The 144179-nt window shown below is 43.2% G+C and overlaps 1 protein-coding gene and 1 long non-coding RNA gene across 2 annotated transcripts in view; both read left to right on the top strand.

Annotated features, from left to right (window-relative positions):
* Positions 1-4170: 4170 nt before the first annotated feature.
* On the top strand, positions 4171-58476 carry LOC118898394. Its single transcript, XR_005020687.1, has 3 exons — positions 4171-4264; positions 5771-5854; positions 58406-58476. It is a non-coding gene; the product is annotated as an uncharacterized LOC118898394 (long non-coding RNA).
* A 27324-nt stretch (positions 58477-85800) lies between these two features.
* The window catches only part of GPR39 (G protein-coupled receptor 39), a 235237-nt gene continuing 176858 nt past the window's right edge, over positions 85801-144179 (top strand). The window contains exon 1 of the mRNA XM_036858044.1: positions 85801-87178. Within this exon, the coding sequence (XP_036713939.1) occupies positions 86323-87178 (856 nt within the window). The 5' untranslated portion in view covers positions 85801-86322. The remainder of the gene's footprint in view (positions 87179-144179) is intronic.

Here is a 144179-nt window from a genome sequence, read left to right on the forward strand (position 1 = left end):
TAAGGTTTTACCTTTTCCGTAAAGCCTATCCTAGACAATGCTGGTTTACAACGATGTGACATGTATTTTGAATTCTTTCTCATAGGTGAACATCTCAGGTCAGGTCCCCTAGGAAACAAACGCTGAAATGGAGATTTGTGTACAGAAAGTTTACAGGAGATATTCTTAGACATAACATCTGGGAGGAAATAAGGAAAGCAAGATTGGATAGAGGGAAACTTTGAACTGTGATACAGTTTTAACAGAGGCTTTAGCCAAATCATGGTGCACCCTGGAGCTGGGGTGGGCCTTCAGAGTCATCCCGCACTGAGGCACAGGCCAGCCTTTTTATTCTGTCCACACCAGTCACTGAATGTGAGCTGCCCCAGGAAGAAGCATAAACCAAGCAGGCAGCTTCATTCTACTGAGAACAATTTCTGGGAAGGGACTCTCCTGAGTCCTGAAGAAGCAACACCCCCTGGAGCTGGGAAATGAGTGCCCCAGCCCTGAGGCAGAATCTAGGTGGCAATCCATAACATCGCGGCAATGTACAATTAATAACAACCTAGCTTACACTCACCTAGAGGCACGCGAGTTTAAGGTGATTGCAAAGTACCACCTGGTAAGAACCACTGTTCTAGCTTTTTGGGGGCGGCTCTATGGGTCAAGGATTGGGATGTTCTTTATGACTTAACATAGTGCCTATGGAGAGGGGACAGGTGGATATGGGTCATAATAGCTAAAGAGGGTTAAAAATGGAAATGCCATTAATACTGTATGCAGTTTGGATGTAGGTTTTGCCTTAAAAATTAGGAAATTCCTACAATTTGATTGTAAGAAAAAAATGTCTGAATATAATCCAATTGATTCCAGGCTTTGGAGAGTTGATTCGTTTAATTTTATTGGTAGTATTACTGTGTATAGTATATTTATTGGCATGCTATATACAGAAAAATACACGGATCCTAAGGGCACAGCTTGATAAACTTTAGTGAATACACTTCTCTATCCAGTACCCGAATCAAGAAGGACAAGTTTACCATTGCCCAGAAGTCCCCATCCCCTGAGAAGGATAACCTCTATCCTGACCTAATCATGGTTAGTAAACTTGCTCTTGATGTTGTTATAAATGAATTGCACAGTGTGTAATCTTCTGTGGCTGGCTTCTTTTTGTCTATGTTATGTCTGTGAAAGTCATCCACGTTGTTATGTGTAGTTGGGATCCATTCATTCTCACTACTGTATAGTATTCCATTATAGATATACTACAGTTCACCTGTTACCAACCAGGGTTTTTTTTTTTTTTTTTTAATCCTTTCATGTGCCTCTTGGCCATCTGTATTTTTTTTTTTTTTGGCTGCATTGGGTCTTCCTTGCTGCGTGCGGGCTTTCTCTAGTTGTGGCAAGCAGGGGCTACTCTTCGTTGCAGTGCACTTGCTTCTCATTGCAGTGGCTTCTCTTGTCGTGCAACACGGGCTCTAGGTGCATGGGCTTCAGTAGTTATGGCGCATGGGCTCAGCAGTTGTGGCTCGCGGGTTCTAGAGCACAGGCTCAGTAGTTGTGGCGCACGGGCTTCGTTGCTCCGCGGCATGTGGGATCTTCCCAGACCACGGATAAAACCCAGGTCCCCTGCATTGGCAGGTGGATTCTTAACCACTGCACTACCAGGGAAGCCCCCCAACCAGGGTTCTTGGACTCTTTAATTAATAGAAATGGATAAAAGAGACCAAACAAGAAATTCAGGCAAGGCTTTATTGCGACTGGTGCTGCAGCAGGAGGGAGCACAAACAAGTAACAGTCTCCCTTGCTCACTCCCTGAGTGGGGTGGTGCAAACTAGTTCCTTATGTGGGGTGAGGGTAGAGGTGTGTCCAGGGGTCGGGCTGAAGGGGTGGTTTAGGGGGTCTGCCCACCCCTTTGGTGGTGCTATGTGCAGGGATCATGCAAAGTTCCCTGCCTTTGCTTCTGGCTCCTCAGAAGTGGCAGGTGGATTTGGTCTTTTTGTATCTCGTTGTTCATAATTTGCCCCAACTGGGCGTGAGCGCAGTTATTTTGGTCCCTTATAGTTTCTTTGTATTCTGTTGCTTGAGGAGATGTTTGTCCAGGGACAAGCACTGCAGCAAAGGGTCCCAGGTCCCAGCCTGTCTCACATCTGTTCTACAATACCTGGACATTTGGTTGTTTCCAGTTTGGTGCTACCATAAATAGTGAGGCTATGCACATTCTTGTACCTGTGTTTCAGTGAAGAAGTATATGCACGTCTGTTCGCTCTTTACCTAAGACTAGAACTGCTGAACTCTACGTATACGTATGATTAGTTTTCAGAGATATTGCCAAACAGTTTTCCAAAGTGGTTGTACCAATTTACAACCGACCAGCACTGCGTGACGGTTCTAATTGCTTCACATGCTTGCCACCATGTGCTTTTATCTGTCTCTTTCACTTTAGCTATTCTGGTGGGTGATCGTGGTTTTAATTTGAATTTTCCTGATGACTAGAGCATTCTTTTAATGTTTGTTGGGCATTGCTCCCAAAGACTGCTAAAGTCTTCTGCCCATTTTTCTATTGGGTTGTCTGGGCAAAGGATTCTTTGTGGTGTGACATCACGAATATATATTTATTAACATGTAAAGATGCCCATGATAGAGTAAGAGGACAACAAAGATTATAATGGTTACAATGCAGCTAGTTTACTATAACCATATTTTTATTTATAATTATATAAACTTGAAGGTTGGGGGCTTCCCTGGTGGCGCAGTGGCTGAGAGTCTGCCTGCTGGTGCAGGGGACATGGGTTCGAGCCCTGGTCTGGGAGGATCCCACATGCCGCGGAACGGCTGGGCCCGTGAGCCACAACTACTGAGCCTGCGCGTCTGGAGCCTGTGCTCCGCAACAAGAGAGGCCGCGGCAGTGAGAGGCCCGCGCACCACGATGAGGAGTGGACCCTGCTCGCTGCAGCTGGAGAAGGCCCTCGCACAGAAACGAAGACCCAACACAACCAAAAATAAATAAATAAATTTTTTTTTTAAAAAAACCAAAAAACTTGAAGGTTAATACACTAAATTATGAACCATAGCTCTCTCTGGTTGGGAAGATTATAGATAATTTTAACTGTCTACTTTATAGCTACCCTTATTTGTTATTGTCTAAATTTGTTTTAATAACAAGCATGGATCACTTTTATAGTCTGGAAAAACAACAAAGCTGTTTTCATTGGGAAGCAAACAAACCCGAAGAGGAAACAAAAGCTTGTCAGCATGTGCTGGTTTGGCTCAGCCATCAGCTTCTTTCCATCTGGGACATTGAAAGGCAATGAGGAAAAGTGTCCTCTCTGAGCATGCTTTGAAAGTTTGCGTTAGAAGAAGAGAGTGTGAAAACGAAGGATTGTTTTCCTCCCCTAACAGCTATGTGCTCCCTGGACCCCGCTGAGCCCAGGAGACGATCCTGCCATAAAGACTGGCTAATTACTTAAACTGCCTTTCTTTGTGGGAGCGAACCTCCCCAGCGACACTGACTAAACTTATTTGGTCTGATTGCTGGAGCCCCTGCTGTTAGCTGGGATGAGGAAAGCACATTATTACACTGTTTAAGGGTAATGTCTTTGTTTACATTTTGCAAGGCAAACAGGGTTACTTCCAGTCTTTCAACCCGGAGGTCTACAAAAACCAGGACGGGGAAACAGGGGACCCAACCTCCCTCCTTCCATACCTCCCTCGCCGGTTTCGTTCTGTTTGGTCCTACTAACCCATAAACCAAAAACGTTAGCGTCAAACCAACCTACCCGCTAACATACAGCTTTAAAAATTTTTTGAAACAATTTCAAATTTATAAAAAAGTTGCGAGTATAGTACAAAGAACATTTTTTCCCCTGAACCACTTGAGAGTAAGTTGCCCACATGATTCTCCATCACTCCAGATATTTTAGTGACTACAAAGAAAGGTATCCTCCTCCATAACGGCAATACAATCATTAAGATTGGGAAATTAACATTGACATATTACCACCATCCAGATTCAGGTGTTTTCAATTGTTCCAATAATGTCCTTTATAGCCAAAAGCTGTGGTTAGAGGCGTACGTATTGCATTTATCCCTGGGTTTTTGATGATTATATTGAGAACCTGCACCTCTTTAAGATCCGAGGAGCTATTGGCCGGACCACCCTCCTCCCCCTCCCCCATCCGCCCCGCCCCACGGGGGGAGGGAGGCCACAGGCAGAGCGGTGGGTGCTTGCTCTGGAGGGGTGCAGACGCAAGAAGAGGGCTGTGTCGCTGTCCCAGCAAACAAGGTCAGGCTCTGGACGGGAAGCAGGGTGGAGACAGGGATGAGGGCCAGAGAATCCTCTTGGGGCAGGCACAGCACCCAGAGAATGTCAACTTAGCCCCACATAAAACTCCCCATCTCCACCTTTTTCTCTTCTCCATATACAGTAATCCTCCCTTATCCATGGGAGATACGTTCCAAGGCCCCCAGTGGATTCCTGAAACCCCGGAGAGGGGTGAACCCTACATATGCTATGTTTTTCCTGTACTAACGGGCAGGTAGCGTTTACGCCCTGTAGACGGCTGGACAAAGGGGTGATTCTCATCCGCTAGGACATAGCAGGACTGCAAGAGATTTCATCACGCTACTCAGAACAGCTCACAATTTAAAACTTCTGTTTCTGGAATTTTCTATGTAACTGAAACTGCAGAAAGCAAAAACGCAGATGAGGAGGGACCTCCGTTGTCTCTCCTTCCCCTGACTGTTGCCAAGTCTGGCTCCCTGTGCACTGATGCCGAATAAAAATACGGAGACAGAGAATTGGAAGATAAGAAATAGAGAGGCTTTTTATTTTCTTTGCCAGGCAAAGGGAAGACACTAGGCTAATGCCTCAAGAACTGTGCCCGCCTCCTTGGGGAATCAAAGAAGATTTTATACGTGGGGCTTGCAGTCTGGGGTATAAGATAAGGATCAAAAGTAGTGAAGGTCTTGCATTTCTTTTCTTCTGCAAATTCATGGCCAAAGCTGGCATCAGGTGGCTCTGCAACCGCATTTGGTGTCCTTGAAGTTATCGGCCCATGACCTTTCTGAAATGAAGAGTGCTACAAGGGAGTGTAGGGGGAGAAGAAATGCCAGGTGCAAAGGGTAATTTGTATGGAGTCAGAGGGTAATCAGCTTTGGGAAGGACACGTCTAGCTACAAGTGCTTGTTAGTAGTAGCAGCTAAAGAATAAGGTAGTAACAGCTAAAGAATACCAAGGTTGCTTAACTCTTTCAGGCCTGTTTATGTTGTTTCCCCAGCCTGTTCATTGTTTCCTTATTTTTCCTGGTTATCATGAAAAAAAACCCTCATTTCTATTTTTGTTGGCAACATGACCCTTTTACTTTGTTCACCCCCCTCTTTTTAAAAAAATTTTATTTGTTTATTTATTTTTGGCTGCATTGGGTCTTCGTCGCCGCGAGCAGGGGCTACTCTTCTTTGCAGTGCACGGGCTTCTCGTTGCGGTGGCTTCTCTTGTTGTGGAGCACGGGCTCTAGGCACGTGGGCTTCAGTAGTTGTGTCACACAGGCTCAGTAGTTGTGGCTTGTCGGCTGTAGAATGTAAGCTCAGTAGTTGTGGCTCACGGGCTTAGTTGCTCCACGGCATGTGGGATCTTCCCGGAGCAGGGCTTGAACCCGTATCCCCTGCATTGGCAGGTGGATTCTTAACCACTGCGCCACCAGGGAAGCCCCATCCTACCTCTTAATAAATCTATTTTAAGGAGTGAGGCAAAAACGGCAAAATGTATCATGTTTCTATCTTTATTTTCTAGAAATACTACAGTCTTGGTGGATTTGTTGCCTCCTTCCTGCCTGTGTTTCTTTGTGAGTTGGCCACCACTGCGACTTTCTGGCAGGTGAGTCTCATGAAGGCATAGGAGATATTTCTTTCTTTAAATTCCTTCTAACTCTTCCTTCTCAGGCTCCTTGGGGATGTGTATTCTACAAGGTTCTGTCCTGTCCCGCTTGCTCTTAATTTTCTCATGATCTCATTCAGTCCCATGATTTCAGCCCTGTGCATGATTTCCAAATCTGCATCCTTCAAACTGACATCTGTCTGAGCTCCAGGGTTGCATTTCCAATTGCCTGTCAAACTCAACCAAACTTCCTAGTGATATTTTACACCCTGGGAGCAGCTCAGCCTACCAACTTCTGATGTGAAAACTCGTGGTACTTTTGATTCCTCTCCTTCACCCGCCCCTTCCAAGCTTTAGCAAATTGTCATTATTCCTTTAAAATTTGTTTTTAATCTTTCTGTGTCCATTCCCACATCACTTGTTTCTGCAGCATTTAATACACATATATTAACTTTTCTATTTCTTTTCTAATATTTTTTACTTTTGATTAGTTTTAAGGCTTTCTTGAGATATAGTGTACATGCAAAAAAATTCACCCAAGGTAAGTATACTGTTCAATCATTTTTGCAAATGGGGAGAGTCGTGCAACCATCCAGTTTAAAGACATTTCCATCAACTCAGAAAGTTCTCTTGTGTCCCTTTACAGTTACTTCTCATTCTAACCTCAGGCTCAGGCAACCAGTGATCTGCTTTTTAGTTCTGTAGATTTGCCTTTCCTAGAAATTTCATATAAATGGAACTATGCAATATGTTGTCTTTTGTGTCTGGCTTCTTTCATTTAGCATAATGACTTTGAGGTTTATCCATGTTGTAGTATTAGTAGATTGTTCTTTTTCAGTACTAAATAGCATTCCATTGTATAGGTGTACCACATTTAGTTTATCTGTATACCAGTTGATTGACATTTGGGTTATTTACAGTTTATAATGTTACTTTGTATATTCACATGTAAGTCTTTGTGTAGACATATGCCTTCTTTCCTTTTCAGTAGGTACTTAGGAGTAGAATTGCTATATCATTTGTTAAGTATATGTTCAACTTTTTAAGAAACTTTCCAACTATTTTCCTAAGTGTTACACCATTTTAGAATCTTGCCAACACTTGGTATTGTCTGTTTCTTAACTGTAGGCCTTATAGTGGGTGGGCAGTGAGTTGTATCTTATTGTGATTTAATTTGCATTTCCCTAATGAGTAACGATGTTGAGCCATTCATATTTTTTCTTGGGTGATATGTCTACTAAAGTTGTTTGCATATTTTTTAATTGCCTTCTAATTATTGAGCTGTAAGAATTCTTTGCTTGATCAGGATACAAATCCTTTATCAAATACATGAGTTGCAAATACTCTCTCCATGTGTATGGTTTATCTTTTTTTTTTCTTAATGGTATCTTTTGAAGAGCAAAAGTTCTACATTTTGTTGAAGTGCAATTTATCAGTATTTTCTTTTATGGATCACGCTTTTCGTGTCAAATCTAAGAGCTCTGTGCCTAACCCAAGGCCACAAAGATTTTCTCCTGTGCTTTTTTAGACATTTTATAGTTTTAGATCTACACTGAAGCCTATGCTCCATTTAAGTTAATATCTGTGTACAGTGTGAGGTAAGGACTAAATTTTTTTATTTGCATATGCATATGCAATTGTATTAGCCCTATTTGTTGAAAAAACTGTCTTTTCTACAGCAGATTGTCTTGGCATCTTTGTTGAAAATAGAAATAAATTGTCCATTAATGTAGGGGTATATTTCTGTACTCTTTATTCTGTTCCATTGATTAATATATCTATCTTTATACCAATACCACACTTTCTTGATTACTGTATTTTATAGTAAATTTTGATATGAGGTAATGTGAATCCTTTAATTTTGCTTTTCTTATTCAAACTTATATTGGCTAGTTCAGGTCTTTTGCATTTTCATATACAGTTTAGCATCAACTTGCTAGTTTCTATAAAAACAATCCTGCTGGATTTTGATAGGGATTGCATTTGAATCTAAAGATCAATCTGGGCAGAACTGCCATCTTCACGATATTGAGTTTTCCAACCTGTAAACATGATATGTCTCTCCATTTCTTTAAATCTTTTGAAGTTCTCAGTGTATGGCTCTTACACTTACTTTGTTAGTATTTCTCTAAGTGTTTTATTCTTTTTATGACTATTGCAACTGGAATTTTTTCTTAATTTCATTTGTAGATTGTTTGTTGCTTGTATTCTGCAATGTTGATAAACTTATTACTTTTAGTAGGTTTATTGTACATTCCATCAGATTTTTGATATTCATATTTTGTGAATAAGGACAATTTTACTCCTTCCTTTCCCAATCTGGTTGCCTTTTTATTTATTTATTTATTTGGTTGTGCCAGCTCCTTAGTTGCAGCTTGTGGGCTCCTTAGTTGCAGCATGCAGCCTCCTTAGTTGTGGCATGCAAACTCTTAGTTGTGGCATGCATGTGGGATCTAGTTCCCTGGCCAGGGATCAAACCCGGGCCCCCTGCATTGGGAGCTCAGGGTCTTAACTACTGCACCACCAGGGAAGTCCCCTGGTTGTTTTTTATTTCTTGCTCTAGCCTATTCCTGGGTAAAGGCTTCAGTAACTTTTTCAATTCTATTAATATGATATATAATATTAATTTATTTTTAGATGTTAAACCAACCTTACTTTCCTGAAGTAATTCCCACTTGGTCATCATGTGTAATCAAAATATATGTATTTATGTATTTAGTTTGCTAATATTATTTTCATAGATTTTGTATCAGTTTTCATGAGAGATGTTGGTCTTTAGTTTTCTCTACTTCTGAAATATTTGTCTTTGATATCTGGGTGATAATCCTGGCCTCATAGAATGAGTTGCAAAGTATTTGTTCCTTATCCACTGTTATAGGTTGAATTGTGTCCCTTCCTCAAATTCATGTGTTGAAGTACTAACCACTAATACCTCAGATTGTGACCTAATTTGGAGATAGGGTCTTCACAGAGGTAATCAACTTAAAATGAGATCATTAGGATGGGCCCTAATCTAATATGACTGGTGTCCTTATAAGAAGGAGAAATTTGCACAGAGACACAGACAGAAGGAAGACAAGGTGAAGACATAGGGAGAAAACAGGCCATCTACAAGCCAAGGAGAGAGGCCTGAACATACGCTTCCCTCACAGTCTCAAAAGGAACCAGCCCTGCTGACACCTTGATCTCAGACTTCTAGTCTCCAGACTGTGAGACAATACATCTCTGTTGTTTAAGCCATTCAGTTTGGGATACTTTGTTATGGCAGCCCTAGCAAACTAATACATATATTTTCTGAAAGAGTTTGTGTAGGATTGGTATATCTTCTTCCTTAAAGATGTGAGAAAATTTACCAGTAAAGTCATCTAGGCCTGGGCTTTTCTTTGTGGGAAAATTTTTAATTACTAATTCAATTTTTAATTTGTTATTGATCTTTCCATTTCATCTACATTGTGTAATTAGCTGGCCTAAAGTAGTTCATAATACTCTTATAATTCTTTCAATTTCTGTCAGATCAGTAATTATATCCCCTTTTCATTCCTGATTTTAGTAATTTATATTTTATCTCTTTTTTCTTTGTCAGTCTAATGAAAGTTTTATCAATTTTATTCTTTTCAAAGAATCGACTTGATTTTGTTGATTTCTTTCTCTATTTTTATTTTATTGATTTCCACTCTGATCTTTATTGTTTCCTTCCATGTAATTACTTTAGGTTTGATATGCTCTTCTTTTTCTACCTTGGATTATTGATTATAGATCTTCTAATTTTCTCATTTAAGTATTCAATGCTGTAAGTTTTCTTCTAAGCATTACATTACCTGCACTCATACATTTTAGTATGTATGGGTTTTTTAAAAATATTTTCTAATTAACCTTGTGATTTCTTCTTTGACTCATATGTTACTTAGAAGTATATTTTTCAAAATTTTGAAGGTTGCCCAAATTTTTCTGTTGCTGATTTCCAATTTAGTTCTATCATGGTTGAAGAATATATTTTGTATGGTTTTAATCCTTTTAAGTTTATTGAGATTTGTTTTATAATTTAACATATGATCTGCCTGGAAAATATTCCATGTGGATTGAAACCATTGTGTAATCTTCTACATATGTTATCAATACTTGGGTACAGTTGGTTGTTTGTTGTTTATGTCTTCTATATCATTATTAATTTTATTTCTAGTTTAACTGCTGAGAAAAGGAACTTGAAATCTCCAATTATAATTACTAAATTGTTTATTTCCATTCTGTCAGTGTTTGCTTCATGTATTCAGTACTCTGTTATTAGTTCCTTATATATTTATAATTCTTATAGATTCCTGATGTTTTAGTCCTTTTATCATAACTTGATGTCCCTCTTTATCTCTAGTAATATGTTTTTGTCTTAAATTCTATTTTTTTCTGATATTAATGTAGGTATAGTAACTGTTTGCATGGTATATGTCTTTCTTCCATTATTTTTCTTTCTAACTATTTGTGTTTTTGAATCTAAAGTATTTTTCTTAAAGGCAGCATATAGTTGGGACTTGCTTTTTTAAACCAGGCTGGTAATGATTGCCTTTTGATTAAAGAGTTTAATTCATTCACACTTAATATAATAATTGATATGGTCAGACTTATATCTGCCATTTTGCTGTTTGCTTTCTGTTTGTCTCATGTCTTTTTTGTCCTTCTGTTCCTCTTTTGCTGGCTTCTTTTGTGTTAAATATTTTTAGCATGCCATTTAAATTCCTATGCTGTTTTATTAACTATTCTTTAAAATTAATTTTCTAGTGGTGCTCTAGGTTACAATATATATGTAAACTTACTACAACCTGCTTCAGTTTAATAATGACCATTCTGGTAAAATACAGCAACTTGGTTCCAATATAGCTCTAATTCTTCCTCTCTCTTTTGTGCTATTATTGCCATACATATTGTATCTATATATGACACAAATCCAACAGTACAGAATTATAATTATTGCTTTATGCAATCACTTTTTAAAAGAAATTCAGGGAGAAAAGAGAACAATACCTGTTTATACAGGTTTTATGTTTACCCAATATTTATAATTTCCAATGCTCTTCATTTCTTTTTGTGAATTCAAGTTATCTGATATCATTTTCTTTTAGCCTGAAAGTCTTCCTTTAGTATTTCTTAGGAGGCAGTTCTGATGGCTACAAATTCCCTATTTTTGTTTATCTTTGAATGACTTTATTTTGCCTTCATTTTTGATAGATAGTTTTGCTATATATATTAGTTAAGACTCTTTCTTTCATTCTACTGCCTTGAGGCCTCCATTTTTTCTGATGGAAAGTTAGCTGATGTACATGTTGTTTTTCTCCTGTACATGACAGTCATTTTTCTCTTACTGAACTCAAGATTTTCTCATTGTCTTTGGCTTTCATCAATTTGACTATGATGTGTGAATCTCTGTGTTTATCTTACTTAGGTTTGTTGGATTCTTTGAACCTGCCACTAAATGTTTTTCAGCACCTTTAGGAAGTTTTCAAGAATTATTACTTTAAATTTTTTTCTGCCTCTTTTTCTCTTTCCTCTCCTTCAGGACTCCTAATTCATGTGTGTTGGAGTTCTTTTTGTTGTCCCAAGGGTCTCTGTGGGTCTGCTCATTTTCCTTCAATCTTTCTTCTCTGTGTTCTTCTGAAAGGATAATTTCGATTAATCTATCTTCAAATTTATGAATTTTTTCCTTCTGTTATCTCACATCTACTCTCAAGCTCATTTTTCATTTTGTTTGTTATACTTTTCAACTCTAATTTTCATTTGGTTATTTTTATAGTTGATATTTCTCTATTAAGATTCCCTATTGTCAATTGTTGTTATAATATTTTCCTTTAATTCTTTTAACAAAGTTTCCTTTAATTCTTTATGCATAGTTATAGTAACTGCTTTGATGTCTTTGTCTGCTACTTTTAACATCTGAGCACAGTTAGAATTGATTTGTATTGACTGCTTTTATGTCTGAACATGATCACGCTTTTCTATTACTTTGTATGTTTCATAATTTTTGTTGAAAACTGACTTTTTAGGTAATATATTGATTTTTACCCCTGAGGTTTCTGACTGTCACCCATGAGTTTCTCTTTTGTTTCCTTTACTTTTGTACCTTTCCTGTAAATGGTAGAGTCTGTTGCCTTTGTGGTATGTGGCCACTGATGTCTTTGCTCAATTTTTTAAATTTATTTTTATTTTTTTGGCCTGACTTCCTAGGGGTCACCTCTATGTCTGCATAGCTTAGTGATCAACCAATGATTTAGGCAGAAGTTGTGCTCACGTATCTTGAGTCTATAAAAGTTCTACCCTCTGCTAATCAATCTGTTTGTGGGTTGGGGAGTGCATTCAAAGTTAAGCCAGTTCTCAAGTCTTTCACTTTATATTAAGCTCTCTCAAGTCTCCTCTGCACATGTGTAGTTCCCCAGTCAGCCAAAGATGTATGGAGAGTGTATCTAGCCCTTTCAAAGCTTTCTCATTTCTAGGATCTTCCTATAAACTGTTTGGTCTGCCACTTGCCCTAAATGAAACCACAGCCTCAGGCTAGCAGACCTACAGGTTTCCCCCTTCTATTTTTTTTTTTCTAGTTTTACTACTTTAACAACACTACCAGTGAGCGTTTTTGCTCTCTGCCCCAAATGAAGTCTGCACCCAGGCAGCAAGGCTGTAGATTTTCTCACCCAGCGCTGCCCTAGTAGTAAAACCTACTGTCATTGCCAACTGAGCTAGGTGGGGGATCAGAGCTCCTCAGGCAAGAAGCCTCAGATTCCTGCTGTTATTATCTATAGTTTGAGTAGGTTTTCATGAATAAACACTTTTCAGTTACTTGTTTCTTGGGGAGAGGTTCTTCCAACCTTTCCAGGTCACCGTAGCTAGATGTATCATCTGTAGTATGTTTATAGTTTTTTTTGTTTTTTGGGTTTTTTTTTTTTGCTTAAATCTTTAATCCTCCTGGAACTTTAATTTTGTTTATAGTTTGAGGTAGGGGTCTAAGTTCACTTTTTTCCCAAATGAGTAGACAATTTTCCAAACAACTTTTGGCTGATTAAACCCAAACCCAGGCTCAGTTGGTTTGTATATAATTTTTGAACGAGACTAATATTCTTTGGGTATGAGTATATGTATGTTGGTGCAGTTGTAGAAGAAAATGGCATGTAGGTCCTCAAAATAAACTGAATCAAGTCAGTACGTCAAGACAAGATATAAGAATCTGTATGTGATAGATGAAATTAACCTGCAGAAAACTTCCCAGAAATTACTAATGTTTAGACTGTATTTAGAGCTGTGTCATGTCTGAGTTTGGTCCATTTATGACTCTAATGACTTGGCTTTTACATCCTGTCTACATCTTTTCCTGTATATAACCTCAGCCAACATTTTGGTTTTAGCTTTTCTACTATCTGGGTATATAGTTTTGACAACAATGCAGGGCCGTTATCATGAGTGAATCCAACAGCTCCTTCTCAGCTAATTAGCTATGAGTTATTGGCTCAAGAAGAAGAATGAGATGGAACCTATTCTTTTTTTTTAATTTACTGAAGTATAGTTGATTTGAAATGTTGTGTTAATTTCTACTGTACAGCAAAGTGATTCAGTTATACATATATATATACATTTTTTTTCATTTTATTTTCCATGACAGTTTATCACAGGATATTGACTATAGTTCCCTGGGCTATACAGTAGGACCTTGTTGTTTCCATTCTATTGGGTTGGCCAAACAGTTCTATCAATATATGTAATAGTTTACATCTGCTAATCCCAAACTCCCAATCCATCCCTCCCCCACTCCCCCATTCCAATTAGCAATCACAAGTCTGTTCTCTATGTCTGTGAGTCTGTTTATGTTTTGTAGATAAGTGCATTTGTTCATATTTTAGATCCTACATATAAGTGATATCATATGGTATTTGTCTTTTTCTTTCTGACTTACTTCACTTAGTATGATAATCTCTATGTCCATCTATGTTGCTTCAGATGGCATTATTTCATTCTTTTTTATGGCTGAGTAGTATTCCATTGTGTATATATACCACATCTTCTTTATACATTCGTCTGTCGATGGACATTTAAGTTGTTTCCATGTCTTGGATATTGTAAATAGTGTTGCAATGAACATTGGGGTGCATGTATCTTTTTGAATTATAGTTTTCTCTGGATATATGCCCAGGAGTGGGATTGCAGGATCATATGGTATTTCTTTCTTTTTTAAATTAATTAATTTATTAATTTATTTATTTTTGGCTGCACTGGGTCTTTGTTGCTGCACACGGGCTTTCTCTAGTTGTGGCGAGCAGGGGCTACTCTTTGTTGCGGTGTGAAGGCTTCTCATTGCGGTGGCTTGTCTTTGTTGCAGAGCATGGGCTCTAGGCACACGGGCTTTGGTAGTTGTGGCTCGCGGGCTCTAGAGTGTAGGCTCTATAGTTGTGGCTCACGGGCTTAGTTGCTCCGAGGCATGTGGGATCTTCCAGGACCAGGCTCAAACCCGTGTCCCCTGCATTGGCAGGTGGATTCTTAACCACTGCACCACCAGGGAATTCCCTATATGGTATTTCTATTTTTAGTTTTTTGAGGACCCTCCATACTGTTTTCCATAGTAGCTGCACCAATTTACAATCCCACCAACAGTGTAGGAGGGTGATAGAACCTATTCTTGACATTTATGTTGCATTGGACCTTCTCTTTGATCATCATGTTAAATGTTTCCATGTATATAGGAAATGTCTCCATGGACCCAGAGCCAGTACTTGGAAATATTTTTTTCTCTAGAGGGGATAGGAGGATGGACTTACACTGGAGACTTCACTCTTCTTTATTTAGCCATCTTTTAGGACCAGTGGCTTCTACTTGATATGTCCTAGTTCATTCCTATGGTTGTGATCTTACATAACAGAGCCATCCAGAAGAGACCAAAGGCTGCAAAAGAGTGGGTGGCTTTTGAGGCACTTCCCAAATAAGTTCCTGTCTCTAATTTTTTGAATGAGGCTGGTCTTGGTTGCTGTTGTGAATAAAAATGAGATGTTGGTGCCACTGTGTAGTAAGATGGGATATATCTCCCTTGGCCTAACACACTGTTTCATTCCAAAAATACCAGGAAAAAAAAATTGTCAAAATCAAGTAGCAATAGAAGAGATTGCCTAACTGCTTAAGTCTTCCGAGGAGTAACATGTGTTATGATGAGATTTGTAAAAATGTTATTACATGATGACACAGACAAATGTCTCAAAATCTTATCAGATTGTTGCCTTAGGCATCATAGCATACAGTTTTGTCATAACTATTAAGGAGCACAAAAAGATAGACTTAGTCAATATTTGAGTACTGATTACCATATTACCAGTTCTGATTTCAGACTAAGCCTGTCAAATACTTATAACTTATGTAAGGAAAATCACTTTTGGCAATGATCCTTCATTAGAGGATATTGAGTAGATCACTGCAGAATGAGGTAAGACCCTCACTTCCTTCTGTGACAATTCTTTGTTCATATTTTTTAGGATACCCTTAAGCACCACGATTCAACATAAGGATGAGTGGAAAATGGGGTTTGTTTCTTAGGCATATAGGTCTATCTCTATAATAACTAGAGATAATGGACATAAAGCATATCATATATAACATATACTCAATAAATGATAGTTATCAATATTATTATCATCATAATAATTATCTGCTTATTATTTTATGATATTGCTAATGTGAATCTGTCTTAAGTACACAGGCCACCCCTACATGAAATGATAGGGTCAGGTTTTTGACTTTGACAAGCTAAGTTTCAGGCAGACCCTAATGCAAGGTCGCTTCATGTGGCACCACTACACTACTGACTGCTTGTCCCTACCTGGAAGCCCCAGATGACTTGACTAGTTGCACTGTTATTGGAGTTAAGTACCTAATGCTTGGGGGGTGTTCTGTGGGATACAGTAGGTCTTTCAGGAGGAGATTTGGATCCATCACCATGATTTCCTAGCTTTGTGAACTTAGCAATTTGCTTCATCTCTCAGAGAACCAAGCCTCTCATCTGTAAAACAGGGATGATGATACCTTGCAGGATTTTTGTTAAAATTGGAGGAAATATATAGGAAGTACTCGGTGTACTGTAAGAGCTACATACTGGCATTATTTAAACACTTTTGTGTTTAGTTTACTGACCCCTATCTTGGAGGTTTTATGGGAGGATTTAAAGAAAAAAATATACCCAGTACATAAAAAGTACCCAGTGCATAATAGGCCCTTAAGAATTGGTAGACTCTTATGTAAATTTCAAGGACTACAATTATTTAATGGGCTCCTTTAAGTGTAACTCAATTTGGAGTTAAGGGACTTATTTTAGTCTTGGCTCTAGTGCTCATTAGCTGTGTGCTCTTGAGCAAAACACTCTGGGCCTCAGTTTCCTCACTCAAAAATTAGATATTTGGGTAAATGAGAAACTAAAATGTCCCTTTTTATACTAAAAAGGATACTTTCTAATGCCTTATAAGGAAGGAGCTTTGGGATACTGGGGAAAGTTCCAGAAGCCCAGCTAACACTAACAAGTTAGGGTCATTAACTTTGCAAAATGAATGAACTTGTTACAAATGAAAGTGGAAGCAAAATGGTTTACGCTCAGCCAAGTTAATTCATTGAGATAGATTTTCTGTGCTCCTGAGTCCTGGAAAAAATCGCACTGGGCTCTTCTGAGCTCCTCCAAAAGAGATTTTTGATGGAGTCTTACATGTTTGGCTTGCTTCTCACATCAAAACATTCAGAATACTTTAAATTTAGAAGCAGCCTTTCCTCCTGGTGTTAAGAAAGCATCACCTCAACCTTCTTTCTAACTATGAGAGAGCAGTCTGAACCTACCTGCTGTTTTCATTTTTTTTTAAATGTTTATGGAAAACACCGTTTGGCTGGTCAAAAGATCAAGTTTGCCTTGAAAGAACCTTTCCTCTTAATTAAAAAGCTGATAATGACATGCTCTTCAAAGCATTTCTTTGAATTAAATATCAGTTGGGGGTGGGGTGATGGTGAATGAGAAAGCTTCTGTGCTTTGGGGATTTTGAAACAAATGCTATTAATGGATTACATAGATGTCTTAGCTGGCAGATACATTCTTTATAATTCACTTATTTGTTTTGGTATGCTCAGTGCCTGGCACATAGTACAGTAGCTGTTGAAATGTTTGATGACCAAATAAATGAATAAAATAAATATCTTTTCATGGTCTCCAATGAGAATAGCATAAACTGTCCTGAGTGTGTTAATGGTAGATTCTGTTTTTGATAGAAATTAACTAGGCAGGGCACCTGGGCTTTGGGAAATTGGATTTGGGAGTAGTTAGGGAGGGGAGAGACTGGCTTGACGTCTGCCCAGGCCGCTTCCTTCAGATGGAGGACAGGATTGTGTAGCGTGGTGAAGAGCTTATCAACCCATTGCTGTGGGCTCTAGCATTCAGTCTCCAGTCCAAATAAGGCCTGTTGGCCTCCTCTTTCAGTGGTTTGGTACTAGATGGGTGTGCATGTGTTGTGGAAGCTGGTAGGAATGGCTGAGCCCTGCCTGAGCTATTAGAAAGAAGCAGAGGTCGCAAAAGAAAAAATCTGAGACTAAAAATGCTGCTCTATGTGGGATGGAGCAAGTGAATGATCCTTGACCTCTCATTCAGAATTTGCTGCTGCTCTCTGTACTGGTGACTTTCCATATTGCAGATGCCCCTTTGTTACTGAGTCCAAGCTCATATTGCTTGCTGCACGACAGACCAATAAATCGAGAGACAAGGCGTTGGGGCAAGGAAGAGCAACGTTATTCAGAAAGCCAGCAGACGGAGAAGGTGGTGGACTAGTGTCCCAAAGGACCTTCTTACTCAAGTTAGAATTCAGGCTTCTTTTTTACTAAATGGGGAGGGGGTGTGGCTCATTGTTGCAAACTTCTGGGTGCCGGAATCCTTTGTTCTTGCAGCTGTACCTGTAGGTCAGGTCACAATGTTCCTATAAACCTCCATCAAGACAAATGTTAATCTCTGTTCTGCAACTTTTTAATCTCTTTATGAATGGAAAAGTGTTATACCTTTGAAGGTCAAAGCCTTGAGAATGGGCTATCCTGTATATTTCAGGCTATAGGCAACATTCTTTTACAGAAGGTTCAGGGCCAGCATGACTAAGCCCAGGCAACAGAACACAAGGATTAGAGCTAAAGGAATAGATACAACATGGAGTCAGGTTTGTTCTCCTGTCACACCTTCCCTTCTAGAGGACCAAGAACGTCACTTTATCCTTAGCAGTGTGTAGTGCTCAGGGCAGCACAGGGAACCAGGGTCCAGGTGGTATGAAGCAGAAGGAAGAGTGTTAAACTGGAAGTCATGGCTCAGCTGGGGAGGTGTGTGGCTTTGGGCAAATTGTTTAACCTCTCTGGGTCTCTGTGACGACATCTGTAAGGTGAGCAGTTTGAAGTAGGTGATCTTTTTTATTCATCAACATACACCGTTCTGGGTGCCAGGCGCTAGACCAGCAGTGGGATACCGAGTTGAGTCACACACATTCCTGGTTCTCATTCTTGCTGCTAAGGGCTGTAAGAGGAGTGAATAAAAAATGCCAAAAGATACAGAGAAGGAAATGACTAATTCTGTTTGCTAAGGCTTGGGAGCTGACATTTGAAGAATAGAAATTCACAGGACACTTATTAATTCTGTCATCATTGATTCATTCCAGAAATATTGGCTGGGTGCCTACAGTGTTCAGGGAGTAGGGAAACAGCCACGAAGAAAAGAGATAAGCTCGTTAACCTCATTCAGTTTAATCTGAGCTGGGGTGGTAGGGGAAGTTGGGAAGAGGACTAATCATATGTAACATTTAGTGAACATTTATTTTATTTATTTATTTATTTTTTTAAAGATTTTTTTTGCTGTGGGCCATTTTTAAAGTCTTTATTTAATTTGTTACAATATTGCTTCTCTTTTTTTAATGTTTCCATTTTTTGGCCCGGAGGCATGTGGGATCTTAGGTCCCCCACCAGGGATTGAACCCGCACCCCCTGCATTGGAAGGTGAAGTCTTAACCACTGGACCGCCAGGGAAGTCCCTAGTGAACATTTAGTATTGTCTCATTTCACTCTCCTGGTATACCCACAGCATAGCTTGTATCCCCAACATACAATGAGAAAACTGAGGCCCACAGGAATGAAACCATTTGCCAAGCTCACACTAATAAGGAATGAAAGCCACCTCCATCTGTCTTCAGGGTTCCAGCACTTAACTGTGATGCAAGTTCTGAGGGAGGGGAGGCTTTGCAGGCCGCCGAGTGGTGGCTTGTGTTGCCTGCTCCGCATTACTTGTTTGAGTAAGAGCCTACCTCTTTTCCTTAGGAAATCCAACCTCACTCACTCTCGGCTCACGCGCGTTTACAGTGCAATCCGCATCCCTCCCCCAATAGGCTGCAGGGGCGGGGTCCTGACTCAGGCCTGCCCTATCAGAGCACACGTCCTGGGGACTTCCCTGGTGGCCCAGTGGTGAAGACTTCACCTTCCAGTGCAAGGGGGTGCAGTCGATCCCTGGTCGGGGAGCTAATATCCCACATGCCTCCTGGCCAAAAAACCAAAACATAAAGCAGAAGCAGTATTGTAACAAATTCAATAAAGACTTGAAAAATGGTCCACATCAGAGCACATGTCCTTGTGGGCGCAGTGATTGGCTCAGGGGCTGGCACATGGCCACGCTGTACCAATTGGAATCAACGCCAAGGTTCTTGCTGGAAATGTTTTTAAAAAAAAGAAGTCTTGCTCTTTTCCCTGGGATCGTGAGACTGCAGATTGTAAGCCCAGAGCAGCTGATGGCCCTCTTCCCCACCAAGGGGAGAGGGTGCCTGCCTGAGAACGAAGCAGACAGACAGGAAAGCAGGGCAAAGCAACATTTCCAGACAACGTCATGTGAACCCTTGGACCTCATTTTGCTTGAAATGGGGACTATTCCCATACTTTTCAGTTCTTTGAACTAGGACGTTACTTTCCTCCTCTTCAGATCGTCTGGGTTACTGTTACTTGCAACCAAAAGTCTTAAAGAATACAGCCGCCAAGAGTGTGTGGAGAACATTTATTTCTTTCTCCCTTGTATGTTCTCTGTGAAACTCACCTAAACTTTTGTTCATGGGGATTAACAGGGTGTGGTCGTTTGGGCGTGTCCTTTACAGTCTGCTATGTCTCAGAACTCTGTTCCCAGGATCATACATTTCTACACACTAAGTGACGCCAGGCTTCACACACCTGGGGATGGATTCGGCAGCCTCCCTGTTGAGTGTTCCCCAACATCTCTCCCTCTGTTCCCTTGGGGGCCTCTACCACCCAGCTCTGGTTCTCTTTCTCACCATGCTGGGACCCTGGATACAGCTTCTCCTGACTTTGGGGGTGTCACATTGAGAGTTTTTATAATCTCGGTGTTGGTAGCAGTGTGGATGGAGGTTGAAGATGACCAGGAGGAATAGCTTCTTCCCTGGTCTTAGTTTCCAGGCTCTAAATCCTAGAACCCCACCCCTAGATAGCCCGCCTAAAGCAGCCCTGGTCCTTAGAGCCTGAAGATCAAAGAAGGAGTCCTTCCTGCCTTCACCAGCACAGCTTGGACAGGAGTCTCAGCTATTAAAGATAAATTATTCTGACACTTGTTAAGATGGTACTATTCAAGATGATTGCAATGGAGTTCAGCTCTATTGCAATGGAAGAGAGAGATTGAGCTCATCTCCAAGCACAACAAGGACAAGTGGGGTTTATAGTCAACAAGCAGAGTGAGAGTGTCAGTGGATGGAAAATTACTAAGAGGAGACATCAAAGGTAGGGGGATTCTTACTAAACTGACCTAACAGGATTCTTGCTAAAGACAGGCCAAGGCTTTAGACATCAAAGGTAGATGGTGAGGAACTTGATCAAATATTAAGGGTGATCAGATACCAAGGATGGAGGGATGATTTAGCAAGATTCTTTGCCAACACTGGCTTAGGTGGGCCAAGGACAGGGCCCAATAATGAGGCTTTGTGGAAAAGAGGGCTTAGAGGAGCCTAACTAAACTTCGGTCAGAGAGAGTCTTTGTCACAGCCGTGACCTTAGATGGTTTGGTATCCTTCTTGCCATGGGAAGGGCTCTCCCTCTTGCAGGAGAATCAGGGTTGAAGACTGTAGCAAGTGCTTCATAATGGGACGCTCAGAATGATGTGTTGGAGGCTCCTGTGTCTAGAGCTTTCTGTAACAGAGTCACCAGGTCCATTATTTAAGCAGAGACTTTGACCTCTACCTCTGGAAAGTGTTGGACATCTGAATTACACAGCCCTGTGATTCTCAACACTCAACAAACGCCTCTGGAGACTTCAGGCAGTCAGTCTCCATCAACAAAGCACCATTTAACTTGAGGCCGTAAGCGAGCCCACACACTGAACCTCTAAAACACTCTCTCCACCAGCCACCTCTTTCTCCCTTGGTCCCCACCTCCCTTGCGGTACCTAGTGTGGTACTCCAGCCAGGGATAAAATCCTCTCTGTTCTTATGGGAGGATGCCCTGAGGCCAGTCTCAGCTTTTGGTATGAAGGAGCTTCACAAAGCATCATTGGTAACCCCTCCATTGCCTGCCTGAGGACGTGGGTCTGAGCTCTGGAGGGGAGATCCATGGTAGCATTTGGGCTGGACCAAGACCTCCAGTAAAGTCACTCTAGAAGCCTGACATCCCTTTCTAGGAATGAAGCCATCCTTTTCAGAAATGTTCTGTAGAGGCCAGCTTGTAGCAACATCCATGATGTCTGAGAGAAAGGGCTGATGGAAGCTCAGATCTAGGGAGGGTGGATGGGTCCTGGGAGGAAGGAACACAGCATGGCAAACCCTGTTCCAAGGATAGCACCTGGATAGCCACCCTGAAACTAGCTATGGGGGGACAGCTGCATGTGCCCTGACCATCCCATCGTGTTGAACCCCAGAACCCCACAATGTTTAGGGTGCTCTGCACCCTTCCTAAGTGATTTAGAAAAGGTACAGTCACTAGAGTGGGGTTTCCTTCCCAACAGGCCCTGTTGAACTCTTCTAGTGACACAGATCTGCACCCTCAGCGGGGCCAGAGGTCAAGGTCAGTGTGGGCAGCAGTGGCCCTGTGGGGAGTACAGAGTATGGATTCCTCAGAGACACAGGCTCATGGTGACCAGACTTGCTCATGGCACGTGTAAGACACACCCTGGGGATTTCTAGGGATGTATTAAAGCAGGGGAGAAAAACTCTGCAAGAATTGAGATTCTTGACTGTGCAACTTTTGCTTAAAGCTTAGGGAGACTCAGCACTAGTTAGTGTGAATTTGATCCCATCCGGCTCACCCTGGGGAAGCTGCTGAACCTCGGTCACACCGCGGGTAGGGAGGGTGTCCTGAGGAATTTGTTAATTCTCGGCACAGTGAGTCTAAGGCGCAGACTCTTTCTCTCTCTGCCCTTCTCCTTTGCATGTTCTCTGTGCCTCAGACCACTGAACGGGTGGTACAGGGCTTGCAAGAGGACTGGGCTGAGCTGTGGAACTCTTGGGAGGGGTGGATGGGGTCAGGATGCGGAGCTGCATCAGGACCCTCAGGAGGGAGGGAGTCCGTGCGCCAGGTGTGCCTGCAGGGGGCGCCACACAAAATGGTGGCGGAAAGTGCCCAGAACCACAGGTGACAAATGTCTTCTGGAAACGTTTGGGAGCAGAACACTAACGGGACCAGTAAGGAAGAGGACCCTGTAGAAAATGTCAGGGGTGTCCTAATTTATCTTCCTCACTGGTCTCTCAGGAAACCCCGATTATTAACTTCTCCGTGGAGGCCTAAAAGACCTCTATTAAAATGCAAATGAGATTTGCTGAGGACTTCCCAATGAGCCCTTACCAACAATTAACACCTTGGCCCGCTCCTTCTGTCTGAGGAGGGATTAACCCTTGCAGAAGGAGAACGGAAGGCAGCTAAATTTTGACGAGAGTGGGTGAGAAAATGGTCTCTGCCTGGGCGAACCTGGGCATGTAGATACATCAGGGAAGCCAAAAGGAAAGGGCATGACTTTTCAGGGACACACAAGAGAGATGAAGAGAGAACTCAGGTCAATTTCACCAGTTTTCAGTTTCACTTGGGGCTGAAATTATCCGTATTACTTAGCACCAGCCTCTCTTAAGGCATGTCCGATGCACTCCGGAGTCTGTTTCCCTTCAGAAATATAGATTTTCCAGAGCCTCAGAAGTCCAAGTTACACCTCCCCTGCCCTCCAAACAGCTGTCCTCTTGGCCCTTTCCGATTAACAAACTTTGTTCAGATGCGTCCAAAGGTGTTCCTGGCTGACCCAGCCAGCCTCCCTAACTGCGTGATTGTGGCTTTGAACAGAAGGTCGGTCTTCTGAAGCCCCCTCACATGGAAACTTTGGCTTCCTAGCCAACTGCAGCAGGCCATGTGTTGTAGATAAACCTTCCTTTATAAACAATATGCAAAGTGTTGGTATTTCCACCTACAATTATTTTCAGACTCGAATTACACTTATAAATGTAGACTTCCTTTTGAGTTTTCTGAGCCCCAGTGTTTTCCATGAAGGTGCCTGTCAGCTAGTGGTGAGCGGTAGAACCACAGGATGTGTTTTTCAAAGCGCTGCTGAGTCATTGGTGTGATTTTGTGTCTCTGCTACTGGACAGTTTATTGAAGAAAAGTAAGGTATGTTTCAGACATTCCAAATTGACATTTTTTTTCTCATTTCAGGACATCTAAATTGATCCTCCAACAGATTCTTAATTCTGCAAAGACAAATCAAATGTTTAATGCTTAAAGCTGGCATATTAATTTTATATCAAATTTACGATAGAGTTGTTATACTCTATATAACATTTTATAGAACATTGGGGCCCTTTGGATAGTCAATATATTAGGTTCATTTGTGATAAGTTTATAAGGACAGAAGCTTAATTTTGATCTTTTAATATTGTAGACATTTATAGTTATTTCACTGTATATTGCTGGTCATACTTAAAATTTACTTGACATCAATTTCTTGGCCAGCGTGCTACCCTCCAACTCCCTCTCCTGCACGTCAGACTCTCCTGCATCTGGCTGAATTCTGCTTTCTAGTGTTAGAGTGAAACCAAGGACTTCCTAGATATTCAGTCCAAATTGGGATCCCTTGAGATATGCGAGTAATAGTGCATTTTGAACAAGGGAAACCAAGAAGCTAATGTTTTTGAGACATTCTTAATATTACAGCACATGAACAAATTCTTAAAATCCAACTCAGCCCTCAGCCTTGGAAATTCATCCTCTCTGCCCAGAGTCTCAGGCAGGGAGAAAGCGGTGGCTAATCCGGAGTGCCACCCCTGGGCATCTGCTGCCTTGCTGGCCCTAGGCTTCTTTGGATTTTTTTTTTTGTTTTTCGTTTTTTTGTCCTTGGCTTCATCTGTTCTTTTTCAAAATAGCTGGTTGGTGTGTGCTTTCAGGAAGGAACAAACAAGCAGGCTTGGCCAAAACCTCTAAACTGAAATGAACCCAGCCCTGAATGTGGGCCATTTTCTGTGTGGTCACCTCTGAGCTTTGCTTCCGTTTTATTTTCTCATCATATTGCCTTGACAGGGATCCATTTCCATAAGATGAGGGCAGTTAGAATCCTTTGTTGATCCCAGAGTCAGGATGGGCCTCAAAGATCCCTGGAAACATGGATGTCATCACTTAACATGTTAGTGCTGGGGTCTCATGGCCGCTGGTGACAGATCTGAAATGGTGGAGCCCTCTGGAGGCTAAATTAGGGGCTGATATGTACCAGTGCAGAAAATTGCCAAAACAGGTTCTTTTTTTTTCCCCTTGAAGATTGGTTTGACGTGGGGAGATTTTTATGGGGCCAGAAACCACATGCTAGGCTGTAATTGAGCATAATTATTGCCCTGCGTGCAGCGAAGTGCTGGACTTGAGGCATCCTGCAGAATCCCATTAATTTCTTGATTGAGCTCTAAAAAACAGTGCCCCCAACAGGGCCAGAAAGAGTTGTGTTTAATCTGCCTGGTCTTTAAATGAAGAAGTCACTGGCTGTCCAGTTGGCTGATGTTGTTTCCTTGTAACTCTGGGGCCTTGGCCTGTGATCCAAGGCCCCATTGCCAACACACTTTATTAGAATTCTGTGGTGGTATCTTCTGTGCCTTGGAATAGTTCCACACAAGGAAACTGAAGTGGACAATGAAAGAATTCATAAGAATGAGTCAAACAAACACCCAAATGCCCCCAGAATACAAAACAAGCCTTTTGTAATTATCTGCTTATTTCAGGTGAGAGATTTGGAAAAGCCTAAATTATTTGGGCAATTACTTTTACCTTTTTATTCAACATGTGTAATGGCCCAAACTTCAGAAACAGCACCCAAAAGGTTCTCATGCATTCAGGACTCTGCTTCTCCCCCTGGCATTATGTGGGAGACTGTGTGGGAACATGACCATTCACTCCTAAATATCACCCTCAAAGGTTGGGTGTATTTTCCAAAGATAACTTAAACACGTTACATTGTTCCAATTGTTAGTGTTAAAAAAGCTTTCCAAAATGTTTGTGTCTGATGTCCTACTTGCATAAATACAATCCGTGGAGCAGAAGTTAATTTTTGCTGATTAAATTTGTCCAGACTTCCAGGGTCATTGCCTTGATCATTAAATCTCACAATTCAGGCTGTCATTGTGAATAAGAGTGAAAACTGGGATGAATGCATACTGTCCCCAGGACTTTTCTTGGAATAGGTACGTTTTAAACAATTAAGCCCAGATATTAGATTTTATTTTGTATTAGATCTATCTCTTTTTCCTCTTAATGGAAACAATGCCAAATCTCCGGCTAACTGAGGGTCCCTGTCAGGTGCATTCCAGTGAATTTAAATGTTACTGAATTTCAGGTGGTCCAGAATAGTCAAATGGCTGTGTAGCTCCAATGTCTCCTCCTGTTACCGAACCAAACTTGGGTCTGCTGGCTCACGTGGGTAGTAAAGCCAGTCTACTGACACTGCATTGTGGTGAAGGAAAGTGCACAATTTATTGCAGGGTGCCAAGCAAGGAGTCCAGGCAGCTAATCCTCAAAAGGCCCAACCTCCTTGCTTGGTCTTGCAATGAATGATACATGTGTCAGTAGATTGGCTTTACTGAGCATGAGCGAGCAGACCCAAATTTGGTTCTGTGACGCTTCTACTGCAGGGAATTTATTTCTGTCACTTCAGCACCTCACTTCTTACCACCTCTGGTAGAAGTTGGGGAGGCTCTCCTTCTTGCCCACTTGCAGATGGAGTGTCTGCTATGCTATAGATTCAGTAGGACACCTAATCACTATTTTTATGGGAAAATACATTTGAAGTCCCAGCTCTGAACTTGAGATACTGGGAGTCCATCTCTGACCCAGCTTCTCAGTCAGGATGGCAAGAAAAGATTCCAGTGTATTCTAGCTCATCCACGCCCCCACCCTGCCCTTCATGTTGCCTACTGCAGGGCAGTACATATACAGGTTTGTCACGTCATGATGAAGACTGTGGGTCTGTCTACTCAGAAGCCAAGTCCATACCCTCTGTGATTAAATATGTGTGCTGGAAATATTTGCTTCTAGCATGGTGTTGGTGTTTAACACTCTTCATGATGATTTTTATAATGTAGCAGTTTAAAAATATTATGAAACCTCTTCAAAATTCTCCTTTAGAGATTTTGGGTTCCATGTTTTCTTTAGGAAAGATTACTTCAAACTAAGATAATTAAAAGACTAGAAGGGGATACAAATAATTTGTTTCTGTATGGATTCGTTTTCTTTTGATGTGTAACAAATTACCATCAACATAGCAGATTTAAAGAACATAGATTTATAGATACAGCAAACAAACAACAAGTGGTTACCAGTGGAAAGAGCATAGTGGGGAGGGGCAGGATGCAGAAAGGGAATTAAGAGGAACAAACTACTGTATATAAGATAAAGAAGCTACAGCACAGGGAATATAGCCAACATTTTATTATAACTATACATGGAGTATAACGTTTAAAAATTGAATCACTATGTTGTACACCTGAAACTTATATAATATTGTACATCAACTATACCTCAGTAAAAAATAATAAAGAAAATAGATTTATTATTCAGTTTCCCTGGATCAGGAGTCCAAGCATGGCTTAGCTGGGCCCTCGGATCAGGGTATCACAGGATTGCAGTCCAGGTGTCAGCTGGGACTGGGGTCTCATTTGAGGTTCTGCATCCTCTTCCTTGCTCCCGTGGCAGAATTCACTGTCTTGCAGCTGTGGAACTCATGGTGGCATGCTTCGTCAAAGCCAGCAGGATAATCTCTGAGGCTCCAAGTCTCTGACCTCTAGGTTCTCTTCTTGAGGCATACCTGATTAGGTCAGGCCCATCCAGGATCAATTCCATTTTGATTAACTCAAAGTCATTGATTAGTGTCCTTACCTGTATCTGCAAAATCTCTTTACCTTTGCCACTTAATATAACCTCATCATAGGAGTGACATTCATCATATTCACAGATCCCATCCACACTCAAAGGGAGGACATTATACAGGGTTTGTACACCTGCAGCAAGAATCTTTTTTTTTTAATCTACATAATTTTATTAGTCAATTAACCTCCATAAAGCTGGGGGAAAAATTTTTTTTTTAACTTTTTAAAGTATCTAACACATAAAGAGTCTTCATTAAACACTTTAGAAATAAATGAATGATACATACATATAAATTCTCACCTTGCAGAAGAAACACTCCTCCCCAGAAGTAGGTGATGGGCCATATCCATTGTAAGAACTAACAGATAAGAATTTCCTTCTCTTAGCAACAAGACAGTTATTCTTTCAAAATTCTCTCACGGGAATCTAACTTGTCTTGCATTTGGAAACAGTTTCAAATGACTAGCATTTTTTTTCTTTATCCATGTAAATCAAACTGCAGTAGCAAATCCAGGTATGCCCTAAAATATATTATTCATTTCATCACAGCATAGCTCTTTTGCAAAAGAACAGAAAGAGTAGTTTGTAACTGTCTGCCTTCCTTCAACAGCTGCTATTTAAATTGCAAGGTATCATGCTGTTGTAAACTATATCTTACCTAAGGAAAGTACACAAGCTTTGCAAACACCAAGCAAATCTAGACAAATTAAATACAAAATTACTAATACTATGAGCCGGCACACACAAACCACCTAAAGAAAAATGAGAAAGATTCCTTCAGAGACTAAAGAGTACTTAGGGGTGGTGGAGAAGGACTAAACGACAGTGGTAAAACACTGAAGTAGCAGCTTTGGGCAAGGCCAGGAACAAGGTATGTGACCTCCACATCATCTTTTCTAGAGCTGCAGTGACTCGTGTTGTTGCCTCCACTAAGTCCAAGCAAAGTCTGAACTAAAGAAAGTCATAGCAATATGGAGGTCACCAGAATCAAACATGATTGCATTGGAATAATAAAGATGAAATTAAAAACAACTCTCAAAAGACCTGTGGTTGCCAAGGAGGGGAGTGAGGGAGGGATGGAGTGGGAGTTTGGGGCTAGCAGATGCAAACTAGTATATATAGAATGGATAAACAACAAGGTCCTACTATATTCAATATCCACAGGGAACTATATTCAATATTCTGTGATAACCCATAATGGAAAAGGATATAAAAAAGGATGTATATATATGTATAACTGAATCACCCTGCCATACAGCAGAAACCAACACATTGTGAATCAACCACACTTCAATTAAAATATATACTTTTAAAATTTTCAACTAAGATATATATATATACATATATACATTATACGTATATATACGTATATGTATATGTATAAAAAATCCAACTCTTAGCATTTCAAGGAAAAGGGGAAGGAAAGAAGGGAAATTTAACTGTAGCTTACCATCTGTATCTCTGATTCCTTACAATATAGGGAATGGGATGGGGGTTAGGAAGAAAACAACCCTTAGTGGTCCTACCTTGAGCCAGTGACTGTGCTAGTTACTTTACACAAATTAATTTTCAAAGAAGCCCAGGATGTCTATATCACCATCACTTTACAGTGTGTACATTGAGACAGAGTGGGATTAAGTAACCCCTCAAAGTCACCTTCCTAGTAAGTGGCAGAGGCAGGGTCTAAATCTCCATCAGTCAGACTCCATTACACCCAGTGCAGGAAAAAAGAAGCTCCCAGTAAGCCAACCAAGAATTGAATGTCAACACTGTGGTTCCAGGAGAGAAGTAAGCCCTAATGCCTAAGGAATTCACTATAGATAACAAATCAGCTTCTCTCCTACCATGTAATAGAATGGACTGGTTACGTGCCATCCTTTGGAGAACTGAGAAGAGTCTCTCAAATTACTGTCCATGCTCTGTGGTAAATAGGCATCCTGGCGAGAAGGGCCAGAATGGAGCATCTGCTGTTTCCCTGCAATGCCACTCCTAGGGAAATACTCTAGCAGGAATGTGCCATGGGCCTTTGGTCATCTAGTGAAGCCCGTGGACCCTTTCTGAGAAAAATGTTTTATTACCTACATTCATAATTGAAGGCAATAAACTAGTAAACAATAGTGAAACTCATAAAAAAAGGCGAGTGAAAATAAGGATGTAATTTTTTTCCATCCAACTTCGTGGACCCAGAAAACAATGAGACGTGTATATTTAATTTAGAGATACATGCATACATCATAAATGATAAAACTAAAGAAAGGGATAGGTTAACACAAAAGCCAGGACAGTAGTTATCTGTGTAGGGAAAGAAAGGGCAGGAGATGAGTTAGGGGCACACAGGGTGCTTCCAAAGTACTTGCAGGTTCTAGTTTTAAGCTGGCCGATCAGCACTCGTGTTGCCCTTGTTTCAACAGTACTGTTATTGGGGAGTTTCTTTTCCACTTCCATCTCTTCTTTCTGGTGATGGGAACTTGAACAAACTATGGCATTTCTCATCCCTTTGCTTCCCCCCATCTAGGGAAATGAAGGGACTTACCTGATTACCCGAATGCTGCCTATGACTGGGTAAAGACTTCTACTTGAAGAATCTTAAGGGTTATCTTAGAATTCTGTCTACTACACTGTATTTTTTTAACTTTTGAAAGAATGTTTAGAGTTTAAATCATTTGTATATGGTAGCAGGTAGGAACAAGAATTTCTGTTACAGCACAAAATTTTCCTGAAAACCCTCATATTCTGCAAAGTCATATGCTAAAAATAACAGGGCTCATGGAAAAAAATAAAGTCAAGGGGAGACCACTCAAACCTATGCTACTTTTTAACCAGAGCACTAAAAAGGCAATAAGAATCCTAGTAAAGCTACTAACCTAGTTTAAAAGGCAGTTTAAATGCCCAGTAAGTAGTGATATATTACAGCAAATATAAATCTATCTAACAAAGAAGACAATGAGCATAGCCTAATAGAGGAGCAAGAGACGATAGAGGCTGCTAAGTACAGCAGTCACAGAAAGTGTGCAGAGATCGGGGGAACCTCACAATAGACATGTTACCAAACTAAGCCAAGAGGAAAATGTGGGCTGAACTCTGTGTGTAGAATTGTCTTCCTTTGCACTGAGGTGTTTTAGCCTATGTTGAGGTCAGCTGCCATTCCTGGGTTGCAAAAACTTGAACTTCCTGGGAAAGTGACAGTAAAAATGGCTTCCACTTTATACTGACATGATTTCTTTATTGACCAATAGTGTTTGAGCTAATTGGTGTTATAGAAACCTTTGCTGTAGCAGAAGAGCATGTAAATAATTGAAATTTCTCCTCTATTGTCATGGCACTATTTACTGAATAGTCTCTCATTTCTCCTCTAGTAATTTTTAAAATTTTGGTTTTTATTTTATCAAAGTATATGTGCACATCGTCCAATAGTTCTTCAAGTCTTATTGCAAAAAATAGCCATCCCTTGTGTTATCTGCCACCATTGCCTGCTACTTGAGACAACCATTTCAACTATTTTTGTTGATTCTTTTGGTATCTACTGGTATATCTGTAAATAACATGCTTATATTGCTGTTTCTTCATTTTTTTTTTCTCCAGTTTTAGCCATTATCGACTTCCTATTACGGAAGATAAAGATTTAGCTTATGTTCACTCTTCTGCCTTGTCCCTATCACACGAAGCCCACACCACCCATTCTTTCATCCTCCCAATATAATTCTATTGTCATTTTTGTTTGATATACATACAGGATTTTTATTGGTACAACTATGTAAATGTTAATCATACCCAATCCATGTAGTGGCTGGTGATTATTTTTCCTCTTTGCCTAATGTCTTGTATTGCCTAGAATTAATAGCTGACTTAAAAATTTGGTATAATTTTTATGTACAATCCTAAACTTTCCCCCAGGTATGTAAATCTCTTTCAAAACATTCAAATGCATTAGACAGTCTGTTAAGTTAATCTTCTTTAAGAATCTGCTTTGGATCCCTCCGACCTGCTTTATTTTGAATTGGCGACTTTCTAGATTTGGCTGCTGTCTCTCCACCTGTCCTCTAGAAACTTCCCTTCATCATCATCTTTGCTGTGTACATCTGAAAATGTCTTATTTTACCCACTTGATTGAGAATTTGACTGTTTATAGAATGTTAAGTTGGAAATAGTTTTTTCTTTGAGTTGTGAAAGCTTTGACCCATTATCTTCTTGCTTTCTGCAATGCTGTTGAGAAATCCAATGCCATTCTGAATCTTGTATCCAAATCATTTATATGAAACTAGTTTTCACAGTTTTCTTTCTGAAAGATTACAGGATCTTCTCTTTGTCCCTGGTGTTCCAGAATTTTGTGATGCTGGTGCCTTTCTGTGGTTCCATTTTCAATCTTTATGCTTGGCATTTGGTAAGTCCCTTTGATATAGAAATACATGTCTTTCAGTTCTTAGAAATCTTCTGGAATTATTTCTTAGATAATTTCCTTCTCTCCATTTTCTTTGTTCTTTCATTCTGGGAACTCCTGTTATTCAAATGTTGGACCTGCTAGACTGGTCTTTTCATTGTCTCTTTGCTCTCTTTTGGGATACTACTTTTCTCTCTGAGCTTCTGTTTATTTCTCTGTAACTGGTAATGTAGTATATATTGGGCTTTTCTCTTCAAAACTCGTTTCCCGTTTCCTCATATGTGTAGTAGCACAGATTGACTCCTGTGGTAGTTATTGGTGCAGTTTCCAAATATTTCTGGTTCTTTTTTCTGGGCACACAGTCTCCTTGTGGTTGAGTAGGCAGTATGGTCAGTCCTGGGGAATATGCTGTGAATGGAAATGGTGTGTCCAGGCTGGAGAGTTGAATTGCCAGTGCTTGCACTCTCTTCCTCTACTACAGTGATCAGCAGTGCTCCAGAGAGTGGTTGCTCCTTCAGCTTGGGTCCCACAGTATGAGGGATGTTGAGCAGAGCCCCTGTGGACCATAATGGACAAGAGCAAAGCATGGATATGTCAGGACTGTTTCTTACCGGAGCAAACCTAACACATCTTGAAACCACCTCGGTTCCAAGGAAGGGGCCTGGAATTTCCATCCCTCTTGCCAGTGACTTGTTCAGGAACAGGAGCCTAAGACAATCATCTGTTTTTCTAAATTGGCTCCTTTAGACTAAAGGAACAGAATTTGTCTGATGGGTGGGGAAGAAGGACTCCTATCTCTGTCTCTTTCTCTCTCTCTCTACTCCATCTATTGAGAACACAGATTCTATGATGAAGGGAATCACCCTTAAAATTAAAAATTCAGCCTATATTTTAGAAGACAGAGCTAAGAATCCTTGGGATCCTTGAGGAGTCTGTAGAGCACCTGGATCTACCACCCCAGGGGTCTGCCTGGTGTTTTACCTTCTAGTTGTGAAGGGAGCTGTGTCTTTTTTTTTTAAGTTTTTTTTTTTTTAATTAATTAATCTATTTATTTTTGGCTGCGTTGGGTCTTCGTTTCTGTGCCCGGGCTTTCTCTAGTTGCGGCGAGTGGGGGCTACTCTTCGTTGCGGTGCAAGGGCTTCTCATTGCGGTGGCTTCTCTTGTTACGGAGCACGGGCTCTAGGTGCTCAGGCTTCAGTAGTTGCAGCACGGGGCTCAGTAGTTGTGGCTCACGGGCTTAGTTGCTCTGCGGCATGTGGGATCTTCCCGGACCAGGGCTCGGACCTGTGTCCCCTGCATTGGCAGGCGGATTCCTAACCACTGTGCCACCGAAAAAAAAGTCCAGGAGCTGTGTCTTTATTGCTTGAGTCACTTTGAGGTTGACCTTCTGTTACTTACAGTCCAAAACATTCTAATGGATAAATGGAATAATAATACCACCCTCAAAAGTTGGAGGGAGAGCTAATTAAGACAAGATGCACATAGTAAGCATTCAGTGAGTTATTTCTTTATCCTCTGCTTTGTGTGTTTAAACTTAGCCTTGTCCATTAAAGTCCTTAAAGGAGAGAAGTTGTAGATTAAAGTTAGCAAATGATGTCACCCTTTTCACATCTAATTCCTGTGAATGGTTAGGTGTTAGTTTGTACTGTTCTTTTATGTTTATTTAATTACACTCACCCTGTTCCAAAAAGGATCTGAGGTAGCTTGCTCTTCGATTCTCACAGCCTTAGAGTTTGGAAGGATTCATCTAAAGTAAAACCAAAGAGAAGTCACTAGACCAGTAACTAGAGTGAATATTAAAATTCCCAGGGTGCTGCGAAGTTGACTTAAGGCCACCCTTCCACTTCCCAGTTTCCCTTTTTGTGTTTGCTTTTTTTTTTTTTTTAAATATATTTATTTATTTATTTATTTATTTTTGGCTGTGTTGGGTCTTCGTTTCTGTGCGAGGGTTTTCTCCAGTTGCGGCGAGCGGGGGCCACTCTTCATTGCGGTGCGCGGGCCTCTCACTGTCGCGGCCTCTCGTTGCGGAGCACGGCTCCAGACGCGCAGGCTCAGTAGTTGTGGCTCACGGGCCCAGTTGCTCCGCGGCATGTGGGATCTTCCAGGGCTCGAACCCGTGTCCCCTGCATTGGCAGGCAGACTCTCAACCACTGCGCCACCAGGGAAGCCCTGTGTTTGCTTTTAAACCCATTTCAAAGATGCATCTGCAACAGAGAGAGGAGAAGTGCTTGCCCAAGGTCACAAGTTAGATGAAAGTGCGGTGCAATGATTAAAAACAAGGGTCAGCAAACTCTAGCTCATGGGCCAAATCCAGTTGCTCACCTGGTTTGGTACTGCCAGAGAACTAAGAGTGGTTTCCACATTTTTAAAGAATTGCAAAGGTAAAAAAACAAAAAATAAAGACACAGGTTATATGTGACCACAAAGCCAAAAATAGTTACTTTTTGGCCATTTATAAAAAAATGTTTTCCAGAAAAGATGAAAACTCTAATTTGAAAAGATACAGCACCCCAGTGTTTACAGCAGCACTATGTGCAATAGCCAAGACATGGAAGCAACCTAAATGTCCCTCAACAGATGAATGGATAAAGAAGATGTGGTACATATATACAATGGAATATTACTCAGCCATAAAGAAGAATGAAATAATGCCATTTGCAGCAACATGGATGGACCTAGAGATTGTCATACTGAGTGAAGTAAGTCAGACAGAGAAAGACAAATATCATATGATATCACTTACTTATATGAGAACTCTAAAATATAATGCAAATGAACTTATTTACAAAACAGAAACAGACTCACAGACATAAAAAACAAACTTATGGTTACTGAAGGGGCAAAGCGAGGAGGGATAAATTAGGAGTTTGGGATTAACAGATACACGCTACTATGTATAAAATAGATAAACAAGAAGGACTTACTGTATAGCACAGAGAACTATATTCAGTATCCTGTAATAACCTATAAGGGAAAAGAATCTGAAAAAGAATATATGTATAAAACTGAATCACTTTGCTGTACACCAGAAACTAATACAATATTATAAATCAACTATAATTTTAAAAGAAAGATGCAGTGAATACCACCACATACAAAAAAAAAAGTTTGCCAACTATGAGTTAAGAGCCAAAGCTCTGGAACCAGACAGAGTTTGAATCCTAGTGAGACCCCTGTCAAGTCACTTAACATCTCTGAGCCTCAGTTTCCTCATCTGTAAAATGAGGATAATGCTTCCAACTTTTCAGGCTTGATGTGAGAATCGAATGAAACTAGGTTTGCAGAGCCCTTCTCACCCAGCCAATATAAAAGCTTACTTATTTCTGTGATTTTTATTTGAGCAAAGCCTCCTGGTACCTCCCAGAGCAGGCTGCTCCCATCCAAGCGGGAGCTACACAGGCATCATTATCCCCTGTGTGTTGATGGCCCCATGGCCTGTCTCCTCACTCCGCTCTCAGCTATAATCAGGCAATCACTTTTGCCTTCTCACCTGATCAAACATTTTGCCATTTCGCATTCCGACACTCCATACTTTTCAGACTGTTCTGTGAAACCCATATATTTTCATTAAGAGTTGATAATAAACTCTCACGCTGAAAGTGTTTTCCCAGTTCATGATTGATGACAGTGCGATAGGGAGCTGAGTGGCTCTGGTTGCCAGCTGGGGTGAGAATCTGCTTGGGGCAATCGCGGGGCCTCTCTCAGCAGCACCTTCCAACACCCATCAACTTCAACACCGGCCCAGAGCCATCTGGAGACCACCCCTCCTCCGGCGACAGCTGCAGAGGAAACAGCCTGGGTTTTGGGGATCGTTCTCTCTCTCTCTCTCTCTCTCTCTCTCTCTCTCTCTCTCTCTCTCCCCCTCTCTCTCCCCCTCTCTCTCTCCCTCTCTCCCTCTCTCCCTCTCTCCTTCTCTCCTTTCAGTGCCACTCTGGAGGCAGAAGATCCAGGCAAAAGGCAAGTTGTGATCATAATTCATAGGGTCTAGAAATTTGGTCCCCTTATTTTCGTACAGTTCAGTGGTAGCAAAGGATGAAAAAATCTGTGGGTTCCATTTTCCTTTCTTTTTTCTTTGTCTGTTCCTTTCTAAAAATTTGGCTCACACTCTGGAGTCTGAATATCTTGCATCCTTGAAGACAGGGCAGAGAGTGCCCCTCTGGAGGTTTGGTCCAGGAGCCGAGATATGGTGGGAGCTGTGAGAAGCTGGAGGGGCCAGGATCCCACCTCTGGGCAAGGAAGTCTTGTGGGGCTAGGCACCTGTTGCCCTGTCACAGTGGCACCGCAGCCTGGTGGAAGTAGGATATGGCGTTGCCTGTGAACTCCAGCTCCAGCCCACCTCTCTGTAAGAGGTCAACGCCTTACATTAGATCCTGCACTGTTCCGGGGAATGCAGAGGTAGGAAAGACCTGGGAACTCTTTGGGGAACTCTTCCCATTCCCTAGTGGGAGACAATCATTTTAACAGGAAGTTGGAGGCAAGAGGAAGTGGGTGGCACAGAGAATGTCACGGCCACACACATTTGATCCAGCATCAAGAATGGTGAAGGTGGCAATTGCCAATTTCTGCTCATATGTGCACAGTAAAGGCTCAGAGAAGCTTTGAGAGGTGAAGAGCTTGGTGACCTCGAGCAGAGGAGACCGTAGTCTGTGAGTGTGGGTGCTTTCCAGCTCTGATTTAGGAGGGGATTGTTTTACTGGGGGAGGAGTGCTTGCTCCCGTGACACCCTGTTGGTGGGGCTCGTGTCATGGAGCTCCACCCCTCCTCCATGAATGGGGTTCCTTGCATCACCCTTACCTCCATCTGAAGGTGAAAAGGACCCTTGAGGGGCCCAGCCTGGTCAGCCCAGCCAAGGGAATGTATTTCTGGCATTGACCTTTGCTAATTGATGACAGCTCTGTGCACAGGCAGCCCAAGGGCATTTAGATGTGGCATGGAGTGATGGAAAGAGGCTGGAATTTGGGGGTCAGTCAGATGCGTCCTCTTCTATCCTTAAACTGAGGTTATTTTTCTAAGAGGCATTTCAGCTGCACTGTCTTCCTGTCTCCTGTTAGTTTTCCATTCATTTGTATGCCGAGTCAGGTGGCCGTAAGTTGGCTACCAAACAGCCAAACAGCCGTCTGCCCTTGCCTTTGCTTTCCACGTGTTCGAGGAGCACAGGGAGGATTTACTGTCCGGTCTCCATAGCAAAGTGCTAGCGCCGCTCCCAGGAAGGATGGCAGTGAACAGAATGAGAATGTTCTACCCAGAAAGAGCATCAAGGACAACAGATCCAGGGGATGGTCCAGAGAGAAGGCAGCAAAGCCCAAAACCAGAGTGGTCTGTCAGAGAGAGCTGCCATTTTGCTGTGGGGAATCCTGATTGGGTTTCCTTCCCTCAGAGGTTCTAAGACCCTAAGGTAGACCCCACCTTTGTTTTACTTGCCCATTAGGCTCCCCTGGGTCACCCTTCCAACATCCCCTCTACTGAGGGATGGAAGGTTGATGCCAGACAGAAGGGAAGGAGTTAAAAAAGTGAATTTCCTCAACTTCAAAATCAAACAATCCCTCCCAGTCCTCACGTCCTTTCCTTTCCTCTCCCATCCACATTCTTTTCTTCCACAGTCCCCTAGAAGCATAACATTCTTTTTCTTGTTCATGTACTCACTGAGATTTTTAAGTGTTTCTACCATCAGGGAGAAGGGATGTCTAATTTCCCCTAAAATGTAAGTGACTGATAGTCCTGCTTCTGAAGCCTTGAACAGAGAGACAGATGTTTGGAACTGTACTCCCAGGGTGTTGATATTCCTGGAGCTGCTTCTGTTGTTTGCAGTAGCAATATTGGAATTAATTGAGAGAGTTGCAAAGGGGAATATTTGCTGGACTCCTTTGCTCCCAGCCAGCCTTATCAATTCCTCCTGTGAAATGTAATAGCGTTTGACTTTTTTTTTTTTTTAAACTTTTTTTTTTCCCAATTATTAATTTATTTATTTATGGCTGTGTTGGGTCTTCATTTCTGTGCGAGGGCTTTCTCTAGTTGTGGCAAGCGGGGGCCACTCTTCATCGCAGTGCGCGGGCCTCTCACTATCGCGGCCTCTCTTGTTGCGGAGCACAGGCTCCAGACACACAGGCTCAGTAATTGCGGCTCATGGGCCCAGTTGCTCCGCGGCATGTGGGATCTTCCCAGACCAGGGCTCGAACCCGTGTCCCCTGCATTGGCAGGCAGACTCTCAACCACTGCGCCACCAGGGAAGCCCGCCTTTGACTTTTTGATGCAGAATTAGATTATGCTAAAACATAGAGCATCACAAACCAAAGATGCTTTTATAGAAGGAATGGTGTGGACCACAGTTCTTAACACTCTTTTCTTACGGTTCTCAAATGCATTAAAAAGGACCTCAAATCATCCTCAGGGCTAGTTAAAAGAAAGATTGCCTGGGCCTGAGGATTTGCATTTCTAGCAAATTCCCAGGTCTTGCTAATGCTGGGATTCATGGATCACACTTTGAGAAGCAGAGCATGAAAAACATTGTAAGTTTATCTCAATTTCTTTCCTCAACAAAACCCATCGAGTGTTTTGTTCTCTTAAGGGCTTCTGAAAATATTCCCTGAGGGCATATTTTTTCCTTTCATTAATGTAAGAAATAATATTAATACCAAATGAAACATCTGCATGGCCGATTTCACAGCTGCTTGCCAGCATGTGGCTGCCCTGAGCCTGGCTGGTTTGGGGACATGGCTGGCAAATAGACCCCACTAGCAGGATGACTTCTAGAAGCCTAAGGAAGAGGTGGTGCGCTTGTTCCCTTCTCAGCCATTGCTAGGATGTCCTGAGAATCCTGACATTTTCTCCTTACTATGCCCAAAGCATCTTCTTAGTCTGGCACCGGTTCTAGGGAAGGTGGGGTCAATACGAGAGGAAAGAGGATCCAGTTTCTGCCCCAAAGGTTCTGGTGTGGAATTTTCCTATTACAACCAGTTGTTTTCAGGCTACGTTCTGTAAAGCTCAGACTTCCTTAACCAATAAAGGAAAATGCGTCAGCTCAGGTAACTGGAAAGACCAAGGGAGACTCCCAGCCTCTTTTCAGATGAAATCTCTATCCATCTCTCAGCTCTACTCTGAGAGCACCCACACCTGGAGTGCCCACTATGAGCAAAGAATTGCTGTGGGCACTGGGAAAGGGATCCCACTGCCATTCCAAAAGAAACCAGAGAGAAAAAGGAAAGATAATGCTTTGCCTTGTTTATCCCTTCATTGAAAATGTTTTTCCCTCCCAATTCCTAACAAAGCCTGTACGTCATTCATTGCCCATAGCCCATGAAGACTTCCTGGAATCTCCTGGCAAGAAGTAAGGACTTTTTCTCGGAATGCCACCAGCACTTTTCTACAGGAGGCCGTGTAGTTATGTTAAATACCTGGGCTCTGCTGGGCACTTCCTGGGCCCTCTGTCATCCTTGAGTAAGTTACTTCAGTGATCTGTGCCTTAGTTTTCTCATCATGAAATGCACATAACGTGTCCACCTCCTGCAGTTGTGAGAGGAATAAAACTAAGAATATTAAAAGTGCTAGGATGGTGTCTGACACAGAGAAAGCCCTCAGCAAACGTTTCCTTTAGGAATTTACTTTCCTTCTGCATCACTGCCCATCTTCTACTTTGTATTGCTATTTCTGGTAAGAGAACCACCACATTCTTCTTTTTACAGGCTGGGCCCCCTTGGCTACAGAAAACGTCCTGACCCACAGATTGTAGATTTTGTTGATGTCATGGTGTCTGATGACTCAGACTTGGTTAGAGAAGCATTTATTGATGGGCACTGCCAATTTGTATCTCCTCCAGTCTCCTCCAACACCTCAATCTCCTTCCGTAACAACTGTCAGCTCATGATGAGCAGCTAAACTTTTTAAAAAAGAGACATCTTAGGTTGGCCTTTTCAGGGTTCATCTTTCCATCCCAAGGCTGCTTGATATGTCATTCTATTTACTGCCAACAATTAAGATTTTAAAATCCTTGAGGAGTCCAAGCATTCTAGTCTTCTTGGTACCTTTTTTAGGTGCTTCCAACTTCCTATATCCATATGTCAAAAATGTGAATTTTTCTATTACATCTCACATTTGATTAAAGGAAAGACCAATGCCTCCTCAAGAATTCATACGCAATGTGGAGAAACTGGAACCATTGTGTACTCTTGGTGGAAATTTAGATCGTATAGATGCTATGGAAAACAATATGGCAATTCCCTGGAAAAATTAAACCTAGATTTACCACATGATGCTGCAATTTCACTTCTGGATATATACCCCAAAGAATTGAAAGCAGGATCTCCAAAAGGTATTTGTACACTCATGTTCATAGCAGCATTATTCCCAATAGTCAAAAGGTGGAAGCGACCCAAGTGTCCATCGACAAATGAATGGATAAAAAATGAGGATGAGGTATAGACATACAATGAGATATTATTCAGCCTTAGAAAGGAAAGAAATTCTTTTTTTAAAAAAAATAAATTATTTATTTATTTATTTAGGGCTGCGTTGGGTCTTCGTTGCTGCGCGTGGGCTTTCTCTAGTTGCAGCGAGTGGGAGCTACTCTTCGTTGCAGAGCACAGCTCTAGGCATGTGGGCTTCAATAGTTGTGGCACGTGGGCTCAGTAGTTGTGGCTCACAGGCTCTAGAGCACAGGCTCAGTAGTTGTGGCGCACGGGCTTAGTTGCTCCACGGCATGTGGGATCTTCCCGGACCAGGGCTCGAACCCATGTCCCCTGCATTAGCAGGCAGATTCTTAACCACTGCGCCACCAGGGAAGTCCAAAAGGAAAGAAATTCTAACACATGCTACAACATGGATGAACCTTGAGGGTGTTATGTCACAAAAGGACAAATACTGTATGATACCACTTATATAAGATACCTAGAGTAGTAGTTGCCAGGGGCTGGGAGGAGGGAGCAATGGAGGGTTGTTTAACGAGTATAGAGTTTCAGCTTTGCAAGATGAAAAAGTTCTGGAAATTAGTTGCACAACAATGTGCATATACTGAACACGACTGAAATATATACACTTAATAATGGTTAAGATGGTAAACTTTAGGTGTGTATATTTTACTACAATTAAAATTTAAAAAAATCATCCTTTCATCCTGGTTTGAGAAACACTGTCTTAACAATGAACCTCTTACTCTATGGAAAGCCTTCACTTACTGAATATTGCTGTTAAAGGGAAGTTGCTTACTATAACTGGCAGAGGAAAAACTTTAAAGATTATCATTGAAATGAGAACACAGACTAGTTCTCTACCAAGAGGGTTCTCTACACACTAAGAGAAAACGCAGATCGCGGTGGAGAGAATTCCAAAGCATTTACTGGGGAAAGCAAAGGAAAGCGAGGCAGGCAATCATGGTGTGAAAGGGGTAGCTGCCGGCTGTTAGCATCGGAGATGATAATGGGCTCAACCTGAAAGTCCTTTTTTGGGACTCAGAAAAAAGCAAAGGGGCAGAATCAGGAACCTTCTTCCATGAGCACCATTCACTCCAAGCTTGGGTGGTACTGGATTTCCACCTCTGTGATTTTAAGCCTCTGTGACATGGTGGATTTTAAGCCTCTGTGACATGAGCACGTTACTAAGCTTGTACTGCCCGCTGCACGACAGGTCAGTAATCGAGAGACGATCTGTTGGGGCCAGGGATAACAGCTTTATTCAGAAAGCTAGCTAACCAAGAAGATGATGGGCTCGTGCCCCAAAGAACCGTCTTGCCTGAGTTAGAATTCAGGCTCCTTCTACACTAAAAGGGGAGGAGTAAAGTCAAACACTTCCTGGTTCCCATCAGCCTCCGGAGGGGATGTGTTAATTTCTTCCTGCCTGCAGTCATTCACAGGTGGGCCTGGTCTGGATGTTTCCTGTGAGTTAACAAAGGTATTATTATATTTTTTAAATAATAAATGACATTTATTGAGGTCTTAGTTTATACTAAAGACTGTTGTAGACATTTCACATGGATTAATTCATTTACTCTTCACAACAGTTCTATGAGTTAGGTCCTCTTACTCTCAGGATCTTTTTAAAATTAGCAACGAGGGTACGGAAGTAGAACAAGATGAAGCAATCTTCCACAGTTTGTGGGCCTGTTCTGTGGTCTGACTGTAGATCCATCCCATTTTATTGGTTTGACACAGAACACAGTTAGGTACACATTATCAAATGACTTTCAATTCAGTTCCACAATTAATAATCGGCAATTCCTATTATCTATGGCCAGAATAGTAACCCATGGAATATGACACACAATGAGAGTAACATATGTAGACTTTCCCGCTAACATTCTGTAATAAAGACAGTGCTTTCTGTAGACATGAGTTACTGCAGATTCCCCTATGGAAATGCCTTTAAAATATAGTGTGCAAGTATGTTAAATTGGTACTGTATTATGGTATTAGGGTTTTTTATCTGTGTGTTTAATTATATAAATAGATTTCCTGAAAGTACAGATTTGATTTTTAAACACAATGGTAAATTAAAGCATTCTACAAATTTTCTTGAGTTTCAGAAGACTCTTTTTTTTTTTTCTTTTGCTAAAATGAGATTTCAGGATATTAAACAAAGGTATTTTAGCTTAATGCTTATTACCTGGGAAGCAGGATTCCCAGAGATGGGCCATTATGTATAATTTAAACGTCTAAGCACTATCCCTTTAGTGATTAACTTGTAATACAATACAAAATATTCTTCCCTATTACAAACATGCATTATTTTCGTACATTTCCTATTTTCCCAACTAGACAATATTCTTGATGGTTGGATCCACATCTGACTTAAAGCAAACAAGGCGCTTCCTTTTATTCTGTTTTGGTGATAAATTGTGATTTTAAAGCTATGTCAGCATTACATATTGTCAAAGATTCTTCTCAGAATCTATGCATCAGATAGGACCTGGGGAGCAAAGACAGAGAGATGGGAAAGGGAGATGTGTGTGAAGGACTTGGCAAAGGGAGTGGCATTAGTGCTGGAGGCTGCTTTGAGGAACCCTATCTAGGAACAAGGAAGAATGTATTTATTTGGCGACGTAAGTAGTATAAACATGCTTTTCCAGAGGCAGTCCAGAGTATTTTTCACACTAAATTTGTGAAAAGACTAGACTTTCCTTAAAACGCAAAAACTTTCCTTAAAACAAAGAGGATTGCCAAAATGGAATCTGTCATGTCCTCTCTTTCATCTTGGTCAGCAGGACTCAGTGTTTGTCAGGCACCCAGGTGTGTCACGAACCTGGGGGCCCATAATGTAGTCTGGCTTCTGCACCTGTTCTGAGGTGCCTCTGACACTGCTCTCGTCAATGTCCCAGTAAACTTCTAGTAACAAAATCCTATGGACATCTTAATACCTTAGCCCAGGGGTTGGCAAACTTCTTCCATAACGGACCAGAGAGTAAATAGTCTAGGCTTGTGGGCCGTATGGTTTCTGTTGCACGTACGCAATTCTGCCATTATAGTGTGAAAGCAGCCGTAGATGATACGTAACCAAATGAGCACAGCTGTGTTCCAATAAAACTTTATTTATGGACACTGAATTTCATATAATTTTCACATGTTATAAAATATTCTTCTTCTTTTCATTTTTTCAAAACCTTTAAAAATATGAAAGCCTAAAAAAAAAATATGAAAGCCTTTCTTAGCTTGTGAGCCATATAGAAACAGGTGGTGGGCTGGATTTGGCCCGCAGGCCACAGTTTTAAAGCTCCCCAGCTCATTCTATGTGCAGCCAAGGTTGAGAACCCCTAGCCTATACTTTGAGTTTCTTGAACCGTCGACCTCATTCATCATTGTATCCCCATACGGTACGCAGGTGCTTGACGAAGGTTGAATGAGTTTATCTTTGTGGATCCCCTGTACCTCCTTGCTGATGGGTATTTGCTGAAATGGTTAATGAACTAAGATATCTAGGGAGCAGGCCAGGTTACGACTGACTGAAGATGAGGGAAAGAGCAGCAACAGGTCCTGCTGGGATTCAGGGCAGGCAGGGGACCTGCGGGGGCTGTGATGGCCACGGAGGTGCGCCTGCCATTCCAGCCTCTGTTCAGGAGAACCTTCTGCGGGGAGGGTAGCCGGTAGATAGTCATCAGCTGCTGTACTTTCAGATTCATGCTGAGGCCATGTTTGCCCCAGGCTACTCCTGTCGACTGAAAGAAAAAAAAAAAAAAAAAGCACAACCTAAAAGTTGAGAGTTATGTTTTATTTGGAAGAAGAACTGAGGACTTAAACCCAGGACAACCATCTTGGAGAACTATGAGTGACCACTCCAAAGAGGCAAGGGGGGAACCAGGATATGTATAGGAGTTTTTGCAACAAAACATCGGGTAGTTGGAACATCAAAGGATTACCGTTAATCAAAGAAAACCAGACATCTCAAGTTAATGAACTGAGTGCTTTTGTATGTACGGGAAGATGCGAAATCTGGGCTCACTGAAATCATTCCTTTGATGTGCACCTCAGCTCTTGGGGACCAGTATCCTGTGCTTTCTCATCCTGAGTCTCCCCAGGGTGCACCGTCGGGGGTGGCTGCAGCAGCTGACCGCTAGGTGGCGGGCATCCTGTTTCCATCCTGAGTTCCCTCAAGGCTCAACATTGGGGTGGCTGTAATGTGGTGGCTTGACGGCTGCAGCATCCTTTGTTTACTGATACGGCAGGTGGCATTTTAGTTCTCACTCCCAGCCACGGCACGTGAGCACGACAGGGGCCCCAGAGCTGGGCCGCTCCTGCCCAGCACAGGACCCTTCTGGTGACAGTCTTTGCCCCAGGGCTCTGCACCAGCCTGGCTGAGGTGTGCTCAGAACTGCACCGAAGTGCGATGATCCTTCCACCCTGTCCTGCCTTCCCTCTTGCTGTTTACAGGTGTCGCACTTGCATCATGGTCTGAAGGCATCTCCAGCTATACCTGCCCCCTCTCTCCTTTATCCTTCATAAGCTTTTCCTTCAATAAATCTCTTCCCAGAGGACCCGGACTGATGTCAGGGAGGAGACTGTGAGAAGTAGATACATCTCATTTTATTTCAAGTTTGGGATTCCTTCCTTCTTTCCTTCCTTCCTCCCTCCCTCCCTCCCTCCCTCCCTTCCTTCCTTCCTTCCTTCCTTCTTTCTTTCTCTTTCTCTCTCTTTCTTTCTTTCCTTCTTTCCTTCTTTCCTTCCTTCCTTTCCTTCCTTTCCTTCCTTTCCTTCCTTTATTTCCTCTCTCCCTCCCTCCCTCCCTCTCTCTCTCTCTCTCTCTCTCTCTCTTTCTTTCTTTCTTTTTCTGTCCTCTCCTTATTTCTCTGAGGATAGAATCAACAGGGTTGGCAAATGGCTATGCTGATTTTAATGGAATTGATGAGAGAATTGCAGTCAAGTGTGACATTTCTTCCTGACCTGGCGCGTATTCTTGGCTAGAGGCTGGTAATTCCTTAGGGAACTTTTATGTTGAACTCATAGCTTCAAATCAGAATTGATCCTTGTTCCATTCATTTGTGCTGAAAGGCCATATCCTTGAGACAGATGGGAAACCTTCGGGTGGGAGGCCCCGGAGCTGTGCGAGTGTGGCCATCTCAAGACCGACTCCAGCCAGGATTGGGACCAGGGAACGAGAAGCAGGGTGGGCCGGGCAGAGTGGAACGGCCCCAGCTTTTGTCTGTCTTCCTTGTCATTCTGTAGAGCCTACTGGAGAATAGATACTAGATTTAAAGTTCATCTCTGGGGAAAAATGATGGGCAGCAACCAGACAAAAGCATCAGAACTCTGCCAAGCACCTGAGGTCTGGTGCTAGACTTCCATCCCCAGAGAGCACTAGTGGGGGCACACCGGGCCTGAGGGAATTCAGGAGAAGGGCCAGTGGGAACAAGTAGCCTCATACAGGACGGAGATGAGAGAGGCCACAGCCCCAGTGCTGAGCAATGAGCAGAGCAATGAGCTGTTTCCAGCTTCTACTCCCCAGTGGGGTGCGGGCTTCTAGGATGGCTCTTAGGAGCCCTCAGTTAAGGTTCTGGGCTGCTGGAGCTTGCAGACGCCATTGTGTGTGTGTGTGTTTAACAATTTTTTAAAAAATTGAAGTCTAGTTGATTTCCAATGTCTGTGTGAATTTCTGCTGTACAGCAAAGTGATTCAGTTATACTACATATATACATGCTTTTTTAATAATCTCTTCCATTGTGGTTTATCATAGGATACTGAATATAGTTCCCTGTGTTATAGAGTAGGACCTTGTTGTTTATCCATTCCATACATATTAGCTTACATCTGCTAATCCCAACCTCTCACTCCATCCCCCCCCAACCCCCTCCCCCTTGCCGATCACAAGTCTGCTGTCTATGGCAGTGAGTCTGTTTCTGTCTCGTAGATGAGTTCATTTGTGTGCATCCGCCACTGTTAAGCCTTGCGGTGAGTCGGTCCAGGGTGAAAGGAGCTGGCTGGGTCTGGCACGTGACCATCGGATTGGCAGAGTTGAATGGGCCAGGGGCCATCCCCAGCCCCTGGCTTACGTGATGTGCACCCCCTAGAAACCCCAGGAGATGAGAGCCTCTTCTCTGACAGTTTCAGTCCAAGGTCGAGGAAGGGTGAATCCTGTGCTCACAGCTGTGTCAGAGAGACCCTGGGTGGGAGGGGCTCTTTAGCAAGGAAGTGGGAGTAAGGTTTCCAGAAGGGGGAGAGGAAACAAAGCTACCACTCTGCTCTCCAGGTAAAAGGCAGCAGGTCAAAGGCCGAGGCTTCAGATGCGATCAGAACACACACAGATTTGGGAGGTAGGTGTCCAAAGTTCAGGTAAACAGTCAGGAATGAAAAAGCCTGTGGGAAGAATAGCTCATATCGAAGTCATAATCGCGAGCACGTACTGAGTGCTGTGTCAGCCAGGACCCTTTCACTCACAAATAACAAAAAAAATCTTACTCAACAAGTTTAAACAATAGAACGGCTGAAGGTAGAAAGGCTCCAGGCTGCTTCAGCCGGCAGCTTGCTGGAATCTTCCAGGACCAGGGTCTGTCCGCCTACCACTTTGCTATCTGGGCCTTTCACTCTGCCCAGGCTGGGCCCCTCCTGGTCGCAGGGTGGCCGCAGTGGCTGTGTCACTACTGGCTTCCCCTTGAGTCCCTCCTCTTTTGAAAGTGGTGGTAAAATGCACATAACATAGAACTTACCATCTGAACTTTTTTTTTTCTTTTTTGTTGTTTTTTGTTTGTTTGTTTTTAGATTTTTTTAAATTTGAAGTATAGTTGATTTACAATGTCGTGTTAGTTTCAGATGGGCAGTGATTCAGTGTATGTATGTGTATATATATATATATTATATATATATATATTCTTTTCCAGATTCTTTTCCCTTATAGGTTATTACAAAAATTGAGTAGAGTTCCCTGTGCTGTACGGTAGGTCCTTGCTGGTTATCTGTTTTATATATAGTAGTGTGTGTATGAACCATTTTTAAGTGCACAGTTCAGTGGTATGAAGTACATTCACAGTGCTGTACAACCGTCACCACCATCCATCTCCAGAACTCTTTTCATCTTGTAAATCTGAAAATCTGTCCCCATTAAACAATAATGCTCCATCCCCTCCCTCCCCGCCACCCCGGCACCCACCATTCTACTTTCTGTCTCAGTGATTTTAACTACTCTTGGTGCTCGTATTAAGTGGAATAATACAGTGTTTGTCTTTTTGTTCTATCGGGTTTTTTTTTAAATTTATTTATTTTATTTCTTTATTTTTGGCTGCATTGGGTCTTCGTTGCTGTGTGCAGGCTTTCTCTAGTTGCAGCGAGCGGGGGCTACTCTTCATTGTGGTGCGCGGGCTTCTCATTGCGGTGGCTTCTCTTGTTGCGGAGCACAGGCTCCAGGCGAACGGGCTTCAGTAGTTGTGGCTCACAGGATCTAGAGCGCAGGCTCAGTAGTTGTGGCGCACAGGCATAGTTGCTCCGTGGCATGTGGGATCTTCCCGGACCAGGTCTCGAACCCATGTCCCCCTGCAATGGCAGGCGGATTCTTAACTACTGTGCCACCAGGGAAGCCCTGTTCTGTTTTTGTATGACCCATGAGTTAAGAATGCTTTTTACATTTGTAAATGGTTACATTTTAAATGGTTATGTAAGTACCTACATAATATCCTCAATTTTGCCTTTTGGCTTGCAAAGCCTAAAATATTTACTATCTACTCTTTACAGGCCAATCCCTGGGCTAGTTCCATGGTTTGCCAACTATTTTCTGGTGCCAGCCTATCTCTGGTAGAGATGGAAGGGGGAAGGGAGGGTGGTGAGGGCCCAGAGGGGTTCATCTCCTTTGCATAATGGGGTCCACATCAGCTTCACTGGGAGACACTGGTCCCAGCCAGAACCTTGGAAAACATCTGAACTAGATGTTTATAAAGTTTCTCACAGATCTAACCTCCCAAAGTCCTCCCTTTCCAGAAAATTCAACTCTGAGAATAAGAGTCAAAGTTCATTTGAAGACTCTTTAGTAATATGATGTTAAAAGAAATTGAAGTAATATACAAAATGGAGCCAATATTAATTCTGTAAAAATAGGAAGAAAAATCTTTTTAAGGTGAAAAGGATTGGAACATGCCACCCCCAAAATATTTCTCAAAAGAATTATTTTGAGCTGAAGGCGTTTGAGTTCCTAAAATCCCTTATCTGCCTAAAAGCAGAACTTCCCAAAAGAACTCAATTGTCATAAATTCCCCCCCAGGAAGCAAGCCTAATCTCTTCTCAGAGAGAACTGGCCACCACACTGGGACAAACACTGCCACAACACTATCAAATCTCCCACCTATTCTCCTAAGGGCCCATTTATCTTTCAAAAAAACCCCACAAAAACAGCCATTTGTGTTTCCCTAAGTGCCCTTTCTCCTCACCCCCTTTTTTTTTTTATATTGAGTGTTACTTTAATTAATTAATTAATTTATTTATTTTTGGCTGTGTTGGGTCTTCGTTTCTGTGCGAGGGCTTTCTCTAGTTGTGGCATGCGGGGGCCACTCTTCATCGCGGTGCGTGGACCTCTCACTGTCGCGGCCTCTCTTGTTGCGGAGCACAGGCTCCAGACGCGCAGGCTCAGTAGTTGTGGCTCACGGGCCCAGTTGCTCCACGGCATGTGGGATCTTCCCAGACCAGGGCTCGAACCCGTGTCCCCTGCATTGGCAGGCAGACTCTCAACCACTGCGCCACCAGGGAAGCCCCTCACCCCTTCTTAGAAGTCATTTGTTCTCCCAGAAGTACCCCTCTGTCCCTCCCATTTCCTTTTTAGATAACTTTGTAGGGGAGGAAAATATCTTTTTCCTCTACCCTCCTAAATTCTCAGCCGGAGCCCCTGTAACAAAAGACAGATTGACAAGGGAAAAGCCTCCAAAGTTATTTAATATAAGTTTTACATGACGTGGGACACTTCATAAGGAAGTGGGACTGGAGGAAGTGTTTAAACTCGAGCATTTCTGGATTTGTTGAAGAGTAGGAAGTTGTGGAAAATGTGATAGGACCATAAAGGGTATGAGATAAGTGTAGTAAACTGGGGGAAATGGCAGGCCCTGTTGGTTCAGATTCCTCTCCTGGGTCTTAGAGACGAGGATGTTCCTTTTCTCTGTATGGGGAGGACACCTCTCACCTTACAGCTTTATGACCTGCTTTAGGGGAAGGTCAGAAAGTTTTCCCACACCTACCTTTTCTCAAAGTCCTTCAGCTTAAAATATTCAATATGCCAAGGTGCCATATTTTGGGGTAGCATGCCTGAACCCCATCAGTATATAAACTCAAATCTCGTTGCTCATTTGTGTATTCACTTCCTTCTGTGATGCCCCTATGCATGTAAAATTCAAAATTAATAAATTCATATGCCTTTTCTGGTGTCTGGTATCAGTTGAATTTCTTTGTCTGGTGTCAGTTTAATTCACAGGCCCCCAGGAAAAGAACTTAAGAGGGTAGGGGGAAAATTTTCTGTTCCTTACAGAAGCAAAGTGTATGCTAAAATATCCTCCTTGGATATTTTACCTTCAAAATATACCTTGGAGGTATTTTGAAAATTTTCTTAGGGCAAAAATCATGTTTTGAGGAAAATCTTGAAAATTGCAAAGTATCTTTTTTTTTTTTTTAATTTATTTATTTTATTTATGGCTGTGTTGGGTCTTCGTTTCTCTGCGAGGGCTTTCTCTAGCTGTGGCAAGCGGGGGCCACTCTTCATCGCGGTGCGCGGGCCTCTCACTATCGCGGCCTCTCTTGTTGCGGAGCACAGGCTCCAGACGCGCAGGCTCAGTAGTTGTGGCACACGGGCCTAGCTGCTCCGCGGCATGTGGGATCTTCCCAGACCAGTGCTCGAGCCCGTGTCCCCTGCATTGGCAGGCAGATTCTCAACCACTGCGCCACCAGGGAAGCCCTGCAAAGTATCTTTAAAGAGAATTGGACCATAGGGTAAAGTAGTGGTGTAGACCCTCATGCGACGCCCCACCACGGTGGCTGGGCTCTGCATCTGTGGGCTCTGGGAAGGGCTGGCAGAGTCCAGGAAGTGGGGATAAGGTTCGGATAAGGCTCCTCCCTGCTAAGAGGTGACAAAATTTCACTTTTAAAAAGAAAATGGATTTTCAGGTCCCACGGATTTTTTTTTCCCCTTAAGAGCAAAACTTTCACCTTAGAATCTCTTTCATGTGATTTATTCATTGACCTTCCTGAAATTCCTGACTCCTTTAGTAGGCTGCCAGGCCCACCACCATTCATATTCAACTTCTCTGCATAATGGTCTCACGTACAGTGGATGAACACACCCAGGGAGCTGTCTCGGGCTGTCCTCTTGACTTCTGTCTGCAGTGGAGCCCATTTGTGAGCTGCCAGGTAATGGAAGGGCTGGAGGGAGTCCTCCCAACTGTAAAACCCAGGCCTTCAAACACTTGAATGGCAGCGGCTGGACTCTCTTATCGGAGCAGCGGCATTATCCCAGTAGCTCCTCACGATAAACTTTTGTACCAAATTAATTAAAGAAAGGCTTGATAATTCCATTCCAAGGCAATTCCAAAGAAAGTAATTTCAGATACATAATGCACAGTGGACTTTTCCACTTAACTTCCAAATGAAACACTCAGGATATTTAGTACCATTCACATTAATCAGCCAAACCATCAGATACTCAGGCAGAAGAGGCCAACTTTGCCAGGAGGGTGGGGAAGAAGGTCTGTGTGCAGCAGGGTGGTCATTAGACTATTCAAATCAGAGATGAGAAGCTACAGGGCCGCTCACCAACCTTCTGGAAAAAGGAGCCCTTTTAGAAAAGAATATGGTGAGAGCTGCTGTAAAAGAAAAATTATTCACTGGACACTTACGAAAATGGTGAAAAAGACTTTATTCATTATGAGTCAACTCTGTTGCAACAGGGGAGAAAGATGGGGCTCAACTCTGAGCACAGCAAAGAGAGCCAGGGATTTGTAGCCAGTGAGCAGAATCCTGAGGGCGTCAGTGAATGGAAAATTACTAAGTGGGGACATCAAGGGTGGGGGACTTTCTTGCTAAATTGACTTAACAGGATTCTTGCTGAAGAAGGCCAAGAACATAGGCATCAAGAGTGGAGATGAAGAACTTGATCAGACATCAAGTGTTGGGAGATGACTTAGCAAGATTCTTGCTAAAACTAGACTCTCCAAGGCAGGACACAGAGCCAGGGTGGAGGCCTAGCGGAGAAGAGGGCTCAGAGGAGCCTAAGTAAGTTTGTTCAAGAAGAGTTTTGTCATGAGACGATATGGATGAATCTCAAAAGCATTGTGCTAAGTGAATGATGTCAGAGACAAAAGACTAAATACTATAGGATTCTATTTATGTTATATTCTAGAAGAGGCAAAACTATTGGGATAGGAAACAAAATCAGTGGTTGCCTGGGGATGGAGGTTAAGGGTGTGATTGACCCCAAAGGGGAATAAAGGAACTTTATGGAGAAAAAAAAAAAGGTGAGTCTTTGTCATTGCTCTTCAGCTACTTTGTGATGGGGTAATAGAAAGTGGGCTCATGAAGAAATTGGAAGGCAGACGTTAGGTCCTGGGAAGAATTTTCACTAAAGGTCATCATGTGTGAGAAGAAGGGAACTAGGAAGACCATAGAAGCTTCACCTCCTGGGCAGCCTATCGAACTCGAGAGCCTCCTTTGCCTGTGTGGGCTGGTGTGGCCCTGCCCACAGACGTCTAAGCTCTCACATCCCAACAGATCTGGGCTCAGGGCTTCCGGTCGCTTATTATAAGGCATGGTCTGCAATAAGCCGTGCCTCCAGTTACTCTGTTCATCACAGGGGGCGGCTGGCTGAGCTGCCCTTGGTTGCCATGCAAGCCGGAAGCATATAAAAGCTACAGGGAAAGGCAGGGGCCTGACCCCAGGTGTTCCTAACACTAGCTTTTCACAGCAGTGCTTCCCCTTGTCTGGCTCCGTCCTCTCTCTTTAATTTTGCAAATCTCTTCTGCCCTGTTTCTCTGCCATTTATCCAACTACCTAGTTCTTTCTTCCTGAGTCTAGCTTATTCAATTTATCTTTGCTGGTCCAGTATCAGACTGCCAATACTTTTGTAAATATGTGTCTGAAGCCCCATAAGCTCTAAAACTCGGATGTGTTCCCTCTCAGAAGCCCACGGATGCCCTCTGTCCTATTTTTACAATTCCCTCATCAATAAGGCACAGGAAGGGCATTAAGTGATGAATGTGCCCTGCTGAAATTCGATTCTGACCTGGAGAGATGCCACAGGGGCCAGGTCCCATGAAGTTAAGTGGAAGGCAAGTGAAGTCACCTCTTTAACCTGGCTCTGAGAACCTGGGACCCAGAGCTTTGGGGTCGGGACCTCTGCTGTCATGGGAGGCTGTTGTGATGTGTTATTAATAGGCTAAGGGTCAGACTACAAACCTACATGGGAAGTGGGCCTGATTTGCTTCTCACAGGCATTGGTGTAGCCTCCGGCAGCAGTGGTGGGGAAGTGAGAGCAACAGACGCTCCAGCATCTCCAGAGTAGCTTTTGGTTCCCTAAATCCACCAGGGGAGACCCATGCACAGCTCTGGTCTGAAATCATTATTTCATGATTATTCATAGCTCTCTAAACCCCTGGCTTGGAATTTTCCTGGTAAAGGCGAATTCCCCTTTCTGTTTAGGGATTTCATTATTCAACACTCTAGCCTTCCTCCCCACTCCCCCTCTCACCCTGAACCTTTCAGAGAATGGAGGATAGTTCTTCCTGGGAGAAGATGTGGGAGCTGCTTCAGCCCAGATCTGCAGGCGGCTCTAGCCCATTTGGCTCCCTCTGTTTGCTGCAGTTTTGACTTAATGCCACTGAAGGGGGAGAGGTGCTGAGAAGGCTGGAGGCAGCGCAGCCTTGTTGCTCTTCTCGGCCTGAGTAGCTGCTCGTTGTACAGACTTTCATGACCACATCAACTGATTCCACAGAAGGCTTTGATTCACCCCATCTTGCTTCCTTCTAATTTCCTTGTTGGAATGCTGGCTGAATGCTCCTGTCATTCATGAGATTGGCTTCCAACACAGCACCTCGCATGTTCTCTGGCCTGAGTACTTGGCCTTTGTGTTAACTCCAGTTACCACCTCCTTCACCTCCTTTTGTAAGACTAGCTTTCTTCACGACAGTCATCACAGGGGCATCTTTTACACTCTTCCTTCATCTTCCAACTTCTCCACCATGATTGGACGATGGACCCCCTACTGGGTGGCACAGCCATATTTCCCATGTAATAATAATATTAAACTTTCCCCATTAGCCACTGAGTCACGTCCAATGTTGTGATATGAAGTATTCACAAAGATATGAAGTATCGTAATAAAGAATTGAAGCTAGGTGGCTACAGTGTAGAATCAACTCTTGGTGTCCTCACACAGGGGTGTGTGGCAAGGTGTACACAGGACACATCTGTGGTCACGCTTCAGTCCAGAGCGAGACACAGATGAAGAAATGGGTTGAGGCTGGGGGTGCCTGGGGAAGGGGGTCCTCAGAAAATACTCTTACTTATCAGCAACTTCAGAGATAAAGATGATGCAGAATTCAAGGCTCTTAGATGCTAATTTCTTCTCAAACTCGGGCAAGAGTTCAAACACTATTTGGTAGCTAGGAACGACCCTATCTACAAACACTTGGTGCTGGCATCCTAGAGGTCAGCCTAAGTGGCATACCTGTTGCAAATTTAGAAATGTGTGGGTATGTTTGGAAAGTCCAGTGGGATTTCATTTATACAAAAGATGGAAGGGCCTTATGGGAAAGAACCTTTCTGAAGGGAGAGAGAGGACCAGCAATCAGACTGGGACTAAGGACGGTGGGTTAAGGAGGAAGGAAAGGTAGATTTTTTTTTTTTTTTTTGGATAACAGCTTTATTGAGACATAATTCACATACTTTACAGTTCACTCATTTAAAGTTACAATTCAATGTGGGACTTCCCTGGTAACGCACTGGTTAAGAATCCGCCTGCCGATGCAGGGGACATGGGTCTGAGCCCTGGTCCGGGAAGATCCCACATGCCACGGAGCAACTAAGCCTGCGTGCCACAAGTACTGAGACTGCGCTCCAGAGCCTGCGAGCCACGACTACTGAGCCCACGTGCCACAACTACTGAAGCCCGCGCGCCTAGAACCCGTGCTCCGCAACGAAGAGTAGCCCCCGCTCGCCACAACTAGAGAAAGCCCAGGCTCAGCAGCAAAGACCCAGCACAGCCAAAAATAAATAAATAAATAAATAAATTTTAAAAAAGAATGCTTTAAAGTTACAATTCAATGGTTTTTGTTTTATTCACAGAGTTGCATAACCATCATCACAATGAGATTTAGAAAGTTTTCATCACCCCCAAAAGAAAGCGTGTACCCTTTAGCCATCACCCTACAATCTGTCCTGTTCCCACAGCACTAGCAAACACAATCTACTTTCAGTCTCTATGAATTTACCTATTCTGGACATTTCATATAAATGCAGTCAGACACTGTGACCTTTTGTGTCTAGTAGCTTTCATTTATCATAATGTTTTCAAGATTCATCCACGTTGTAGTAAATATCCCCATTTCACTGCTTTTCACAGCTGAATAATAATCCATTGTTTGAATATACCACAGTTTATTTATCCATTCATCCGTTGATTGGCTCGCCACGGGTTCTTTCTACTTTTTTGGCTTTACGAATTAGCTGCTATAAACCTTAAGGTACAAATTTCTGTGTGGAGGTATGTTTTTATTTCTCTTGGTATATACTTAGGAGAGGAACTGCGGGATCATATGATATCCGGGAGGAAGAATTTCGAGTAGAGCATGGTACATGCCTCTCAGATTGTTGTCCGACTTCCCTCTCTTAGATTCCTGCTGAATCCTAGAAAGAGGAAGTCAAATAAAAGGAAACAGAAAGTCGTAGCACTGTACTCTCTGCAAGCTGTGGTGAGCACAGGTGCCTTGAGCCATGGACTTGTGTCTCGGGTGGAGGTCACTGTCTAGAGGTGGCTGGGACGTGAAGAAGTGGCCAGGGACCTCCAGCACCAGCAGGCAATGTTGCTTATGTAGTGTGTCAGGCCAGTTTATCCCAGAGGGGCAGCCGGGAAGCATGGAGCCCTAGGAGGCCAGCGGCGGGTGAGGAGGAAATGGAGATGCCGGGAGTGGCTCCAAGGACAGTGCAGGCCCATACGCGAGACGCCCCCATGGGGTTTCCCATAAATGGGGGAGGAAGATGAGTGGACAGAAGTTCTCCGAGGAGAAGGAGAGAGTCTGTAGGTTCCATGAGTGTCATTCTACAGCAGAACCCTGTGTGTGTATGTGTCGGGGGCTGTTCTTAGAGGAAGGGCAGGTTCTAGGCGTAGGGCTTGCAGCATGGGTGAAGGCTGCAGTGCCTCTGGCGGGCCTAGAAGAACCACCAGAACTGGAGGGGCCGTGGGAACCGGGACAGTCTCCATGGTAATCTTCATCATCATATCCCATCTCCCACCCTCCCCTTCCACGTTTTGACAATGTGTAAGTCCCTGAAACCTAGACATCTTTCTAGCATTGGGTAGAGTCCTCAGAATGACAGAGGCAGAATTTCTCACCAGTCTTTTTTTTTTTAATTTTAAAAAAAAATTAATTTATTTTTTGGCTGCGTTAGTTCTTCGTTGCTGCGCACGGGCTTTCTCTAGCTGTGGCGAGCAGGGGCTACTCTTCACTGTGGTGTGCGGGCTTCTCATTGCAGTGGCTTCTCTTGTTGCGGAGCACGGGCTCTAGAGCGCATGGGCTTCAGTAGTTGTGGCTCGTGGGCTCTAGAGCGCAGGCTCAGTAGTTGTGGTGCACAGGCTTAGTTGCTCTGCGGCATGTGGGATCTTCCCAGACCAGGGCTCGAAACTGTGTCCCCTGCATTGGCAGGCAGTGTTCACATAGGGAAAAAAGGGGTTGAGGATGTAAAAGTAAATTAGAGATCGATAGTGAAGGGCTTTGGATGCCATGAAAGAATTTGGACTTTATTCTGTAGCTGTGGACAGGCATCTGGACCTTTGTCCTGGGCAGGACCAGACAGAGGCTCTTCTCTTGTGTCCAGGAGTTGGTAACTTGCCAGAGCTCCTATGTTCTCAAAAAGGAGATTCAGGACGGCGAGATGATCCCTTTTTTTTTGGAATTCAAGTGTTATGACCAAATAAGAACATGAAAAATGCTCACCTTCATTAGCTATCAGGGAAATGCATATCAAAACCACAGTGAGTTACCGTTTTCCACTCCCTAGGATGACTGTAATAAAAAAGATATATGATAACAAATGGAGATACGGAGAAACTGGAACCGTCATACACTGTTAGTGGGATGTAACATGTTGCAGCTTCTTTGGAAAAGTTTGGTGGTTCCTCAAAAAGTTAAACATAGAGATACCATATGACTCAGCAGTTTTACTCCTAATGAGCACCTAAGAGAAATGGAAACATATGGTCACATGAAAATTTATATGTTAAATGTTTATAGCAGCACTGTTCATAGTAGTTAAAAAGTAGAAACAACCTAAAGGTCCATCAACAGATGAATTGATAAACCAAATGTGGTATATCCACACAGTGGAATATTATTCATCCACAAAAATGAATGAAGTACTGACGCATGCTACACCATGATGAACCTGAAATCATTATGCTAAATGCAGGAAGCCAGACCCAAAAGACCACATATTTTTTGATGCCATTTATATGAAATGTCCAGAATTGGCAAATCCGTAGAGATAGAAAGTGGATTTGTGGGTGACAGGAGCTGAGGGGAGGGGAGAATAGGGACTGACTGCTAATGAGTTCTTTTTAGGGTGACGGAATGGTTCTGGAGTTGGATAGCTGTGATAATCGCACAACCTTGTGAATGTACTAAAACCCACTGAATTGTACACCAATTAGAAATTTTAGAAATAGTGTTAATGGCTAGCAGGGACCTCCCCACCCTTCTGGTCAGAATATGTGATGGACAAACCAATTGTCCCGTTTTGTCTGGGACTGTGGAGGTTCCTGGGATGTGGGACTGTCCCTGCTAAAACTGAGAAAGCCCCAGTCAAACCAGATGACTTGATCACCCTGGTGTGTGCTGAGGCAGCGCTCAGTTATGACAGTGGAGAGAGGCCAAGTTTACATTTAACCGAGCAATTTCTAATTCACAATGTGTTTGGCCTAAACTACCACCCTGTGAAGTAGCTAGGGCAGGTTTTACTTATCTCCTATTTATAGACAAGGAACCAAGGCTCTGATGGGCGTAGAGGTTTGCCGGAGGTTGTATGGAAAAATGAGTGACAGGACTAGAAGTCAAGCCTGCTTCTTAGTTTCCAAGTCCAAGTTCTTTCTTCCAGGTGGGTAATAGGTCATACATATTGGTGGTACTGGTAAACAAGGGCCTCACTCACCTTATAACGCTGGCCTTCTGGCTTCTGAATCCACGGGGGCCTCCCTCCTCTCTTGTTCTCCTCACTCCTAGAGGCTACATCCTGTGGAATCCCTCCTAAACAGTGATGCATTCAACATCCTCTCCAAGTCCATCTTCCCTGTTCCTCTGAAGTCTCTAGAGGCAGGGACTGTGTCTTGTCACCTCTCTTCTTGGCTCTTATTGCCTTGCCTGGTACCATCTCTTTAGGCTGAATTGTTCTCCCTTTAGGTCTTTCTTAGGCCTCGTTTTCTGAAGCGCTTGCTGGTGGAGCTGGCACAGTCTGTCTGCTGCTTTTCAGAATGTGTTGTAAGCACACTCCAAAGGTCAAACCAAGCCAAGATTTCTGCGGTGATTTTGCACGGCATGGCCTTGTGTGCAGCAGGCCACCTGGGACAAAAGGCAGCTGTGCCCAAAGTGAGTGGATAAGAAAGAGACAGCTTTCTCGGCTTTTAGGAATTCCATGGATATTATGACATAGGGCTTCATGTATACGGGGCCTGGGGCTCCAGCAAGGTCTCACAGGAAGGTTAGTAAAGCAGGAGGCACCAGTACTCTATCCTGGTCTGTCTTCTGGGAGGTTATGTAAAGTTCCTGGGCCTCAGAGAGTTTCCTTACCTTTCAGATAGGACAGTTACAATTTCTCGGCTTACTTCATAGGCTTTTATGAATTTCAGATGAGATAATGGTTAGATGGTTTTTCAACTGAATTTCATAGAGGCTGAAGATTCTGTAAAGATTCCTCAGGAAGAGGGATGCTATTTCCATCTGTTTATTTACTTTCTATACTGAGGTGTGCTATTATTCTTCAAGAATGGTTGCTGCTCTTTCCTGGAGAAGATTATATTTCCGGGCTTTGAGGATGCCGGGCTTGGTCATGAGATTTCTTTTGGCCAATGAAATAAGAGTAGCAAAGATGTGTTATTTCTGGGTAGAAGCTTTAAGAGCCAGGGTGTGGGTTTTATATTCTCATCTCTTTTTCCTTTGCTATAAGACAAGCAGAGTTCCAGATAGAGGCTGATACATTACACTGGGTCCTGAAATGAAGAGGATATGAAGCAGAGCCTTAGCTGATCCATGATGGGCATGAAGCATGAATGAGAAATAAACCTTTGTTGTTATAAGCCACTGGAATGTCTGGCTCATTTGTTACTGCAGCATACGCAGGACTATTCTGACTGATACAGATGCCAAGTAAGATTATTATTTGAAAATTTTTGATTTTGTTGCTGAAAAAAGATTAGAAAATCACCATAATGAATGCTGGCTGACTGTAAACTTCTTAATGAGAAAGACTTTGTCTTAATGTCCCATTGTTCTTTGTTTACTCCGTGCCTAGTCTGGTGCCTGATAGAGTGTCTGGATTTTAGTAGGCATTTGGAATTTGTAGAATGAATTAAATGAAAATGGTTTTGAAAAAATAAAGAGTATCTTCAGGAGAGATGTCATCATTATCATTGTCAGCTTCTATTGTACCTCTTCTTTCCTTTGTAAGTCTTGAAAAATGTATTAGTCAAAAATCAATATAATCTGCTCTAAAGTATCATTATAATAATTATTATTTCCTTTGTTTAACAGGAAATTTTTTATTCTATATCAAACATTCCAATGTTAAACATGCAACTGATAAATAGAAAGAGGCCAGCAGATCTAACTTAGCCTATGAAGTGTTCTTCATGGTATCAGTTCCCCATGGTACTATCTTGAATTGGAACCAGTTATGATCTGGTTAACTGCATTGGGCCATAACAGCCAGGAAGGGGCAGACGCAGAACGTGAACTAATCATTAAGGTTGGTGGGAACCAGGAAGAGAGACTCAGCTGCAAAGGCTAGTGTAAGGCTGGGATGTAAAACAGTCCTGCAGACAGGCAGCCACAATGATGTATTTCATGTAATAGGGACTTGGAGCTATGTAGAGGCTGTGCCACAAGACAAGCAGGAATCCCACCAGGCAGCAGGCGACTGCTTCAGGATGCCAAGGGAGGTCAGGGAAGTCTGTCATCAGTCTTGTTCATACAACGGATTCCAGTTTGGGGATTGGTGGGTAGGGTGTGGGGGCTGCTTCTGAAAGTTAGACAGGGTTCCAGATCCAGAGAGACAGAGTGCTGGGAAGGTTACGGGGCAGGACTCAAGATTTCAAGGGAAAGATAAGGGTTGAGGGTTAGATTAACAACAAGGGTGACCTGATGTCAAGCCCTAGAGTATGGAATTAGAAGACTGAGACTACAGGTGGGGCTCAAATGGCCCAGCGATCCTAACTATGTAGACAGATGGGTAGAAGGAGTGAACCAGGAAGAACCTGGCATAGATTATCCATTCCAGTACAGGAAATGGAGCTATTAGTCTTTGCAAAGCAATGATGTAGCTAATGCCGTGCAGTGGATCTACCTTCGCCAAAGGAACATTGTAAGTGTGGCTTTGACAAACGTGCTATAAGTGCAGGAACACATGTACATACACACACAGAGGAATCCAGAAGATTTGCCTGAAATTTGTTTTACTTGCACCCACTGACTGATACCAGACACCAAATGCAAGTTTCCTCTGATAGCCCTCCCAGGGTTTATTAAGTGGTGACTGTCTTGAAATGAGTTGTTCTTTTCTCTTCTTCTTCTTTAAAAAAATATTTTGGAGAGTACAAAAAGCGGTAAGTTGTTATTAAACCCCAACACGTACCCAGGAAGGGAGAAAGTTTACGAGGGAAAATGAAAGTCTCTTGCTGCCTGGACTGTCCTTCTCGTTGACGGTTACCCATGTTTTATCCTCTCTATCAAAGTCCTTGTTCACAAAGTCCTTCGATGCCCTGTTTCCTGCCTTTGGCATCAACCTGTGGTTGGAATGTTACCTTTGACCTTGATGCTGACAAGCACTCCTCATTAGTGCCATTTTCCTCTGGTACTGTCATGACTTAACACTAATTACTTCCGCCACAGAATTCTGTTTTGCCTAATCAGATCATGTCACAGAAATGACATGTGCATTTTTCCTCCTAATTTAAAAATTATACGTGAAAAACAAGCATTTAGCCTTGGGCTCTAGGACTCCTCAGAACCTGGGAAATCTTGGGGCTGGTGCTTCTATTTCTTGAAGGTAAGAAAGGCTTACACCCATTAGGGCAGAGATGGCAAACAGCCTATAGGCTGTCTCCAAGCTATGGAACTGTTTTGTTGGCAGAGCATGAAACACTAGGAATTCCAGCTCCTTCTGAAAACAATATTGGCCACAGTCAGCTGGACCTGAGCGCTTGCTGCCCCTTTTTGACTGACACGGGTTTTCTGTAGTCTTCCCCTCTCCCTAGTGCCTCTTGCCAGCCACATCATTTGGTTCTGCTCACCTGCCTGGGCCCTGGGGGGCATCTCAGGTTGTGAGTTGATGAAATAAGCACTGAGCTGAAACTGCTTGATGGATGGGGGACAAATCAGTAAGTCGTTTAAAAAAAAGTCCCATTTGAAAAATCAAAACAAGGACGACCATAACTCTCCTCTCCTTGCCCTTTTCAACTCTCTTCTGCTTCTTTTGTGTTTTCTGGATCCTTCTCCCCATGACTGATAAATCCCCACCTTTACACGTTGGGCCCCTGCTCTTCTCTGCGGGTCCTCTCCCTGAGTTAGCCCATGTGCTCCTGTGGTCCACAAATTGACTCTTTTTTTAAAATCGAAGCATAATTGCTTTACAATGTTGTGTTAGTTTCAGGTGTACAGCAAAGCGACTCAGTCATATGTATACATACACACACACACACACACACATATACGCTCTTCCAGATTCTTTTCCATTATCGGTTATTACAAGATATTGATTATAGTTCCCTGCGCCAATTGATTCTCATCTGGTGACTTTCAAATCTCTCTGTAGCCTCTCTTCCCTCCAGATTCCATTCCAGTATTAAATGGAGGCTTTACTGGGAGGCAGCTCTGAATCAAATCCTGGGTCAGCGGGGTGACCTTGGACAAACACTGAACATCACGGAGCTGCCACACCTACAAATGGGTACCACGTAACTTCTTAGGGCGGTTGAGAGTATTGAAGATAATTTGTATAAATGCTTGGCTGTTGTTTCCTAAGTCCAAGGCCATTGGGTGTCAATGCCCGATTCTCTCCATGCTGTCACGCTGCCTCAACCTCAGAAGCCCTTGTCTTCAGAAGTGACTTCTAACATTGAGTTGTCAGCCAGGGGGGAGGCCCACCTGGGAGTTGGGGATCGATGAGCAGGCAGGCCACCCTGAATGATGGGACAAGATAGGGCTTGCTGACAAGACAGATTGCTCACAGAGCTTTGCGGGAGTCTGGAAGTGCCAACCAAGAATGGGAAACTTGCCTGGTGGCATTCTGCAATCCTGCCACATCAAATTGGAGCCATTTATTTCTATCATTAGCAGCAAAGTAAGCAAGTGACTGCTCTGGAGCTTCCTTATTAACAATTATGAGCAGCAGATAAACAAAGGCAGGGGAGAGGAGAATGTCAGTGGTGACCTGGGGCTTCTCCCACCAACTTTCACATTGCTTCCTAAAGCAGAGTTTTCTCCTTAATTATGGCTGAAAAACACTTTCAGAAAAGTTTTATTTTATGTTTTGATATAGTCTCCTACTTTTTTTTCCCCCAGAAGCTTCCCAGAACTGGGAGAGTGTTAGTGCGGGAAAGGAAGGGAAAGGAAAGTAAGATTTGGTACATTTCTGACGGTGGGCTTGGTGCAGTGCATCCTTTATTGCATGTTCCACTATCTGGGTTTGCCTTCATGAAATCCTGGGAAGGGTTTGATCATAGAAATATAAAGTCATAAAATTCTGTACCTTAGCTGATCTAATCTTTTCATTTTATAGGTGAGAGAGAAGTCCCATGGCTGGTCAGTGATAAAAACAAAACAAGTGCCAGATCTTAGTCCCCTCCCACCGGTCTCCCTGGGCTGAGAACCAGGCACATTTAGGGCACCGCCAAAAAGTCAGGGGACATTGGTGAGGATAAGTGTGCAGGAGAAAGATGTTTTCCTTCTTGTGTAAGGAAAGAAAATTCCATCTTCTCTGTACATGAGCCAGTCCGTGTTTCTCTGAGCAGAGTGAAATATGCAGAGGTATTAAAACCTCTACTAGAATCTGGACTAATTTTCTTTTTTTCCCTCTTCCACTTTTATTGAGATTTAATTGACGTACAGCACTGTATACATTTAAGGTGTACCGCGTAATGGTCTGACTTCCGTCTGTCCTGAGGTGATGGCCACAATGTTTAGTGAATATCCATCAACTTGTATAGATACAAAACAAAAGAAAAGATACATGTTTTCCTTGTGATGAGGACTCTTAGGATTACTCTCTTTACAACTTTCATATGTAACACACAGACGTGCTAATTATATTCATCGTGTTGTACATTACATCCCTAGCGCTTATTCATCTTATAACAGGAGTTTGTACCTTCTGACCACCTTCATCCAGTTCCCCCTCCCACCACCCCCTGCCTCTGGTAAGCACAAACGTGATCTCTTCTTCTATGAGTTTGTTTGTTTATTTGTTTGGGTTTTTTTGGAAGTATAATTGACCTGCAATACTATGTTAGTGCCTGGTGCCCAGCATAGTGACTTGATATTTCTACACGTTACAAAATTATCACCACTGGACTAATTTCCTTTTTGATAAAAAGATACATAATAGAAAACTGCTCTTTTTCTTCTGCTTATCGGATAGTGTCATGGCTGTGTTAAGTATCTAGAACACAGACAGCCTGGTATGGTCGTTATAGGAGCTAAGCCAGCACCCAGAGATGGCAGCGTAGAAAGATGAAAGAATCCAGGTTCCAAAAAGATGGATATGAGGAGGGACGTTAACCAATCTCGGAAGTGAGATGCTTCCAGATTTATTTTTATTTGAGATATTTACATTTTCCTTGTTTCTAAAGACAATGCAGCCAGGGTTTTATGTTCTGCCAATGAAGGCATCCCAAGGAGACTCTTTGAACCACCGACACAACATCTGCTCAAGGAAAATAACAGTGGAGCATTGGCGCCAGCTCACGCCAGCCAACTGTTAGCATGTCTTCCTAACTCTGTGTTCCATGACATCACAGTGGTAGTTCCTGTGACATCATGTCGTGGTTTGAAACAAGTCATGCTGTGAATATTTACACCATAGAAACTGGCAAATTATATGAATCGGGGCTTTTTTTTGAGAGTCACTTTAACAGCATACCGCTGGTAACAACAATAACAAAAAACGTTAGGTACCGACAAAAAAAAAGGTTACAATGTAAATGCCTGTGACTTCCCAGCACAGACCAGTATGGGATGGGTGTTGGGACTGCATTCCAAAGGTCTGAGACACAATTAGATCAGTTCTTTGATGGGTTAGCCTTTTGTTATCCAGAACATTCTACTTCGACTGTGGATGAACACTGAGAAGCTATGGTGTTAGATTTAGGCTCATGGTGTGGTGAGCGAGCCGGCCAGAGTGCATGCCTGAAAGAGAGGCTGGGTGTCATTATGTTATTATGTCACTGGTGTCCTAAGGCTGGACAAGAGTCATGGCTCTGTCTCTCTAATAAGAGGGTGGCTGTTTTCTGCAATGGGATAGGTAGGTGTCTGATTTCGGGTTTCCTAGAAAACTCACTGCAATGGAGATTTGTATGAGGAACAAGACCTGTGGAGAGGGAAGGAAGCCAAACTGGGCAGGGGAGCAGCTGAGCTATGATGCAGTGCCGTCAGAGGCCTCAGCTGGTCCCACAGAGAGCTCTGAAGCTGGGAGAGTCCTTTAGAGTTGTCCCCAAATAAGACAAGGACCAATCAGTGGATGGGACCTGTCCCTGGGGAGGAGGCCTTGCCATGGGTGTGGAAGCTCCCTTAGGCTGAGGTGAATCCCAAAGAAGAGGCAGCTGTGGTCAGTCCATCAACACTCAACATTCTTGGTAGCTGGGAAAACGAATGTCTTGGTTCTGAGGGGAATCTTGGTAGCATATCACAGCATCCACTACAGTAGGATTGGGGTAAACTTTCCAGAATATTTCTTGGCTTCATCTTTTCTGCATCTCGAACTAAGCCTCACTGATCAGCTAGTCCGTCATTTTCATTTAGTGGACCTAAAATTTAAAAGAATGAACCCCAGCTAAAATCTCATCTCTCTTTAATATCTTCTGTAATAACCAATCTAGACTTTATCTTCCTTGTAACAGTTATCAGCTAGAGATCCTGGTTGTAAGCAACAGAAACCAACTATGAATAATTAAGGCATAATGGGAGGAATTTATGGAAAGGAAGGCTGGCAGCTTATAGAATCAACAGAAAGCTAGAAAGCCAAGGGAAGAAGGCAGCAGCAGAAATAATCCTGATGGGAAACTGTGCAGTTGTACACCCTGATGATCTTCTACCCACCCACCCACTGTACACCCACTGCTCCTGAACACAGCCCCCTCTGTAACCTCCCCTGTGGCACTCAATTCAGCTAACACTCGTGCTATATATGGTGGCCCCTGCACATCTAATGCAATGGTATCTTTTAATGTATCTGTCACTTGAGATTCAGAAGACTTCTGTGAGCTCTCAGTTGTCTGAGCTGAGGCCATGTGCCCACACCTTCAATGCCAGGGAGTAGGAAGAAAGTTGATCTTTCTGTCACGACTGGCTATGCCCTGCCCACCACCAAGAGTCACAGTGTATGGCAGGGTATCCAGGAACTAGGAAGGAGGCTCACATGCGGAGTCAGAAAAAAACCTGATAAACATCCACTGCCCAACGCCTCTATACCAAGTGAGTCATATTCTTGCTCTCTTGATGTGTGTTTTTCTACAGGTGATGTTCTAGGAGGTTCCAGGTCTTTTCACTCATGTACCTCTGCAGATAGTTAGTGACTGCTCAGTCTGAAATGCACACCCATTTCTCTCAAAGAGAAGAGCAAACTCCATTCCCTGACATTAAGGTCTATTACAGAATATATGCAAAAGGTTCCTTGGTTCCAAAGAAACAGATTCATTGAAACCAAGTGAGGGAAAGAGCTTATTGCTAGGAAACACCTGGGCTGCTCCTGGATCTGGAAAGCCCAGCAAGAAACATGGTGGCGGAGGGGTGCTCCAGCAAAGGCTTCTGCTTTTCAGGGTGGATTCATCTTTCTCTGGTGGCTCATTTGGTCACTGTTACTTGTCATTCCTACTTCTCCCCTGGCTTGGCTCATTTCCTGCTCCAGAGATCTTGTTCAAATTCTGAAGGAACTGATCTCATTGATTTGGCTCGTTATTATTCTTCTGTCGGGCAGAGAACTTCATGGATCTTTGGCCAGACTAACTTATGAGTTTTGTGCCAACACAGTTTGTTCAATGACCACGCCCCCTGCCCCGCCATGCACAAAGAATAACCTAGAGCTGCTTTCCTGAACACCTCAATTAGTGTGTGTGATTGGGTGTGTGGTGGACCCCATGTCCGACATATTTGAGGGTCCTCTAAGAGTGACTCCCTTCCCAGTTCTCAGGAAGTCATTATCACTTTTTAGAAAATAAAGGAACTATGAGTTAATATGCGTTATACTTTTGTGCCTGCTATTACGTATTATATAGCTTATCTCATTGAATCCTTACATCATTTCTCTGAGGTAGGTATTATTCCTGTTTTATATCTGATGAAACTGTGGATCACAATGGTTATGAACCCAAGATAAGATGGTAGAGCTGGATTTCAAATGCACAGTAGTCTTGCGCCAAACCTGTGCTTTTTTCCCTACCCCAGGATACCTCTGTTGACACATTCATGGTAAGGCCAAGACATTCCTGTCCTAGTTATCAATGGTTCTTTGAAGAAAGCTTGCAATTAGGGACTTTTCTAGTAGGAACAGTTCAAAAGTAGAGTAGGATAAGGTAGGGGGAAGATAAAGGACCAGAGACAGAGGTGTCACATGCTGAGCTCAGGCTGCTGTAGAAAAGCAGTCTTCTTCTACAGCCAGCCCTTGAGATGGCCAGAAAATAGCCTCATCATCAAGCAGTGGGGTGTTGCTCCTGAATAATGAAGAGACACTAACTTTACGCAGCCCAAGATGAGCACTCCCCATGAGTTCCTTGCCTCGTTTGTCCAAAACCATTTCACAGTCAATTATAGCTATTGGGAGCCGCCTAACAAAACGTCCCAGCATCTGTAAGATAAAAAGCAATCCTTTTAGAGGCAGAACTTTAAGCACTTTGCTGTAATGGCCTCACAGAAAGGAAAATTGGACCTGCCAGGAAAATGCAGTTAATTAGTGTCGAGCTCTTCTTCTTCATCCATCCATGTGCTCTGGAGGGGGGATAATATTATAGAGCCTAGAAGGCTGTTGGAAAGGGAACTGGGAATATGTACTTGTACACAAGCACCTAGCATCCCCTATAACGTTAATTCCTTTCCAGCTCTTTCTTCTTCAGCCTTCAATGCAGATCATAACTTTTAGTGTCTTCAGGAAGTCTTCCTTGATTAAACAAGCGTGAAATAGATGATTCCTCTTCCCTTCCTTCCCCAACTCCATCTTTTAAAAACATTGTGCCTTGTGGGCAGACCTCAGAGGAAAAGGATGGGCTTGATGAAAAAATTTAAATAAAGGTAAATGTATTGCTGTTATATACATGTTGAAACCCCACTTGGTTATTCTAACATCCCCAATGTTGAGACTATTCTATGCATTTTTCTTAACTAGAACTCGTGTTTGTTGACCACCATGGTCCAGGCACAGCATCAGGCACTTTCACAAATATAAAACAAGGTACAGCCGGTCAATTGGGGAATGTAGTATCTAAACCCTGTTTCCTGGGACTTCACCATTCAAGTTCACAATCCTTCTGTTGCATCTTCCCCAACATGAAGCCCCCCCCCCAATCTCTAGAATTTAAGTGCCGTATTGCTAAGGACATATTTTTCTTTTGCTCTTTACTATTTTATTCAACAGTGAAATTTATTAAATTATATTAATCCTCCATTCTCATTTATCTTGTAGCATATTCTTTCTTTTTTTAAAAATTAATTTATTTTTGGCTGCATTGGGTCTTCGTTGCGGCACACGGGCTTTCTCTAGTTGCGGTGAGCGGGGGCTTCTCTTCGTTGTGGTGTGCGGGCTTCTCATTGCGGTGGCTTCTCGTTGCGGAGCACGGGCTCTAGGCGCGCGGGCTTCAGTAGTTGTGGCACGCGGGCTCAGTAGTTGTGGCTCATGGGTTCTAGAGCACAGGCTCGGTAGTTGTGGCGCACGGGCTTAGTTGCTCCACGGCATGTGGGATCTTCCTGGACGAGGGCTCGAACCCGTGTCCCCTGCACTGGCAGGCGGATTCTTAACCACTGCGCCACCAGGGAAGTCCTTGTAGCATATTCTTGAATTTATTTTTATTTTTACTGGAAAACTTTCTCTAAGAGTCCTTTTAAAGAGCATAGTTTTATGGTAAATCTATCGAGGCCTAAAATCTTTACTGTTTCCTCAATATACATGATGTTTTAACTAGATATAAAATTCTAGATCCAGTTTGAAAATGGTCAAAAGACATGAAGAGACACTATACCAAAGAATATATATGGATGGCAAATAAGCACATGAAAAGATGTTCAACATCACTAGCCATTAGGGAAATGTAAATTAAGACAGTGTTGAGATATCACTACACACTTATTAGAGTAACTAAAATAAAAGATGATGGTAATACCAAATGTTAGTGAGGATATGAAGAAATTAGATCTTTCATACATTTGCTAGTCAGCGTGTAAAATGGTAGAGCCACTCTAGAATATAATTCAGCAGTTTCTTATAAAGCTAAACATATACTTACCATATGACTCAGCAGTTGTACTCAGATAAGTGAAAATATATGTCCACATAAAAATCTGTACATGAATGTTCTTAGCAACTTTATTTGTAACAGTCAAAAACTGGGACCAACCGGAATGTGAATGATTAAACAAACCGTGGTACATCTATAGCATGGAGTACTACTCAGCAATTAAAAGGGACAAACTATTGATACACTCAACAACTTAGGTGGATCTCAGGGGCATTATACCACGTGAAAAAAAAACTGCAAAAGATCACATGTTGTATGATTCCATTTATATAACATTCTCAAAGTGTCAAAATTACAGAGATGAAGAACAGATCCGTGCTGGCCAGGGATTAGGAATGGTGAGGGGAAAGAGGGCAGGGTGTGGTGATAGAAGGGTAGCATGGGAGATCTCTGTGGTGATAAGATACTCTGTATCAAGAGAGCAGTGGTGTTCACAACAGTCAGAATGGCCATCATCAAAACATCTACAAATAATAAATGCTGGAGAGGGTGTGGAGAAAAGGAAACCCTCCTGCACTGTTGATGGGAATGTAAATTGATACAGCCACTATGGAGAACAGTACGGAGGTTTCTCGAAAAACTAAAAATAGAACTACCCTATGACCCAGCAATTCCACTCCTGGGTATATATCTGAAAAAAATGAAAACACTAATTTGAAAAGATACATGCACCCCAATATTTGTAGGATCACTATCTACAATAGCTGAGACATGGAAACAACCTAAGTGTCCATCAACAGATGAATGGATAAAGAGGATGCTGTATGAATATACTGTACAATGGAATATTACTCAGCCATAAAAAAGAATGAAATCATGCCATTTGCAGCAACATGGATGAACTTAGAGATTATCATACTAAGTGAAATAAGTCAGAGTAAGACAAATACTATATGATATCACTTATATGTGGAATCTAAAAAAATAATACAAATGAGCTTCTTTACACAACAGAAACAGACTCACAGATATAGAAAACAAACTTATGGTTACCAAAGGGGAAAAATAGGGGAGGGAGGAAGGAAGGATAAATGAAGAGTATGGGATGAACAGATACACAGTACTATATATTAAATAGATAAACAACAAGGATTTATTGTGTGGCACAGGGAACTATATTCAATATCTTGTAATCTATAATGGAAAAGAATCTGAAAAAAAAATATATGTGTGTGATTCAGTTTTATATATATAAATATATATATATATAAATCTGAAAAAGAATATGTGTGATTCAGGGTTTTTTAAAAAATTAATTAATTTATTTATTTTTTTGGCTGTGTTTGGTCTTCGTTGCTGGGTGCGAACTTTCTCTAGTTGCGGCGAGCGGGGGCTACTCTTCGTTGCGGCGTGTGGGCTTCTCATTGCGGTGGCTTCTCTTGTTGCAGAGCACGAGCTCTAGGTGCCCGGGCTTCAGTAGTTGTGGTGCACGGGCTTAGTTGCTCTGCGGCATGTGGGATCTTCCTGGACCAGGGCTCAAACCCATGTCCCCTGCATTAGCAGGCAGATTCTTAACCACTGCGCCACCAGGGAAGCCCCTTTAGTTATATATCTATACACATATATATAACTGAATCACTTTGCTGTATACCTGAAATGAACAAAATATTGTAAATCAACTATACATCAATAAAAAAAAGATAGCAGTGGTGTTACATGAATTTACACATGTGATAAATAGTGGCATAGAACTATTTTTTTTAATGATCTGTTATTTGAACACACACACACAATTCTAAGGTCTAAGTTACTTTCTTTCCACATTTTGAAAATGCTACCCAGAAGACTTCTTTTCTCCAGTAGTATTGATGAGAAGTATGATTTCAAGGTGATTTTTGTATTTTTGTAGGTAATCAGCTCTTTTTTAAATCATAAATTTCTCTCTCATGTAGGTGTTGAATAATAAGGAATTTATTTGGTCTTTGTCTCAGGTTCCTGGCATGAGCTTCTTAAACCCTTGGAATTTCCTGAGTGGTAGGAAACAGTGGACCGCTATACAGGGTTCAGGATGGGGGCTGGTCACCAGAGATACCAACCGTGTCATCAGAAGGTTGGAATTTTGAGCCAGCCTGACCTCCAGAGAGGGGAGGAGTAGCTGGAGATTGAGTTCAAGCCTGTGGTTAATGATTTAATCAATCATGCCCTGTGTAACGAAACCCCAATAAAAACTCTGGATTCCAGGCACAGTGGAGCATCCTGGATGGTGAACGAATCAATATGCCAGGAGGTGTGATGTGTCTCAATTCTGCACAGAGAGGGCACAGGAGCTCTGTGTTCAGGACCCCCCCAGACCTCATCCTCTGCATCTCTTCATTTGGCTCTTCCTGACCCGTATCCTTCATCATAAAACTTTAATTATAAGTATAGTGCTTTCCTTGAGTCCCATGAATCACTTTAGCAAATGATCGAACATGAGGAGGTTGTGGAACTCCCACTTCTGTAGCCAGTCAGGCAGAAGTACGGGTCAGTCCCCTCAGTTGGTGTCACATGGTGAGATATTCTTTCTTCTCTTTTGTGGTGCTTACTTGACTTTTTCATTCTAGGGATTTTCCACCTTTTATTCTGGTATATTCTTATTAATAATTTCTTCAAGCATTTCGTATCTTCTATTTTCCCTCTCCTGCTGGGACTCTTTTTCTAGGCACTGGGAGCCATGCTTGAGGTTTATTAAGGGGGTGTTTTGGGGTCAATACCTGGTGGGAAATGAAGAAGGAAGAATTGGGCAAAGGGAGAAGTTGAGCTGTGACGCAGTCACACCAAAGGACTCAGCTGATCTCATTGAGAGTAGGGATGGCCTTAGAGAATTGTCCTCAATTAAGGCAAGGGGGCTGGGCTTGTGTGCCACCATATCTACCAATCACTGGATCTAGGTTGCCCTCAGAAGGAAGTATGACCTTGGATGAAGCAGCTCTCTTCATCTGGGGACACTTCATGGAGAGAGAGTCAACTGAGAGCTGTCAGTCACCGGTCCTCCTGTCGGGGGAGTACTGAGGAAATATGCACTTCATGACTTAAGTGGGGGAGTTTGGGTCAGGAGTTGGCAAACTACAGCCCATGGGCCAAAGCCAGTCCAATGTCTGTTTTTGCAAATAAAGTTTACAAGGGGTTCTCCCTGTGCATCTGTCTCTCTTCACATAATCTTCCCTCTGTTCATGTTTGCCTCTGTGTCTCTTCTTCTCTCCTTTTTTTTTCTTTCTTTCTTTCTTTTTCTTTCTTTCTTTCTTTCTTTCTTTCTTTCTTTCTTTCTTTCTTTCTTTCTTTCTTTCTTTCTTCCTTCCTTCCTTCCTTCCTTCCTTCCTTCCTTCCTTTCCTCCCTTCCTTCCTTCCGTCTGTCCTTCCTTCCTTCCGTCCGTCCATCCATCCTTCCTTCCTTCCTTCGTTCTTTCTTTCTTTTTATTAGAGTAAAATTGCTTTACAGTGTTGTGTTAGTTTCTGCTGTACAATGAAGTGAATCAGCTATATGTATACCTATATCCCCTCCCTTCTGGACCTCCTTCCCCACCTCCCTGCCCCTCATCTAGGTCATCACAGGGCACTGAGCTGAGCTCCCTGCGCTATATAGCAGGTTCCCACTAGCTGTCTATTTTACACACGGTAGTGTATTTATGTCAAACCTAATCTCCCTATTCATCCTACTTTCCCCTTCCCCGCCATGTCCACATGTCCGTTCTCTACGTCTATGTCTCTATTTCTGCCCTACAAATAGGTTCATCTCTACCATTTTTCTAGATTCCACATATATATGCGTTAATATACGATATTTGTTTTTTTCTTTCTGGTTTACTTCATTCTGTATGACAGACTCTAGGTCCACCCACATCTCTACAAATGACCCAATTGCATTCCTTTTTATGGCTGAGTAATATTCCATTGTATATATGTGCCACATCTTCTTTATCCATTCATCTGTTGATGGACACTTAGGTTGCTTCCCTGTCCTGGCTATTGTAAATAGTGCTGCAGTGAACATTGTGGTACATGACTCTTTTTGAATTATGGTTTTCTCAGGGTATATGCCCAGTAGTGGGATTGCTGGGTCATATGGTAGTTTTATTTTTAGTTTTTTAAGGACCCTCCATACTGTTCTCCATAGTGGCTGTATCAATTTACCTTCCCACCAACAGCACAAGAGGGTTCTCCCTTTTCTCCACACCCTTTCCAGCATTTATTGTTTGTAGATTTTTTGATGCTGGCCATTCTGACCAGTGTGAGGTGATACCTCACTGTAGTTTTGATTTGCATTTCTCTAATAATTAGTGATGTTGAGCATCTTTTCATGTAGGGCCCATCCTAATGATTTCAGTGTAACTTGATTATACCTGCAAAGGCCCTATTTTCAAACAAGGTCACATTCACAGGTACGAGGGTTAGGACTTCAACATACTTTTTTGGGAGGGGGCACAATTCCACCCATAAACAACAAGAAAACATTGTCATTTGCTATCTAATGAAACTTCTGCAAGATAAAACCTCATGTCCATGGTGTAGGTGCAGTGGGGAAGCAGCTGTTTCCCATTGGCAGGTGTGAGAGCTGAGCAGGTAGGAATTGCATGGGTGATTCTCTTGTCTATTACCTTAGTGATCAAAGGCCTGGAGACAGCAAATAGGTTTCTCCCCAGTGCTTGACTACTGAAGTCCCTAGAGTTGCTTGAGCTTATCTAATAGCCACCTTGACAGGCTTGTAAAAGTTGTGCAACACCCTTATTTTTTTTTAAAAAAAAGAAAAAAATCCAGCAGCCAGCAAGCTATCCATGGTAGAGCCAACTCCCTACTATCTTAGGAGGTCCTTATCATCTTTCTATCAACATTTCCAATTATTTTCTGATTGAGATCTATTCCCAGAGGATCTGCTTTTTGATGTAAGATCATCCACCCCAAAAGTTAACCCCTGACAGGTACCAACTGAGTCCAGTGGTGTGCCAGTCAATGTTGAAAAACCAGCTCTCTGTGAAGAAAAGAGGGAGGAGAGTCCTGTTTTGTAGCTTTTGCCAATTTCTCTGGTGTAAATACTCCCACCATGATCAATTTCAAGCCACTTATGTGAAGCCACTGAAAACAAATTTGGGAAGAGATGTATACAGTCGGTTCTTATGAGCTGGTATGACGTCACTCTAGCACATCACTGAGCATCTCAATATAGGCAGAAAGGAGTATGATTTGGGACATCCAGAGAAGATGATCTGGGGGAGGTAGGATTTGAATGAGCCTTAAAGGGTGTTATCTCCATCACTCTACTTCCACATCAGTTGAGCAATTTCTACCTGTCTCTCTCTGGGACTAGATTATGAGCTTCCTGAGGGCAGAAAATGTGTCTTATTTATTGTAATATTCCTACAATATGCATTTCACAAGTGTTTATTGAATGAATGAATATATGAACGAATGAATGGAAAACAAGTGGAGAGGTACAGGCATTTCAGGCTGGGGGAAACATTCGTGGTGTGGGCAGGACACAGGAGGAAGGGATGAATGCACAGGAGGTTTTTCAGTGGGCAGTCCATTCTTGCTGGAGTACAGTGTTGGGTTGCGGGGTTTTACAGTTACTATGGCTACATAACAAACCACACCAAAACTTAATGCTTAAAACATCAGTATTTTTATTTCGATCAAAAATCTGGGGCGGGGAGGGATAAATTGTGAGATTGGGGTTGACATCTACCTACTACTATATATAAAATAGATAACTAATAAGAACCTACTGTGTAGCACAGGGAACTCTGCTCAGTACTCTGTAATGACCTTTATGGGAACAGAACCCCAAAAAAGAGTGGATATATGTATATGTATAACTGATTCACTTTGCTGTATAGCAGAAACTAACATATCATTGTAAATCAACTCTACTCCAATAAAAATTAATTAAAAAATAAAGTGTCCAAAAATCTAGAATTCAAATAAGTCTCAGTAAGGTCAGCTCATCTCTGATGCACTTGGCATCAGCTGGGGTGGCTTGAAGGATGGGGGCTGTAATCATTTTGAAGGATCACTCATCTCTCTGGTGGCTGGGCTGGGACCACTCAAACAGCTGGGGATGGAAATGTGTGGGGCTCCTTGGAATGTTTCTAATTCTTTGAGGTCTCTCTGCAAGGTTTCTCCAATATGACACTATACTTCTTCATGCTAGCTCAGGGCTCCCAAGATGTATATCCTAAAGAGAATAAACCAAGAGGAAGCTGTAAGCTTTTGGTGACCTAGCCCTGGAAGTCACATAGCATAGCTATAACACACATTGTTGGTCAAAACAATTACAGCCCACACTCAGATTCAAGGAGAAGGAACCTGGACCCATCTCTCAGTGGGAAGAGTGTCAGTCACATTGTAATAAGAGTGTGTGGGATGGGATCTATCTATCTATCCATCTATCTATCTATCTGCCAACTTTGGAAAATAAAATCTGCTACACAGGGTTAATGTAAGATTGGAAAGTTAGACGAGGGCAGGTCTTAAATGTCATTAAGACTTGTTCTTTCTCCCTCTGGGAGCAATTCACATACTGGACCCTGATTATCCTCCAGGGTTTCCCATGTGTAGATTGATCACCCACAGCAAGCCTGTGAGACTGACAGGCAGCTGTAATTGTGTCTTACGTATCCTTCTAAAAAGATCTTCCTAAATTATCAGGGCTTTGCCTCTGATGGCTTCTCAGTCCATGAAACCCAAGTGCCTGTCTGCTCAAGTGAGCAATGATGGTAAATCAGACCAGACCAGACACGCTTCTTGCCTGTCCCCCAGCTGGCATGCACCCGCCTGTTCTAGCACACTTGAGCTGGTGATGAGGAGGGGGCCCATGAGGGACATCCTGGTGACAACACTGAGTATCAAAGTTGCCAGAGCACATCTAGATTATCTCTGGGCTTACTGCCTGACAGCTCAAAGAAGAGGCCAGACCTACAACGTCAATTCTTGCAGAACATGTAACACCTCATGCTAATTCCATCTGCCAAAGAGTCCTGGATCCTGGCCGAGCACAATTCTCATAGTTATGGACCCCAAGCCACTAGCTGTTTCCTTGGTCTCTCTCTGAAGGGTATCCATCCAGCCTGTTGGAAGGGCGAGAGATGAGGACATGATTGGCTTTGATTGTTCTCTCCGAGGAAGAGATGGGGAGGACCTGCTGCTTGAGTTCTGGAAGAATGCCATCCGTCCCTGTCCTCCATTCTTTTCTGACTTCTGTCTTTGCAACAATGGGAAACGTGTTTATTGCTGTAACACAGTCATTGGAAGGAATCATGAGCGACTTTGTTCTTCCTCATATTTGTCAAATCACAGAAATTCCCCTAATGGAGAAAAGATGGTTGTAAGAACAGGGGAAGACATTATTAACAATACAGAGTCCTTCTTCTTTTGTTCCCAACTTGAAATGCGTGTGGTCAAAAGTTTGGAACCGAGAACAAATATTATCTCATAGACTAACAGTGCTGGCTGGATCCACAAATGCACATTTCACCCATAATGTAAGCTGAGGGAGGAAGGTAAACATCTCCCAGCTGACATGTTAGTCCAGCTTAAATGCTTGAAGCAGCTATCTTAACCTGGCCCTGCCTTCTACAGCTTTTTTTTTTTTTCCTTTCTGTACTTTTGAACCCAACTAGCAGATTGCTTATATGCTGCCAACTCTAAAAGCAAAGGCAAGGAGGGTCTGACCTCTGGGTGGCCAGCACTAAGTACAGTCATTGGTAGGACAGGGTTTGTCTATAGTTTTTTTTTTTTTTTTTGTCTGTAGTTTTAAAAAATAAGAAGCCGACTTTAGTTCAGGAAGTTGGTGTGTTTTCTGTTTGTTTGTTTGTTTTTTTAAAATGCACCAAAGGGTTTTCACAAGGCAGCCTACATTTAAACAGAGAGCAGGGCAGGGGTGCTGCTTGTTCTGAAGCCTGTCAAATAGGCCGATGAACCCACCAGCACACGAGGTGGCTAATGAGACTGCGATCACACTTGCCATCCTCTGAGAGTGGCCATTTCATCGTGCCCTTAGAAAAAGCATCGCAAGGCCACAAAATATGTCTCTGTGCAGGCCCGTAGCCACTTGATTGCCACAGCTCTGTAAGCCACTCAAAGCTCATATTTAGTGAAGGTAAAGTTAGAGAGTGTGGAATCTCTGTTGTTCAGTAATTCTCTGTGTTGTATGGTCTGTTTGAAAATAGTGAGTTCTGCTGGATGAAATATGGTCTGTTTGAAAATAGTGGTCTGTTTGAAAATAGTGAGTTGTTTGAAAATAGTGAGGTCTATTTGAAAATAGTGAGTTCTGCTGGATGAAATGTCTGGTTATTATAAAGATTCCCTTTGTGTCATACATGCATCCCCAATTTTCAGAGACTAGGAATCTTGTCTCACCTGTGAAGACAGATGCCACTTTTATGTATCTGTAGCACTTATTGCTGCCGCCATGAACTTGGCAATTGCTGTCTTACGATGTCTCACAGTTTACGTACTCTTGGCTTGACTTCCTTCAGAGATGTGACTGTCTTACTGCTTTATATTCCCTACGGTGCTATCCAGAAAGGCTGTGCTGAACCTGTATCTGTTGATTTAATTTGAGTGGAATTCAGCGAGATGTTCTTAGCACTCAATCCTAGCTCACACCATAATGGTACCCGGAGTGTTTAGAATGTGCTTCAGGACCTTGCAGAGCCCCAGCTCCAACAGTATGTGCAGCAGCTGCTAATGGACTGTGGACATGACGTTAATGCCAGTGAACCCCAGGCTAGTACTTCCCCTCTGCCTGGCATTGTTCTAAGTGCTCTATTTATATTATGTTATTTGGTCCTGCAAACAACCCTTTAAGGTGGGTACTGTTATTTATCCTCAAGCTGACAGATGAGGAACCTGGGGCCCAGAGAGAGAAGAACTGTGCCCAAGGTTATACAACTGGGGAGCAGTAGATTCAAACCCAGGCAGTTTGGCTGCAGACTCTGTGCTGGTACCCACTACACCACACTGTCTCTTTCACAAGAGCTAATACATATATGGGTACATATTGTATGCCAGACACCATTTATGCAAATTCATTAATAATGCTCACAGCAAACCCAGGAGATAAGCACTATTGTCACCTGCATTTTACAGATGAGGAAACCAAGGTGCAAGGAAGCTGAGTGCAGGGCACAGGTGCACATCCATGGGGTCTGAGTTCCGAGTTTATTGTCTTAATCATCACGCTATAGCATTCTCAGTAGAGTCAGTGGATGAATAGAATGTTAATCCTGAACTGGCCTTCCATCAGATCCCCAGGAAGGACCATCCACGCACTGAGCCTTCACAAAGCATGCCATTTTCCACGGGGCCTCCCCTAGCCTTGTTCTTGTGGACCAGGGAGCTGGATCCTCAGGCGGTTTGCCAGATGGCATTCCAGGGGCCAAGGAAAAAGAGAGGAAGTCTCCAGGTTACATGTTAATGGTTCCTCGGGGTCCAACCTGTCATTGATCCTACACTCATCTAGATAGCACTGCAAGGAATGTGGACCATCAGGCTATACAGTCTCCTGGTCATGGACCAAGTCCTGGGTAGACTGGAGAGGAGGCATTTGATGGGTGATTTACAGATATGTACATAGTAATAATGACCCTCCACTTGCAGGGCTGTTTTGAACATTGAACAAGCCTGGTGTCTGGGCACAATAGGTGTTTAATTATGGGAGCCGTTACTACTGTTGTCACTGTGAGAAGGATCTGGCTGCAGCATTGTCGTCCCACTGGGTGAAAAGCAGGACTGACTCAGCTAATCCAACTGGCTGTGTGGGTGTTCTCCCTCTTTAAAAAATTTTGTTTTACAATATTATGATATATAAATGCACAAAGTCCATAAGCCATAAATAACTGAATATTAAAAATCATAAAGCAAAGCATCATATCATTACTGTCATGTAACAACTACCCAGGTAAAGAAAGAGAGTGTTGTCAGCACCCAGAAGACCCCACCTCCATTCCACGGGTCCTTTCCAGGTCACATCCTTCCCCACCCACAGGAGGTGACCTCCATCCTTTCTTTATAAATAAATGAACAATTTTATTATATATATCCCCATATTTCATGTATATACATCTCATTTTATTACTCTTCACTTTATTGTGCTTCACAGATAGTGTGCTTTTTTTACAAATTGAAGGTTTGTGGCAGCCGTGCATTGACCAAGTCTCTCAGCACCATTTTTCCAACAGCATTTGTTCATTTTGTGTCTCTGTGTCACATTTTGGTAATTCTCACTATATTTCAAGCTTTTTCATTATTATATTTGTTATGGTGATCTGTGATCACTGATCTTTAATTTACTGTGGCAAAAAGATTAGGACTTGCTGAAGCTCAGATGATGGTTAGCATTTTTTAGCAATAAAGTTTTTTTTTTATATATTGTTTTTGTGTTTTTTAAAAAATTTTTTTAAAAATTAATTAATTAATTTATTTATGGCTGTGTTGGGTCTCCGTTTCTGTGCGAGGGCTTTCTCTAGTTGTGGCAAGTGGGGGCCACTCTTCATCGCGGTGCGCAGGCCTCTCACTATCGTGGCCTCTCTTGTTGCGGAGCACAGGCTCCAGACGCGCAAGCTCAGTAATTGTGGCTCACGGGCCTAGTTGCTCCGCGGCATGTGGGATCTTCCCAGACCAGTGCTCGAACCCGTGTCCCCTGCATTGGCAGGCAGATTCTCAACCACTGCGCCACCAGGGAAGCCCAGCAATAAAGTATTTTTGACTTAAGGTATGTACATTGTTTTTTAGACATAATGCTATTGCACACTTAATAGAACACAGTATAGTGTAAACATAACTTTTATATGTACTGGGAAACCAAAAAATTCGTGTGACTCACTTTATTGTGCTATTCGCTTTATTACAGTAGTCTGGAACGGAACCCACAATATCTCCAAGGCTATGCCTGTATGTATGTATGCATATATATATATATATATATATATATATATATATATAAAATCTCCCAAATATTATTGTTTTGTCTGTATTTAAATGTTATATAAATTGACTCATGTATTCTTTTGAGTCTTGTTTCTTTCATTTATCATTATGTTTGTAAGATCTGGCCACATTGTTTTTGTAGCAGTGGTATATCTGTTTTCATTGTTATATAGTAGCTCTTTATATGAATATGCTGTGTTTTGTTATCTATTTGTCCTATAGGTGGAAATTGGGTGTGGGGTAATTATAGACAATGTTGCTATACACATTCTTGTTTATGTATTGTGTTGACATGAGCTGTAAGGTATATACCTAGGAAGGGAATTTCTGGGTCACAAGATATGTTATATCTAACTTTAGATTCTTTCTTAAAAAAATAAATTTATTTATTTATTTTTGGCTGCGTTTGGGTCTTTGTTGCTGTGCGCAGGCTTTCTCTAGTTGTGGCGAGCGGGGGCTACTCTTCATTGAGGTGCACGGGCTTCTCATTGTGGTGGCTTCTCTTGTTGCGGAGCATGGGATCTAGGTGGTCGGGCTTCAGTAGTTGTGGCACGTGGGCTCAGTAGTTGTGGCTTGTGGGCTCTAGAGCACAGGTTCAGTAGTTGTGGCGCACGGGCTCAGTTGCCCTGCAGCATGTGAGATCTTCCCGGACCAGGGCTCAAACCTGTGTCGCCTGCATTGGCAGGCAGATTCCTAACCACTGCGCCACCAGGGAAGTCCCTAACTTTAATAGATTATGCCAAACTCTTTTCCAAAGTGGTTGTACCAACTTATTCTCTCATGTGCAATTTACAAGAGTCACCATTACTCCACATCTTCAGGGACAGATGGTATTGGTTGTCTTTCAGTGTTAGGCAATCTAGTAGGTGTGTAATTGTGTTTAATTGTGTTTTTAGTTTGCATTTCCCCAACTACTGAAGAAGTTCCTTGTTTATTGTCCATCTGGATTTTTCTTTGGTTCATTTTTAAATTGGGTTGTTCGTCTTCTTGCTTAATGAATGTTATCCAAATGGATACTTGATTGTCCCAAGTAGCATTTACTGAGAAGAGTGATGTCCTGGAACTCGTCAGAGTTGATTGTTAAAATTTTGGAAGTTTTGTGAGCAGACCGTTTAAGTGTGGGTAGCTTGAAATCAGCCATGGTGGGAGTATTTATAACATGGATGTTGGCAAATGCTATTAATCAGGGCAGTCATCTACTGCACCAATGGAAAAGACCATCTCTTCCACACTGCCCCACAGTGCCACCTCTGTCAAAAACCCTGTACATACACATGTGGATTTATTTCTATACTATCTCTTCTGTATCATTCTTTTCTTTATCCCAATGTCAAAGCCATACTGCCTTATAAACTGTGGCTTTATAATAAGTCTTCATATCTGGTACAGCCAAGTCCTGTCACCTCCTCAGAGTATCTTCTCATTCTTGGCTCTGAACATTTTAAATTTGATAATCAACTTATCTAGTTTTTAAAGAAAAATCTGTTGAAATTTTAATTGAGGTCTCTAGATCAGCTTTGGGAATAAATGCACATTTTTATCCACTTTGGGTTCATTGTGGAAATTACTCATTACTGTGTGATATCAACTGCATATATTTTCCGTAGGTTTGTTATTTGTCATTTGACTTTGGCTACAGTGTTTCTTCCCTTTGGAGCTTTACTTTTTATTAGATAAAGTTTATCAACTTTTTTCTTCATAGCTTCTAGCACTTATGTCATAAGATTAAAAATTTAATTTAAATTTTAAAATTCTCTGGTGTTTTATTCTATCCTTTAATGATTTTCTTAATCATTAAAATCCAAAGATTTAAATCTTTGATCCACCTGTAATTTATACTATAATAAAGATTTTTAAAAATATATATACTTTTAAAAGATGGCTAACCTGTTGTCCCAATATCAATTACTGAACAGTCTATCCCTACTGATATGAAATGTTACCATTATCATAAATGAAATTCCTATAAGTATTTGGGTTTTTTCTTGGACTTTCTCTTTTGTTTCATTATCTGTTTATAGTATCACTGTTCCATAGGAATATCATGTGAGCCACAAATGCAAGCCACATCAAAAAAAGCAAAAAAACCCCCTGAGATTTATTTTTTAATTGAAGTATAGTTGATGTATAATATTACATAAATTACAGGTGTACAATATAGTGATTCACAATTTTAAAAGGTTATACTCCACTTATAGTTATTATAAAATATTGGCTATATTCTCCACGTTGTACAATATATCCTTGTAGCTTATTTTATACCTAATAGTTTGTACCTCTTAATCCCCTACCGCTATATTGCCCATGCACACTTCCTTCTCCGCACTGGTAACCACTAGTTTGTTCTCTGTATCTGTGAGTCTGTTTCTTTTTTGTTATATTCACTAGTTTGTTTGTTTTTTTTTTTAGATTCCACATACAAGTGATATCATACAGTACTTGTCTTTTTCTGACTTATTTCACTTAGCATGATGCCCTCCAAGTCCACCCATATTGCTGCAAATGGCAAAATTTCATTCTTTTTTTATGGCTGAGTAGTATTCCATTATATATATGGACCCCATCTTCTTTATCCCTTCATCTGCTGATGGACACTTAGGTTGCTTCCATAACTTGTCAATTGTAAATAATGCTGCTATGAACATTGGTATGCATGTATCTTTTTGGATTAGTGAAATTAGTTTTAATAATATATTTTATTTAACCCATTATAGCCATTATATCACTTCACCATGAAATCAATATATAGAAACAATTACATTTACACTCTTTTTTTTCATAAAAATTCTTTGAAATGTGGTATATATTTTATACTTACAACACATCCCAGCTTGGACTAACCATATTTCCAGTGTAATGAGCTAGTGACTACCCTCTTAGGTAGCTCAGGTCAATATCTTTGTTAAGGCAGGTCTAGAGTAGCCTTGGCTCTGTGGCTAGTTTAGTTCTATTACTAAGATCTGGCCCTTCCAGGGTTGGTTCAATGAGGTCTCTTCACTCACTGGTTGGAACTTCAGCATCTCCCAGCTCTTTGGGACCTTGGGAATTGTCTGGATTACAGTGCCAGCATTTGTTCTTCCCTCAGTAGTCATGCTTTGCCAGCTCCTGGAGTCTCACCTCCACATGTCCACTCAGGATTCTGCCAAAGACTCAAGAGAACCTCTGTATGGATTTCTGCCACTCTTTCTGTGTCCCTCCGTCCTTTCAGTGCTCTGCTCTGTGAAGTCTAGTAGCCTCTGCTTCCTGTGCTCCAATCTGCCTCTTCAACTCAGCAAGATAACCATGTTCTGCTTCGAGTCCCTCCCTGCATCATTGTCTGGAAAGTTCCTCCAGGCAGCAAGTGTGGGTGATCACCTCGTGAGTCTCTTCTCTGAGGGGCTCGCATCTGTGCTGTGGGAGTTGGGTCTTTATTAATCCCTTGTTTTCCTTAATTTTATTCTTTTTATAACTTCTCTTATTGTTATTCTTTCCTGTTTATTAGAATAAATATTTAGGGCTCTGAATTTTTCTCTGAGAACTCCTTTAGCTATTTCCTACAGGTTCTGATAGGCAGTCTTTTTGTGGTCATTATTCTCTAGATACTTTGCAATTTTGGTTTTGGTTTTCTTTTGAGATGGTGGAGTTTTATGTTTCACTTTTCTGGTTCTGTTATGACTTGTTAGTTATATTGCATTATAAGTAAAGTTATCTACACTGTTTATAAGTTTTGAAAGTTATTGAAGTTCTCTTTATAGCTTAGAGTATAGTCACTATGATTTTACCATGAACCTTTGTAAACAAGGTGTTATTCACTTTTTAGGGTATTGTTGATTTTAAATGAGTAAATGTGAATTTGAGCATACAAAATAAATTTAAATTTACAAAAATACAATATGTATGTATATGTAAGTGTGTGTGTTTGTGTGTATATGTGTTTTGTTTTTTTTTAAACTTTGGGTGCCAATGTAAGATTTTATTATAAAAATTAGTGCTTAAAAAATGTGTGAAAGCCACTAGCCTAGAAGACCCCAAAGGTCACCTGGAATGTGTAAAATGTGAATATAAATTTGTGTAGACACTAAAATGACCCTTGAGTAGAGCTGATATCAAAGAGTACCTCAAGTATTCCTTCCTCTCACTTTTCGTTACTTTTCTTCCTCCCCTCCTCCCCGCATACAATATGCTAATAAAAAATCTAGATTACACAGAGCCAGGCAAGGTGTTATACCAGTCTCTTATCAACAAGTGAGAGCACGTTAAACACTTTTTAATTGGTCTTAGGAAAAGCAAAGGCGAAATGGAAATTCAATTCTCCTGGACCTTTGTTCAAAATGCATTTTTCCGTCTCTACTGTAAGGAGCGAATTTTAATGAGCTTGATTCTCACCATTTGGCCATGCATTTGTAATCCTTGTTCACACTTTGTGAAAGAAAAAACATTTGATGAAAGAAATTGGACAATAATGGAAATCTTGTCTGAGCAGAACAAATTGGAATTATCAAATACATTGCAGGATGACTGGCATGCCGCAGCTGGGGAGAGGAGAAGCATCAGAACTGGTGACTTAAAAAAAGTCTCTCTCCCCAAAATGCCACTATCAGCCTGCCAACAGTCTTGTCCTGCACAGAGAGATAGCATTCCAGAGTGGAGAGGGCTTTGGAGCCAGACAGACCTGGGTTTGAAGCCTGCCCCCAACCTTTAATGGTAGGTCACTTAATTTTCCTTATCCTCAGTTTCTTCATCTGTATAATGGGGTAATAACGTCCACCTTGCAGCCTTGTGAGGACTGAAAGAAATGAATTATGGGAAAGTGCCTGGCACGTAATAGGGGCTCAGAGAATGACCAAGAGGAGCATTTCAAAGGAAGAATCAGTGGCAGGGCTGAGGAAGACGTGTGAGGTTCCTGGCTTGTTTCCTCTTTAGAAGAGAGAAGTGGGCAGGGCCAGGGATGTGTTTGTATGCTGGTGGTGGTGGTGGGGTCTTCCTAGCCCTTCTTCTCAGTCACTCTGGGACAGCAAATAACCAGTCAGGGCCTTTTGCAGAGGAGTCCACTCAGGATTCTAATCTGTAGTTACGAAAGCTCCAAGAGTCCATGCTTACCCCGTGAGCTTTGTGCGGCCCCTATATGGCAATTGAGGTCATATAGCTAAGCACAGTTCACCAATGAGGCAATGAGTTAAGAGCTCACCAATGAGGCAATGAGTTAAGAGTTTCTCCGCCAGCAAGTAGGTCAAGTAGCACAAACGGTGGGGGGAAGGGGGGTTGGCCAAACGTACTATTTAGGGCTCTGTGGAGTAGTATCAGAAAAGGAAAAGAGAGATTTCTTGGCCTTAGAGCTTGTAATTTAACAGAGAAGGGAGAGAAAAAAATAGCTATAGCCACCTAGGGTGCTAACTGTAAAGATCCAGTGGCCATACAACTTTTTTTTTTTTCCCTCGGAGACAGTGTCAAAATCAAACATTCGCCGAGGGCCTCAAACCACATGCCCAGGGTTGGGTTCAGAAAATACAGTCCCTGTTTCTCTTCGTGTATTGTTCTGGACTCAGCCCCTGAGCACCTTCTGTGCTCCCAGAATTCCCTCCCTGTTAGGAGTGTAGGTATACCCAGGGTTTGACGGATCTGGGTTTTCAAGTCCCTCACTCACTTTATTATGGCCTTGGGGAAGCACCTATCCTCTGGACACCTCAGTTTTTTCATCTTTAAAACGATCACATCACAGGGCAGTGGCTGTGATAATTTAAGGATGCTTTTTTGGACAGGCTTGTGCTACACCCTCAGGATGAACGGACGAAGAGGTTCCAGTTTCTTCCTTCAAGGCAGTGGTTCTCCACCTGGGGCAGCTTTGCCCCCTCAGAGGACAATTGGCAACGTCTGGACACATTCTGGCTGTCGCTATTCAGCGTGGGACATGAAGATGCTAAATATTCTACAATGCATAGGACAGCCCCCTACCTCCCCCGGCAAAGTTCCTTCTGATTTTAGAATTAGAAGATGAAGATGGGCCCACTAGAGGTTTTCCTCTTCTGAGAAGAGGGAAAATGTCATGATCCTCATCGCCATGTTTACCCCCTCCTACTGCCCTTGATGTCCTGGTCGCAGCTCCCTGGGAGGACGCGCTTCCCACCAGGGGCAACCTGGCGGATGGTGCCACCCTCCTCCATATACATGTCCCCAGTTAAGGACTTCCCGCCGCTGCCGCCGGGAGAGGGGCCTGAGCTGTGGAGTGAAACTGAAAGGAGGGAGCCCGCGCTCCTCGGGTCCTTCGGCAGGAAGGTGAGGCAGGCCCTGCGCAGAACGCCCGGGAGGCTCTGGGGAGATGCAGGGCTTCTCTGGGGACCTAGTAGCCTGCTTGGGGGCGACTTCCTGGAACAGCGGCTCTAGCCAGCGCACAGCCTGACTGTCCAGTGCCAACACCCCAGGGCCCGACGGCAGGGCACCAAGGAGGCGAAAGCCTGCTGGCTGCGCCAGGGCGGCCCAGCCAACTGGCCAGCGACCGAGGCGGGCGCCCGGGTCCACCGTCCCCCGCCCCCCAAACTGGCCGTGGTGGCCCAAACCTTCGAAGGGACCCCAGGGCAGGAGGGGGCAGCTTGGTCTTTCCCCGCCTAAGCCCGGGAGCGCACTCCAGCTTCCTCCCGGCTGCGCCTCCCCGCGGTGGGATGCGCGCGGGACCGGACGGCGACGCTGACTCGGCGGCGGCCGCGTAGGCGGCGGGGGAGATGGGGCCACCCGTCGCCCCGTGCTCCGGGGCCAAGATCTGGTGTCGGGACCGTGTGTGTGAGCCGAGCACGCCCCCGCTGGGCTGGGTCTGCGGCCGGGAGCTCAGGCGGCGGCGGTTAATGATTAATCGCTGACCACCCCGCCTCCAGCCGTTCGGGAGCGTGCGCTCCCGGAGGGTGGGTTTGGCGCGCCAGGGCCAGGCAGCCGGGAGGGGAGCGCCCGGGACAGAGAAGGGAAGGGCCTGCGCGCTGGGGCCTGCGGGCTGACTGGCTGCAGCGAGATTGGAACCTCCTTCCTCCGCGCTCTCCCCGCCTCGCCCAGACACACCCCCCCCCAAACCCCACCCTCGGCCGCCTCCAGCCTCGGCTAGGTTGGGCTGCTCCGGGAAGTTTCCGTGAAAGCGCCCGAAAGCCTGTTACCTTTTCCAGGTGAGCTGGAAAAAGCCCTGCACCCACGCTAGTGAGTTGCGGCCGAGAACTTCGGGCCGCGCGGGGAGGAGGAAGGGGAGTTCAGAAGGTCTTTGGACGCCGCGGCCTGGCCGGCTGTCTTCCTCATGGCTTCGCCCAGCCGTCCTGGCAGTGACTGCTCCCATGTCATCGATCACAGCCACGTTCCCGGGTTCGAGGTGGCCTCCTGGATCAAAATCACCCTCATCCTGGTGTACCTGGCCATCTTCGTGGTGGGCATCCTGGGGAATAGCGTCACCATTCGGGTCACCCAGGTGCTGCAGAAGAAGGGCTACCTGCAGAAGGAGGTGACGGATCACATGGTGAGCCTGGCTTGCTCCGACATCCTGGTCTTCCTCGTCGGCATGCCCGTGGAGTTCTACAGCATCATCTGGAATCCCCTGACCAAGCCCAGCTACACCGTGCCCTGCAAGCTTCACACGTTCCTCTTCGAGGCCTGCAGCTACGCCACGCTGCTGCACGTGCTGACGCTCAGCTTCGAGCGCTACATCGCCATCTGCCACCCCTTCCGGTACAAGGCCATGTCGGGGCCCTGCCACGTGAAGCTGCTGATTGCCTTCGTCTGGGTCACCTCCGCCCTGGTGGCGTTGCCTTTGCTTTTTGCCATGGGAGTCGAGTACCCCTTGGTGAACGTGCCCAGTCACCGCGGTCTCACGTGCAACCGCTCCCGTACCCGCCACCACGAGCAGCCGGAGAGCTCCAACATGTCCATCTGCACCAACCTGTCCAGCCGCTGGACCGTGTTCCAGTCCAGCATCTTCGGTGCCTTCGTCATCTACCTCGTGGTCCTGTTCTCCGTGGCCTTCATGTGCTGGAGTATGATGCGGGCGCTCACGAGGAGTAAGCAGGGCACGCTGGCCGCCCAGGGGCAGCAGCTGCAGGGCAGGAAGTCGGAGAGCGAGGAGAGCAGGAGCGCCCGGAGGCAGACCATCATCTTCCTGAGTGAGTCCTGGGTGGAGGGCCTCCTGGGAGCCGCCCTCACCCCCCTACCCCCACCCCCACCCCGTCACCGCCCGCGGTCCTCTAAACTCGAGTCTTGCCTTGAGAGTGTGAACCTCAGTTCGTTGAGGCTGAAGAGGCATGGATCTGAGCCTCTGCATGTTTCTTCTCTCTGCTTTGGGGACTTGGGTTATGGTCAAAAGAGCACTAGCCCAACAGTCAGAAGGGCTGGGTATGTTCCGCAGTGGCGGCTGTGCGATGGCTGGCCAAGTCACAAAATAGCCTGGGTAAAATGGGGATAACACTGAGAAATGTGAGGGTCCACTTAGGTAATATGAGACAGGTGAAAGTCCTTTGAGAAGGACCCAGTTCTGTGAAGATGGAAGGCAGCATCCTTATCTAGCCCATCTTTATCCTGGAGAACCTTTCTCAGGCAATTAGATGGTGTTCCCATGTTTCTCCTCCTTTGTAGAAACGAGGCTGTCGGGAACACACACAGGCTGGGACTCTATTCTCCCAAAGTGATTTCCTACCCAAGTCTTAAGAAACTGGAGCTCTCAGACACACACTCCCCAAGGTAGTGCTGGCATGTTTGCCCTGGTGGATCTGTTTCTTAACACAGAAACATGGCTGGACCGGCTGGCTTGTTTGTCTGATTCAGAAAATCTGGCTTCACAGATTTCCTGAGACTTGATTGATCATCCCAAATACCAATTCCCTTGCAGAGAACTCGCTTTGTTTTCCAAACTTTTCTTGTGATGCAAATATTTAAAGTCAGATCCTCCTGTGTGCCAGGAAGGAAGGGGTCCATGATCAGTAGCCCCCCAAGGCCTCAGAAGAGGGGCCTGGTGGGCTTTCATGGAGACACACAAAGTGTACTGGAGCAAAGAGTTTTTAAAAATGTCTTTTAGTGGAAAGAAGAAAAAGATATCCTTGTGGGTGTGTGTGAGTCAAGGGGGAGCTATTAGGACAATGTTTCCCCTTTTCCCCAGCTCCCTTTCCAGTGTGGCATCAGAGAAGGAATAAATCATGGTGCTGTTTGTTTTGGTGTGGGAAACCTGAGAAACAGGTTCTAGGGCAAGGAGTTAGGAAAGAAAATTGGAAGGCACTTGAAGAGAAATGGAAAGAACTGGGTATTGTCCCAGCCATGCCCTTGGCTTCTGGTGTGTCCCTACAACTGACCTGACTTGACTCTGGGTCTGTGCGAAATGACAGGAGGGCGTTTGCGGTGTGGGGGTGCCGACTTTGCATCAGGCGCTGTGCTCTTGGCTTATATTTCCATTTCATAGAGGAGCAATTTCAGGCTTAGAGAAGACCTAGTTCAAATGCACTCAGGTGCAGCTCCCAGATTCTAACCTTGGTTCTCAGCGTGTTACCGAGTCCAAGCTCACACTGCTGGCCGCACAGCAGGACAGTAAATTGAGAGACGACGTGTTGGGGCCAGGAATAATGACTTTATTCAGAAAGCCAGCAGAGCGAGAAGATGGTGAACTAGTGTCCCAAAGAACCATCTTACCTGAGTTAAGAGTTCAAACTTCTTTTATATTTAAGGGGGAGGGGGTGTGGCTGCTTGTTGCAAACTTCTTGGTGCTGGAATCCTTTGTTCTTGCAGCTGTACATGTAGGTCAGGTCAGGATGTTCCTATAAACCTCCAACAAGACAGATGTTATTCTCTGTTCTGCAACTTTTTATCTCTATATGAATGGAAACATGTTATATCTTGAAAGGTCAGAGCCTTGAGAGTGGGCCATCCTGTATATTTCAGGCTGTAGGCAACATTCTTGTGGCAAAAGCAATAGAATACAAAGGTTAAAGTAAAAGAAACAGATCCAAGATGGAGTCAGATTTGTTCTTTGCCATTACAAGGGCAGGGAAATGAGTGGCTGCCTGTGGCTTTTTCACAGGCTCATGGGGAAAGGAAAATGAAATAAAGCAGGACTTTGATAAGGTGTTGCAGCCTTTCTGGAAATTGGAGTAAGGCGGCTGTAGCAGGTGACATTGTCTAGGGACTTAGGAAGGGCACCCAGCCCAACTCAATCTCTCTTGCCCATTGGCTTCTGCCCAAAATATTCCAGAAGAAACGGACATTGGATTTGCTTGAACATCTGTTGAAAGACTAGTTCTTCTTTCCGCCATATACCCTTAGGCATATTTTAAACTTTTAGCAGTAATTTATACTTTAGTATGAATGAATTTCCTTTTTTTTTTTTTTTTAAATCTCCCACCCTAATTTAGGAATTAAGACTGCATTTGACCAAGGAAAAAAATAATTGATTCATCTTTGTTCTCTATTGTACCAATCTCTTTTTATTTAAAAAATTTTAATTTCTCTGAATAGATGTCTCTTCTCCTAGTGGGTATTGTTCCAAGTTGAAGTCAGTCTCCATGTTGGAGTTATGTCTCCATTCAGACATAAAATCAGAACGTCACAGACTTTTATGTAGAGACAAATAGGAACTTGGAGATATCTCATCCAGTTAGTAGTCACCTGGAATGAGTCTGCTCTCTCAGCTGCGCTCATTCTTTCCTTGTTGTTCTCTCCGCTTTCTTGTAACAACTATGTATTAATCACCCACTGTGTTCCCAGCATAGATTGTTGAATGGCAATCAGGTGCTCAATGTGTGATAATGTCTTGGGGGAATTTACCATTTGTATTTAGCCCATTTCCTCTGCAGTAGGTTTCCAAAGCAGTTCTTGCAACTGTTCCCACTCCCAGTGAATTTCAAAGACCTTTTAAAAATAGGAGCCTCACTAATTAACTCAAGTTAGGAAATAAATTAATGGAGTGAAGAGGAAGAAATCATGCCCTGCATCCATCAGATTGATACAATGCAATTTACTTTGTGTTTCATAAAACTTATGCTTTGGGGCATTTTTAACCCAGAACAAATGAATATATACATTGTTTAGAAGTCGCTGAATTTAACATAGTGATTTAGCTGTCTTTTTAGCACTTGAGTTAACAGATGTATCAAATTAAAACAAATATTTGCTCATTTCAAACATTTTGCATTTAATGTGAAATGTAAATGACAACAGCACAATGTCTTTGGAGCTCTGGAGGCAATAAAAAAACAATTAAGGAATTTCCCCCCTCATTGTTAAAAATGCTAACTTCTGCATAACAGAAGGGAAATTCATAAATCTAGCCAAGATGAGGAAGTCTATGTAGAACATATTAAATTTCCTTTCTGCATCTTTTGCTATTGTGCCTGACTCTAGCTGAGGTGCTGGGCTGGTGAATAATGAAAACAAATTGGGAACTCTGGGAGGGAAAGAGATGCGGGGACACCTCCTAGCTCTCAAGCAATTTGCAGGAGAAAACAATAATAATGTGAAAGTACACATTTCTGGACACATGAGTGTCCCTTCTTGCCTCTTGTCAGCTCAGTGAGAAATCAGTACTAGACTTATTTCTTTTTGCACGGTCACGGCTAATATGACTTGTCCCTTGCCAGAACAGAGGTTGCCTGGTCTGGATTCCTGTCTCTTCTGGAGGCAAGGAACTGGTGCATTTGTCTCTTTATACCTTAGATGTTGAGAATATGCAAAATGAGTCTTCCTTTCAAGAGGGTTTCCCAGACCTTCCATCTTTTTTTTTTTTTTCTTCCCAGACCTTCCGTCTTATATTTCTGAACTCTCACTTGGAGTTATTTTCAATGCGTGGGGCACCCAGGTCCACAGACACTCGTGTTTGTGTCTGTTGCACATGTGGCTTGCTGTCAGATGTCACCCACTCAAAGTGGAACAAGAGTAGTTTAAACGGAGAGTTGTAATTTGTAACTTGCAAGAGCGTAAAGTGATTGGGACTAGGTTACGCCTACCTCCTAAGGACCTGTAGGGTAGTGATGGGCTTTCAACCATAGTTATGAAAATTTTTTTTACAGATAATTGTGAAATTATGAAATTAAAGAAACATCATAGAGGCTTAGGACTCTGTAATAGGTACACTTTTTTTTGGCATTCTGATTTGCTCTCCTGAGTCAGAGGGAAAGGGAAGGAGCCGCAGAGAGTGATGGGAATTGCACATCAACTTGGGTTGATCTTGGAGAATATCTTGAATGTGGACTTAGCCCCAAGTGTATTTGGATGGAAAGAAGATTGAGAGCTGCTGCTGAACTGAACTACTCTAAAAAGAAGGTTGACGCATATTTGGATATTTGTGGGGTGGGCCAGAGAGAAGCAAGGAGGAGATCAGAATCATATCCTCTGGGTCTGAAGACCTCAGATGTGAGGTCAAAGTCACGTGTTCACGGGAGAGACAGAGAAAGAAAGCTGAGATGTTGACAGTGGCTCCTCTTCACAATCAGTACCTGAAACAAACTTCAAATTAGTTTCTTAAAATGGAGTCCAAAATTTCCCATGAAAAGAGGTTTTATTGGGATGTCATTGTGAAAAACAAAGGTGAAAATTATGAAAAGAAATTTGTCTTATATTTTATCATAGTTTCTAATCATATGTGAATTCTTATAATAATTATTTTCAGAATGAAACAAGTGCTTCACTTGTAATTTTTTCGACAAAATAGTTGTGATAGCCATTGTGTTTGATTTTCTGCAACAGCAAGATTATAAAGAAAGCTTTCTCCCAAGAGCTTCTCTTAATTCAGTTGCTATTTAATTCATCCTCCTTGAAGTACCTGTTTTAGCATCATCCTTGTCAATTTCCCATTGTTTCAGGATTAACTGGTTTAATTCGGCCAGACCTTCCTTTGTCAGTGGCTTGTCATTTGATTCATGTGTTTCTGTAGCTTCCCTTTCATTGACTTCATGAAGTTCTGCACCCCACATACAGGCCATATGCAGAAATATAATTAATTGAAAAATCAATCTCTATACCCTTGTGTATATCAACTGATGACATGAAAATGAATGCCTTGAAGTGCTCTGAAGTGCCCAAAGAATTTTTAAATAATTGTTTTCCTGACTAGTTTAAATTCTGGTCTTACTATCATGTTTGTGTCATTAATTTTCTCAGTAAAGGCTATTTCTGTGGTGTAAAGGGCTAAGCCAACTCAGTCTCTCAGGGAAATATCACCAGAAGTAAATTTACTGACATTTTTAGAGTGAGAGATTATTTTGACTCAAATGTTTGGATATTTCAGGACAAAAGTTTTGCCTCGAGTATTCGGCTTGCTGCCTCTGTTCTCCTCCTCCCTTTGCTGGGGTGGATTGCGTGTAGAGACAGCACAGAGGAAGCATATTGAATTGGGTGTCAAGGAGCCCTGTCCTGCCCCACTGGACAAGGTCCTCTGACCCACCACTTGGATCACACTGTCACCTCTCTCCGCCTTTTCCTTCCGCCCAGCTCCCCTGCTGGTCTGCAACCCTGCGACAACCCGCCTGACTCTCCACCTCTACCCCTTGGCCGCGAACTGAGCACTGAAGAAAAGACTGGTTACCACTGCTGCTGTCAGTTCTTGTAAACAGACGTGTTCAGCCTTACCTGGGCCCTGCTCGCTGATAGCACCTTCCTTTGTAGGGACCGTCAAAGAGCTTGAGCTCCTGGAGCCCCTTTCCTACTTTGAGGGGCCTTGATTGGACACGGCATCACTGGAGGAATGTCTGCATCTACCCTCGCCTAGGCTGTTCGTGCTGCAGCTGCTGGGATCCCATTGATGCCCCCATTCCCAGGCCCATCAAGTTCAAGTCCGTTAATGGCTTCCCATGGCTTTTAGGTCAAGGATCAAAATCCTTAACATAAGACCTCGTGGTCAGCTGCCCCTCCAACTGCATCGGGTGCAGTTCTCCCATTGTGTTAGTCTGCTGGAGCTGCCATGACAAAATACCACAGATAGTGGGGCTTAAACAGCAGACGTTTATTTTCTCACAGTTCTGGAAGCTAGAAATCTGAGATCTGGGAGATGGCAGGGATGGTTTCTGGTGAGACTTCTTTGGTTTGCAAGTAGCAGCTTTCTTACTGAGTCCTCACATGGCCCTTGCTCTGTGAGCACAGAGAGGGAGATCTCTTTATCTCTTCTTTTTGTTAATAAGGAAGCCAGTCCAATGAGATTAGAGCCCTGCCCTTCTGACCTCATTTAACCTCAGTCATGATGGGCATGGCCCATCCTCCCTGACTTAATTTAACCTCCCTTGAAACAAGACTCACAGTTATAATTTTACATTTAATGGTGAAATCATTTGATTGGTGTCTGCCTTCCTTCTGATTCCTTGAGGACAGGAGCTATTCTTTTTTTTTTTAAAGTACTTTTTAGGAACATTGTTTCTTATTTTCACCATCTTTTCTAGTATCTGCCTTGCTTTTTTTTTTTTTTTTTAAATTAATTAATTAATTAATTAATTTTTGGCTGTGTTGGGTCTTCGTTTCTGTGCGAGGGCTTTCTCTAGTTGCGGCAAGTGGGGGCCACTCTTCATCGCGGTGCGCGGGCCTCTCACTATCGCGGCCTCTCTTGTTGTGGAGCACAGGCTCCAGACGCACAGGCTCAGTAGTTGTGGCTCACGGGCCCAGTTGCTCCGCGGCATGTGGGATCTTCCCAGACCAGGGCTCGAACCCGTGTCCCCTGCATTGGCAGGCGGATTCTCAACCACTGTGCCACCAGGGAAGCCCAGGACAGGAGCTATTCTTAATCTTGCTCCCCACTGTCCTTCATCCTAGCATAGGGGCTGGCACACAGCAGATGTTCAATGAAATTTTGTTGACTGAATAAATACCTGAACACGCCTGAGTTTGGGATTGGGGAATGATGTTCTGTTTTCCCTTGGGTGTGCTTTCCTCTAGGAACTTACCATTCCTCAGAATTTTTCTGATTAGTCCAAACCTAAAGATGCTCTCTTGAAAGGGATCTGATTCTTCTCAGGCCTCTGAAAAGTCAAGCCATCGTGGAGGACATTTGAGATTTTATCTCCCCTGAGCCAAGGAACAGTCTGTGTTAATCAGCCCCTGAATATCAGCTTTCACTATGTGTACCTGCCAGAAGTAACCCTGAAATGAAAGTGATTAAGGTGGTGTTTAACAGTGCTTGTTAAACTCTGTTTCACCGGATGATAATGGAATGAGACAACTCGAAAAATTATTTCTTAGCAGGCCCTTTCACCACTTGTTGACAGGGGTGTCCTCAGGGTGATGGAAAGAGGATGCAGCGGGGGCAGTGTTTTGAAAATATTCAACCAATATGTTTTTATTTTCCCCTTAAATTGCATTCACTTGCAGCCCTCTCCCTCAAGTCTTAACCAGAAGGCTTGTCACCCCAGGGAAGCAAAAAAGCAGGTACTGCCTTGTCTAAAGGTATTGTTTTCAGTTTTGAGCCCGGAAGCTGGACTTCTTGACCTCTTTGGCTAGGTTTTGGGAAGGGTGAAGAAAAGACTTCTAAACTCCATAGTCTCTCCCTTTTTTTTTTTTTTTTTTTTAAGCTGTGCCAGGTGGCATGGAGGATCTTAGTTCCCCAACCAGGGATCGAACCTGTGCCCCCTGCATTGGGAGCGCAGAGTCTTAACCACTGGACTGCCAGGGAAGTCCCCGTAGCTCTCCCTTTAATGTACCATGAACCCAGCCTGGTGGATAAGATCAGCCACCATGCCACCTGGTCCAGACAAGACCATAGCTAAGGGGCTTGTCATTTCTCCTTGGCAGCCATTGAAGGGCTTTAAGGGGAGAAGCAGCACAGTTAAATTTGTGCTGCTGCCCCTGGGGTGACAGCATTTGTGGAACTGCAGTTGGAGTCAACATACAGGCCTGGTCATGTTCCCAGAGTGGAAAAGAGACGACCCTTCCCTGGGACACAATCCTGGTGGAGCACCTGATGCCAGTTGGTTCTTCCTGCCATTGTTCAGGCCTCTGGCTCTTGGTTTGTCCAACTCTTGCTGTCGCTGCCGCCTTCCATGGCCAGAGAGTGACTGTGCTTCCCTTCAGCTCCTTATCTGTCCCCAGCATGGAGGCCCCAAGCGCCTCCACATTGCACAGGCTCTGGTTAGGAGCTGGCTTGGTCGTAGTCGCTCTAACTTATCTCCACTGTGCAGTGGTCTGCTCGTTCTTCAGTGACAGTTTCAAGTCCCCACTTCTTCCTCCAAGCCTTCCCACACTGATCTTCTGTGAACGATGAGCCATCTGAGACCCCATTTCTCAGATGGGGTCCCATGTGTTGTCTCCCAACTATTCGTTTTTTTTTTAAAGAATTGCTTTGCTTATTTTATTTTTGGCTGCGTCGGGTCTTAGTTGCGGGCCCTTCGTTGCGGCGCGCAGGCTTCTCTCTAGTTGTGGCGCGTGGGCTCTGTATTTGAGGCATGTGAGCTCAGTCGTTGTGGCGCGCGGGCTTAGTTGCCCCACCGCGTGTGGGATCCTAGTTCCCCGACCAGGGATCGAACCAGTGTCCCCTGCGTTGGAAGGTGCATTCCCAACCACTGGACCACCAGGGAAGTCCCTCTCCCAGCTATTCTTGGGGCTTCCTGAGATCAGGGACCGTGCACGCTCATAGTTCTTCAAATACCCTGCTGGGCTGGGGCCGCCGTGGCTGTGAACTGCTTTAACAGGTGCTGGGATTGAAATTCCCTGTCAGTGGTGGGCTCTTGGGTAGGAAGGGGACCACACAAAGCTGTGATCCTCAGGAAATCGCTTCGCCTCTACCTGCCTTTCTTCCTCTTCCCTGTGGTAGGCAGAAATCTGAGATGGCTCCTGGAATTCTGGAACCCTGGTGTACATACGTCTGCTCCCACTTATTCAGTCAAACACTAATCGAGGTGTTGCAGTGAAGGGATTTTGCAGAAGTAATTAAGTTCCCGAATCAGTTGACCTTAAAATAGGGAGATTTTTCTGCGTGGGCTTAATCAAGTCACAAGACCGTTTAAATCTGGGTCTAGAAGTCAGAGACAGGGGACCTCAGAGATTCAAATCACAAGAGGGGGTGGGAGGTAAGAGGCATTCTCTATTATTGGCTTTGGAGATCTGGAGGGGTCACTGGCAGGGAATGTAGGTGGTCCCTAGGAGCTGAGCGCCAGGAAAGAAATGGGGATCTGAATGAGCTGAGAGGTGGATTTCCCCCCAGCACCTTCAGAAAAGAATTCAGCCTGGCTGATACCATGAGACCCTGAGCAGAGATCTCAGCCATGCCGGGTCTGGAGTTCCGATCTACAGAAATGTGAGCTAATAAATAGATGTTGTTATGTAGCAGTAGAAAACTGATACATTCCCTGAACTCCGGTAAGGGGCTCCAAGGTAGACGCATGTCCTGCCTTAGTTATATCTTCCAAACCTAATCTCTAGAAGCTTCTCTGTGAAAAGTCCCACCTTCTAAGACCTGTACCCATGGCCCAGCCATTCCTGGATTCACCCACCATTTATTGAACACCTGCTAAGGCTCAAGTGATTAGGAAATTTACCATGATCCGGGGCACCATGGGATTTTCTCTGGACTTTTAGACTCTTATTTGGGGAATTCAAACTTTGCAGGTTTGAGTCCCATCAGCTGGAAGTTTGAACCCCTGGATACCTTGGTTGTCAAAGAGGAGGACTGTGGTAGATTCATCTTTTAATTATCATGCATTGCGTAGCTCTTTTTCCTCAGAGCCTGGCACTTAGAAGGTGCTGAACGAAAGTTGGGTGAATCAGTGAATGGGCAGCTTTGCTGCTTTCCAGAGCCTTCTCACCAGAGCAGAGCGCTTACATTCTTCATCATTTAGCTTCAAATGGAAAAAGGGGGGTGGACAGTGGGAGCCAACCCCAGTGCTGAAAGCACGTCTGAGTACGAGAAATGTCTCAGGCTAACAAACTTTACCATTTTCTGATGTTAGGGGTTTCTGCCAACTGAGAAACTTGACAAAATTTCCTGTTTGCACTTAACTGTGTGTAAGAGCCATTCTGGCGGGCAGAAGCCTGCCAGACATCTCATCAGGCTCTTTTACACATTTCAAGGGGGGCTGGGTAGCTGGAGAGCAGTGGTGGTACCAGGATCTGATAGACGGGGATCAAGAGGCTGCAGCATCATACTGGAAACCAAAGGCCTGCATACGTGGGAGTCAGGCCCAGTTGGGGGATGAGGTTCATTGAATTTGTAGAGAAAAGCCATCTTCTTTCTCTAGTGAAGGGGAAAAAAATCCAGCTTACCTTAGAAATAAAACACTACACACAGGGTATTGGGGTAGAAGCAAACTCATTTGGTCTCTGGCTTTACATATTATTATTCTTTGGAAGACATGACCTACTCAGCAGAAACAAAGCTTTCTGGGAAATTTATGGGTCGACTTTCTATGTGCCACAGTTCTGAAGGATGAAATATCATGTTGAACGGACAGCTGCATATTTTGTATATTTAGAGGACAGCTGCTGTGTTGTCACCGTTTTTCAAGTTTGTCTCGACAGGGGAGGCAAGTGAAGTTTGCTTTCCAGAGGGTGAAGAAAACCTGTGTAGAAGTAGCCTGTTCTCCTTCTTGGACCTGGAGTTTTTCTCATTACTGAATCTCTTGAAGGCCCCTTCCTCCAGGAAGCCTTCCTGGACCGGCTTCACCCTGCTCTAAATTCTCCAGCAGGTCTTCGCGTTTCACTTTAGCGCTTCATTCATCAGGTATTTACGAAATCCTAAAATGTGTAGGGTGTCATTTAGACTTTAGAGATCAAGATGCTCATTCTCCCCTTCGAGGAGCGTAATATTTCTCTAGTTGGGGCATCAAAGTATAGAGGTGGAGCCTTGTAGAAGGGAGCCTAAAAATACCCTTGATGAAGAGTGGCGGGTAATGGCTGCTTATAAAGTAAACTGGTTCTGAGCACCGGCATTTTTAATAGGGTGGTTAATTGGACGTCACCCACCCCAGAGATGTTCTCTACAAACTTGATATTCACTGTGTGGTCCATAGATCAGCAGCATCCACATCACCTGGAAATTGTAAACTATAGAGTCTTGGGCCACACCCCGCACCTACTGAATTAGAATCTGCATTGCGTGCAGGTCTCTGTGATTCCTACGCAGATTAAAAGCTTGAGGAGCACCTATCTACGACATGTGGAAGGGATTCTTTAACTCAAAAAGAATAGAAAAGGATGAATTGGGAACGACTGAACTCACCATATGTAGTAAGGACTAGTTAGAGTTGTAATAGGAACTCTTTGTAGTCATGACAAGTGGGAATTTGCTCCATGACACTTAGGCAGAAGAAACTTCACATTATTTTGAAAAAGAAACTTAAGTCAGGCTCCAAACCTCCATTTGCAAGGTAGTGAAAATTCAATCTCAGTGAAGTTTAGGGGAAGACGTCCCCTGACTCATGTTGTATTAAAATTCAAGGGGGCTTATGAGATGCCCAGAAAATGAAGCATTTGGTCCTTCTTTCAAAATAGGTGTTTTGTTCAGAGCACTTCCTGTTCCCTCTTCTCTAGCATTCTGCTGCTAAGGCTGATCAGAGCACCGGACCAGCCAATCAAGGGACCGGCCTTTATACTTTATTCCTTATAACATCACCATCATGAGAGTAGAATTATCCTTGGTTTTCAGAATTGCCCGAGGTAATCACCCATGGAGATTTGAGCTACAGTCTAACTCCGAAGTCCATGTTCTTCCCTCAGCAAAGAGATGGGCTCTTCGAATAGGATGTGGTCCAGCTGTGGGGGCCTTGTTACGGGCGGTGAGGGATGAGGAGGGAAGAAACCAGGATGCCAAGTCTGGTGCATGTTTCTTTTTTGTTGTTTTTGTTTTTTATTTTAGCCACACTGGCGAGGCAGGTGGGATCTTAGTTCCCTGACCAGGGAAAGGGCTCAAACCCGCGCCCCCAGCAGTAGAAGCACAGATCCCACAGAACCCCTGGACTGCCAGGGAAGTCCCCTTGAGTACCCTTCTTATGTTTGGGGACTTTGCTCTCTTTTTTTTCTTCCAGTTTTATTGAGATACAATTGACATACAGTATTGTGTAAGTTTAAGGCATACAGTATAATGATTTGACTTCCATACATCATGAAATGTTAAATAAGTTTAGAGAGCATCCATCGTCTTCTGTAGATACAAACTTAAAGAAATAGAAAAAATTTTTTGTCCTTACGATGAGAGCTCTTAGGATTTGTTCTCTTAGCAACTTTCTTATATAAGGTACAGCTGTGTTCATTATATTTATCATGTTGTACATTACATCCCTAGTAGTTATTTATCTTATAAACGGAGGTTTGTACCTTTTAACTACCTGCATCCAATTTCCCCCCTACCCTTACCCCCTGCCACGAATCTGATGTCTTTTTCTGTGAGTTTGTTTATTTTGCCACAATAATGGATTGACAACACTGTGTTCGTTCCTGGTACACAGCATAGTGATTCGCTATTTCTACACATTTCAAAAAGATCACCGTGAGCCTAGTTACCATCTGTCACTATACAAAGATATTACAAAAGAATTGGTTATATTCCTCCCACTGTACATTTCATACCCGTGACTCATTTATTTTGCATCTGGAAGTTTGTACCTGTTAATCTCCCTCGTTTATTTCTCTCTACCCTCTCTGGCAACTACCTGTTGGTTTTCTGTATCTATGACTCTGTTTCTGTTTTGTTATACTTGTTCATTTGTTTTGTTTTTTAGAGTCCACATAGAAGTGAAATTATAAGGTATTTGTCTTTCTCTGTCTGACTTATTTCACTTAGCATACTTCCCTCTAGGTCTATCCATGTTGTCATAAATGGCAAGATTTCATTCTTTTTTATGACTGAGTAATATTCCATTATATATATATATGTGTGTGTATATATATACATACATATATATGTGTGTGTATATATATATATATATATATGCATATCTTCTTTATCTATTCATCTATTGATGGGCATTTAGGTTGCTTTCATATCTTGGCTATTGTAAATAATGTTGAAATGAACATGGGGGTGCGTATAACTTTTTGAACAAGTGTTTGTGTTTTCTTTGGATACTCAGAAGTGGAATTGCTGGATGGTATGATAGTACTGTTTTTAATTTTTTGAGGACTATTCATACTATTTTCCATAATAACTTCACCAGTTTACATTCCCACCAACAGCATGAGGGTTCACTTTTCTCCACATCCTCATCAACACATGTTATTTGTTGTCTTTTTGATAATAGCCATTTTGAAAGATGTCAGGTGATATCTCCTTGTGGTTTTTTTTTTTTTAATTAATTAATTTTTGGCTGAGTTGGGTTTTGGCTGCGTTGGGTTTTTTTGTTGCTGCACGCGGACTTTTCTCTAGTTGCGGCGAGCGGGGTCTACTCTTTGTTGCGGTGCGTGGGCTTCTCATTGCAGTGGCTTCTCTTGTAGCAGAGCATGGGCTCTAGGCGTGTGGGCTTCAGCAGTTGTGGCACGCAAGCTCAGTAGTTGTGGCGCATGGGCTTAGAAGATCCGTGGCATGTGGGATCTTCCTGGACCAGGGCTCGAACCTGTGTCCCCTGCATTGGCAGGCGGATTCTTAACCACTGCACCATCAGGGAAGCCCTGCGGTGTTTTTTTGTTTTTTTTTTTTAACTAGTTGGAAGCTTTTAATTTTGCTTATTTTAGGCAACTTATAAGAAAAGTCTTGGGTACATGCATTTTTTTTCCCCACATCTTTATTGGGGTATAAATGCTTTACAATGTTGTGTTAGTTTCTACTGTATAACAAAGTGAATCAGCTACATGTATACATATATCCCCATATCCCCTCCCTCTTGAGCCTCCCTCCCACCCTCCCTATTCCACCCCTCTAGGTGATCACAAAGCACTGAGCTGATCTCCCTGTGCTATGCAGCTGCTTCCCAGTAGCTATCTATTTTACATTTGGTAGTGTATATATGTCCATGCTACTCTCTCACTTCATCCCAGCTTCCCCTTCCCCCGCCGTGCCCTCAAGTCCATTATCCACATCTGCGTCTTTATTCTTGCCCTGCCACTAGGTTCATCAGTACTGCTTTTTAAAATTCCATATATATGCGTTAGCATACGGTATTTGTTTTTCTCTTTCTGACTGACTTCACTCTGTATGACAGATTCTAGGTCCATCCACCTCACTACAAATAACTCAATTTCATTCCTTTTTATGGCTGAGTAATATTCCATTGTATATATGTGCCACATTTTCTTTATCCATTCATCTGTTGATAGACATTTAGGTTGCTTCCATGTCCTGGCTATTGTAAATAGTGCTGCAATGAACATTGTGGTACATGACTCTTTTTGAATTATGGTTTTCGCAGGGTATATGCCCAGTAGTGGAATTACTGGGTCATATGGTAGTTGTATTTTTTGTTTTTTAAGGAAGCTCCATGCTGTTCTCCATAGTGCTTTTCTCCACACCCTCTCCAGCATTTATTGTTTGTAGATTTTTTGATGATGGCCATTCTGACCGGTGTGAGCTGATACCTCACTGTGGTTTTGATTCGCATTTCTCTAATGATTAGTGATGTTGAGCATCTTTTCACGTATTTCTTGGCCATCTGTATGTCTTCTTTGGAGAAATGTCTATTTAGGTCTTCTGCCCATTTTTGGATTGGGTTGTTTGTTTCTTTAATATTGAGCTGTATGAGCTGTTTATATATTTGGAGATTAATCCTTTGTCAGTTGCTTCATTTGCAAATATTTTCTCCCATTCTGAGGGTTGTCTTTTCGTCTTGTTTATGGTTTCCTTTGCTGTGCAAAAGCTTTTAAGTTTCATTACGTCCCACTTATTTGTTTTTGTTTTTATTTCCCTTACTCTAGGAGGTGGGTCCAAAAGGATCTTGCTGTGATTTATGTCATAGAGTGTTGTGCCTATGTTTTCCTCTAAGAGTTTTACAGTGTCTGGTATTACATTTAGGTGTTTAATCCGTTTTGAGTTTATTTTGGTGTATGGTATTAGAGTGTATTCTAATTTCATTCTTTTACATGCAGCTGTCCATTTTTCCCAGCACCACTTATTGAAGAGGCTGTCTTTTCTCCATTGTATATTCTTGCCTCCTTTGTCAAAGATGAGGTGACCATATGTGTGTGGGTTTATCTCTGGGCTTTCTATCCTGTTCCACTGATCTATATTTCTGTTTTTGTACCACTACCATACTGTCTTGATTACTGTAGCTTTGTATTATAGTCTGAAGTCAGGGAGCCTGATTCCCCCAGCTCTGTTTTTCTTTCTTAAGATTGCTTTGGTTATTCGGGGTCTTTTGTGTTTCCATACAAATTGTAAAATTTCTTGTGCTAGTTCTGTGAAAAATGCCATTGGTAATTTGATAGGGATTGCATTGAACCTGTAGATTGCTTTGGGTACTATAGTCATTTTCACAATATTGATTCTTCCAATCCAGGAGCATGGTATATCTCTCCATCTGTTTATGTTATCTTTAATTTCTTTCATCAGTGTTTTATAGTTTTCTGAGTACAGCTGTTTTGCCTCCTTAGGTAGGTTTATTCCTAGGTATTTCATTCTTTTTGTTGCGATGGTAAATGGGATTATTTCCTTAATTTCTCTTTCTGATCTTTCGTTGTTAGTGTATAGGAATGCAAGAGATTTCTGTGCATTAATTTTGTATCCTGCAAACTTACCAAATTCATTGATTAGTTCTAGTAGTTTTCTGGTGGCATCTTTAGGATTTTCTATTTATAGTGTCATGTCATCTGCAAACAGTGACAGTTTTACTTCTTTTTTTCCAATTTGTATTCCTTTAATTTCTTTTTCTTCTCTGATGGCCTTGGCTAGGGCTTCCAAAACTATGTTGAATAATAGTGGTGAGAGTGGACATCCTTGCCTTGTTCCTGATCTTAGAGGAAATGCTTTCAGTTTTTCACCATTGAGTATGATGCTTGCTGTGAGTTTGTCACGTATGGCTTTCATTATGTTGAGGTAGGTTCCCTCTATGCCCACTTTCTGGAGAGTTTTCTATCTTAAATGAGTGTTGAATTTTGTCAAAAGCTTTTTCTGCATTTATTGAGACGATCATATGGTTTTGGTTCTTCAATTTGTTAATATGGTGTATCACATTAATTATTTTGCGTATATTAAAGAATCCTTGCATCCCTGGGATAAATCCCACTTGATCATTGTGTATGATCCTTTTAACGTGTTGTTGGGATTCTGTTTGCTAGTATTTTGTTGAGGATTTTTGCATCTATGTTCATCAGTGATATTGGTCTATAATTTTCTTTTTTGTGATATCTTTGTCTGGTTCTGGTATCAGGGTGATGGTGGCTTCATAGAATGAATTTGGAAGTGTTTCTCCCTCTGCAGGTTTTTGGAAGAGTTTGAGAAAGATGGGTGTTAGCTCTCCTCTAAACGTTTGATAGAATTCGCCTGTGAAGCCATCTGGTCCTGGGCTTTTGTTTGTTGGAAGATTTTTCATTACAGTTCCAATTTCATTACCTGTGATTGGTCTGTTTATATTTTCTAATTCTTCCTGGTTCAATCTTGGGAGGTTGTACTTTTCCAAGAATTTGTCCATTTCTTCCAGGTTGTCCATTTTATTGGCATATAGTTGCTTGTAGTAGTCTCTTATGATCTTTTGTATTTCTGCTGTGTCGGTTGCAATCTCTCCTTTTTCATTTCTAATTTTATTGATTTGAGTCCTCTCCCTTTTTTTCTTGATGAGTCTGGCTAAAGGTTTATCAATTTTGTTTATCTTCTCAAAGAACCAGCTTTTAATTTTATGATCTTTGTTATTTTATTTTATTTTTTTTATTTCATTTATTTCTGCTCTGATCTTTATGATTTCTTTCCTTCTCCTAACTTTCGGTTTTCTTCGTTCTTCTTTTTCTAGTTGGTTTAGGTGTAAGATTTGATTGTTTATTTGAGATTTTTCTTGTTTCTTGAGGTGAGCTTGAATTGCTATGAACTTCCCTCTTAGAACTGCTTTTGGTGTATCCATAGGTTTTGGATCGTTGTGTTTTCGTTGTCATTTGTTTCTAGGTATTTTTTAATTTCCTCTTTGATTTCTTCAGTGATCTCTTGATTATTTAACAGCGTGCTGTTTAGCCTCCATGTAGTTGTGTTTCTTACTGTTTTTTTCGTGTAATTCACTTCTAATCTCATAGCATTGTGGTCAGAAAAGATGCTTGATACGATTTCAGTTTTCTTAAATTTTCTGAGGCTTGATTTGTGACCCAAGATATGATCTGTTCTGGAGAGTGTTCCACGTGCAGTTGAGAAGAAAGTGTATTCTTCCGCTTTTGGGTGGAATGTCCTAAAAATATCAATTAAGTCTCTCTGGTCTACTGTATCATTTAAAGCTTGTGTTTCCTTATTTATTTTCTGTCTGGATGATCTGTCTATTGGTGTATGTGGGGTGTTAAAGTCCCCCATCATTATTGTGTTACTGTCGATTTCTCCTTTTATGGCTGTTAGCATTTGCCTTATGTATTGAGGTGCTCCTGTGTTGGGTGCATAAATATTTATAATTGTTACGTTTTCTTCTTGGATTGATCCCTTGGTCATTATGTAGTGTTCTTCCTTATCTCTTGTAAATGTCTTTATTTTAAAGTCTATTTTATCTGATATGAGTAGTGTTACTCCAGCTGTCTTGTGATTTCCATTTGCATGGAATATCTTTTTCCATCCCCTCACTTTCACTCTGTATGTGTCCCTAGGTCTGAAGTGGGTCTATTGTAGACAGCATAAATAAGGTTCTTGTTTTTGGATCCTTTCAGCCAGTCTGTGTCTTTTGGTTGGAGCATTTAATCTATTTACATTCAAGGTGATTATTGATATGTATGTTCCTATTACCATTTTCTTAATTGTTATGGGTTTGTTTTTGTAGGTCCTTTTCTTCTCTTGTGTTTTCCACATAGAGAAGTTCCTTTAGCATTTGTTGTAGAGGTGGTTTGGTGGTGCTGAATTCGCATAGCTTTTGCTTGTCTGTAAAACTTTTGATTTCTCCATCGAATCTGAATGAGATCCTTGCCGGGTAGAGTAATCTTCATTGTAGGTTTTTCCCTTTCATCATTTTGAGTATTTCCTGCCACTCGCTTCTGGCTTGCAGAGTTTCTGCTGAAAGATCAGCTGTTAACCTTATGGGGATTCCCTTGTATGTTATTTGTTGCTTTTCCCTTGCTGCTTTTAATATTTTTTCTTTGTATTTAATTTTTGATAGTTTGGTTAATATGTGTCTCGGTGTATTTCTCTTTGGGTTTATCTTGTATAGGACTCTCTGCGCTTCCTGGAGTTGATTGGCTATTTCCTTTTCCATGTTAGGGAAGTTTTCGACTGTAATCTCTTCAAATATTTTCTCAGTCACCTTCTTTTTCTCTTCTTCTTCTGGGACCCCTATAATTCAAATGTTAGTGCATTTAATGCTGTCCCAGAGGTCTCTGAGACTGTCCTTAATTCTTTTCATTCTTTTTTCTTTATTCTGCTCTGTGGCAGTTATTTCCACTATTGTATCTTCCAGGTCACTTATCTGTTCTTCTGCCTCAGTTATTCTGCTATCAATTCCTTCTAGAGTATTTTTAACTTCAGTTATTGTGTTATTTGTCACTGTTTGTTTGCTGTTTAGTTCTTCTAGATCCTTGTTAGTTGTTTCTTGTGTTTTCTCTATTCTGTTTCTGAGATTTTGGATCATCTTTACTGTCATTACTCTGAATTCTTTTTCAGGTAAGTTGCCTATTTTGTCATCATTTATTTGGTCTTGTAAGTTTTCACCTTGCTCCTTCATCTGTAACATATTTTTTTGCCATTTCATTTTTTTTTTTTATGGGTGGTGCTGTATTCCTGTCTTACTGGTTTTTTGGCCTGAGGCATCCAGCACTAGAGTTTGCAGGCAGTTGTATAGAGCTGGGTCTTGGTGCAGAGATGAGGACCTCCGGGAGGCCTCACTCCAATTAATATTCCCTGGGGTCTGAGGTTCTCTGTTACTCCAGCGGTTTGAACTTAGAGCTCCCACTGCAGGAGCTTGGGCCCATCCTCTGGCCTGGGAACCCAGATACCACAAGCAACGTGGTAAGGCAAAAAAAAAAAAGAAAAAAACAGAAAAAATGGAGCAGTACAATAACAAAGAATAAATAACAAAATAAAATTAGAAAAATAAAATATATATTAGGAAAAATAAAAATATAATTGAAACATTGAAACAACTGCAATAAGGTAAAACAAAACCACAAGAGAAAAAAGAAAAAAAAGGGGGGGGGGCAAGCCAAAAGGAGTAGAACAATAACAACTTATAAAGAATAAAAGAAAATTATCAAAATAAAAAGATTTATTAGAAAATATAAAAATATAAATTAATCAACAACAATGAGTCAACAACAAGGTAAAACAGAACCCCAATCTAAAAGAGGAGAAAAGATAAAGAAAAAAAACCCAAACCTTGGCTACGTGGGGGTGGAGTTTAGGCAGAGGTGGAACTTAGGCAGGGGCGGGGTTTAGGGTGGGGTGGGACCTAGGGGGGGGTGGGGCGGTGATGTTTGAGTGTGGGGGTGGAGCCTAGGCTCAGGACCCATGCAGCTGGAAAAGGCCTTAGGGGCGCAGCCTAGGCGGGACGTTGTTGAAGCATGGGGCAGGGCCTCTGCTTAGGACCGGCCCAGAAGCAGAGAGGCAGCAAGTCTAAGGGACTGCCTCCAGAGTGTGGAGTTCCAGTGTTTGGCGGTAGGGCCCTGGGTGAGGGTGTGTGGGTGGGGTTTAGGCTCAGCTCATTGGAGGGGGTCTCCGAGTGCAGAGGTAGAGCCCTGGGTGGGGGTGTAGGGGCGGGGCTTGGGCTCTGCACAGCAGGAGGGAGACTCTGAGGGCAGAGGATTAGGCCTGGGAGCCCAACAGGCTCCCTGGTGCCTAAGTGGACAGGGAAAGCACTGGCCACATTGACTGCCATTCCTCCGTGTCCCCCCATGTCTTCCCCAGGGTCTCCCCCGTTCCCGCTGGACCGCGAACCGTGGGTAGGTCCTGCTGGGTGTAGGAACTCCTACCTTCCCCCAGCTGCCCCTAAGGGGTGCCAGTCCCATAGTTCTGGCCTTTACTTTTGCTCCCCCTTCCCTGCCTCCCATTCCCTCAGGATCTGCCCGGCTGGAGGGGCCTCCGTGGGCAGAGGATCAGGCCCGGGATCTCAGCAGGCTCCCGGGGGCCCAAGTGGGCAGGGGAAAACTGGCCACTCTTCCTTTTGATTCTCTGCCCTCCCAGTGGTCCCCCAATTTCCTCCTTCAGGTGTGGGATCCCTTCCCCTCCCCCAGCCACCCCTCAGGGGTGCCAGTGCAGTCCCACCTCCACTTCTCCCCTCTCACTCCTCCCCCCACACTCCTCCCCCCACACCCCACGTCTTACTCGGTCTCTGGGGGCTCCTCCCATCTCCTTAGGTGTCCGTGGTCCCCCACCAGTGCCTGGTAGGTGCCCTAGTTGTGTGGAGACGGGAATTCCGCATCCCCTTAGTCCGCCATCTTGAGTCCTCCCCTCATGGTGGTTTTGATTTGCATTCCCCTAATGATTAGTGATGTTGAGCATCTTTTCATGTGCTGGTTGGCCATTTATATGTTCTTTGGAAAAGTGTCTATTCAGGTCCTCTGCCCATTTTTTAATTGGGTTGTTTACTTTTTTGTTGTTGAGTTGTATGAATTCTTTGTATATTCTGGATATTACTCTTTATCAGATATATCATTTCCAAATATTTTCTCCTATTCAGTAAGCAACCTTTTTGTTTTCTTGATAGTTTCCTTCTCTGTGCAAATACTTTTGGATGTAGTCTCATTTGTTTATTTCTGTTTCCTTTGCCTGAGGAGATAGATCCATAAAATTATTGTTAAGGCTGATGTCAAAGAGCATATTGCCTATGTTTTCTTCTAGAAATTTTATGGTTTTAGGTCTTACATTTATGTCTTTAATCCATTTGGGTTTATTTTTATATATGGTGTGAGAAAGTAGTGCAGTTCGATTCTTTTGCATGTAGTTGTCCAGTTTTCCAAACATCATTTATTAACAGGCTGTCCTTTCCCCACTGTATATTTTTGCCTCCTTTGTCATAGATTATTAACCCATAAAAGTGTGGGTTTATTTCTGGGCTCTCTATTCTCTTTCATTGATCTATGTGTCTGTTTATGTGCCACTACCATACTGTTTTGATTATTGTAGCTTTGTAGTTTAGTTTGAAATCAGGGCGCATGATACCTCCAGCTTTGTTCTTCTCTAGATTGTTTTGGCTATTCAGGGTCTTTTGTGTTTGTATAGAAATTTTGGAATTATCTGTTGTAGTTATGTGAAAAATGGCATTTTGATAAGGATTTCATTGAATCTGTAGATTGCCTTGGGTAGTATGGTCATTTTAACAATATTAATTCTTCTAGTCCATGAGCATGGTATGTCTTTCCATCTGTTTCTGTCATCTTCAATTCCTTTCATCAGCATCTTAACATTTTCTGAGTACAGGTCTTTTACCTCCTTAGATTTATTTCTAGGTATTGTAGATTTTTGATGCAAATGAAAATGGGATGTTTAAAAAAATTTCTTCCTTACGGTTTGTTGTTAGTATATAGAAATGCAACAGATTCTGTATATTAATTTTGGAACTTTACAGAATTTATTGATGAGTTCTAGTAGGTTTTTGGTGACATCTTTAGGATTTCCTATGTTTAATACCATGTCATCTGCAAACAGTGACAGTTTTAATTCTTCCTTTCCAATTTGGATTCATTTGGTTTTTTGTTTTGAATGATTGCTGTGGCTAGGGCTTCCAATACCATGTTGAATAAAAGTGGCAAGAGTGGGCATCCTTGTCTGGTTCCTGATCTTAGAGGAAATGCTTTCATTTTCACTGTTGAGTATGATGTTAACTGTGGGCTTGTCATATATGGTCTTTATTATGTGAGGTATGCTCCCTCTATACCCACATTCTGAAGAGTTCTTATCATAAACGGATGTTGAATTTTGTCAGTTTTTTGTCTATTCATTGGGATGATCATATGGTTTTTATTCTTCAGGTTGTTAATGGGGTGTATCACAATGATTGATTTGTGGATACTGACCGATCTTTGTATCCCTGGGATAAATCCCACTTGGTCATTGGTGTATGATCCTTTCAATGTAATATTGAATTCAGTTTGCTAATATTTTCTTGAGAATTTTAGTATCTATGTTCATCAGTGATATTGGCCTGTAATTTTGTGTGTGTGTGATTTTTTTTTCTGGTTCTGCTATCAGGGTGATGCTGGCCTCATAGAATGAGTTCAGAAGCATTTTTTCCTCTGCAGTTTTTGTCAGTAATATGAGAAGAATTGGTGTTAACTCTTCTTTAAAAGTTTGATGGGATTCACCTGTGAAGCCATCTGGTCCTGGATTTTGTTTGTCGGGAGTTTTTTTTTTTTCTTTCTTACTGATTCAGTTTCATTACTGGGATTGGTCTGTTCATATTTTCTATTTCTTCATGGTTCAGTCTTGGGAGATTGTACATTTCTAGGAATTTGTCCATTTCTTCTAGGTTGTCCATTTTATTGGCATATAGTTGTTTGTAGTAGTCTCTTATGATCCTTTATATTTCTGTGTTGTCAGATGTACCTTCTCGTTTTTTATTTCTGATTTTATTGATTTGGGTCCTCTCTCTTTTTTTCTTGTTGAGTCTAGCTAAAGGTTTATCAGTTTTGTTTATCTTTTTAAAGTACCAGCTTTTCTTACATTTCTCTTTTCGATTGTTATTTAGTGTCTATTTCATTTATTTCTGCTCTGATTTTTATTATTTCTTTCCTTCTACTAACTTTGGGTTTTGTTTGTTCTTCTTCTAGTTCCTTTAGGTGTATAGTTAGGTTGTTTAATTGACATTTTTCTAGTTTCCTGAGGTAGACTTTTATTGCTACAAAATTCTTTCTTAGAACTGCTTTTTCTGTGTCCCATAGATTTTGGATCATTGTGTTTTTGTTTTTGTTTGTCTCTAGGTATCTTTTGATTTCTTCTTTGATTTCTTCAGTGGCCCTTTGGTTGTTTAGTCGCATATTGTTTAGCCGCCATGTGTTTGTGCTTTTTCCAGTTTTTTTTGGAAGTTGATTTCTAGTCTCATAGCATTGTGGTCAGAAAAGATGCTTCATATGATTTCAATCTGCTTAAATTTACTAACACTTGTTTGTGGACTAGCATGTAATCTATCCTGGAAAATGTTCCTCGTGCACTTGGAAGGAATGGATATTCTGCTGCTTTTGGATGGAGTGTTTTATACATATCTATTAACGGTGTAATGTGTCATTTAAGGCCAGGTTTTCTTACTGATTTTCTGTCTGGGTGACCTGTCTGAGGTAAGTGGGGTGTGAAAGTCTCCTACTATTATTGTGTTACTGTCAGTTTCTTCCTTTGTTCTGTTAATCTTTGCTTTGTGTATTTAGGTGCTCCTATGTTGGGTGCATATATATTTACAATTGTTATATCTTCTTTTTGGATTGATCCCTTGATCATTATGTAGTATCCTTCTTTGTCTCTTACAACAATCTTTGATTTAGTCTATTTTGTCTGATATAAATATTGCTACCCTGGCTCTCTTTTGGTTTCCATTTGCATGGAATACCTTTTCCCATCTCTCATTTTCCATCTGTGTGTGTCTTTAGATCCGAAGTGAGTCTTTTGCAGGCAGCATATATATGAATCTTGTATTTATTCAGCCACTCTATGTCTTTTGATTGCAGCATTTTGTCCATTTACATTTAAAGTACTTATTGATAGGTATGTACTTACTGCCATTTTGTTAATTTAGGGGAGTTGTTTTTGAAGGGTTTTTTTGTTCTTCTTTTGCTCTCTTCTGTTGTGCTTTGATGATTATCTTTAGTGTTTTGTTTGGGTTACTTTCTCAGTTTTTGTGTGTGTCTATTATAGACTTTTGGTTTGTGGTTACTTTGAGGTTTATATATAGTAATCTATCTATCTATCTTTGTGATTATTTTAAGTTGCTGATCTCTTAAGTTTGAACACATTTTAACAACCGTGTATTTGTACCCCCCCCATGTTTACTCTTTTTGACATCATATTTTACATACTTTTATTTTGCGTATTCCTTAACTACTTATTGTAGGTGTAGATGATTTTATTACTTTTGTCTTTAACCTTCCTACTAGCTTTATAAATGGTTAATTTACTACCTTTGCTCTATATTTGCCTTTACCAATGAGATTTTTCCTTTCATAATTTTTGTATTTCTAGTTGTGGCCTTTTCTCTTCTGCTTGAGAATTCCCTTTAACATTTCTTGTAAAGCTGGTTTCATGGTGCTGAAATATTTTAGCTTATGCTTATCTGTAAAACTTTTGATCTCCATCAAATCTGAATGAGATCCTGTTTTTTAGAGTATTCTTGGTTGTAGATTTTCCCCTTTCATCACTTTAAATATATTGTGCTACTCCCTTCTGGCCTGCAAAGTTTCTGCTTAAAAGTTAGCTGATAGGCTTTTGGGAGTTACTCTGTACATAACTTGTTGTTTTTCCCTTGCTGCTTTTATATTCTCTCTTTATCTTTAATTTTTGACATTTTAATTACAGTGTGTCTTGGTGTGGTCCTCCTTGGGTTGATCCTGTTTGAGACTCTGTCCTTCCTGGACTTGGTTGTTTCTTTTCCCAGGTTAGGGAAGTTTTTAGCTAGTATGTTTTCAAATATGTTCTCTGCCCCCTTTTCTGTCTCTCTTCTCCTTCTGAAACCCCCTCTAATGCAAATGTTAGTAAGCTTGATGTTGTCCTAGAGGTCTCTTAAACTGTCCTCATTTTTAAAAGTTCTTTTTAAAATTTTCTGTTCAACTTGAGCTACTCTAACAGTTCATTGATTCCCTTCCTCTGTATTATCTAATCCACTGTTGATTCCTTCTAGTGTGTGTTTTTTTTTTTAATCTAAGTTATTTTATTCTTCAGCTCTGCTGGTTCTTCTTTATCTTTTCTACACTCCTATTTAAATTTCTCACTCTGTTCATCCGTTCTTCTCCTGAGTTCTTTGAGCATCTTTGCAGTCATTACCTTGAACTCTTTATCTGGTATATTGCATATAACAACAGCACTTAGTTCTTCTTCTGGGGTTTCCTCTTGTTCCTTCGTTTGGAAAATATTCCCTTGTTGCCTCATTTTGCCTAATTCGCTGTTCTTTATTTCTATGTATTTGATAGGTTGGTTACATTTTCTGATCTTAGAGAAGTGGTCTTATGTAGGAGACGTCCTATGGGGCCCAGCGGTGCAGTCCCTTCTGGTTACCAGAGCTGTATGCTCTAGGGGTCCCCACTATGTGGGCTGCACGGGTCCTTCTGTTGTTTCAGGCTGACTGCTGGGGGTGGTGTGATAGGTGGCCCCTGGTCTGGTTGGTTGCCAGGCCCTGCCTTGTGTGGAGGCTACTGGCCTCCTGGTGGGCAGGTGGCTGTGGAGCCCCTGGGAATCCTGGAGCTAGTGCCGGCCCACTTGTGGGTGGAGCCGGGATGGGATGGCTGGCTGCAGGGACTGGGAGTCCGGGGTAGTTTTAGCTTGCTGGTGGGCAGGGCTATGGTGGGGGGTATTGGTCCTGGGTTGCTGCTGGCCTGCTGGTGGGTGGGCCTGGTCTTGGCTCTGCTTTTGCAGGGTCACGGTGGTCCTCAGGCTTGTGTCCACCTGCTGGTGGGCGAGGCTGGGGCCCTGGGGGTCTCCAGTCTGGTGTTTGCTTGCTAGTGGATGATGCAGTGTCCTAGGGCTAGTGCCAGGTCCTGGACCTTCTGGTGGGTGAGGTCAGGCCTGAGGCAGCTGGGAGAAAATGGGGTACTATGGCAGCCAGCCTGCTGGTGGGCAGAGCTGTGTCTCCACCCAAGTAGTTCCTTGGCCTGGGGCATCCCAGGACCGGTGCTGACCGGGCTGGTGGGTTGGGCTGGGTCCCAGAACTAATAAACTAGAGGGAGGATTCCAGAATGGAGCTTGTCAGCAGCAGTGTCCTCATGTGAGGATGAACTTCCCTGAATGGCTCATGCTAGCATTTGTGTACCTAGAGTGATTCCCAGTTGCCTCCAAGATCCACAAGTGGGTCTGACCCAGGCTTCTTTCAAATTACTGCTTTTGCCCTGGGTCCTAGAATATGTGAGATTTTATGTGCATCCTTTAAGAGTAGAGTCTCTGTTTCCCACAGCCTGTGGCTCTCCCAAAAGTAAGCCCCACTGGCCTCCAAAGCCAAACATTCTGGGGGCTTGTCTTCCTGGTGTGGGACCCTGGGCTAGGCAGCCCGATGCGGGGCTTCGACCCCTCGCTCCTTGGGAGAACCTCGGCAGTCGTAATTATCCTCTGATTTGTGGGTCGCCTACCTGTGGGTGTGGGTCTTGACTGTACCGTGTCTCTGTCCCTCCTACCTCATTGTGCTTCCTTCTTTATATCTTTAGTTGTAGAAGATCTTTTCTGCTAATCTTCAGGTCCTTCTCATGAGTAGGTGCTCTGTAAATAGTTGTACTTTTGGTGTGCCCATGGGAGGAGGTGAGCTCAAGGTATTCTTACTCTGCCATCTTGGCCACTCCTCCTCGGGACTTTCCTTCTCTGAGTCCTGCTTCCCCAAAGTCGTGATCAGAAACTTGCTTTCCTAGAACCCCTTGCAGGTAGGGTGCAGCATGTGACGTGGGCTGTGCCCTGGCATGAGATTCTCATTCGGAAGAGAGTGATGGGGAGGAGTGGCAGCCGTATGGCATCTCCTTGGGGACAGGGCCAGTGTGTGACAAGGTGGCACTGAGTGAGAGCACAGACAGGAGAACTAAGGGCAGCGTCCTTGGCCAGGTGTTGGCAGGGGGCTCTGCAGGGCCTATCCCAGACCTCGTGGCAGTAGGGTCTCCACTGGCACAGTCTGGTAGGATAATCTGATGTGAATCTTGGTTGCATACTCAATTCTCTAGCCCTTCCAGGGATTATGTGAAAAAACCAATAGCCTCACTTCCGGTGTAAACTGGAATGGGCTCTGTTGTTTGCACTAAGAACTGTGCATGTCCAGATAAGAGGTAATAGAACAGTTGGACTGGAGTAGCGGGACCCAGAGGGAAGCAGTGAAGAGTGACTCTAGATTGGAAAGAAGATTGGGTCAAATATGGAGGAAATTGATAGCTCGTCTAAAGGATTCGGACTGCCTGTTGGAAGCAGTGGGGAGCCATGGAAGGTGTTTGAGGAGTGGCAGGGAGGAGAGCATGAAGACTAATGTGGCCATGGTGTGTGGTACAGGCAGCAGAGGTAACGTGAGGAGCGCGGGTGTGGAATGGTGCTGGCACCATGTGTTCTGATGACGGTAAAGGTTTGGCCATGAATAGTCACGAGGGGTAGTTGTCAACCCTGCTACACATCAGGATCACCTGTGGATCATTCAGCAATGCGCTGCTCCGTTCATACCCAAATCTTTAGGGGTGGGGTACTGGACGTCAGTATTACTTAAGTTCTGTAGGTGATTCCAGTGTGGGGCAAGAGGGACTTGGAAAGGTGGTGTGAGCCTGGCCTTGGAGACCTTGAACTTGGTGGCTGTGCCAGGGTTCTTTGACTGCGAGCCTCAAAATCTGATCCTGACTTCTTAAGAAGGACAAAGGAATTTTCTGGAAATACAAGGAGCAGCTCACAGATTCCGAGGACAAGCTAAAGAACCAGACTGTTCAGAGATCTAGGGGGACACATGAGCTTCAGGTGTTTTCCCATCTTTGTTGTCACTGCTTTCAGGGTCAAGTTCCCAGGGCTGAGACTCTTCCTGGGCTGGCTGAGGTGGCAGTGGCAGCAGGACTCCAGGCAGAGAGAGAGGTGTGATCCCCACAGGAGATCTGACGCCGTGCCCAGGAAAACTGTGACAGAGCCAGGAGCTGACCCCCCCCAACCCCCAAAGGGTCTCATCCAGCTTGGCTACGAGTACCATCATGGCTGAGTTTCTTCACCCCAAGCAGACGTCCCCCTGTGCTACTCCCGTGTGGCTCTCTCTGTTTTCTGTTCATCCTCTTGCCGAGTTTCCCTTGGTGATGTTTCCCAGGGGTCCAGTTATCTTAGCGCGCGAGCCAGTTAGAGGGATGGCGGAGGAGGGACAAGAAGCGAAGCCTCTCCCTTCCGAAATGCGGCTGTTGGGAGGCTGGTTAATGCCAAGTCCACAGGACGTATCTCCTGCCTGGGAGCCTGACTCATTCGCCCCGGTCACTGACATTCCACAGGTATTCCATGGTGGCTTTCATCACCACAGAATCAGCTTCTGATTGAACCTTGGCATGGAGGGCAAAGGTCTCCAGCCGTGCACAGGGTCAGATGTATCGTCCACTTCCTTGGGCATTTTCCAGTTGTCTTCCTATGATATTGGCCTCAAGCCAGTCCTCCTCGTTTCAGATGCAAACCGTACCTTTGATGTCAAGGATATTTACTATGTAAAGTAGGGAATAAATGAGATGCATTCATTGCCTTCTGGAAATTCAGAAAGTTATTTAAGAAAGAAAAAACAGCAATTTGTGAAGGGTTTTGTTTAGAAACTGGTTTGGGTTGATGTTGAGACACTGATGAAGCTTTGATTTTTTAGATCAGCTAGATTCTATTACTGGGGTAGTTACTGTGTCTGCTCCCTGCAAGTTGAGGAACAAGGAGACTGCTTTGCAAAGCAGTTAATCATAGTCACTTCTCTCTCTTTTTTTTTTTTAAAGGTGCAGGTGTGTTTTTTAAAATAAATTTATTTATTTATTTTGGGCTGTGTTGGGTCTTTGTTGCGGCGAGCGGGAGCTACTCTTCATTGCGGTGCGTGGGCTTCTCATTGCAGTGGCTTCTCTTGTTGCGGAGCCACGGGCTCTAGGCACGCGGGCTTCAGTAGTTGTGGCACGCGGGCTCAGTAGTTGTGGCTCACGGGCTCTAGAGCACAGGCTCAGTAGTTGTGGCATACGGGGTTAGTTGCTCTGCGGCATGTGGGATCTTCCCAGACCAGGGCTCGAACCCGTGTCCCCTGCATTGGCAGGTGGATTCTTAACCACTGCGCCACCAGGGAAGTCCCATAGTCACTTCTCTTGATGGTGATTCCTGGGTGAGAGTCTCATATGCCACTGGGCCTTCCCTGTTGGACCCTGATGGGAGCTGTGTGTACTGAGGGCAGGTGGAGAGGGTGGGATACATGTGGGCTTCACTGTTAGTGGGCGGGCCGGAAGTAGGTAAGTACTGTGTCTTAAGTGATGTGATGATGGTCAGAGTAGTGTTTTTGCTTCCTGTGGCTGCTGTAGGAAGTCACTATAGACTTGGTGGGTTGAAGCAACAGAAATGTATGCTCTCAGGGATCTGGAGGCCAGAAGTCCAAAATCAGTTTCACTGGGCCGAATATCAAGGTGTCCACAGGGCTGCACAACCTCAGAAGTCTCTGAAGGAGAACCCCTCCCTTGACTCTTGCAGTTCCTGGTCACTGCTGGTATTCTTTGGCTTGTGGTCACATCATTCCAGTCTCTAAGATCAGCATCTTCGGATCTCTCTCCTTGATGTGTCTTCACATCATCTTCTCTGTCTGTGTCAAATCTTTCTTTGCCTCCCTCTTATATGGATACATCTGATGGAATTTAGGTCCTATGCTGTTAATTCAGGATAATCTCTCCATCTCAAAAGTCTTAGTTTAATCACATCTGCAAAGACCCTTTTTCCTTATAAGGCAACAGATTCTAGGGATTAGGACCTGATATTTCGGAAGGATATTTTTCAGCCTACTACACATAGCAAAGGGATGCCAGGAGGTGTAAATGGAATGTAGTATGTGAGCATAGTCTCCTGACCGTCAAAGGCACGTACAAAAGGCGTATGTTCCAATCCCCCTTCCATCACTTACAAGTGTGTGTGAGACCTTGGACGAATTTCTCAGCAGCTCAGAACGTCCGTTCATCATCTCTGCACTGGACGTACCCTGACCTCAAAGGATGATTTGAGCTTCAGTGGGAAGTACATGGAGGCCTTCATGCAGTGCCTGGCATGAAGCAGGTCCTTGATAAAAAGGTGACCTTGTCATATTACAGAAAGAATTCTTTTTTTTTTTAAGAGTATTAGTCATTTTATTTTTATTTATTTATTTATTTATTTATTTATGGCTGTGTTGGGTCTTCGTTTCTGTACGAGGGCTTTCTCTAGTTGTGGCATGCGGGGGCCACTCTTCATCGCGGTGCGCGGGCCTCTCGCTATTGCGGCCTCTCTTGTTGCGGAGCACAGGCTCCAGACGCGCAGGCTCAGTAGTTGTGGCTCACGGGCCCAGTTGCTCCACGGCATGTGGGATCTTCCCAGACCAGGGCTCGAACCCGTGTCCCCTGCATTGGCAGGCAGATTCTCAACCACTGCGCCACCAGGGAAGCCCCAGAAAGAATTCTTGTTGAGGACTCAGAGAGAACTTTGTTCTCGTCCTTGCTGGGCCACTGACTTGTATCATCTTAAAGCCAATCAACTTCCTTCCTTCCTTACCTACACAAAGGGCGTGAACTTGAGGATTTATCTTAAAAGTCACCATAGGAATAACATAAACAGGGGTTCTAGTCTTGAACACTCCGTGGAGTAGAAAGTCTGTGAATTCTCCACCTTTTTATGGTAGAGATGCATGGACATTTGTATTTCATTCCGTCGTATATCATTCCCTGATGCAGTATAAGAATGCTTTAAGTTCCTTTTCACAGAGTAAAAGTGGGAGCCCGAGAGAGGTGATTCTTTTTTTTTTAATTTTTTTTTTTAAATTTATTTATGGCTATGTTGGGTCTTCGTTTCTGTGCGAGGGCTTTCTCTAGTTGTGGCAAGCGGGGGCCACTCTTCATCGCGGTGCGCGGGCCTCTAACTATCGCGGCCTCTCCTGTTGCGGAGCACAGGCTCCAGACGCGCAGGCTCAGTAGTTGTGGCTCACGGGCCTAGTTGCTCCGCGGCATGTGGGATCTTCCCAGACCAGGGCTCGATCCCGTGTCCCTTGCATTGGCAGGCAGATTCTCAACCACTGCGCCACCAGGGAAGCCCGAGAGGTGATTCCTAATAGTCTTGAGGAGCCCCAGATTGCTCGCAGATACCCTAGCTGTGTACTCATCCCAGATGGAGAGGTTTAGACTCAGAAGTCCTCTGAAACTGTTTGCTTTGACTATTTATGTATTTTTAGTTTTTTTAATAATGTTATAATGTAGCAAGTTTATTTTTTAAATTAAAAAATTTTAATACAACTTTAAAGGTTACTTTCCGTTTACAGTCATTATAAAATATTGGCTCTATTCCCCGTGTTGTACGTACGGTACATCCTGGAGCCTGTCTTACACCCAGTAGTTTGTGCCTTTGACTGTTTTTCTGTGAGAAGTTACTGGATGAGAAAGAGCAGCTCCAAGCCCTGGCAGCCCATTCTGGGCAGGAGCTTTTGATAAATGAACACATTGATGTTTTCTTTGCGCACCTGTAAGGCCAGGGCATATATGGCAATCGATAGATCAAAACGAATTTTGGGAAAAGTGTCATCAAGCTGAGCTTTATTTCCGAAAATACAAAAAAACTCTGCCCTGGGGTGAGGGAAAGATGACTCTCATTGTGAAATAAACAGAGTTGATGGTTTAGACGTCACTTATATTGCTCGAGCGGATCGGAGATGCAGGCGCCACGGTAACCGATTGTTCCCAGAATCCATATTCCCGGCACCCGTTAAAACTTACATTGCTGAAATCATGTTCTCTCCATTTTGTCCATTCTAATAATAGTAATGAGAACGTTAAAATGACATTGTGAATTTATATTGCACTTGTCTGCAAGGCACTCTAAGCGCTTTGCAGGCAGTGTCTCATCAGTCGTCATCACCAGGCCACGAGATGCTGGTAGCAGGCAATATTTGTAATTGTCTACAGCTTAGTAAAGAGCCCCCAGGCTGGAAGAAACTTCAGTGATGTGGGATAGTGCTGCCCTGTGGGTAGAGAGGAAGTGGAAACTCTGGGCTCTCTGCTCTATCCGTCTCTCTCTGCCTCAGTTTCCATCGGTCAGATGGGGTAACGGGAGTGTGTGGGTACCAATCGTATTAGCTAACTTTTTGATTTTTTGAGTACTTGCTTTGTGCCAGGTATTCTAAAGAGCCTTTTGTATGTTTGTTCATTGAATCTTCCCCAAACCCTTGTGAGGTGGGTATAGTTACTGACTCCATAAATAAGCAAGTGGAAATAACAGAGAGTTTAAGGAACCTGCCTAAGGTAACACAGCAATTAAGTGGTAGAGGTGGATTTGACTCCAGGCAGACGGGCTCCAGAGCTTGTGGTATTACCACTTCGTTTGCGTTTTTTGAACTTTTGTATTACAAAACAATATACACACGTGCACGGACATGGACACCCGTAGACACAGCAAACAACAATTTCACTGAACAGAATTCTCCCATCCTTACCTCAGAATGTGAAATGCGTTTTGGTCTTTTCATTTCGTTAATAAAAATGCCAGTCGTGAGCCACTGAATTGATTTTACGATCACGAATAAGTCTTGACCCGCAGTTTGAAAAGCTCTGCGGTATACATCATACTCCTCCTTGCGTGCTCATGGGGACGAGCTTGGGAAGAGAGATGCAGGCAGAGTGTGTGATGGGAGGGCACGAGGGTATTGGAGGAGACCGGAAGGTGTGAGGTGTGGCCTGGGCCCTGGCTCTGCTTGCACAGCGTCGCCTCCTGGGGCGAACGTTGTGTGTCTGGGCCCATGGGTGGGGGCGGGCCGTGGCTGCCTTTCTCTCCCCTCCGCCCCACACCGTGATGCCCTTCGGTGTATGACGCCTGCCTGCCCGGGCTTCCCTCCACATCCAACCCAGGTACTTACTGAGCAACCATTCAGTGCTGGGCCTGCAGTATTCAGGCTCTGTCTGGCAGGGCTACAGAGGAGCGTAAAGCCTGGTTCTTGATGTCAAGGAAATTACAAGCCCTCCTGGAAAGAAGACAGACCGGTGAAGGGAGAATCAGGGTGGCTGAGTGGTGTAAGGAGCCAGACAGCCTCTGATTCAGGTCCTGTTTGCCTCTTCTCGGTTATGTGACCTTGGACAACACACTTGCCCTCTTAGAGCCTTTCTCTCTGGCTGCAGTGGAAGCTCGAGTGAGATAATGATGGTGAAAGTGTTTGTTGAATCATAAGGCATAAGAGGAGGTGAATAGCTGTTGTCATAAGCAGTATTACTGTCTACTGAGAGCCTGGTGCGCCAGGGAGCGTAGGAGGTTCAGGGAAGGGATGGGTGTGCCCCAGAAGTCAGAGCAGACTTCCTGGAGGAGGCAGCATTAGAGTTTAGTCCGAAGGGGCGCCGTCAGTTCCTGGCCGGAAGGGTCCTGGTTGCATTCAAGGTGTAGAGACACAGGTACGCAAGGCTCAGTAGACCAGTTGTGTAGAGTCCTTGCTTCTGTATAATCAAGTCATAGTTCTGACACAGGAGGATCCTGAGCTGCTTTCATGAGTTTTACATGCCCTCTTGGCCTGAAGTCACCGGCAGACCGCCACTTAATTCGCTTAGGCCAGAGGTCAGCAAACCACACACGGCCCAGGCTTGTTTCTGTGCAGGTCATGGTACCTGTGATGGAAGAATGGTTTTTACATTATTAAAAAATTGTAGGAAAAAAGAAAAGAATAGGTGACAGTGACTTTGTAGCTCTATGTAGCCTAAAATATTTATTCTCTGGCCCTTTAAAGAAAAAGTTTGCGAGCCTGTGCCTTAGGCCCCAAAGCGTGTGATCACTGTTTCGTGTTGAAGGCCTTCCTTAGTTGTGAATCACCCTTTGGTCATTCTTCTTGGCTTTCTGTCACTTCCTAAGGGCACTCAGCGCCTACACCCTGGAGAGAGGGTAAACATGTGCGCAATTGCTCATTTCCACCCTGCGTGGCTCTCAGGAATCCCCTGCTTCCCCCTCACTGCACGTTAATATGTAGCTCTGAGCATGTACTGCGTTTTTGTTTTATTTTTTAAAATAATTAATTAATTAATTTGGTGGTGCTGGGTCTTAGTTGCGGTAGGCGGGCTCCTTAGTTGCGGCACGTGGGCTCCTTAGTTGCAGCAGACAGGCTCCTTAGTTGTGGCATGTGAACTGTTAGTTGCGGCGTGCGTGTGGGATCTAGCTCTCTGGCCAGGGATCGAACCCGGGCCCCCTGCATTGGGAGCGCAGAGTCCTAACCACTGCACCACCAGGGAAGTCCCTGTACTGCGTTCTTTTGACATGTGGCCCATCAGTGATTAGTGCCAAATGCCCAAATGCTGGGCTCCGCCCATGATGCTGTTCATAATAACATTCGTAATAACATTCCCCCGTGATGCAGCGTTCCATTTTTGCAACAGTAAGTAACCCGGGAGACCAAATTGCAAACGTGATTTCTCTTTGTGCTCCACCCGGCCATTTGTAATAAGCTGCAGCGTGAAATTTGATCAAAATAAGCCGCTAAGCTTGGAAAATCAGAATGTAGTCAAGGCCATCATTTCTTTTAAAAATCAAGCAGAAAACCAAAGGTGAGTGGCTACTTTTCTGTTCTTTTTTTTTTTTTAAGTAATAGTATCTTGATGACAAGCTAATGTGCAGCTCCAAATCATGGTATTGTGAGTAGAAATCACCTTTCAGAGATCACCAAGGCAGTATGCCAAGAGGCTGTTGGCAAATGGCTTTGAAGGAGGACAGATTACTTTAACAGCTCTGTTGAAAACATAGACTGGTCCTGTGCAGGTGGCTCAGACACTGCTCTGCTTGACAACGGTGGGACTTTAGCTGCGGGAAAGTGAGATGCCTTTGGATAGGTTTGAGATGGACCTTGACCTTTTCCATATAGCAAAACACTACCACTTACAAAGAGAACAGAAGGTTGCAGGAAGATTCTGATGGAATGCCTTCTAGAAAAAGGATAGTTTGGGAGAAACACTTTGATTTGCTTCAGATGATTGTTTGGGAGCTCATTCCTGAAGTGGTTCCGTTCTGTTACAGGCTTGGCTGGCTCTGAAGAGAGAAGTGTTTTTTTTTTCTCTCTAAATCCTGGGGACTACAGAGCATTCATCCGTTTTCCTAAGTCCTCAAGCAGATCTTAACGACACACAGCCTAGACACTGGAGGTGGCCAGGCTAAGTTTTGTTGGCTTTGCCCAATGTTTGTTTTTTAAAAAATCTGAGTACCGCTAGATAACACGCGCTCTCTCCAGTTTGCTGCAGGAGTCCCACTTCCTGTGGGGCTGCACTGGGCTGTTTTTACCCATTTGTCTACGAAGGACGTGGAGTTCAAGACGCACGGTTAGGGTCTGTGGGCCGCCCCCAAGCATGGTGCCTGCGTACGCCCTTCCTACCCCATCGTCTTGTGACTTCAGAACTCATTGCGCACAGCGGGCGTCTCCCTGAAGCTCAGCCCCGCTTCTAGACAAACAGCTCCAAGTCCCACTGTGATGACCGCGGGTCACAAACCCCAGTCTTCTCTTGAGGACAGAGTCTTTTTCTTGTTGCTGCCACCACTGGATAAAATGTCAGGCCAAAAGCAGGTGACAGGTTTCTGACAGTGGTTAATTGCAGTGAGTACTGTTGTGACAGAAAGGTCTGCAAACCCCCTTCCACCTACCCGGCAGCAGCCTGAGCTGTGGATCTTGGCTAGACTGGCCCATGGGGTGCTGAGGGCAGAACGTGGACCCTGGAGCTGGATTGCTGGGTCCCAACCTCTTTTTGCCCCTTCCTGGGTGTGCAAACCCAGAGGCCTGGGCAGCTTCTTAGGGGAGGGGCACCGTGAGCTGGGTGATAGACTGATGGAGGCAAGGGAACTAGCAGCTGGAGATGCCCTTGACATTAATTTGAGTTCCAGGAATGGGCAAGTAAATGCCAGCCCGGTGCTTGGGTTAATGACTTGATAGACACAAGAAGGGAGATCCACCAGTTAACAGAGCTTAATAACCACTGACGTCAGGGTCGAGAGGAGTGAAGGAATTCATGGTGAGCACAGCTAAAGCACTTTGGAGCACATTCTGCTTTGAAACAGTTTCCAGTCATTGGGATTAAAAAAAAAAAATTAACGTGGGACTTCCCTGGTGGCGCAGTGGTTAAGAATCCGCCTGCCAATGCAGGGGATACGGGTTCGATCCGTGGTCCAGGAAGATCCCACATGCCGCGGAGTAACTGAGCCCGTGCGCCACAACTACTGAGGCTGCGCTTTGGAGCCCGTGAGCCACAACTACGGAGCCCCCGAGCCACAACTACTGAGCCCGCGTGCCACAACTACTGAAGCCCGTGCACGTAGAGCCCGTGCTCTGCAACAAGAGAAGCCACCACAATGAGAAGCCCACACACCACAGCATAGAGTAGCCCCCTCTTGCCACAACTAGAGAAAGCCCGCGCACAGCAACGAAGACCCAAGGCAGCCAAAAAAAAATAATAATAATAATTAATGGTAGGATTGTCATTAAAATTAAAAAAAGGAAAAAAAAACTAAACTGGCTCATTTGCAGCTGGTACCAGGATGGAGATGAGAGACACAGGTGCCTGTGGAGGGCAGACTTTCAGCAAATCCGGGGGGATGGGAACATTCCAGAACGATGTTCTATCTGGCCTGCCCTCCTCTGTCCTCCTGAAGGACACTCTGGTCTCTGCTTTTCGTCTATGCGAGTGAAGGCATTAGCAAGCAGAAATGACTATTTAAATCAAAAGCCCAGGCTGACCTATAACTCATAAGAAACCTGCCCTGAGTGACTTCATCCCTTGATTCTTTCTGAAAATAAGTATGGTGGTCCTGTTTCCCGCTAGCCTCTGCTATAGGCCCAAAATGATGGCGGATACCCTCCACCTCTGTCCTCCCTAGAAGCTTCTGGGACAGGAAATGAGAAGTGAATAAATAACTAGGAGGCAAATCCCTATGAGGTATGGTGGTCAGGGCAGGTCAGAGCGTTTACAAATGTGTTGCATTCCAAAAGTTAGTTTATAAACTCTTGGTTTCGAAACTGGATTCATTTTCCAGTAGAGTCTGTCTTTTTGTGCATGCATGCATTTTTTTCAGATAGCAAATATTTATTGAATGCCTTCCCAACTGAGACAGTTGGGAAGAATAAGACTTTGACTCTCTTTCAAGTTGGGGAGACATCTGTACTTAACAAACCCATGCCATGAAATACTGGGATTGTTGCTGTACGTTGCAAGGGCTACGTAGGGGTACCAGGAAGGGGCCTAATGAGTGGAGTAATTAATAAATCTGAATTACTTCTTTTTCTTTCTCTTCTCCATCAGCTTCAAGCTCCCATTTCTTCAAATTTGGCTGTTGTGCTAGGTGTTAGGAAAGCAACTTGCTTAAACTAATTTAAATTTACATGAGACTAGGTCTGATGGGAGCAAGGGGTTGTCAATAACCCTCTGAAAGGAGATTTTCTGTGTCTTAAGACTCAGATTCTCCAAGAACTGGCCCTGGAGGGAGACTCCCCAGCAGAGGAACATCTTAAGATACGCTCAGCTCAAGCTGAGGAATTTCACTTGTTTCTTGAGTATAGTTTGCCTCAATCCCTGTCACACCCACTCTCAGGGTGTTTCTTCTTCCCGGTGGAGATATCTCTGACTTGGAGACTAGGTTCTAAAGTCAGTGTAAGGGCACTGCTCTATTTAAAATGGATAACCTACCAGGACCTACTGTATAGCACAGGGGCCTCTGCTCAATATCCCTTAATAACCTAAATGGGAAAAGAATTTGAAAAAGAATAGATACATGTATATGTATAATTGAATCACTTTGCTGTACACCTGAAACTATCACAACATTGTTAATCGGCTCTACTCCAATATAAAATAAAAAGCTTAAAAAAAAAAAGTCAAAAGTATAAATTAAAAAAATATGTCTGTTAAAAAAAAGTAATAAAGTCAGCGTAAAGGCAAAAAGCCTGTGTAGTCGTATTTGCCCTTGAAAGTCAGAAAGTCACCACATTGGAGACCAAATTAGCCTTTAAGCAAAGTCCAACCCAACTACTTTTTCCTTCTGTGTTGGAACAGATCATGTGATTGTTCAGTTGGAAAGCAGGTAAAATAGATGGGTAGAAGAAATAGAAAATATGAATCTTGAAACACGAAAATTGCACCTAGAGTGGTGATTGGTCATGCTCTTAGAGGCATGGCTGGGACTTGTAGAGACAAGTGGAGATTCTCAGGTCCCATCTCAGATTCCCTCCATGCCTCAGTGGGGCTGGGGGTTCTTGGGGGTTCTGCAGTGTGGTCCTCTGGTCTGGGCCTGAGGGGCTTCAGCGCTGGGCCTATGCTTTAGAAGACCCTGCAGATCACACATAAACTCAATAAACACGTAGATGCCCTGCTACTGGGAACCCGGTTCATGACCCATAACTTTAAACATCTGCTCTCTTGGTTGTAATTAACACTGCTCAGGCCCGGGGAAGTGTTTCCCTACATCTCCTGCTCTGTGTCCTTGAAACAAAAGAGGAGTGTGTATGATTGTTGTGAAGGTTTTTAGGTTATACCACTGCAAAAGGCAGAACCACACACTGCTTTGGAGTGCAGGGAAGGTGGGAGTGGCAGAAATGCTTAGGTAAGAGGAAAAACAAATTAATTATCTTGTCAGATTCTTCCTTTCAGATAGCAGAGATGGCAATAGATTCTTATAATGAATCCTAGTTTCCCAGTAGTCCTGAGCACCCATTTTCTTGCTTCTCTTTTTGTTCCAGTTTGTGGTTCCAGAGATTCTCATGGAATACCAACAGTTGCATATGGTGACCGAAGAACATTTTTTCAGTATTAAACATTTCATGTCACTCTGAACTCTGTATAGCGTTAGGCGATAATTGACTATACATTGGCAACTGGAAAGGCATGGACTGCTATGATTAGGGACAGTCTTATTTTTTAAATATTTAATTAGATTGAATTTAGATTAAAAAATAAAAACCAGCTTTATTTAAATAACCCTGATTTAAATTGTTGGTACGTGTTCAATATAATTACCATTTTTGCCTTTTAATTTTAGTAGAGAATTTGAATTTTTATATTTACTGTAGTTTAAATTTTTGATGGAAAATATATTCCAGTTTTATACACTGACTACAATCACATTTTATTTTTTAGTCATTTTGATCACTGCTGTCAGTAGAATGCACATAACTTTGAAAACTTGATTTTTAACAAGATAATTAGGGCTTTTGCCAAAGTGAAGGGACGATAGATAAATTTTATGAAACAAATATATAATAATTTATGAGTTATTTATGCTTTTATTGTATCACTCATTCATCATTGCTGGTGTATTCACAGAGCACATGTGTAATGATCAGCAAATTTGTTCATCTTTGATATTTTGTAGCTTTCAGTCATATAAAACCATAAGTTAAAACAGATTTTAATGTTTTGTCATTATGAAGGTGTATTTGTAAGGAAGGAGGATAGAACACATTTTACTGAATAATTTGATAGCGATTTGCAACTTTTAAATATTTACGTGGGCCTTCATTTGTACTCTTATACCGATGCCAAGTGAGAATCACCCAAACTTTTCAATTACCCTGTAGTCTCACCAGCAAATAGTTGAATTCTGTTAGTTACTAGGATATAGGGTTATGAGATTCCACTCTAAGGTTGTGATCGAATTACCGCTTCTAACTGCCCCCCCCCCCCCCCCCCCCGGTCACCCCCCTCCACCCCATCCCCCCACTTGCTGGGGTCTGGATTACACCTACTTGTGGAATTCAGAGGGAGGGTGTTTTGCAGCTGCTTTGGAAAACTTGTTAGGCCTGGATTTAATTGTTTCAAAGCTCACCATTGATGAAATGGCCAGAGCTATCAGCCCAGTGGGCTGTGAAGGAGGAGAGAATGGCTTAGTATCCCCAGTTTCTTTTGGCTTTGCTGTAGCTTAGTTCAGAGTAGCAGGGGCCCTTCCAGATTAGAATCAACTGAGAACATTGGGAAGGACCCAGTGAACAAATGTTGAGTCAGTCCTTATTAAAGGAAAAAAAAACCTTTTGAGTAGGTGACATATCCCATTTCCCGGGAACCAGGTGAGGCACACGGCTCTTCCATCCATCTGGCGACTCCAGAAACTTGACTCCCCATGCCCCTTTTCTTTTTATTTAATCTTTTTTTTTTTAAATTGAAGTATAGTTGATTTACAGTGGTGTGTTTCATGTGTGCAGCAAAGTGACTCAGTTATACATACATATATATCTATTTTTTTAAAGATGCTTTTCCCTTATAGGTTATTACCAATTACTGAGTATAGTTCCCTGTGTATAGTATAACCAACAGTAGGTCCTTGTTGGTTTTCTGTTTTATATATGGTAGCACGTTTATGTTAATCCCAAATTCTTTACCCCCAAACTTATCTTTACCCCCGCCTTCCTCTTTGGTAACCCTAAGTTTGTTTTCTATGTCTGTGGGTCTGTTTTCTATATAAAGTTTATTTGTAATTTTTTTTTTTTTAGATTCCACATAAAAAATGATATTTGTTTTTCTCTGTCTGGCTTATCACTCAGTATGATAATCTCTAGGTTCATCCATGTTGCTGCTAATGGCATTACTTCATTCTTTTTTATGGCTGAGTAATATTCCAATGTATATATGTACCACATCTTCTTTCTCCATTCACCTGTCAATGGACATTTAGGTTGTTTCCATGTCTTGACGATTGTAAATTTTTACCGAGTCCAAGCTCTCTCTGCTCACCGCACGACAGGCCAGTGAATCCGAGACAAGGTGTTGAAGGCAAGGGATACGACTTTATTCGGAAAGCCGGTCGACAGAGAAGATGGCAGACTAATGTCTCCGAAAAACCATCTTATCGGGGTTTGGATGCCAGTTTCTTTTATAGCACAGAGAGGGGGAGGAGATGAGGAAGTAAAGTAAAAGGCCATAAGTTTTGCGGAATATCGCCTGGAATGGCCAGCCTCTGGGAGGGGATGTGTTAATTTCTTCTTTCTTGCAGCCATCCACAGGTGGGCAGGGTCAGATTGTCTCCCTGTGAGCTGAACAGAGGCACTTTAGTTTTAACATTCAGGCAGAGGGGCAGGGTTCCCTGAGGCAGGCCATTATGTAAGATTATAATAACAAAAGCAACTAAAAGCAAAGGTTAAAGTCAAAGAAACAGATCAAACATGGAGTCCAATTTAGCTCTTCTCTGTTACATAAATAGTGCTGCAGTGAACATTTGGGTGAATGTATCTTTTCAAATTATGGTTTTCTCCGGATATATGCCCAGGAGTGGGATTGCAGGATCATATAGTAGCTCTATTTTTAGTTTTTTAAGGAACCCTCCATCCTGTTCTCCATAGTGGCTGAACCAATTTACATTCCCACCAAAAGTGTAGGAGGGTTCCCTTTTCTACACACCCTCTCCAGCATTTATTGTTTGTAGACTGTTCAATGATGGCCATTCTGACCAGTGTGAGGTGATACCTCATTGTAGTTTTGATTTGCATTTCTCTAATAATTAGTGATGTTGAACATCTTTTCATGTGCCTTTTGGCCATCTGTATGTCTTCTTTGGAGAAATGTCTATTTATATCAATCAAAGAATGGGTTGTTTGTTTTTTTGATATTGAGCTGCACGAGCTGTTTGTATATTTTGGAGATTAGTCCATTGTTGGTCACATTATTTGCAAATATTTTCTCCTGCCCATGCCCCTTTTCATATTGGGTGTCACTATTACAGTTTTCTAACATGATAAAATAGTCATTAAAAATCATTCATGAGTCATCATCCCGACACAACTGTTTTCAACGTGACATATAAACTTACACACACAACACACAATTGCATTATTCCAATCATCATGTATATATTATTTATATTCTGCTTTTTCGTTTTCAGTGTTATGTCATATGTTTTTTTCCTGTGTTCCCATAGTCTCCATAATTTCCATTTTTAGAGTCTGCATAATACAGTGGGATGATTTTAAATGCCTTTTTTGTTACATGGAAATTTGAGAGCAAAAGAAGGAACTGGTTTATACTCCTTAGAGAGCGTTGAGTTTTTATTAGTCCTGTGGCATCCAAATCACTCCTTAAAACTCCTGCAGATTTCAGCTCAGCAAGGAAAATGATTTGGTAATCAAAAGTTTAACTAAGGAATGCCCATATTAGAGTTATATTTATTTTACGTCAAATTTTATGATATAATAGACTTAACCTTGGTATATGAAGTCCCCATGTAATTGACATGTATAGGACGTTTAAGCCTGTTTTCTAGGTCTTTTCTTTCATTGTTTTATGAGGCCTTTAAACCATATACAGAGATTTATCATTGTGTCTTTGCTTCTGTGACAAATTATTGGTCAAACCTGTGATTTACTTTTCACTGATTTGTTCTTCCAGAGCAGCCTTGCAATGTAACTCTCCAGTGCAACACTCACCCTATGGGAAAACGAGGTTTGCTCTCTGATGGTCTGCCTTCTAGAAACTTAGAGGTTAAAAAGTAGCCACTGCGACTTCCCTGGCGGTCCAGTGGTTAAGACTTCACCTTCCAGTGCAGGGGGTGCGGGTTCCATCCCTGGTTGGGGAGCTAAGATCCCACATGCCTTGGGGCCAAAAAACCAAAACATAGAACAGAAGCAATATTGTAACACATTCAATAAAGACTTTAAAAATGGTCCACATCAAAAAAAAATAAAAACCTTAAAAAAAAAGAAAAAAGTAGCCACTGCTGGCATTTGAACTGGTCAAGGGCAGGCGCCCCCCCCCCCCACCTCAACCGCGTACTGATGAGAGGCAAGGTCAGTGGTCAAGGGGAGCCTCAGAAGGGGACGGGGATTGTCTGGCCTAACCTGCTACCACAGACCTTCATTCAGCTGTGGGAATCAGCACAGGAAGGTACTGGGGAGGGACAGCAAGGCAGGAGGGGGAGGGGGGCTGTTTAGAGGAAGGGTGGAGTGCAGGGTGATGACTCATGGGAGAGGCATGAGGGCAAGTCTCGAAGTCATAGGGAAGGAACAGTTAGTGCAGTAAAGCAGATTGTTAAGTCACATTTTCAAAGTTCTCTTTGTGGGTCTAGAGACCTCTAGACCTCTAGAGTGGTACATACACGTATTGGGAATCTGTACCAATTAATTACCCAGCACAGGGCTGACCTACCCTCATTCACTCATCCACTGATGAGCGTCCTTTATGTGCCTGGCGTGTGCTGGGACTCAGAGGCACAAATCCACTAAGCAGTGGCCTCTACCTTCTGTCGTCTTCCAGCGTAAGGGGATAGACAGACAGACACACAAATCAGATGCTACAACTCAGAACTAAAAGTGCTAAACCAGAGTCACAGCGAGGTGCCACGGAAACACTCATTCACTCAGCAGATCGATGGAGCTTCTATGGTGCACCTTGTACTGTGCTAAGTACTCAGGATACAGGAGAGAGCGAAGTGGGTAAAAATCCTTGTATTGTGGAACTCGCAGCCCTGTGATGCCAGAATTTCCCCAGGAAGGAACTTTGTTGCTTCTGCCTGGGTCTTGGAGGACTTCCTGGTGGAGATGCTGGCAGGACCAAGTGTAAAGGGAAGTAAGAGTGGGGAGGCAGGGAGGAAGGTGTGGTGGGGGCAGGAGTGGAGTAGGGGCCAGAAACACAAGAGGGGAGGAGTTGGGGTAGAGTGGAGGCAGCAATAGAGGTGGGGTAGGGGCAGGGGAGGAAGAGTGGAGTAGAGGGGAAGGAGGGAGGTGAGGTGGAGGCAGGCAGGGAGGGGGAGTGTTGGCGGAGCAGGTGTTTTTCCAGTACAGTGTATGATGGTGCCGAGATGTGGGAGCAACGTGATTGGGCCTGGACTTATGTTCCGTTTGTAAGAAACGAGATGAACTGATCCTGGTCCCAAGGGGTATATGATGGTATTGGGCAGACAAGGTGAAGGCATGAAACAGTATTGCACCGCCTGGTTGAAGGAGCTGCTGAATTTTGCAGCTCTGGTTGTAGGTTGTTTATCAGCAGAATCCGAGTAGCCAGCCTGTGGCAGTAACCTCCAGCCTGGTCTCTCATCCTCAGTCATCCATTAAATACTTACGAGCACCTCCTAGGTCCTGGGTAGGGTAGGTTCTGCCCATACAAAGATAAAGATAACTTAAAGTCTGTCTTTCAAGGGCCTCATAGCTACTAGGAGGCAAAGGTAAGTGTGTACAGTACTAAGAGGTGAAGAGCTTCTTCAGGAACAGGAAACAAATCTGAGCGGGGCTGACATTTTCTGTAGGGCTTTGTCACTGCACGTGTCATTTTAATTTTCTTAATGCTTCAGTTGTTGCCCTCATTCTCGACTCTCATTTTTGCTGAAGCCTGCTTTGCACTCTCTTGTTTATGGAGCTCCTCCGACTGAAGTCCAGGCCCACAGATGTCTCAAAAGGCTTGTATTATAATAATTAACTGAATATGTGCCCTACTTAGACTGCAAGCTGTTTGAGGACAGCAGACCTCTTTCAGAGCCTTAACGGAGCACAATGCACATGCTTTGAAATAACTTTGCAGAATTGGAGTCATTAGAAAAGCATTCATGAAAGAAAATCTTTAGAAGGTCAGAGTGAAAAGAGTATGGCTTGGCTTTTTGGTAAAGCTGTATTAACCCTTTGATTCCTTTTGTTGAATGCTGGCTCTCCAGATATCACCAACACAACTCGATCTGTTGATAAGCTGAGTTTATTGTTCATGCAGTAAGAGAGAATGATACCTCGACAGCTTGGGTGTTGTCAAAGACGGGGAGGCATGGTTGGAATTTGCTCAGAGTTGGAAGTTTGGTTTAAGGCAGATCTCGATCTTTCTGTGGGGGGGATTTGGTTAGGTAGGGCAAGGATCCTGGTATTACTGTTTAGGATTTGTGGAAACAGCAAGGCAAAGATCTTTGAGGCAAGGGCTGCAAAGAATTTTAGGGCATAAACAGTCTATTGATGAATGATTGCTATAGAAAAGTTGATGGATCCTTCAGAAAGTTCCTTTCAAGCACAATCAAGTTACTTACTTGCCTGAGCAAGAGTCTCCTAGAATAGTAAAATCATCATGATGACAATGGATAGCAGAGTTATGCTAATGTAGACACTGTGTGTTGGGTGGATAGCTTTGGATCTCACTTGTGAGCCAAGGAAGAGATAACTGATGGCAGGGAGACCAAAAGACAGCAAAGGCCTTCTGTCAAGTTTTGTTTGGGAGTCTGGATTTTTGCTTAGGCACGTGCAGAGGCAGAGGAGGCGTTTTGTCCATGAAAACGTGCTGCGTGGGTGAGATGAGATTCGCTGACGGTTCACTGACCTCAAGGGGCTTGTCACACGCACATGGTGCCCTGGCCTTCCGTTGTAACTCACAACCAGTGCCACCTGGCTGCAACAGTGAGTTCCTCTCTTCCCTTGCTGCTGTATCACATCTTTCTCTTGACATTTATCCTTTTAGAGGATGTTTACTAATGCGGAGACCCAGCAGGTGAAAAATGTCTCATAACCTTGGGATACTTTATTTCCTATTTCATTAGGTCAAAAAAACTGCGAGGCATCTCCCATTTCATGCCTACTGCCACCAACTCCCCTCTAAGTATACATGAGAATCATTCCTTCTTTTAATCATGCGTCAAAATCTCACCCGAGGAATCTGAGATGGATTTTTCTCTCTTTCTGTCCAGACAGTACAGCCCCAGACAACTTTCTGCTACCCTCCGTGGTGAGATGGAAGGTCAGTCCCTTGTTATATGGGGTGATGCAAAATTCAGGAACAGATAACGTTACCTCTCCCAACCGGCTCCCTGCAAGCCCCTGCAGACTGTTTGCGAACTGCAGCTTTTCAGATACCACCGCAGATGGTATTCAACCCTCTGCTTGTAGTACGAGGTAAACACTGAGTAGTCGGAACAAGCCACTGAGTTTCTGAGTAATTGCAGGTGGGCAGTGACTGTGGCCAGAGCTGCCATCCTCACACTCAAGGTTTCTATAAACCTCCTTCCCCCTCAACAAAAATTTGGCCCCTGCGTTCCCTTTTTTAATGGAGCTGTTTGACTTTCCGTTTGGTTATCTTGTGTTCGAGGACTTCTCATCAGCCCTTTTTTGTTATTTTTTTTCTTTTCAAAAACATACCACTTCACTTCTCATCATCTTTGTTCCTCACTTGCACGGAGAGCAAGTGTGTTTTTAATGAAGCACTGATGCTTTTTTTTTTTTAAAGTGTTTTTCAGCAGGTCTAGATAATTGGCATTCATTATCAGTTTTTGTCTGCCTTCTGCCTAGAATATAAAGGAACCTTGGAATTATTTTCTTTCTTCTCCTCGAGGCCCAATGTGGTCTCACTTCTTTTCCTCCATTTTCCCCAGTATCCCCTACCTCCCGTCTTTCCCTAAAACTTCCAGCATCCTCTGGTATAATCCTGTTGGGGCCCTTCAGAATCTTTAGGGGGAAGTGGCTGGGCTGACTCAGGTAGTTGGAAAAGAAAGAAGGCCCAGGCGGACGGGATCCAGGGCAGAACTTGGTCTGGGAACTCACGGCCGGCGGCTACAGCACGGAGCTTTGAGGGCTCCTGTTGCCCTCTGTCAGTTTCAGCATCCTTCCGCCATGGTCCAGGCCCCGGCATGGTTAAGGAGGCCTGATGGGGCAGCTCTGGCTGAGGTTTGCAGGAATGTCCTGGAACCGAAGCTGTCTGACCAGTGTCTGGGTGGAGCTGTTCAGTCCCTAGGTTGTAACCGTGCCCGCTACTGATGAGCGTAGAGTTTGTGCAGAGCACGTGGCCACCCGTGTTGTGTTGTCTTCTGCTGTCATCCTCTCGTGGCGTGTTTCATAAAATCCCAAAGGAAGTAGGGGTAACCTTGTGGGATCAAACTGGCATTTGATCACAGGAGCTCAGCTGTGAGGTTTGTGCATTTTTTGATACGTTAACCTTCTGAACTTCCGTTTTTCTTACCTGCATTATTGTTAACACCCACGCCTGGGGTTTGTAAAAGTTCAGCAGGAAAACATATATGGAGAAGCTGACACAGTACCGGGCACCTGGCAGCCCCTCTGGAACTGTTTACTCCTTCCTCCCGGTTTCCTTCACCTACACCCCCTGAAGCCCTGCTGGGTGCTAGTACGGGCCAAGGGAGTAGACACCAAATTGAGAGTCTATCTGGAGAAGAGACAAGAAAACTGTCTGCATTGTACTTCTTCCTTCTCCTCTGGTAGCCAGCTGAGTGAACGTAAGATCGATAACAGTCAACTGTTTCCTTTTAATTTGTATCTCCAATTACACGCCTTCAAACAGCTCCAGCAGACTGCAGGGTTTAGTTTTTAGTTTGCTTATGAAATACTCTGGAACCAACTTGGTGAAAGGTGTCTGGGTTTTCCTTAACGAGTTGACTGATGGAGGTGCTTGGTTTTCTCTGATTTTCTGCCCAGATTCCGGCTTTCTCCAGTGCTTGCAGGTAAAGGCCAAAAGAAAAGGACTGGTGGGGCCATGAGCTGCCCCAGGGAGCTTGAACAGAGGAGGTGAGGATGGAGGCGAGGGGACCAGGAGGCTGTTTTTCTGAGTGGGGCTGTGGGAAGCATGGGGGGCAGGCTGAGAGCAGATTGCCATAGTAGAGTGTGTGTGTGGACTCAGATCTCCAGAGGTGAGTAGGACACTCCCTAATTATTGTTTTTTTATTTAATTTTTTATTTTATATTGGAGTACAGTTGATCCACAATGTTGTGCTAGTTTCAGGTGTACAGCAGAGTGATTCAGTTATACATGTGTCCGTTCTTTTTCAGATTCCTTTTCCATATAGGTTATTATAGAATATTGAGTAGAGTTCCCTGTGCTATAGAGTAGGTCGTTGTTGGTTCTCTGTTTTATATATAGTAGCGTGTATCTGTATAATCCCAACCTCCTAATCGATCCCTCCCTCTCACATTTCCCCTTTGGTAGCCATAGGTTTGTTTTCAAAGTCTGTTGAATCTGTTTCTGGTTTGTAAATAAGTTCATTTGTATCTTTTTTTTTTTTAGATTCCACATAGAAGTGATATCATATGATATTTGTCTTTCTCTGTCTGACTTGCTTCACTTAGAATGAGACTCTCTAGGTCCATCCGTGTTGCTGCAAATGGCATTATTTCATTCTTTTTTATGGCTGAGTAATAGTCCATTGTCTATGCGTACCACTCAGCTTTATTTTTCTCCGTAGTACTCACTGCTACTTGGCGTAACATCACATAGCTATTTGTTTATAATGTGTCTGCCTCTAGTAAATGTCTGTAAGCTCCATGAGGGCAGGAGCCTTTTCTATTTTGCTCACTGCCCTATTCTCAGCCCTGGCACATATTAGGTATTTAACAAATGTTTGTTGAATGAATAAATGAGTGGGTAGGTAAGTGTCTTGTGTGTCTGGGGCAGCAAGCAGCAAGGGGAGAGGTTATTATATGACATGGGCTTGACAGTAAATGGGGAGGAAAGGTATCAGATTAACCTTCCCTTAGTATATATTCTTTTTCTCCCTCCCTTTCTTCCCATCCCCTGCTTTATTTCAGTGGTTTTCCTGTCTTTCTTAGGATTACCTTTGGCTGTTAATAAGTATGTTTATCGCTTTTAACGTTATCTCTTCACCTCCCAGCTCTAGAAGATAATGAACATGTCGCTTCTTCCTCCTCTGTGAGTTAGATCTACACTGTCAGGATTTACAACGTCTACAACCTGTTTTTAAATCATAAAGCCCAACTTGTTTTAGACTTACTCCTACATTTAAGTAGATTTAGTGTTCTTCCCTAGTCCTTTGCTATTGTTTTGCATTCATTTCTTAGGTGGCTGGAAAGTTCTTCCTCTGATAGTTTCTTCAGGATAAGCTCATGGAAACAAAATGCCTTAAATTCTTGCATTTCAAAAATGTTGGTTTGTTACCATTACAATGAATGATAGTTTTTCTGGGTATAAAATTCCTGAGTAACATTTTGTTTTTTGAGGACTAACTACAAAGGTATCACCTTACTGTCTTCTAAAAGCAGATGATGCAGTGTTAAAGTCTGAGGCCAATTTCTTTTTACCACCATCATATGTGAGAGGTACATGGCTGCCCAAAAATTCGTTGTCTGTGAAGTCTTATAAATGTACCAGATCACGTTTGTCAACTTTTTCCTGGATTCTCTGTGACCTCCAATATATCCAGGCCTTCCATTTCCAGGAAGATTTATTGAATCGTATCTTTAAATATTCTTTTATGTCCTTTGCCAATCTATCTTTTCTGTCATTTTCTTGTAAATCTCTTTAAGCTCTTCATTTATTTCCATTTCATTTTTTTCTCATTTTTTCCTATCATTGTCTTTTCCTTTCTATTCCTTTCTATATTCTTAGGAATGTCTTATTTTCTATGTGCTGCTTTCAATTTTGTCTTTATTTCTATAATGGTTTTACTTATTTATTTTTAAAATTTTACTTCTTTCCACATTTCTGCTAGCTTATGCTTCAAATTCTTCTGTCTTACCACATTTTCCATGAGCTTTTACATATCTGCTTTAGTGTGTGTGTGTGTGTGTGTGTGTGTGTGATTGCTTCATGAAATTTTTAAAAGTTCATGGCAAGGTATTTAGTCACTATGGAGCAGATACAAACAAAATCCTTTGCCATTATTTTTCCTGTTCTTTTCCTTATTTTTCTTGTAATATTTTTTATAGAGCCTATACTAGTTCCTTTTTTGATGTCTTAAGTTTTGAATTAGGTAAACTTTTTTCTATAATTTGTATAAAATTATAATTTATAATTTGTAACAGGTTTGTATAGAGAAGAGATGAGTATTCCAGGAGGGATTTTCCTTCATTCCAGGGTTTTGTGTAAGTCCTTTGAGCCTTCACCTCTGTCTAGCCAGTGAAGACCAGCAAATATAGAGCTGTTAACAGTGCCAAATCCTCTGTCCTCCCAGCATGTGAAAGACTGCTTCTGCACACATGACATGTCTGTGTGGCTCCTTATGCAACCCATCCTTATCCGCTTCTGGGAACAAAACCAGGTCCAGGAAGGCTGAAGCTGACATCATTTTGCAACCTCTTTCCATTGTGTTGTTCACAACAAGGGATTGTGATTCTGTACCTCTCAGTGTGCTCCTCACCTTAGCGGGTACCCTTCATGCTCCCTTTGAAATGGCGGCTCAGGGGTACCTTCTCTCTGCTCCTGCTCTCCATTCTTTTGTGTTCACGGTTCACAGACAGTCCCATGTCTCCTGGGCTCATCAAAGGTAGAATTGGTGTTTGGGTCTTGGTTCAGGGTTATTGTTGAAAAGGGAAGAATGGATGCTAGCCGTGTGCACCATGTTCAAAGAGGACGACCTCAGCCCTTTGCGAGCGGTCTCTTTCTTCGGTAACGTAAAGTCTGTTTTCCCACACTTCCGGCTCCCCAGGAAGCAGCTGTTTTCTTCTCCCTTTCTGGCCCTCTCCTGGTTTCCGAGTGAGGTCAGATTCTTTGTTCCCAGAAAGCTTTACCCTGACTTGCCTCTGAACCCCCACTGGGCGTAGCATCTGTTGCCTTGCACTGCACCGTCTTTTTATAGGTATGTGTACTTCTTTAACTAAATTGTCAACACTTGGGGGCAAAGTGTGGGGCATGAGTGCTCTATGCCCTCTCTACTACGAGCACAAGTCATTCTGTGTCGTAGGTGCGACATCATGCTTATGGATTATTCCCTTACTGTTCTGGTTTCCTCTGGTATTTGGAATACTTGCGTTGTGCCTCATGAATTCTGAGTCTGTGTGTTTGCTTCCTGGGCATTCATTCTTCTGACTGAATCAGATAGCTGTGTAGTTGGCGTGTGTTATATATGCTGTATACATGGTCATGAAGATTTTATAACACATACACTGACTCTAGTAAAGAACTATGGGTAAGTACCCTCCTTGAATTTAGATGACATTAGTTAATGTCATCAGGAATAACCTTAGCTTTTAGTGTCTCAAGGATTAGGTAGGCCAGTGGTCCTTTTAAAACCATACTCCCTAGGTAGAGCCTTTGTCATCATGGCGATGATATTCTTGTAGACTACATCCTATAAATAGCAGTCACATTCCAGAGGGTCAGACCTAAAAGTAAAAGGGATCACCAGGCCAATCGTTCTCATAGGGACTCCCAACCCTCCTTAAGTAGAGGCATTTCAAAACCCGGGATTGTAGGAGAAATAGTTGAACAACAAACAGAAATAAATCTTCCATGTGATCTTGATTTAAAAAACCCCAAGGAATATGTCTCCCCTTATCCACCCCTACTCCCAGACTCTTAAGGTAACTGATATAGTCCAATGCCTGTGTTTTAGCTGAGGAAGCAGACACAGGGAAGTATGGGACTTGTTCAAAGTGATACATTTCTTATGCATTTCCCCCAACCTGCTTTGCTGTCTTGTCCTTCATAAGACAATCCAGAAACCACAAATGGACAGTTTCTCTGATGGATGGATCTGATGTGTCTGAAGGTCAGTTCGTGCTGAAGTCGGGCTTGGTGTCTGGGCTGGGCTGAGTGGAGGGAGAAAACACTATTTTAGGAAAAAAGGAGCCATTGGAGCAGATTGGAAAATGTGCATTTGACACCAATCAATGAGCCTGTGCTCAAGCTGAGATGTTCACATATGATAAAGAGCTAGAGAAACTAAAATGGTAATTCAAACCAGAGCAGCCTGTTTGACCTCAGCCAGTTGGAGACTCAATGGAACAAACCATTGCTTCTCCAAATAAGAAAAAAGAGAAGGAAAAGGTTAATTTCCAGTTTCTGGGAAAGTAAGCCTAAAACATGATGGATTTGAAAACTCTGCCAACAATTTCTCTTTCACTTTATTTTTCTCCTTACCTTTAATGTTTCTGTTGCTGAAATATTAGTCTTTTAAATTTCATTTCGTATCAATAAGGCAGCTACTACTGTAACCCCAGGTGGGAAAGAAGTGCATAAGTACAGAGCACAGCAGCTCTGGACAGGGGCTTGGTCTGGGTTAAGGCTTTGGGTAGGTGGGTCAGCAAAGCCAAAACAGGCTGCCAGGGACATCCTGGAACTCACTGGCACAGCCTGTGCATACCTGATGGGGGAGTCAACGTGGGCAAGGGATACAGCATGTGACATGCTTGGGTTTTGGGATGAGAAGTGGGATGTACCAGGAACAGAGTGGGTGCTGACCCTTCCGAGAAAGTTCTAAAACCATGTGGCTCCTTTGATGATGCTTGCTTTAGAATAATGATGTAGGACCCTGTGGGCATTATTCTCATTGTACAGATGAGGAAAATGAGCTGCTGATAAATGAAGTGGCCTGCCTGTACTTACAAAAGTAGCTCTGACAGAGCTCAGCATGGATCCCTGAACTCTGGGGTCTCCTCTCACAGTTCTTCCATGGTACATCACAGCATTCTCACTTTCTCTGTGTTCTCGCCTGCAGACATTTCCTAAGTACTTGCTAAATGCCTCTCATCCTGCTGGAGGTAATGCTATAAAAAGTTGTTACAACATTAATTCCAGCCTAAGAGGAGCTTATTTTAACATATTATTGGGTGCATTTTCAGTTTTGAAAGTGACATATCACATTTCAGAAAATTTGGAAAATAGCAGGAACAAGAAACATTTAAAATAATCACAGCCTGCTAACTCTCCTGTTATAATCATTTAGGTCTATGTCCTTCTGGTCATTTCCCGCATACATTTAGCTTTTTAAAAAAATCTAGTGAAAACTATAGCGTACCTACAATTTTATTTCTTGCTGTTTTCACAGAGCTTTTTGTCATAAGTAATTTCCCCCATAGCCACTTTAATGGCAATAGAATATTTGCAAAGAGCTTAATCGTTAGCATTTACTAACCATAGTGTTAAAGCATTTTATTGTATTAATTCAATAAATGTCCGTTAAGTGCTTTGCGCCCAAGCTCTCCTGGCAGCCATCGCCCTGGTGATAGTCACCTTGACCTGGGCCAAGGGATTGGAATGTTAAGAACCACATTGGTGGGAGCCCCGCACAAGTTAGTGGGGCCCCCAGATTTTTTCCTGGCCCTTCCTCTGTTCGTGGGCTACCAGTGGCACAAACTACATTCAGGCTGGCTGGGGACAAGGTCATCGTCATCATAAGTAAGATCATCATAGATCCATCTATCATTTCTTTCTCTAATTCTTCCTCATGACTGTTTTAATCATCTCCCACTCACCCCCTTGGTGAGGGATGATTCCCACCTGAGGGTTATGAGGATGGCCAGACGCACTCTACCTGACGCTGGACCGATGAGCTCAACAACAGTTCGTGGTCACATGTCCTCACTGCGTCGGGGAAGAGGGTGCTGCACACCGCTCAGGGCCTCACGGGGGCTGCACTCGGGAGCAGGGGGAACAGCCAGGGGTTGTGGAGGGCAGGCTTCACAGTATCGAGAGGGTGGAGTGCCCCCTCGTTCTTGCAGGAGGGTGTGATTGGCTGGCACAAACCTGAAACCCAGACTCGGCAGTGAGCAGGAACTGCACTTGGTCTGTTTGATAAAGAGGGCTGTTTGGTAAGAGAAAACACCTAGTATTGAGCCCGAATTTGAGATTTCACACCCCAGTGACAAAAACTGCTTCCCCTCCCTCATGGCCCCTCTGTTTTCTCCAACACTTCCCTCCTACTGTGTTTTTCTGTTTGTTGTTTCAATACTCTTGGCCTTTCTGGCTCATCTTTAAGAGGCTGATGGTGTTGTGGTTAATACACTCTAAGACAGGCAGCCTGGGTTCAAGTCTAGGCTTGGCTGTGTACCAGCTGGGTGGCATTAAGCAAATCACTTCCCCTCTCTGTGCCTTGATTTCCCCGTCTGTGAAATGGAGATGGTTGTAATAAGACTACTTACCTCATAGAGCTGTTGTAAGGAGTAAAAGTTAATATGTGTAAAGCTTTTAGAACAGTGCCTGATGTGTGCTCTGTCACTACTAATATTATTCTTTACTTGGGTTCAGTTCATAAGTTTAGTTGTATGGAGTGAATAATGACAATAATATTCTGTTCTTTTCAGCTTTTCTTCCTACTCTGTCTCCGAGGCTACAGTTAGCATAAACCCATTTTCCAAAAATGTACTCTGTCCATTTTAGTCCTTTATGTGTGTGTGTGTGTTTTTTTTTTTTTAACTTTTTGTTTGTTTGTTTGGCCGCGTGGCATGGCACACGGGATATTAGTTCCCTGGCCAGGGATTGAACCTGTGCCCCCTGCTGTGGAAGCACAGAGTCTTAACCACTGGACCACCAGGGAAGTCCTATAGTCCTTTATTTATAAATTGATCCATTTGCTTATCTGTTCAGTCATGAGCCTCTGCTGTGTACCAGGCACTGTTCCAGGTGGTGGGATCTGTGCAAGAACAAGACGGATAAACCTCTCAGGAGCTGAGGCTTACCACCACAGTGGGGTGGCCAGTGGCAGAAAATGGGCAAGTAAATGAACAGAAAGATAACTATGGCTGGTGATAAGAGCTCTGAAGGAAGAAAGAGCAATGAAGAGGGGGCCATTGGAAGGACACCTAAGTTCCCTTGTGCAAGGCAGCTAGGAGAAGGCAGGGCTTTTCTTTTATTAGGGCAGAATTCTCTTTTATTATGAGGGTGGTCCAAGGTACCCAAAGGGCCATAGATTTTCTGTTTCTTCTCTTGTTTGGTGATAGTCACAAGACTTATTAATATTGTCTTCCAAAGAGGATGTATGTTTTCTTTGTCTTCTCTGAGACCCTCCCCCTGTCCTCCATCTCCTTCCCACCCTGCCAAGGAGGGGGTTGTCTTCTTAACCCAGTTTATGCGTCAGTTTTGGTCTAGGATAAAATAAGCTCTGCAAAAGTGCAGAGAAAGGCTCAGAAAAACAAGCCCCACTTTTATCTATCATTTATTTATGAATGCATAACAAACCACTCCAAAATTTACTAGCTTGAAATGGCAATGACTTATTGTTTATCACGATCGTGTGGTTTGCTAGTTATTTCCTCTGCAGGTTTTCTGGGGCTCCCTCATCCAGCCGCAGGAGGGGCAGGGCTGGAAGGTCCCAAATGGGCTCACTTAGACGTACGGAAGTGGGTGCCAGTTGCAGCCTGGGGCACCTCTGCTCTCCCCCGCCAGGAGGCTGGAGCAGCTTCCTGTATTGGCAGCATTTAAAGACAGTGAAGGCAGAAATTAGAAGGCCTCTTGGATCCTAGGCTCTGGAACCCATACAGTGTCACTTCTGCCACATTCTGTTGGCCAGAATTCACATGCCAGCTCAGATTCTAGCCAGTGAGATAAATGTTAAATTTTAAAAAATCCCATACTTCTTGTTATTGAAGCAGTGATAAAAAAAAAACTGCAGAAGTGCTATTTGAGAACATCTATGAGGAATGACACGCTCAGTGCCAAATCATCAATTGGATTGATTTTCCTCTTCTCGGATGAGACAATGTATGTATAGACAAGGCTTTGGTGTTCAATTGTGCAGAAAATGTTGAACACAGCAGGCCTGCTGCCGCCATCCTTAGACAGGCCTGCTTGCAAGTGGGTCCTTGGCTGGTGTCTGGGAACTTGGAGTTTTGGAGGGGTCCCATTGTTCCTTGACTGATGAGGATAGTTTACTGTATCTAGACTATTTGTGCAAACAAGATGGTTTATGCTAAACCCCTGCTTTCCTTTTGGGAGTCTGGAATTTTGGTATCTGTTAGGCAGAGGGTTACTCTTGTGACTTGTCCCCAGTACAAATCTTGGATACTAAGTCTCTAATTAGCTTCCCTGGGCAAGACAGAGCACACACGCTGCTGTATTTTGTTGCTGGATGGAGACCGGGCTCTGTGTGACCCCTCCTGGGAGGGAGAGAACAGAAGGAAGCCAGTGCATGGATTTCCCCAGACCGTCAGTGTCCTTTCCCCTTCTGATCTGGTTGTGTGTCCTTCCTACATCCCTGTAATAAGTCATAGCCACCGTAAGTGAAACCATATGCTGAGACCCATGAGTCCTTCTTGCAAATCTCCCCATTTAGGAATGGTCTTGGGGATCCCGGCATGCTAATCTTTTTTTTTTTTAAATTATTTATTTATTTATTTATTTGGCTGTGCCGGGTCTTAGTTGCGGCATGCGGAGTCTTTAGTTGCGGCATGCGGGATCTAGTTCCCTGACCAGGGATGGAACCCGGGCCTCCTGCATTGGGAGCACAGAGTCTTAGCCACTGGACCACCAGGGAAGGTCCCCCGGCATGGCATGCTAATCTTATTGTCTTACACATTTTGTCTTCGAAGAAAGTGGGAGCCAATTCCCAGGTGTCGTGGGGCTATACCAGAACATCACCTTGGGGGCTTTTTATGCCTGGGCAGGAAGTAATGGCATGTTTCCTCAGAGCCAGGAGGTCCTAGTAGCAGGCTTGGTGGCTCTAGAGCAGTGTTTTGAAATGATGGTTTTGAGTTGCTGATTAGCAGGATTTATTTGGATTTGTGAATGTAATTGATTTATTGGTAATAAGTAGGCGGTAATTTAGGATATATGGAAGTGATTCGTTCCCTCTGTATAGCCTCCTTCAGTAAATGAGAAGGTTTTTCTTTTTTTTTAAGAATTAATTTTATTTTTATTTTTATTTTTATTTTTGGCTGTGTTGGGTCTTTGTTGCTGCATGTGGGGTTTCTCTATTGTGGCTAGCGGGGGCTACCCTTCGTTGTGGTGCGCAGGCTTCTCATTGCAGTGGCTTCTCTTGTTTCAGAGCACGGGCTCTAGGCACGCGGGCTCAGTAGTTGTGGCATGTGGGCTCAGTAGTTGTGGCTCGTGGGCTCTAGAGCGCGGGCTCAGTAGTTGTGGTGCATGGGCTTAGTTGCTCCGCGGCATGTGGGATATTACTGGACCAGGGCTCGAACCCGTGCCCCTTGCATTGGCAGGCGGATTCTTATCCACTGCGCCACCAGGGAAGTCCCAATGAGAAGGTATTGATTGAGACAAAAACGAAAAGTAAAAGAAGCCACTTTGCCCTGGTCGGAACTGGACAGTCATCTGGGGCAAATCTGTAAGGACAGCTTCCTGGGCCTGTCTCCAAAGAGGTCCTCTTTGTACCCTGCTTCTGAACTAGGTGGTGGGCATAAGCCAGCCCACCGGAGCCCAGTGGCTGCCGGGACATGTAACTACGATAGAGGAAAAGTCAGCCACGGAACTCTTTACCCTGCTGCCCTGTACCCTGTCTCTAGCCTGCTGTTCTGGTGGTGTTGGCAGTGAAGGTGACCGTGAGAGTGGGATCCCTGTTGGCTATCACCAGGCCTTTGCTGCAACCATTGCTGTTTCCTGGGGAGTCCCTGGGAGGCAAAGAACCTGGTGGCTGAGGAAAAAGCGTATGAATCTCCCTCAGCAGGTTTAAGGTGGAATCTGTCCAACATTTGAGGGTCCTCACAGCTTTTGAAGGAGCATTTCTTCATATTTGAGAATGGGAGGAGAGGTGTATAAAAAGCCTTAAAATTTAACAGAGATGGATTCATTTTCTTACCC

The sequence above is a fragment of the Balaenoptera musculus genome, chromosome 7 (genome assembly GCF_009873245.2).
Source record: "Balaenoptera musculus isolate JJ_BM4_2016_0621 chromosome 7, mBalMus1.pri.v3, whole genome shotgun sequence".
Classification (NCBI taxonomy): domain Eukaryota; kingdom Metazoa; phylum Chordata; class Mammalia; order Artiodactyla; family Balaenopteridae; genus Balaenoptera; species Balaenoptera musculus.